Consider the following 144,179-nt stretch of genomic DNA (forward strand, 5'->3'; position numbering starts at 1 on the left):
CCCAAGAAAAGCCATAAAACACTTGTCTTAATTAGTAGCATCTAAATTTGCTTAGGCATTTTTTTAATCACAAAATAGTTATTTACTTGTACAGGGAAATTATTCTTTCTAAAAGAAAGGGAAATATTTCTTTAAAATACTCACCGAAACACTGTGATGTAGACGCTAAGATGTTATCACCATTTTAGAAAGAAAAATTATTTAGGCATAGAGACAGCATTTATTGGGAAAAAAAAAAAAGTCTGGGCATGAATTGTGTGTCAGGTCCTGAGCTAGGTGATGGAGTGAAAAGAAAGTAGGAAAGTAGGATTTCTAGCATTGAAGAAGTCAGTCTGGACTGCATAACTTGCCCCAAGTCATGCCCTTAATAAATAGCAGCATCAAGTTTTGAGCTCAGTTTAAATGGTCCTGAAGCTCTTTTCATTCAATTCATGCTTTTCAAACTTAGGTATGTAAGGCCTGCCCCTACCACTTAGATCATGAGCCACAGATAGACAAAACTACAGAATAACATGGCTTCAATTTTACTAGATGGTATATGACTTTAAACAAAATTTTATATTAAAATAAGCCTGGCTGTTTTAAGATGATGAATGCAAATTTCAAATATATATTTAAGATAATAGAAATACTTCAAATAAATGAAGGCTTTCAGTGCCCCAGCCCCTAGGGGTGAAATATTCTCTCTGGCATACCCTTATAGTAAGAAGAAAAGAGAAAAAGAATAAAATCTTTGAGGAAAAAATGTACAAAGGGAAACCTTATTATAGGCAGGATTTAAACACAAAGAAGAAAAAGAGAGCCCTCATTTTCAAGATGCAAACTTGAAAATGACTTTCACAGAGTGTGGTTGGTCAATCTGCCACCGAGAAGCCTAATTAAGACATCTGCTAAAAGGCACCAATTAATGGTGGTCTCACTGTCACACCCTTTTAATTGACACGCTGTGATTTCGTTCCAGATTAACTTCATAAGTGGTTCTCTTAATAGAGAGATCACTTAAATTAAAAGTAGACTGTAAATGGGGATTGGTGATGTTAATAGGCCAGTGTAACCTTTGCATCATTTACATACATTTCCATTTTTTCCAATGCATATTTGCATATATTGGAGGATGTCACGGAAGGCTTTGCATGGGCAACATTAGTATAATAATGAGCATCCGACTGGCACAGTGTCCAAAGAGTCTTTATTTGACCTCTCCTTAGCATTAATTTTGGAGATATTTTTGCTTCTGCAACAATAATAACATAAAACCCATGTTCCAGAAAACCCATGTTCAGCTTACTTATCCAGGTGCAATAAATGTGTGGAAAACAGAATTGTCTTGAAGCATGGAGACCTTATAACATTTGAACAGTTGCTTAGTTCTTGAAAAGGTCAGTACATTAGTGATGCTCAAAAACTCTTAAAAGCCTTGGCACAATGTGGTAGCCCATTGATATTCATCACTGTGGTAGCCTAATACAACAAGCCTGCGATCTGGGGAGTTTAGGGAAGAGATCGCATTCAAGTGGGGTTTGGAATGAAAATTTCAGACAAGGGGCACTGACATTGAAGTGAAATTAGAGCCTACCAGACCAGATTCCAGCTGTGGGTCTGCCCCCATCTGATCTTCATCCCTCTGAGTCTCAGTTCTGCATCTGTAAATTCTGTGTGATAGCATTTACCTTATATTTGTGGTGAAGATTGGGATAGCAAATGTAAAAACAATTGTATGTAAAGTTTAAGAATTGAGGACAAAATTTGGCCTCCTGGTAGCCAAAGCACAAAAGGGGACAGTATACGATTCAATGTTCTGTAACTGGTTCTGAGACTCTCTTCAGTTGCTGGGACTGTACATGGAGCAGTGGCACTGGCAGTGGCACATCCAATATGTGTTTTGAAAAAAAAGTTGAGCAAATCAAGTGTCACTATGTAATTAAACCTCTTCTTCACGTCACCTTTCATGTTGCGTGGGTATCATATTCCATAATGGCAGATTTAAAGTACCTGGAAAGCTTGAGTTTAAATACTGCTCTTTCTGGGTTCATAGAAATGAGCTGTATGGTTCTTTTGTACGATTTTGACAATCATCATTTCTTTCTTGAAAGAGGGTGACCAACTCTCCTTAGTGATCTCCATAATCATTGAACTTTCTTCTTCTTCACCTCATTTCAATTCCCGTGTCCCGCTCATCATGATGCGTATTAAAATGACTCTCACTAGTATATCTCCACCAGAACCAACTCTAAAGGAATGAGGTATACACAGCAATGTTTTTCCAATTTTTGCAGTATATCATTCAGAATCAACTCAAATTATTTTGAGCAAAGGATTGAGTCTTTATTATGTCTCACTGTCAATAAAGCCTTCCATAGTATCTTCATGAGTAAGCAGCAGAATCTCATAAAATTCGTATCCTATAGACAGACATTGGGACACAGGATGGGGCAGACACAATAAGGGATTAAATACCTGGTGGCATCTTGCTTATGGACTGTGGGAAATAGGATGGGACTGTGTGTTCCCAGGTTTTCAAATACTGGGAGGATTGGTAGAGGTAGGAAAAGTAGCAAAGGAGCAGAGTGGCTCCAGAAAGCCATCAGGACAACTTTGAACTGCATAGAAAGCATTTCTATGTCTCACCAGTGGCAATAACTCTGAGAGTTTTAGGAGGCTTGGGTAAGGTGTAAAGATCTTGAAATTGTCCTACTTTATTATTATAGAAGACAGTGTTAGTCACATTGTGTGTGTGTGTGTGTGTGTGTGTGTGTGTGTGTGTGTGTATCCAGCATGCTTTCCAACACTTTTTCTTCTGATTCCTTTGGGGAATCCCTCCCTCCATTCATGCAGTCTTGATAGAGGATAGAAATTAATTGCCCTTACACCTAGCTCAACAAAGGGTATGTGACCTTAACTGGGCAGGACACGCCATCCATCTAGGTAGAGTGATTGGCTTACAGGTGTTCATATACAACCCATGCAGGCTTAGTCAGTATCTTTCCTGGAATTAATACATGAACTTTGGCAGTAAGATTCTTTTTCCATTGACATTGAAGAACAAGGAAGAAGTGAGTTTAGATATGCAGCAGGCTTCTGAGGGAAATCTTTTAGTAGATGAAACCAAGCAGGGTTGAAACATGAAGAGAAAGACATACCCTAGGACCTACCCATTCCTGAGCTTCCTAGTCACATGAGCCAAAAAATTCCCTTTTCACTTCAACCAGTCTGAGTCAGGTATCCGATACCACTTGTAACTTAAAGCCAATCAAGTTTTGAAAAGGGAGGAAAAGAGAGATGTACAACAACAGGAATGAAATATTGGGCAAGAAATTAGAAATCACCTGCTTTTGAATTAACCTACTCTAATTTTTGTTTTGTGAACTTTGTGCCTGCAATGTCTTATAAAAGCCCTAATTATTTTGGGGCAAGTGTCACTTATTAGCATCAAGCTCTCTATCTAACATGCAGCAAAGTCCATCCTGTGGTACCATGCAGGGCTTTCCACTTTTAACCCTGTTCATGCAATGTGAAAGAGATTTGAGAGAAAGAAGACTGAGAAGCAATGCGATACCATGTAAAAAATAGTGGATTTTAAATTAGGGCCTGAGATTGGAATAAACATTTTGACACCCCCCTTGGGAGTATTTGCTTTGTTGCCCTGAGCTTTAGTTGCTTTAATATGGAAAAGGAATGAGAATAATGATAATCTTTACTGCACATGGTTTTCATGTGAATTATCCAATATACTGTAAATAATGTAGAGTGGTCAGCACTGAAACCACCTTTGCAAAATTATAACTGAGGAAATAATGACAGTGAAAGAAGCCAGACCTCACTGACTCTATTTTGCCTCTACCCTTAAGTTGTCCTTTTTTATTCCCACGTGTAGGCCGAACTAACTTTGGGAAGGAATTCAGTTCATGGTTTGACTCTGAAACAAAATTGATAACAGCCCTTTCCCAAAAAGATCCCCCTTCTTGCCTGTGGTCCAATCTGCCTTTTCAGGACTAACAAATTAGCTACAAGATTAGAAATGACAATTTAGGGGTCATGCAGCCTCTGGCTCCAAGAGTCTGAACCTTCCCAAATTGCTCTCAGGGATAACATCACTGTTGTAAAACCGAAGATCAGTTCTTGAGATATTTTGCAGACGCTGCACTTGACGGATCAGCTGACACCACCCAGACTAGTAATCTGGCTCAACCAGTTCTGCCGTCCCACCCAGGAACAAAAGACAGCAAGAAAACCTAACTTTGACGCCCTGCGATTCCATCTCCAACCTGACCAATCAGCACTCCCCACTTCGTGAGCCCCTACCTGCCAAGTTATCATTAAAAACTATGATTCTCGGATGCTCGGCGAGACTGATTTGAGTAATAATAAAACTGATCTCCCGCACAGCCGGCTCTGCGTGAATTACTCTTTCGCTTTTGCAATTCCCCTGTCTTGATCAATCAACTCTGTGTAGGCAGCGGGCAAGGTGAACCCACTGGGCAGTTACAGCACTGACAGTAGTAGGTTGTCAATTAATGATTTATGTCTTGCTTTTAGACAAAACAATGTTGATGGTATTTGGTGATGGTATTCAAAGAGAATAGAACAACTACCTCCACCCCCATCCCAAAGTAGAGGCAGAAATCCTTTCCAGGAGCCAGAAAGGAGTAGAGATATTTATTGATTGATGTGACTGTGTGTGTGTACTGTATATTCACACATATGAATATATATTGGTATATATGTATATATTGGTCTATCTAGATAGATAGATAGATAGATAGATAGATAGATCCCCTTGACTGAGCAGAGCTTATTTCTTGGAGGTCAAGAGGCCAGCCTCCTGAGGACAATGCTGAGACGGACAATCATATGAGGCAGCGGATGCTGGGAACGGAGGGCTGAACCATCAGAGTGAAATTAGACTTGGTCAGGAAGTAGAGGAAGCACCCATCAGGGACGTGGGAACCCTGGGCAGTTGTTCTTACCCTGGGTGATTTTACCCCTCCTAAGAGACTTTTGGAAACTATTGGAGACATTGTTGATGGTTAAGACACAGGGAGGAGTATGGGTGTGCAACTTGCAACTCTACAATAGGTAAAAGCCAGGGATGCTGCTCACCCTTCACAGTGCACAGGACAGCCACAACAAAGAATAATCCAGTCCTAAATGTCAGTGGTGCTGATGTTAAGAAATCCTGCACTAAGACCGAAAAGTCAGATGAGTTTGGAGTCACTAAGGAGAGGTACAGGAGAGGCAGCAACGGTCCTCCACAGATGGAATGCACAGAGGACAGCGCATCCTGAAGCAGAGTGACACTGTGCTCTCGGGCTGGGATTGCTGCTGCTGGCTGGCTGTACTGGGCTCCCTCTCACTTCTAGGCTCCTGGTTACATACTGTGCCTGCTTGTTTGTGTGTCTAACAGACTTCAATGTTACTTACAGAAGCTGACCTGAGAGCAACACAGAATGGAGACGTGTGGAGGGGTAACACTTCCTTAGTTTGAGCCTCTATCCTAGAGACTCATGTTTAGATCTCAGCTCTAGAACTTACTGGGTGTGACTTGAAGCAAGTTAAGGAATCTCTCTTTTTCTAACCTGTATCCTGAGGATCATGATACCTATATTTTGAGGTTGTTTTGAGGATTCAATAAGTTAGTACATGAGTAGAATCTAGAAACCTGGTAATTGTCTTAAAACTAATATGAGTTTGCCAGCCCAGTAGCCCTAGGGTATTAGAGCTGAAGGGCAGCCCAGAAGTTCTGAGTCCTGGCTTCATAGCAGGGCAGGTTTTACAGAATTCCTTCAAGGATTCTGGTGTAATTTTCTGTGACTCTGTAGGTTGTGAGAGCTCCCCAGAGGATTCTAGTGGGTAGCCTTGTTTGAGAACATGGATCTAGTACCGCCATTCATCTCGCAGGTCAGGGAATTGAGACTGAAAAGTGAGTTCCACAAACATACATAGCTATTGTTTGAGGAGCTAGAATTAAAATCAGGTCTCCTGACCATGCCCTGGAGTCTTTCCTTCTACGTCTCAGTCTCTTCTTTGTTTGAGTGAGTAAGGATGAAGTAGTAGGTAAGCAGGTCGAGACACCAGATCTAGGTTTTACCTGAATTTGTCCAGTGACAAGCATGTCTTCCTTCTAATTAATCTGCACCTAATAATGCCTTGTCTTCCCTTGGCTTTATAACCAGGGTAGCATGGGGTCCTGGAAATAAATGGTAGAAGGAAAGAAAACCTAGTAGATATCCAGCAGCTTCTATAAGTCAAATTTATTGTAGATGCTTTATTATGGTTGCTTAGTTTATTTGCACAGTAACCCTAGGAAGTTGGTATTTTTAGGTCTGTTTCAAAATGTTTAAAGAGGCTCAGATGGATTTGGTCAGGTGCTCAGGGTCTCACAGTTGATAAGTGAATTGTGCTTAGCTCATAACTTTCCAAAGCCAGTATTCTGTCAGAGTCCACCAGAATGTACGTGCCACAAAGGCAGGGGTTTTAAACATCTGTTTGTTTTTTCTCCTGCTATTGCTTACAATACTGATAGCACATAGTAGGTACTCAATAAAATTTTGTTGAATTGATGAGTGAGTGACACCAAACTATCCAGGCTGTCCTAGTCTGTTCTTGCATTGCTGTAAAGAAATACCTGAGACTAGGTAATTTATAAGAAAGGAAGTTGAGTTGGCTCATGGTTCTGCAGGCTGTACAGAAGGTATAGTGGCATCTGTGACTGGGAGGCCTCATGAAGTTTCCAATTGTAAAGGAAGGCAAGGAGGGAGCAGACACATGACAGTGAAAGCAGGAGCAAGAGAGAGAGTGGGGAGATGTTACACACTTTTAAATGACTGGATCTCATGAGAACTCACTATCATGAGGACAGTACCAAGGGCGATGGCACTAAAGCATTCATGAGAAACTGCCTCCCCTTAAGACCCAATCACTTACCACTGGGCCCCACTTCCAACATTCGGGATTCCATTTCAATATGAGATTTGGGCAGGGACACACATCCAAACTACATCACAGGCCTTAAGACCTGGAGACTAGAGATTTTTGAGTCCAATAAAATATACAACATAGAAGAAAAATTTTCCAATTTAATATTTTGTAATCCACTAGCTTTCAAAACATCTGCAAGGGAGCCCAGTATATTTAAAACACCTCCTCCAAGCTGTATGATGCCAGGTGTTGTATATAAAGTGAAAGCAATATTCTAAGAATATGAGAAGTGCGTATATATGTATGTGTGTGTGCTGTTACATTGTTAAGGATATTTTTTTGAAGTTGTAGTCAAGGGGAGAAAAAGCAATTATAGCTAGCAATTGTATTTTTTGTTTTGTTTTGTTTTGAGACTGAGTGTCTGTCACCCAGGCTGGAGTGCAATGGCGTGATCTTGGCTCACTGCAACCTCCACCTTCCAGGTTCAAGCGATTCTCCTGCCTCAGCCTCCCTAGTAGCTGGGACTACAGGCATGTGCCACCATGCCCAGCTAAGTTTTTTGCATATATATATATATATATACACACACATATATATATAGCTTTAATAGAGATGGGGTTTCACTGTATTAGCCAGGATGGTCTCAATCTCCTGACCTCACGATCCACCCTCCTCGGCTTCCCAAAGTGTTGGGATTACAGGTGTGAGCCACGGCACCCAGCCAGCAATTGTGTCTTACAGAGCAGTTATCCCCAACCTCCAGTCCACAGACTGACAGACTGGTACTGGTCCATGAACCAGGGCCACACAGCAGAAGGTGAGCGGCAGCAGGGCTGGGGTCGGGGGTGAGTGAGCATTTCTGCCTGTGCTCTGCCTCCTGTCCGATCAGCGGTAGCATTAGATTCTCATAGGAGCATGAATACCACTGTGAACTGAGCATGTGAGGGATCTTGGTTGTGAGCTTCTTATGAGAATCTAATGCCTAATGTTCTGAGTGGAACAGTTTTGTCCTGAACTGCCCCCCTCCATAGTCCATGGAAAAATCATCTTCCACGAAACTGGTTCCTGGTGCCAAAAAGTTGGGGATCGCTGTTATAGAGTGCTCCAGCACACAGAGCCCGACATGAGATGTGCCTAGTGAGAGAAGCTGACTCTGGGCATTTGGGAAGTTGGGATAGGCAGATTGCTTCTCATCTCACTGGGACAGAGCTCATCTGCAGGCTCACTAATACCCTTACATCCACCACTTTCCAAATCACTGCAACTTGCTCAGAAATGTACCTTTCTCATTCCTGCCTTTTCAGGATATGGCTCACGTAGGCACCCCAGAAATGCCTGCTGAGTGAAATGATGGTGTGTCCCTATAGAAATGATATTTTTCTCTGCAAATGCACATGCCTCAGGAATTGCAAATCTATGATCTTCCCCAAAGAATAACCTCTGGTTCATTTTGGATTGAGTCAGGATGTAACTAATTTCGCTACTTTTACAGTTTATCACATCCTTGCTTCATCCTTGCTCTGAACAGTCTGCTAAGATATTATCTCCATGTTGCAAGTAAAGCAAAGTAGGCCCAGAGAGCTTGAACAATCTTCCCAAGGCCACTCAGCCAGGAAGTGGGAGCAGAAGGATGTCAATTCTGGTCTACTAAACTTCAAGATGCAACCAGTTCTGAGCAGTAAAGGACTAACCTTGGGCAATAAAAGGTTTGGGCCTTGACTGTCTCCTGGGAGATCACCTCTAAGCACCTGGAATATGTTTTTTTTTTTGAGATGGAGTCTCGCTCTCCCGTCACCCAGGCTGGAGTGCAGTGGCGCGATCTCAGCTCACTACAACCTCCGCCTCCTGGGTTCAAGTGATTCTTCTGCTGCAGCCTCCCAGGTAGCTGGGACTACAGGCATAAGCCACCATGCCCAGCTGATTTTGGTACTTTCAGTAGAGACAGGATTTTACCCTGTTGGTCAGGCTGGTGTCTCTATAACTCCTGACCTCAGGCAATCCCCCCACCTGGGCCTCCCAAAGTGCTGAGATTACAGGCATGAGCCACCATGCCCAGCCCATTTCTATGCTAATAATGTTATTTATCATGGAGACCTTGGGCCACAGAGTATGGGCTGGACTTCTGGAGGGACTGAAGGCTAAGGTCAACCATGTGGGCAAGCAGTCAGGTCTATGGGATCAACCCAGACACCAAGGTTCAAGCAAGCTCCTTTTGTTTTCAATCCTCTGTGCATGTTGCCATGTATCATTGCTGGAAGGAGTGTGTGTTGTCCATGAGACTTTCCCAGGAGACAACAACCAGATTCTTGCACCTGGAACTCTCCCAGACCTTCCTGTATGTACCTTTTCCTGTTGCTAAATTTAATCTGTAATATTTTCTCTATAATAAACCATAACTAAGTCTCACAGCTTTGCTGAGTTCTGTGAGTCCTTCCAGTACATTACAGTGATGACCTCCTGCACTCCCAACTTTCCATAGTTTTTCTCTGCAACCCTGATGTGAGGGACAACAAGAAGGACTAATGGGGGACAGCTTACTGTCCAAAGGCCAAAGGGTATGGTTTGGAGATCTGACCCCTCCAAATCTCAGGTTGAAATTGAATCCCCAGAGCTAAAGGTGGAGCCTAATAGGAAGTGTTTGGGTCACGAAGGACAGATTCCTCATGAACATCTTGGTGCCATCCTCATGGTAATGAGTGGGTTCTTATTCTGTTAGTTCTGGTGAGAACTAGTTACTTGGACGAGCCTGGCACCTCCCTCCCCTTTCTCTCTCTCTGGCTTTCTCTCTGGCCATGTGCTCTCTGTACCCACCAGCTCCCCTTCACCTGCCACCACAAGTGGAAGCAGCCTGAGGCCCTAGCTGGAAGCAGATACTGGCACCATATTTTTTGTACATCTTGCAAAACTGTGAGCCAATAAGCCTCCTTTCCTTATAAATTACCCAACCTCAGGTTTTCCCTTATATAAATAACAACACAAATGGCTTGAGATGAGGCCAGACCGAGTGGCTGCAGGTTGTGACCAAGGCGTGGGTGTGGGGTGAAAATGACTTTCCAAATAAAAAGAAGCTTGAGCCCAGTGGACAGCATGTCTAGCTTCCCTTCTTTGCTCTATCAGTAGCAGGGTATAGGCCAAGAGACCTGTCCACCATCGTTGCCTGAGAATCAATCCCAGCATGTAAATACTGAGATCCTTTCTGCTGTGTCACATGCTGTAAAAGTGAAGTGGGTTTCCTGTCAAGTTACCAGTCATCACAGTCTGTCCCTCTCTTCTGCTCCCTCCCCACTCCTCCTTTTTCTTTCTTTTATATTTGAGGCCAGTCTAAAGTGTATGAACTTTACTGTTTTAGAATTAGGACAGTTTCACGGGACTGGGATGAGGGGAACTTGGTTCTGTCAATAACTCTGATACCTGGATTTTCTCCAAGTAATGAATTTCCTGGTCACGCATCTGCTGCCCCCAGACAGCACGACATTACATAACCTTACACAGATATTTATCACCTAAAACCTGCAGATGAGGGGGCCAGGACTGCCTAGGATTCCCGTGTCCCAGAAGACTGCATCATTCTTTCGGGCAACATTTGGAGCCTTTCTTGATCTTGGTTTTTATTTTTTATTATTTCCTCAGCTCTACGAAGATAAAATTGACAAATATAAAAGTATAGATATTTAAGATGTGCAGTGTGATGTACAAAGATATGTATACATTGTGAACTGTATACCACAGTCAAGCTAATTAACATATCTATCACCTCACATTGTTTCCACCTGGGACAATAGGCACGAAGCTACGTGACATTATGTTAAGTGAAATAAACCGGAAACAGAAAGACAAATATAAACTCTCTTCTATGGGGAATCTAAAAACATTAAACTCCTAAAAGCAAAGAGTAGAATGGTATTTGCCAGGGTGTGTGAGAAGGAGGAATAGAGAGATGATCAAAGGGTGCAAAGTTTCAGTTATCGGATGAGAAAGTTCTGGAGATCTAACGGGCAGCATGGTAGTTAGAGTTAATAATACTGTATCCTGTAGTTGACATTTGTTAAGAGAGCAGACCTAACTCTTCACTGCACACACACACACACACACACACACACAGAGAGATAGATAGATAGAGAAAGAGAGAGAGAGAGAGAGAGAGAAAGAGAGAGAGAGAGAGAGAGAGACTGATCTTGGTTTTAACTTTGGCCGCATGTTAGTGTTCCTGTGGGAGTTTTTACAAAGTCCTGATGCTCCTCTCCATCTCCAGAGATTTTGATTTAATATTGATGGGTGCTGGCACAGTAGTTCCTATAAGCCCCTCAGGGGTTCTTTATGTGCTGGTGTTTGAGAACCACATTTTGCAGCTTCATCCCTGGTTGCTGCCCTCCCGCAGACACCGTGCCTTTTCCTGTCTACATAGCCTTCATCCCTGTCTACCTGGTGCACTCTTCCTTCTTTGTCTACCTGGTGAGTACTGGTTCACTTTTTGTGACCTGACTCAAGTGTTGCCTTTTTAAATCTTTCTAGGCTGTCTGATGCCAGGCAGAGGTGATTGCTGCCTCATCTGTGTTCCTATAACACTTTCCACACATTTGAAAATTCTACAGCATTACAGAGTCTTTTGTTTATCAATCTGTTCGCTTGAGAGTTGGGACTTCACCATAGTAATCTTTGTCTCCCTTTCACCTGGTATTGTCAGTGTCTGGTGTGGGATAAGCACTTGGTGAATGTTTAGTTTGATTAAATAGAGGTGCTCAAAATAGCTATCATGTCATTGAGGCTGAAATAGCTATTTCTTACAAGGCTGGTCTCTCTGCTTAGCTGTTACAGTTACTGCTTGGCAAACCAACGTGCCTCATTTGTGCAAATGCTGTATCCCCACTTGAGTGTTGAAGTATTTTGTTAATTGCATGATGGCCTGTGGCCACAGTGTGTTGTTTTGTAGTATACCAAGCCAGAATTTAAAACCAGGATTGTAAGGCCTATACTCTGTGGTCTGCAACAAGTCTGAGTATACACAAATGCTAAAATGAGTCCAGGAACTCCGTAAGTGTATACAAAAACCCAGAAGAGAGATTCTGTCTTGCAGTCTTCCCTAAGGTGCTATGATTTTAAATTAAGGACAAAATCCATTATCTAATTGTAATGTCTGTTTTTTTTCCTGTTGATAGAAAGTTTCTACTACAGTGTTTTTCTGTGAAAAGGAACGGGTGCTGGAGAGCTAAGCTGAGCAGAAGGCAGGAGGGACTGTCTGCAGCAATCAGCAGGTGTGTACTGATGGCTAGGCTCCTAATGAGGGCAGTGGAAGAGGTGGTTGCTTTTGGTAGGGCCCATTCCGATTGCTCATTGCCTGGAAATTTTCAACTGTAAATATTTTCAGTGTTGTTACTGTCAATAGGTTCTTGGAAGTACTGTTTGAGACATGAGGACACAAGAAGCAACATGTTAATCAACAAAGCTAGTGTTTAGTCTCCTTCCGTCTGATGAATCTGAGCCATTTGGTGACAGACATGGGTCACATGGAATGCAAGGCACACAGGAAACAGTCCCTGAGTAGCCCGTGACTTCCTGGAGGGCAGAAGGAATGGAGGTTGGGCCAATGCTGGGCATCTCTGAGAGATGATCATGGACCAGAATCTGAGTGGGTTCACTGGTTAACATTCCCTTTGCCTACTACAACACAGTCACCCCAGATAAAAGTTTTTTCTCTCTTAGGTAACCGAGTATGTAAGCAGCCAAGTATATCATGTCAGGCTAATATGGAAGTTCTTATTGCTCTGCCAACGTCAACATGCATTTTTCACCTCGTGGTCTGATATGGTGGTTTAATATAGATAATGATCTAACATAGATAGTGGGAGCTGTGGCTCCCACTATCAAGTCCACATTCCAGCCAATAGGAAGTCAAGAAGAGAAAGGGACGCTAGGCTTATTGTATGCCAAGGGCCTGACTTAGAAGATACAACTCAGCATTTCTACTGCGTACAATTGACCAGAATATAGGCACGTGTCTACACCTAGCTTCAAGAGAAATTAGGAAACCAACTCTTTGGCTGAACGGCCGTATGCTCAGCAAAAATATTTACCATCTGGGAAAAGAGATATTGGGGAAATAACCAGCCATCTTTGTCTCATAGATGTTTTCCTAGCTACTGCCCAAACTCAGAAAAATAGTGAAATTCCAGATGTACTTGAGAGTAAATTCAGAAAAAGACACATCTCCATATCTTAGATGCCATCTCAGAACAAGGATGCAATAGTTGATGTTAAACATATTAGCATTCTGAGGTCGCCTAGAAAATCTCAGCGTCCATAAACAACATTCCCTGTGTGATGCATATATCATACAATGTTTAATGTTAATTTAGCTTCTTAATATAATTTTGTGGTGGGAATGTTTGCCCAATATTCCCCAGAGTACCAGGAAGGTAGTGTGTGTGTGGGAGAGGTGCAGGCAGGAGGAAGATTGTATATTTCCATAAAATTAATTACCTGGAAGAAGACATCAAAATTGCACGAATGGAGATGCTTTATGTATAATTAACAGTTCCTGTTTTTAAAAAAGCTTCATGATTTTATGTTTGTGTATAAATTTTTTTGTGTATATATGTGTGTGTGTATATATATATATACACACACACATACACTCACCTATACTTAACATGATCCTTGATGTAGTCATGTGATGTAGTTAGGGAAAGCGTCATTTCCATTTTATAAAAATTTGGTGATTAGATCTTGAACTTATAGCTGGAGCCTGCAGTAATAATAAATGAAACTGCTTGGTGGTGGGAGGTGTCTTAGAAGCATAGAAAGGTAATTTTTATGTGGAAGGAATGTAAATGTGTGCAGCGAGAGGATGGACTGTAGTGGTTTTAAAACAGTTCCGCAAATTCTTTGGCATTTCTCTAATCAAAGGATGGAGTCCAATTCTCCTTCCCTTGACTATGGGCTGACCTTAGTGACTCCATAATAAATAGAATGTTGTGGCAGGGACCCATCAAGATTTTCAACATTAGGTCATAAAAGGCTATGTAGTCTCTGCCTGACTCTCTTGTGATGCTTACTCTTAGAAACCAACTGCCATGCTGTGAGGAAGCCCAAGATGCATGGAAAGGATCTGGTATGTGTTTTGGCTATAGTTCCTGGCATGGTCTTAGTCAATAGCCTGCATGAACCAAGAGATATGTGAACCAGTCTTCCTAATGACTCCAGGCACAGACACTGTTGGGCTTCAGCTGCCCGAGAAACACTAAGTGAGAACCACGTGGCTGAGCCCAGTAAACCCTCTGACAAGGACATGATAATTAATGATTATCATTCTATGCCCAGGAGATTGGGGTGGTTTGTTTCACAGCCATAAAAGAAAGAAACATATTTGGAAGCTCAGAAATAGTGGAAGATGTGGCATGCTAGGGATAACATCCGTTGGCGGTCAATGTTACACAACTGGCCAAGTGACAGAAGGAGGGTTTGAACCTCCATTTTATGATATTTGTTTCAGATTTTTTTCCCACTTCTCAAAAGTTTCCTTCTTTGAATAGCCATTTGAAACTAGAACTCATTTGAGTTTCATTTACAGTACTTTTGGAATAAACCAAAGGTATGGTGGATACTGCAAGCAGCAATGGCAAGCATTCTAGAGATTTTGTTTTTCTCACACATATACACTAGGCACCAGAGTGTGCACGCATACACCTTTGTCCTTGCCATACCTAAGTTACTCTCCTGCCCTTGTTTCAGATCTGTGCTTTCACTAGTCACAAGACATTGGCCTGAAACTTTCTCTCCTTTCAATCAGAATTGTATATAATTAGACATGCATAGTAAGTACTGTGACTTAAGGCCAAATGCTCTCATCTTTTCAACCATTTCACATGTGTCATAGTTTTCAGATTGTTTTTACTTTAGGATTATGTTTGCTGAGTCCTCTTAAAATCTGTGTACACGGCTCTAAGGATGTGGCATATAATATGTGCTTAATTATATGTTCAATTAAATTGAAGTCTGACCAGCACCAGGAAAAGCAGCACCAGGAAAAACACTTTCCTCACTTCAAATACTTTTATTAATGCTGTTCAAATTTCATAAATAATTTAAAGCTAACATCTTAATGCTGACATGTTGACTATATATTTGTAGGTAAAGCAATAGTCAATAGCTTAATTAATTACTTCACATGCTCTGATGTCTCATCACATAGTAGATGAATTTTTAATCATATTATTATTTGTTCATCAAGTGCTTGCTTTGTGCTAGGGACCATGCCAACATCTTCACATATCTGATCTTACGCTATCTTCTCAGATAGAAGAGTAGACAAGAATTGTTTTTATCTTCTCAGCATCCCTTCCCCCCCCCCACCCCTTGTTTTTGGTAAAAGCATCACAATTTTTCTCTGGTTAAGTACCTTTTCCTCATTGTTTTTGGATGTATTCATGGTGTGAGTGTTCATCCAGGTCCTCTGCAAGAACTCCACCTGACCCTGCCAACACTAGCCAAGGAAGTAGGCACTGATCCAGGTTAATTTGTTCAGATTCTTTCATGAGAATGGAAACTTGAGCAGAGCCTTACAATGATGGCAGGCACTGGAATTTGAGCATATGGCAGTTATGTCCTGAAAATGTGCTCATTAGTTTTTGCAGCCACATCCATCTCCACTGGATGTGGTACATTTTTAGTACCTAGAGCAATTCCAGGTAATGGAGGCACTCAAAAATTCTTGTGGAATGGACAAGCAAATGAATGAACCAATGCTCAGAGTATCCCTGGTTCATGTATTGTCCAAAGCCTGGTTATCCAAATCTTTCTTTAATTTGCTGAACTCTGGGAATGTTTCCATTAAGTTAGGCAGAGTCTATTTCACCTGTTTTATAGCCAGGATACTCTAAACTGATACAAGTGGATGCCATTTGATATTGATAGGGCTTTATTTATTTATTTATTTTTTGTCATAGAAAAGGAGGTATAGGTATTGTCTATACAATCGACCCTTGAGCAACACAGACTTGAGCTGTGTGGGTTCAGGTATAGGCAGATTTTCTTCTGCCTCTGCCACTCTGAGACAGCAAAAACCAACCCCTCCTCTTCCTCCTCTTCAGCCTACTGAACATGGAGGCGATGAGGATGAAGACCTTTATGATGATCCACTTCCACTTAGTAAAGAGTAAACATTTTTTCTTTATAATTTTCTTAATAACATTTTACTTTCTCTAGTTTACTTTATTATAAGGATACAGTATATTGATACATATAACATATAAAATATGTGTTAATGAACTGTTTATGTTATTGACAAGGCTTCTGGTTAATAGAAGGCTATTAGTGTTTAAATCTTTGGGGAGACAAAAATTGCATGTGGATGTTGAACTGTGCAGGATTTTGGAGTCAGTGCTCCTAACCTCCGTGTTGTTCACGGACCAACTGTGTTTACTATTTGTTGGAGCCTCTGTCCCAGTTGTCCCTGTCACGCATTATCTCATTTGTCCTTCTCTGTTGAATGTTCCATAATTGCACCCTATCAAACATGGATGTTACATACTAAGTTATCTTTTGGGAATCAATGTCAATATAAAAAAATAAAGAAATGTCAATGTCAAAAAAAAAAAAAAAGGAAAAATCAGCTTGTACCTAGTATGTTAGCCTGGAAGCACAATACTCTGACATTTTCAGTGGGGTGTCATAGTGGGGGGTCTACCAATATTGGCATTTGAGCTTCCTATTTCTACTCTAGAAGTGGAGATGGAAATCAAATAAAACCAAACCAGCAGACTAGTATAGCACAGGACAGTGTCATTCACCATTTAGTAAACAATCAAGTACTTATTGTAAATATGGAACTTGCATTGGGGATTGGTCTGGAGCAGAAGGGGACAAGTGGAAGTAACAGAGTGATTGCAATGATTACAGGGAGGGTTACAGAGGCAGGAGCCTGGGCACTTTTTGAGGAAGGAATCGTTGGAAGTCACCTGTTCACTTGGTCTTTAGGAGATCTGAACTCAAAAGGTGGTTAGAATTTCTGGTAATGGATAGCTCATTACCAAACACCTCTTTAGGCAGACTGATATTTAGAAATATATTTTTTCATAAGTTATTCATGCTGTGACCTCCTCCTGAAATGGCTTACTTCATAATCTTTCTCTCTCTGGGTCTTTGAGGCCCAACAAAAAAATTAAAAAAACTTGTATCAGGGGTTTCCTCTTCTCTGATTTCTAAGAAGACAAATTGCATAGTGCAGGGCAGGAGACAAAGGCGCTGGCTTCAGACAGAAAACATTGTGAGTTCAGGCTCAGATGTTTTATATGCTGACATGATACTTAACGTTCCTTAGTCTTAGTTATCCTGTCTGTAATATGGGGATGATGGTGATAATAACAATGATACCTTTCAGGGTGATGGCCAGGGTTAGAGAGGTGTGTCTAGCAGCTGCCATATCATGGGACCTTGATAATTGATAGCTATTTATGGGATATTGATAATTGATAGCTCTTTTGTATCAGTGCCACCATCCAGCATAACCTCATTCCTCAGGATTCTTTTAATGGCATCATATAAGTTGTAGTCATTGCAACTTTTACTAGACTGACCTTACTTCCTGATTCCTAGTCTCTATCTTAAGTCATAGCTGTAGTTATATCTATATGTATCTTAATTTCCCCAGTTCCTAGATGGCAGAGATTAGTTTTAACAGGTATTGTGCAAATGTACCCAAAAAATGAACGCCAAACAAAATAAAAAATAAAAAGAGATATCTTAAAATGATTTTTAGCTCTACCGGTTTTGTAGTTTTATAAGGTTTTAGCAGGTAAATTAAAGCTTATTTTTATGCTTTTTAATTTTGCTTCTATAGAGCACTCCTAATAGATTCTTTTCCATGACATCATTTTTTAATATGCACAAACATCACTTCATTTGATCTTCTTGGTTCCTCTACAAGGCAGATATTATTGGCATTTCCTGATTATAGTTCATGAACTGAGGCATCAGGAGGCAACGGACCTTCCCAGTCGTAGCGTGGTGTACTGGGAAGCAGGCATGAGCACTGATGTCTGCGCTCTGCCCTCTCTCCTGAGCTGGGCTGACTCCCTCAAGAAAGTCCTAAGAGATAATGATGTGAAAATCCTCTACAGACTCCAGAGTGGAATATGAATGTAGGGGATTATTGCTATTATTTCTAGGGCAGGAAAGCTATAACCTCTTGTGGAACCATTTATCAACCAGGAAATCCTGTTGCTGTTCACTGCATTGTACCCCTGTGACCCAAAAGATAATGTATTTCCCAATGTAGTTAACTTAATACTATGGGCTGACCTGTACCTTGAACTGAGCTGAGCGAGTAATATTTAAATGCAGAGCCTGACAGCTCATAACCCACGGTGGCTTACTCCCCCTGTGGCAAGCCGCTGAGCCAGGGAGGGAAGAACTGTGGAATGCGGGGATGAACAAGGAGGGTGGGATGGTGTTCCTCCTAAAACAACCCATGGCTTAGATTTGTTTTTGACAGTTTGATGAAAGGAACATCTTTGTTCCTTTTGATTATCAAGAGTGCTCCTTGGGCTACCTCCCACAGACACCCTTGGATTGTCAATTTCAGCTGCTCTCATACTGGGTCAGAACCATTCCATGTTGATTTAAAAACCCAGTGGGGGATCATCTGACTGGCATTTGATATCATGGTTCAACAGCCTGCTGGATCCTCCATACACCTGCAAAAAGGAAAATGCTTGCTGGACACTTCTGCAGGCTAGAGGCAGTGGGAGGGGAAGGGAGGGGTTTTTCTGCTTTAATCTCTTAAATACAGAGCTGAAAGTACAATTGAGTCATACAATTAAGAGTATGTTTAAAATAGAAGGGAGTTTAGACACCAGTGCAAAGACCCTAATTTTATAGACAAGGAAATAGAGACTCAGAAGGGCGAGCAATTTGCTACACAACTTGATGCCTAAGTTTACCAAATTTAGATGAATGATTCAACTAAATCAGTTAGATGAGACATTTCTTATTCCAGTTTCCAATTCTTTTTGCTCTATCATGCTGCCAACTACTAAGCGTGACATCTGCCCATGCCCATGTCAAAGTGACCAAAAAGGGCAGTCCTTAGAGAATTATTTTCTCTTCTGTGTTCTAATTACCATCAATCAATCAATGAACAGATATGAGCTTTACTCTGCACCTGACACAGAGCTTGGAGCTGTAAAGGGGAATCTAAGATGTTCTCAGTGAGGTGACAACTTCAAGTCATGCTAAGATAAACCGGGCATGGTGGCTCACGCCTGTAATCCCAGCACTTTGGGAGGCCAAGGCAGGTGTATCACTTGAGGCCAGGAGTTCGAGACCAGCCTGGCCAACAAGGTCAAATCCTGTCTCTACTAAAAATATAAAAATTAGCCAGGCAGGGTGGCAGGCACCTGTAATTACAGCTGTTCAGGAGGCTGAGGCAGGAAAATTGCTTGATCCTGGGAGATGGAGGATGCAGTGAGCCAAGATCGCACCACTGCATTCTAGCCTGAGTGACAGAGTGAGATGCTTTCTCAAAACAAAAAAAAAAAGGTAAAAGATAAAAAACATATTAAAATAGTGACCAGCTACCGGTATAATCGTTGAATAATGAGTGGAACACACTATATTATTTGGGTATTAATTTAGGCCATTGCTTCTCATGTTTTTCAAGGTTGATACAAAACCAAAAAAAGTGCTTTGTTTCTGGACCTTTGGGTAGAGAGGGCAATAAGCTAATCATGACTGCTTCTGTATGAGTTCTGAACCAAGTAAAAATATAGCCCCAGGAACCAGATAATAATTCTAAGGAAGTCAGTTTCATTGTCGGCAAAGCTGGAGTTGGACAGTTGAGCTTGGCACCATGGCTGAAATGGACCACATTACCCAATGCAGGACCTGGAAAAAGCATATCCCAGGGAGGCAGGATGCAGAAGATAGCTCACATGTGACCCTGATGAAGACAAAGGTGGGAGTTAGAGAAGACACAGAGTTTGGGCTCCAGAAAGGGAGAGGGAAAGAAGAAAGGGGGAGATGTGTTGTCCTGTCCTAGTGAGACAAGCCTCACCTCCTTGTGAGAAGTGGAAAGAAGGACAAGGAGAGGATGAACCTTCCTATTGTAATGGCCAAGGAAGGATCATGCAGAGAGGAAGACAGGTTCTCCTATACCTTTAAGAAACAAGAGTGAGTTCAAGCAAAATGCAGACACAAACCTATTGAGTAGGTTGTGGAATCTATGCTGCAGAGATGGAGAGAAGATATAGGATCCTCCAGTTTTGTTTTTTATTTTAATTTTATTCTTGCCTATGGTAATATACATATAATAGAAAATGTACCATCTTGACTCGTTTTTAGTGTACAGTTCATTTGGATTAAGTATATTTCCATTGTTGGGCAACCAATCTCCAGAAATTTTTCATCTTGTGAAAGTGAAACTCTGTATTTATTAAACAGTAACTCCCCATTCCTCATTTTCCTTAGCCCTGGTAACCATCAGGTCTCTATGAATTTGACCACTCTATGTACCTCTTATAGGTGTAATCACACAGTTTTTTGGGGGGGGTACTGTCTTATTTCACTTAGCATAATGTCCTCAAGGTTCATACATTTTATAGCACGTATTTTCTTCTTATTTGAGGCGGAATAAAACCACATTGCATGAACATGCCACATTTTGTTAATCCATTTGTCCATCAGTGGACATGTGGGCTGCTTCCACCTTTTGGCCATTGTGAATAACACTGTTAGAAACATGGGAACATAAGTCTACAAACATCTCTTCAGATCTTGCTTCCAGTTATCTTGGATATGTACCCAGAAATTGAATTGTTGGATCAACGGCCCTCAATTTTGACAAAAAAGGCTTGATGTTCTCAAAAGATTAAGTAGAAGTTGGAGATGAGAAATCTACAGGTTTGCAGAGTAAGGATGGATGTGCTGCTTTTCCAGGGGATGAGTGACCAGGTGTTTTTTTTGGTTGTTGTTTTTGAGACAAGGTCTCACTCTGTCACCCAGGCTAGAGTGACATGATCTCAGCTCACTGCAACCTCTGCCTCTTGGGTTCAAGTGATTCGCATGCCTCAGCCTCCCAAGTAGCTGGGAATACAGGTGTATGCCACCATGCTCAGCTAATATTTGTGTTTTTAGTAGAGATGGGGTTTTGCCATTTTGGCCAGACTGGTCTCAAACTCCTGAGCTCAAAGGATCCACCCACCTCAGCCTCCCAAAGTGCTGGAATTACAGGCATGAGCCACCATGCCAGCTGTGACAAGGTTTTAAATAGTAGTAAGGAAGGGTTAGGGAGGCAGTATGGTCCTTACTATGGAGTAGCCTCCAGAGGCTATGGAAAGAGCCTGTGGCCTTGACTAGCGTGAGAGAAAGAGGGAGAAGGAGTCCTGCCTCTCTTCAGATGGCAAGGGATGAAAATGTGGTGAGGACTAAAATTTGTACCCAGGAGTGTGTTTTGTTTTTAATTCTTATTCTAAATAGGGTATACATTTGCTTGTAAGTGAAGAGTAGGGATAGAGGGATGTAAAATATCTTTTGTTTAACACAAAGAAAGGAGGGGTCCAGTATGGTTCTAAATATTTCACAGTGCACAGGATACCCCCACAGCAAGACTGAAAAGTGGGATTTGTTATGTTTTCTGCTGAAGGTAGAGTCTAATTTACTTTTTACAAATACCTGCTAAGATGCCTATTCCTGTCTTATTTTATTGATTAGGCATGTGAGGGGTGGCTGGCCTGAATGATTTAACTGACTGCCCAGAGATTTAGTGCTAAGATCAGGTGTCCTCACTCCTAAGATTATTTCCTGTTGTTTGCACCTTGAAGGGTTAGATAAAAAGAGGTCACTGAGGATCAAAGTTACCAATATAGAAGGAGAAAGAATGAGTAGCATCCTGTGCTTGCTGTTCTGGGTGAGCACTGTTCTGGGACCAGCTCTTTACTGCAGTTCATTAAATTGAAATTCAGAAAACCAAATAGCCTGCGAAAGGTCCCATTTGAACTCAGGCGTATTTTCAACTGGGCTCTCATCTTTAAAACTCACTGCTCCTTTTTAGAAAATGAGTGATTAAAAAATTGGTTCGAAAGCTTCAATAACAAGACAGTAATATCTAGACACTCCGGCCTTCTGTTTACTCACTGAAAATAGTATTTTGAGTGCCTACTCTGTATCACTTGCTGTGCTATGGGCTGAAGATACACTGGTCCTCTAGACACACTCTCTGATTAGTTAAGCAGGGTGGGGCAGGTAACTAAAATGCCATTGTCTTACACTCCAAATATCCCATAGACACTGTGTGTTTATGTGTCAGTGTGTGTGTCTGTGTGTGTGTGTGTGTAAGACAGCTCCCTAGTGTTTTGATGACTGAACAATTTTTGCTTCTTTTCTTCAGCTGTTTACCTGCAACTTCTTGATCTCAGGCATTTTGACGTGTCTGTGAGGCTTTTCTTTACTCACTACACTTTACTTCTGGTCACCAAAATGTGTAAGTTTTTTCTCACCCACATTAAGGAATTCTCTTCTCAATGGGCGCTGACTGTGTCCTAATTTCACTCAATTCTGATGCTGTCTCTAGATAGCATCAGATTCCAGCAAAAGGGGTAAGCTTCACAAGACTGCATCCCACTTCAGACGCCAATCTCAAGTAGCAGAGCCCCAGGTTATCCACAGCTCCTGTTTAACTTGGCTATGAATGAAACGAAAATATTGCACCCCAAAATATACTGCTTTGACATATTTTCAGATGGCTTTTCAGAGAGTACTTAAACAGAAGGATGTCTGAAAAAGGTGTCTTTCATAGGTGAGATTAGCATCTGGAGAAAATATCTGCATTGATGCTGCCAGGCTTTCTTTGAGGTCCTCCCCTTTCCAGGTCCAGAAAATATTAACCAAGAACCTGACACCTTTAAAGGTCTTGAAGAAACATTTACCATCTATTCTCTTTGAGGGCTGCTACCTGTGAGGTTTCACCTACATAACAAAACCACCTTTGCTAGCCAGGCCTGTCTTTTCTCTCTCCCATAACCGATATTGTTATTATTACTGAATTTACCACCATAATCTGTTTTTGGCCATGCTCCAAACCTCCATTCTTTCTGTAACCTCAAGATAGTAGATAAGCCGCTGTAACCAATTGCGGGGTTGGGGTAATTAATCATTCTGTGATTCTTCCCCCTGCATGTTAATAAATGTGTATGCCATTTCTCCTATTCATCTGCCTTTGTCATGTTAATGGAAAACACAAACTCTGTAAAAATATTTTTTAAATGTTAATTTCTAGACAATAAGAATGACCAAAGGCCTGGGAAGCAGGGTGCTCAGGCTCAGGGAGTACTGAGAAAGTGTGTCCAAGGCTGTTGGATTACAGTTTGGTTTTATACCTTTTAGGGAGGTGAGAGTTATAGGAAAATATATAAATCAATATGTGGAGGATATACATTGGTTCACCCAAGAAGATGGGATATCTTGAAGTGGGGGCTTACGCCTTATGGGTTCAGAGATTCTTTGATTTGCAATGGTTACAGAAGTAAGACTCTGTCTAAAACTTGGATTCAGCAGAAAGAAATGTCTTAAGAGAAGGATTTATGTAGCAAGGTTGACAGGCTGTGGGTGTGACTTAACCCTTACCTTGTGTAGCCTTAGGTCTTGTTTGTAATTTGATATCTTATTGCCACAAATAGTCTTTTTGTCAGCCTTATGATCTCTATTTTAACATCAGTGCTGGTCCGTTGTTATGTCTAAACTCCAAAAAGGAAGAGGTACAATGAGACATGCCCAACCTCCTTTCCCTTTATGGCCAGGAACTCAATTTTTTAACATTTCTTTGGAGTCCCCTTGGCCAAAAGGGTGTCTGTTCAGTTGGTGGAGGGCTTAGAATTCTATTTTTAATTTACAATCAGTTGACTTTTAGTGAATCTTCAAAGAGCAAAGGGGAAGGTTTCTCTTGACCCCTAGAGCTCTCAATCAGAGGTTCCCATGACACCCTCATCGCGTTCAATCATTTGCTAGAACAGCTCACAGAACTCATGAAAACGCAACATATTGTATTACCAGTATATTACCAAAAAATACAACTCAGGAACAGCCAAATGGAGGAGATGTGTAGGGCAAGGGATAGGGAAGGTGTGTGGAGTTTCTGTGCCCCTTCAGAGCAAGGCCACCCTCCTGGACCTCCACGTGCTCACTAAACAGAAGTTCTGTGAACCTCTTTCTTTTGTCTCTTTCTTGTGGGTTTTTTGGAGGCTGCATTACACAGGCATGATTGATTAAATCATTGGCTATTAGTGATCAATTCAACCTTCAACCCGTCTACCCATCTTCCCTCTCCAGAGGTCAGAAGGTGGGGCTGGAAGTTCCAACCCTGTAATTATGTGGTTGGTTCCCCTGGCAACCAGACCCCATCCTGTAGTTGTCTCTGGGTTTTCCAATAATCACCTCATTCACATAAGCTCAGGTGTGTGTGAAAGGAGTTTGTAATGAGTAGCAGTAGACTCTACTCTCATCCTTACTGCTCAGCTCACTTAGGAAATTCCAAGTGTTTTAGGAACTCTGCGCCAGGAACTGGATGAAGATCAAATACATACTCCTTTTTATAAATCACAATATCCTATGGAGTATTGAGGTTAAGCACATGGACTCACTGATCAGACGGGCCTGGGTTTAAATCCCCCATTTACTACCTATTTGGATTTGAACAAATGGCTTAACTTCATTGAGTCTCTGTGAAACTGTCTTTGCAAAGATCATGACAGTGGGGGAAATCTAGCACGGGTGACTCCATTTTGCCTCTAGCCTCACAGCCTGGCTGTCTTCGTTCATTGCTGGACATAGGCCAAGCTAACCACAGGAGAAATTTAGTGTATAATTTAACTTTGAAGCAAGGATAACAGCAGCCCCTCCCTAAAACTGATCCCCTCTTTCTCTGGGGTGCTAAAACCACCTCTGTAAGACTAATAAGAGGCTACTAGATTAGGATTATGGGAGGAGCCTGAATCCTGCTAAAATGTAGTGATAGTTTCCATAATCCCTTACTGACCAGGAGTCATGTGGCCAGACATCACAAGATTTGTGACTTCTCCAATCGTTACAATAAATAGCATCACTATTGGGGAACCTATGATTGATCTTTGAGCTATTTTTTAGACTTTTGCATTATGTCAACTGTTGACCCCACCTAGATGTGTGACTCATGATTCAACTTATCTTGTGGCTCCCCAATCCAGAAGCAGACTCAGTTCAGGAGGACTGTTTTCCACACCTCTATGATTGCACCCCAAGCCAATCAGCAGCAACCATCCCCCACACCCCTGCCCACCAAACTATCCTTGAAAAACCCTAACCTCTGAGCCTTCAGGGAGACTGATTTGAGTTGTAACTCTAGTTGTTTCATGTGGCTGGACTCACATTAATTAAACTCTTTACTGCAAGACAATGGTCGCAGTGAACTGATTTGGTCTGTGCAGTGGTCAAGAAGAACCTGTTGGGTGATTACATCTGCTTCTTCATACGTAACGCAGAGATGTTCAGAGTTAAGACCATGTCAGGACGCTTATGGAAGGCCTAAATGAAGGGATGTAAGGAGCGCTTCACTCCAGGGTAACTTGCATTGACACCATGGGGTCTGAGGTGGGCATGGAATAAAACGCTTAACAGAAATAGTACAAATACCAATTCCAGGGCCTTTAGCAGCAGTTTCATTCTCTGAGCCAACAGAGGAAGAGGCAGATGGAGCCAGTTGTGGGCATGGGAGGCGAGAATCAAGTGTCCAAGGGATCTTCAAGGACAGCAGAGGCATTGCATAGGGGCAGCCTGAGCAAGTCCACATTATAAACCTTCTTGAGACTGTCCAGAGGGTAGGGGACATGCATTCAGTCAAGTCTTGTCTTTCAGCATGATGAGTAAGCCAGAAAAACAGTGATGTCTTTTTTCACCCCTAGGCCAGGGAAACCACAGTAAACGTAGGCAGCATGTTATGACTGACTGAGAGTCAATGCTAGCAATTTCAGACAGATCCAACGTTATAAATTGACCCAAGGCTATTTCAGAGGCCCTGGGATAACAGTGGTAGAAAGTGAACCCAGAGACAGATGGGCAATGGCTTCAAATATTAGTTTCAACACTAAGTAGCATATTTGGAAAGTCACGTAACCTCTGAGCCTCAGTTTCCTCATCTATAAATTAGAAAAAATACTGTTTCATATGGTGGCTGTGGGTCTTAAATATAATTGAGTCTACAAAAGCAGTTTTCAAACTGTCAAGCCCTGTGCAGATTTGAGAGGTTGTTATGTTATTTCTAAGTAAGCAGTGCTACTGTGGATTTTAGTTTAGTGGAAAGAAACTCTACTAGTTCATGCTCTACGTGGTAGAATCTTTGAACCTTATATTCTCACTCATCAAACACCTTAAAGTGTGGAGGTGCCTAGAGTGGCAGAAACAGAAAAAATCTATCATCTAATTCAAAGCATCTTTTTCTTTGTGGCTGACTGGAAAGGGAGTGGAGAGCACTTCTTTGGTTGGGTTTTCGTAATTCAAGAGGGAAAAAGAAAGTTTGCAAATGAGAATGCAAATCTAGGAAGACATCCAGCCTCATGCCTGGCTTTAATAACTGCTCAAATAAGAAACTGTAGTATCCATCCATACCTCTCCACACATTCACTCACATATTTAGGGTCTAAGTTTCTGTTCAGTGTTACTGATGGAAAGATCCACCTTGGACTTATTCTATCACTGCTCTCTGTTTACTTTTCATTATTTTATCACTATTTGTTTTACTTCATTTGGGCTGCTATTACAAACTACCATAGAATGGGTGGCTTATAAAAAACATAAATTTATTGCTTATAGTTTGGACAGCTAAGAAGTCCAAGATCAAGGTGCATGCAGATTTGCTGTCTGGGAGGGTCCATTTCCATCAGGAAATCCTTCTGATTCACAGAGGGCTATCTCCTCACTGTGACCTCCCATGGCGAAAGGGGAAGGGAGTCCTTTGGGGCTTATTTTATAAGGGCACTAATCCCATTCATGAGCGTGATGCTAATCTATGTCTAAAATCCACCTTCAAATACTATCACATCTGTGTTATGTCCCCCCCGCCCCGCATTTGGGATTATATTTTAACATATGAATTTTGGAGGTGCATCAACAGTCAGTCTATGGAATTATTTGAAATTATCTTACTGTTTTATTTATTTGTTTGGTTGATGACTATATTTTTGCGTAGTGAGGAGAACATGGAATGATCCCTGAGGTGGAACAGGAAGCTGTCAAGAGAGGGGAAAAGGTGAAGGATTGCTGGAGGGTGCTCAGCAATCCATCTAGGAGAAAATGCAGAAGAACCTGTTAAAGGTCTTGCCTTACACTGGTGGCCTGGGGAACAACTTGCATTTGGAGAATTGAAGAAATCTTAAAATGCAAGCACATGAAGCCCTTTTCCCAAAAGCACTTAAAGTATCTAATACTTATTAAATATTTATGTGTGCATGTATTAGGCATTGGGCTCAGCAGTCTACCCACATTATTCCATTGAGTTTTCACAGCAGATGTGTCCTATTGTATTCCCATTTTACACATGGAAAAACTGAGGCTCAGGGAATTGAATGAACTTGCCCAGATTGGTAAGTGGTGGATCTGGGAAGAGAGGCTAGTGAGCCTGACTCAGAATTTGGTGCTTTAAACTATCATTGGAAATTGAACATGAATTGTCTACCTTTTCTGACAACTTCATTGAGACATGTAAAAATATTGGTGCTCCTCATGGATCTACACTGAGCCCACTTTTATTATTCTCACCTTACACACTTACTGTGGGGTTGATCTGTTATTTCCTCTCATCAACTTCCATGTTGATGTTTTTCAGCTTCATACTTCTATATCCAGCTACCTGCTGCTTTATCTGCTACCCTATTTAAACTTCAACTCAACTTATTCACAACTGAATTTACTCCTTTTTCTCCAAACCTTCTTTCCCTCAAATATTCCCTGCCATAGTAGAATGATGCCCTCAACCAGCCAGTTGCCCCAGGGAGAACCTGAAAATTATTCCTAATTGCATTAGACTGTTCCCGCATTGCTATGAAGAAATATCTGAGACTGGGTAATTTATAAAGAAAAGAGATTTAATTGGCTCACAATTCTGTAGGGCGTACAGGAAGCATGATGCTGGCATTTGATTGGCTTCTGGGGAGGCCTCAGGAGGCTTACAATTATGGCAGAAGGCAAAGAGGAGCAGGTATGTCTCATGGCAAAAGTAAAAAGCAAGCAAAGGTTGTGGGAGGGGTTGCTACACACTTTTAAATGACCAGATCTTGAAAGAACTCACTATCACAAAGATAGCACCAAGCCATGAGAGATCTACCCCATGATCCAAACACCTCCCACCAGCCCCATCTCCAGCATTGGGGATTACAATTCAACATGAGATTTGGGTGGGGATAAATATGCAGACCATATCACCTCCCTCCCTCCCCATATCTTGGAATGTGTTCTTCCTTAGTCTTGCTCCAATACATTTTGTCCATTCTGGTTGACATTGACTGTTTATTATTTTTTATCATTGCAGCTGTTTTTAAACTGTTTTTCTTATCTCTATTATCAGCCTCACAAGTCTGTCTCACTTACAGCTACTAGAAGTTGTTTTATCAAAAATTAATATTAAAATGCAAACCTCAAGGCACAGTGGCACTATGGCTGGACCACAGGGCTGATGCCACCATGCTGGTCACCAGGAAGACTTTCTATTGGCACTGGGATGACTCAGAGTCAGAGGAAGAAGAGGAGGACTCAGAGGAGGTTCAATTAAAACTGGAATAGACCAGAGAAGTACATAATATAAGGAAGAGATTCAATGGGTACTGTGGCCCTGCTGTTGGGAAAGAAGGTACAAGAAGAGACCACTCAGATCCCTTTCAGATGAAGACAGGTGATGTGGTGTATATGAAGAAATGGAAGGAAAAGGGCAAAGATAAAATCAATAAAGAGGAAGACTTTCACTTGGGGACATCATTTTCTGCAGAAACCAACTGAAGGGATGAGGATGCAGACATGATGAAGTACACTGAGACAGAGCTAAAGAAGAAGAAAGGGATCGTGGAACATGAGGAACAGAAAATCAAGCCAAGGAATGCAGAGGATTGTCTTTATGAACTTCCAGAAAACCTCCACATTTCCTCAGCAAAGAAGACCAAGAAGATATTTTCCAACCAGATGCTGAATGGCATTCCTGAGTTGGACGTTGGCATCAATGCTAGAATAAAAACTGTCATTTCTGCAGAGGATGCCAAGGTCCATCTGCTGGCAGAATAGCAGAATTAGAAAAAAGACAGTAAGCTATCTTTTATGCCTACCAACGTGGCTGTGAATTACGTGCAGCACAACAGATTTTATCATGAGGAGACCAACATTCCCATACAGAGAAACACAGAAGAACCCAAAACCAGACTCTTGAGGGTAGGCAACACAGAGAAGGCCGGGGCTGAGAGGTCCTCTCCTAACCGCAAGCATCCTGATAAGCAGAAGGCCACTGATGACTATCATCATAAAAAGGTCAAGAAGATGAACAGGCAGTACTGAGCTGTGCAGAATGGGATGTAAATATTGCCTTCCTCTCCCTCTCTCCATTCCTCCCATGAAAAATGGCTTCCTGGACTGAGAATGCTCAGTTGCTAGCAGACCATTCCAGAAAGAGACTCTATTGGCCTGCTGTTTACCTGCTGGATTTTTCAAGCACTAAATTGGTAACTTTTTGAAACAAAGCAATGCATAATTTCTCATTTGGAGGCAAACTTTATTTTTGTGAACATTATTAAATCTTGTTTGTAAACACATTGACTTTCTCTTAATATTTGCTCCAGGTAAGGAAGAAACAACTCTGTATTCCTAGTGTGATAATATCCTTTAGATTGTGCTTTTATTATTACATATGCAATCAGGTCTTCTAATTTTACATATTTGGAATGGGGTCAGAAATGCATTCTTTATTAATTAGAGTGGATCCAGTTGACAGAAAAATCTAGGATGAGAACACAAGGATACTGGTGTTTCCTGACTTTCACAAAATTACTTGTTGCTTTTCATTAAAAACAAAAAAGCAATATATATGTGTATGTATATGTGTGTGTGTGTGTATATATATATAAAATGCAAAACTAGTTGTATTACTTTTTTTTTTTTTTTTTTTTTGTGACGGAGTCTCGCTCTGTTGCCCAGGCTGGAGTGCAGTGACCGGATCTTGGCTCACTGCAAGCTCCGCCTCCCGGGTTCCCGCCATTCTCCTGCCTCAGCCTCCCCAGTAGCTGGGACTACAGGCACCCGCCACCTCACCCGGCTAGTTGTTTTGTATTTTTTAGTAGAGATGGGGTTTCACCGGGTTAGCCAGGATGATCTCGATCTCCTGACCTCGTGATCCACCCGTCTGGGCCTCCCAAAGTGCTGGGATTACAGGCTTGAGCCACTGCGCCTGGCCCAGTTGTATTACTTTATGTAATTTCTTCTTACTCTGAATTTCTATAGCCTCCTAGCCCTTGACAGATATTTTCCTACTTTATAGTTTAAAAAATGCCACCTGTGTGTCTTGTCTCTTTCTTTCTTCCTTTCCTCTCTCATATCTTTTCCTTATGCCTTCCATGAATTTTCTGTAGCCTCTTCTATTTTTTTCTTTTAACTTTTATTTGAGGTTTAGGGGTACATGTGCAGGCTTGTTATATGGGTAAACTCATATCATGGAAGTTTGTTGTGCAGATTATTTCATCATCCAGGTACTAAGCATAGTACCCTATAGGATTTTTTTCTGATTCTCTCCCTCCTGCCCCGTCCACCGTCAAGTAGGCCCAAGAGTCCATTGTTCTCATTTTTGTGTCCAAATAGTCTTATTATTTGTCTCTCACTTTAAAGTCAGAACATGCAGTATTTGGTTTTCTGATCTTGCATTAATTTGGTAAGGATAATGGTTTATAGTTGCATACATGTTGCTGCAAAGAACATGATCTCATTATTTTTTATGGCTGCATAGTATTCAATGGTGTACATATACCACATTTTCTTTATTTAGTCTACCATTGATGGGCATTGAGGATGATTCCATGACTTTCCTATTATGAATAGTATGTAGCCTCCTTTTTATGCTAGACTGTGAAACTAACATTATAAGAAGATTTATACCATCACACCAGTTAGAATGGTGATCATTAAAAAGTCAGGAAACAACAGGTGCTAGAGAGGATGTGGAGAAATAGGAACACTTCTACACTATTGGTGGACTGTAAACTAGTTCAACCATTGTGGAAGACAGTGTGGCAATTCCTCAAGGATCTAGAACTAGAAATACCATTTGACCCAGCCATCCCATTACTGGGTATATACCCAAAGGATTATAAATCTTGCTGCTATAAAGACACACGCACATGTATGTTTATTGTGGCACTATTCACAATAACAGAGAATTGGAACCAACCCAAATGTCCAACAATGATAGACTGGATTGAGAAAATGTGGCACATATACACCGTGGAATACTATGCAGCCATAAAAAATGATAAGTTCATGTCCTTTGTAGGGATATGGATGAAGCTGGAAACCATCATTCTGAGCAAACTATCACAAGGACAGAAAACCAAACACTGCATGTTCTCACTCATAGGTGGGAATTGAACAATGAGAACACATGGACACAGGATGGGGAACATCACACACGGACCTGTTGTGGGGTGGGGGGAGGGGGGAAGGATAGCATTAGAAGATATACCTAATGTAAATGACGAGTTAATGGGTGCAGCACACCAACATGACACATGTATACATATGTAACAAACCTGCACGTTGTGCACATGTACCCTAGAACTTAAAGTATAATAATAATAATAAAAAAAGTGTTGGGATTACAGGCATGAGCCAACACCCATCCCCCAAAAAAGATATTGGCATCATCTCCTCTTCTCATTTCAAGATTAAAAAAATGAAACAGCCAGGAAAAAAGATTTAGAATCCAAAAAATATTTTCATGTACCTCATCTAATTTATTTCCCAAATTACTGTCAACAGGCAGATAGAATTATCTCTATCTTTACAAGTAGAGACATGCACTCAAATAAGTCAAGTGCATTGCCCAAATCCATAGAACCAAGAAGGACCATCCCTTGCACTGGGCCCTCCACTCTCAAGCCCTGTAATTGTTCTGCTCTGCAGCACTGTTCTTTGAAGGCAGGCACCCCTCATACTTTATACCTGCGTTCACCATTCCAACATGTCATAATGCATTGTCAGTACATAGAGATCTCTGATTCAATCAATCAGGACAAGCGGTGTTCAACCAAAGTCTTGCGGGGGCAGAAACACATGGTACAATAGAGAGGCATCTACCAGCTGCAAACGTTGAACATTTCTGAGGACTCAGTATGCTTTACCCAATGAAAAATGCCCTTTCATTGTCCTGGCTACCCGGCTAAGTGAAAGTCAATGATCAGGGCTTCTCTTGTGGTTGTTTGTGGGTCTATGTGACTCACTCGTCATAAATACTACAAAAGCAAATGCTGCTCCTCATTCTTTCTTGTGTCTTTACTACCCAACAGAGACTTGATTGTTCAATATTTATCTATTGTAGGGATTGATGCTGAGGGATTTAGAAGTAGATGGGAACTTAGTATCTTTGCAGACCAGGGTTCCCAAACTCCAGTCATCTGTGTAATAAATGCATACAGTAGATCTTTGTAATATATTATACATGTTTGCAACATGTGAGTCCTATTTTTATTCTCATTTATTATTTATTGACTCTTTATTATTCATTGACTATTATTACCATCCCTGGTTTTACAGGTAAAGAAACTGAAGCTTAAAGTAATTAGGGGACTTGCCCAAGTCTCCTAGGACTGGAATTAGTTAAGAATTAGTGTCAGAACTGAATTCTAAGCAGTCAGATTGTAGATTCAGGGTTGTGTAGCCAGCCCTTCCTGCCTTCCTATCTAAGGCTTTTTCTGCTTCTTGGGCAAAGGAGCCTTTCTGTAAGGATACTGCGGATGGGGAGATAACAAGGTGCCTGCAGCCCTCCGTGAGGGGAATGCCAGAAGCCTTGTGGGGGATGCTTCTGCAGTGCCTCCTGAACAGAAGGAGGGAGCTCAGGAGAGAAAAATCAGAAGAGTCTTCCCGGACTGAAGCTGGGAGGATGGTGGTGCCCAGGAGAGAAAGGGAAGCCAGACACATTTCTCTCTGAACTGAGCTAACACTGGCCATACAGTTCAAGTCTCTGTTTCCAAAGGAAAAGATATAATGCCCTCTTAAAACTGTTCTGCCTTCCCCTCCAAAATGAAGGTCAGCAAGAAAGAAGTAGCATCCAAGATGCTAATGAAAGAAAACCCCAGTGACTGCAGAAGCAATTTAAAGATTTGCCTGGATTTGTTTAGGCCCCCCTGGCTGTGCCTTCTACTTGCAATTTCTCCTCAGCGGCCTGGATAGGGAGATAAATACATTTTTTAAAAGTCCAACATTCAGGCACTTTTGAAACTAGGGAAAGTGGAACCTGGGAGGCTTAAAATATTAATCATGTATCCAGGCTTGCCAGAGAAAAGAGGATGGCGTTCTGCAGGTGTAATACAGAGAGAAAATCCCCTCCAGGAACGAGTAATACGGAGGTGGATTTCACTCATGTGTGCACCAGACACAGACGGAAAGCTTGATTCATACTTAATGCAGACCTAGATTCAAAGGCCCCCTCCTTAAAGGGAAAGCTGCTGGCCAGAAGCGTTCCTTCAGGACACTCTGAGACCTCATTAGACTATCATTAAACAACCAGCGAGGATCTGCTGCAGCAATAGGCTGAGTCCAGAAATGCAGATGAAAGGCTTTAGGAATGTTGGATTAAAAAACAAAGCAGGAGCATTCAGAGGTAAGAGTTTTAATAGCAGGATTCCCAAGTCCCTCGTCCAGAGCCTAGGAAAGATCATCATCAGAACCCACCGGGTAGCGATTCCACTCGTGCGTCTCCTTTGAACCGTAGGAGGTGGACTTGGCAGGAGTCATTTTTATTAACCAGGAGCCCCTGGGCCTATCACCTGTTCCTCCTCAGGGCTCCCTCTCAAGCCAAATCTGCTTCCTGTGCTCATTGCGGTTTCTTATCACCAGCCACAGAGATTCTGTTTCGTCCTGATCTTCAAAATGGCTGCCACGCACCAGTTTGCTTGCTTTGCGCACCAGTTAGAAGTCTATTCAGATCCCTGTGTTTGTGCTGCTGAGGACCAGCCTGCAAGGTCTTTTTTGACTTCACAATTTTGAAGCACGAAAATAGTGAAAGTAGCAACAGTGAGGAAACAACCAGAGTTCTAGAATTTTAGAGTTCTTAGAGTTTAGTTATTGGTCATCAGATTCTGTCTTCTTTCTGGATGTTCCTGGAAGTCTCAAGAACTCAACATTCTGTTTTTATTTCTAAAGTTGTACATAATTTTCTTTTACCTGTTCCTCCCACAACTTGTACTTTATTCTTGAAGTAGAATAAGCAGGTTGCTTTTCTTTGACCTTGCCCACAGCCTGTTCAAACGTCTACATTTTTTTTTCTCTCTCTCTCCCTGCTTTCAATGCCTGTGCCTGAAATACAGAAACATTCTTCTCTTGATGAAGCCTTCCGCCACCTCCTGCTTTTCCCATTCTCCTAGAAGAACCTATAAGCACCTTCCGTGAGAAAGTCCTGAGCAGGTGCTCACCCCCACCTAGGAACAACTATACTCTTTAGAAGTGGAACTTTAATCACCAGGACCTAACAAGATTTCTTGCACACAGTAGGGATCTACTTGGGAAGTGGTCAGTGAAGTATGCCTTTGTATAATTTTCAAGTTCTTTTGTGATTGCAAAGTGACTGGGTCTTGTTGAAACAGCTTTAGACTTAGGGACTCAGGTTTTTGTTTCAGATCTGTCATCCACTAGCTGAGTGGTGGTGGATGCTTTCCTCAAATTTTAAGAGCCTTAGTTTGTCACTTATAAAGTGAGATCGATAACACCTGCCGCACAGTTGTTTTGTTTTGTGCTTTTTTGCATTAGATTTTTTTTTTTTTCCGTAGCAAAAACATTTTCAGAGGAAATAGGGAGCACATTTTGGAAGATACTCCTAGAAACTGTATTTATTTGTGTAAGTTCTAGGACTGGCTCTGGTCTTCAGTTCGTTTGAAGTTTCAAAGAAAAGACTTCAGAGTGGTTGAGTGTTATTCCCAGAGGCTGGGCAGCAGTTAGCAAAATGACCTCTCGGTGTTGGTCTTGCGCCAGGCAGAATCAGATCCTGGTTTGTCCACATGCTGACTGAGGTCAGAGAAGGGTACCTGAGATTTCACTTCTTTTGTAGCAGGTGTAAAGGTCTCTACATTCTCATGAGGCTTATGTCACCACCCACTTTTGATCTTTAAATTATTAGAATTGACTCATGCTTCTCCCTCTGAATAATTTTACTTATCCAGTTCCCTGTTCAGACTCTCATGGTCCTTTAAAGGAGGATAGCTTTGTTCCCATGTGCCAAGTTTGACCACATGTGTCCTGGACTTTGGCTCCTAAGCCTCTGGCTCTCAGAGGGCCATTCTTCTCCAAAACCTCACTCCTTTAAAGACACCATGCTGGCACATGGGTTGCCCTTTTCTTTCACCAGGTCTCAAGGGATCCTCTAGAAACCCTGCCACATTTATTCCCTCACTTCTGGCTTAACAAAGAAAATTCTGGAACAGCAACACACACACGCATGCGTGAACAAACACACACACTACCACACTACATGCTTCACGTTTCCCCCACGTTAGTATCACATGTTTATTAGGAAGGGCCTAGAAGTTGGTAACCAAAAACTCTTATCCTATTTTCTCCTTCCATTCTTCTCTGATGTAAAGACCTAGAGACTTTTGCCCATTTTTTTTTATGGGGTTGTTTTTGTTTCTTGCAGAGATATAGACCAATGGAACAGAACAGAGTCCTCAGAAATAATACCACACATCTACAGCCATCTGATCTTTGACAAACCTGAGAGAAACAAGCAATGGGGAAAGGATTCCCTATTTAATAAATGGTACTGGGAAAATTGGCTAGCCATAAGTAGAAAGCTGAAACTGGATCCTTTCCTTACTCCTTATACGAAGATTAATTCAAGATGGATTAGAGACTTAAATGTTAGACCTAATACCATAAAAAGCCTAGAAGAAAACCTAGGTAATACCATTCAGGACATAGGCATGGGCAAGGACTTCATGTCTAAAACACCAAAAGCAACGGCAGCAAAAGCCAAAATTGACAAATGGGATCTAATTAAACTAAAGAGCTTCTGCACAGCAAAAGAAACTACCATCAGAGTGAACAGGCAACCTACAGAATGGGAGAAAAGTTTTGCAATCTACTCATCTGACAAAGGGCTGATATCCAGAACCTACAAAGAACTCAAGTAAATTTAAGTTCTTTACAGGTACAAAACTGTCCACAATAACAGAGACATGGATGGAATCAACCTAAATGCCTGTCAATTATAGACTGAATAAAGAAAAGGTGGTACATATACACCATGGAATACTATGCAGCCATAAAAAAACCGAGATCATGTCTTTTGCAGGGACATGGATGGTGCTAGAGACCATGATCCTTAGCAAACTAACACAGGAACAGAGCACCAAATACCGCATGTTCTCACTTATCAGTGGGAGCTAAATGATGAGAACACATGGACACATAGAGGGAAAAACACACACTGGGGTCTATTGAATGATGCAGGGTGGGATAGGAGGAAAGAGAGGATCAGGAAAAATGCCTAATGGGTGCTAGGCTTAATATCTGGGTGATGAAATAATCTGTACAACAAAGCCCCATGATGCAAATTTACTTACGTAACAAACCTGCACTTGCACTCCTGAATGTAAAACACAAGTTTAAAAAAAAGACCTAGAGACTCTTCCCTCCCAGTCCCATCAAGTCCCTCAAGGAAGCCTCTTGCTGCATTCTAAAGACACACACAGACATGAAAGCACAAGTTAATAGTCATTTGTGCTATGTATTGATGAACAGCCAGACATACAATTGACACAGGGAGACAGAAAGCTTATGTTCACATTTCTCGTTCTTTCGTTTCCTAGCAGACCTACATAAAAAGCCAAATTATAATCAGAACTTTGCCTGGTGGGAATAAAATCAGAGCAAAGGCTGTTTAATGGATTTGGGAGTATAGTGACGTCATGGGACAGTCTGATATCTCCATCTTCCATTTGGGGTGCTTTTACCAAATGAGAATGAAACAGTTATTGCTTTCTTTCCTTAAAGATCTATGATTTCATAAATCTCAGTTGCTAAGATCAAGGTCTCAGAATAGAAGGGGTTAGGGGAAAAACAATTTAAATGCTTTACTAAATACACTTAAAAGAATGGATTGGTATTCTAAAAGTATTCACTTGCTTTATAAGCCAGATTCATGGCTGTGAAACCTTGCTCCAATAAATAAGTTTCTCCTGGATTGCTTTCTTCCTTGTTCAGGAAATATTACTGCAGCATTGCAATCTGCTGAGACCAAATATTTCACCAGCTTTATGTTGTGCAGAGTGTACCTCTCTTTCAGCTTTTAAACCAGCTTTTTCTGGCACGGTATTTGTTGGCTTTTGCCTGTGTGTGTGTGTGTGTGTGTGTATGTGTGTGTGTGTGTGTAACTTTTTCATAGATCTCAAAAAAATGTCCAGCTGTTTCACAAGTTACAAACACATTGCCTGGCTCTGACTCTCTGTTGGATGGATTTTAGATAAGGTGGCTAGGGAAGACTGAATTAAATTTAAGCAATGAAATGAGGGAAAATCTGGGAAAAGAGAATCCCAGGCCAAGAGACTAGTCATTGTAAAAACAGAAAGAAGGCCAGGACCAGAGTGAAACTGCGCGAGTTGGAGAGAGGTGGGGGATGAAATGTGTTGGGGCTCAATCACATAGGGTTTCATGGGTCATGTGAGGAGTGTAGGAGTTTGTCCTCAAGGTAATAGGCAGCTGCTACAGATTCCAGAGTATTTGGTCATTGGCACGACCTTGGAGAGGGCTTAGATCACATTGTACCCAGTGGTTGTGTGGTTCCCTTTTTTATGTTTCCATGCTGGTCAGCTTCCTTGTGGCCAAAGTCTTTTCTCTAGATACGTTAATGTCTTCATTGAGGTTAGCCTTCATCCTGCTGGCCTGGGGCCCACTCTGTTTCTGGGAGGTGACTTTGCATATCTCATTCTAACTGTACTAATTTTCTAGTTTCACTCTTTGTGGTACAATTTCTTAGTTCTTGGGGTGAATATCACTATTACCTTGCTACCCATGTACCAAAAACATTATCATACACACAGTTGCTTTAGGAATCCAGGCCAACAACAGGTTTTTAAAAAATCCTTTTTGGAGTCCAGGTGTGTTGGGAGCTCTGAAAGCAAAAGCCAGACTGAAAACACTCAGCATTCTCAGAGAGAGAGAGGGAGAGAGAGTTAGAAATAAACACTTACGTCATCCCTTTATTCCCTGCATTGATGCAGTCCAGACGGATGATGGCCTAGCATTTTGGATTTGTCTGCTTTCCTCGTTAATTCTCCTCTCAATTCTGCTTTTATTATCTACAATGACAATGACACACTATCCCTAGGCTGCTTCTAAAGTCATCTAACTGTCACTAGAGCAATAAAAGCTGGCATATTTTTGCACAGTAAACAAATTAAAGTGCTCCTGGTCTCTGAACATCTTGATTAAAGCATCATTGTCATTCTCACGGTTACTACTATTTTTTGCAAACCTACTGTGTGCAAGGCGTAGTTACTTTACATAAAATATTTCTCTTAATTGTGGCAACAGTGCTTTAAAGCTGAGGGTCATTCATCGAATATACAGAAAATGAAAGGAGTCTGAGAGTGCTAAAGCACATGTCTGTAATCAAAGTCTATTTCTAAGCCAGACCTGCACATTCGTGCATCCCAAGCTTCACCCACTTTATTCTGTGCATCCCTTTAGTTCCAGACTGTTCTTGACTACCTCCCTTCCAAAGGCTTTTTCTTCTCCCTGAAATTTCCATTCACCTTTGCTTTCTCTACTCAGAGCATGTGTTCGAAATCTTTCAAGGATATAATTACTCCTTTTTTTTGTCTTTCTAATCTCTGATGTCACAGACTGTCATTGCTGCAGGAGACCTTGGAGATTATTTTCTCTGGATGTTTCCAATCTTGAGTCCCCAAATAGTCGACTTAGAGCTGTTTTCAATATTCAGAAATATCTAGCTAAATCACGGCACTATTTGGTTTGTACACTCAAATATAAAGTTAAACAATTATTATTTGATGAGTATAATTTGTCTAGCAGAGAGAAAGCTTCACAAGATTTGACCCATGGTGGGGTAAGTGGAGAAGAAAAAAAATTTCTTAGTGAAAACACTCAGAAATAACACCAATTTGGTCTTGTTTGCTCTTTTATAGATGACTTAACTGATGTCCACTGGGAGGAAAAGTGAACGTAGATTAAGGTTTACCATGAATACAAATTAAGGTTAGGTTGCCTAATTATTCTATCTTTTTAGAGAGTGGCAGAACAATCATTCATGGAGAATTTATTGTTGCTTCCAATTGAATAGCACTGGCTATTAAAAGTTTCTGCTTTTCTGTACTTTTTAACCTTTGGTTCAAGTTCTCTGGAGCTTCACACAATGACTCTCGTTACTATTACAAGTGATGCCTTTCAGGCATGGGAATATGAGAGCCATGGGCTCACTGTTAGATATGCCAGCACCAGGAAAGAGGTTATGGCTGTCTTCACGCAGACCGTGACTGATAAGTCAATTGTTTTCCTTAACAAGGTCTATGAGCCATGTGCAGTGGCTCATGCCTCCCAGCTCTTTGGGAGGCTGAGATGGGAGGATTCATTGAGCCCAGAAGTTTTAGACCAGCCTGGGCAGCATAGTGAGACTCCATCTCTAAAAAAAGAAAAAATTTAGTCAGGTGTGGTGGCGTTCACCTGTGGTCCCAGCTACTTTGGAGGATGAGGTCAGGGGGAATCTCTTGAGCCCGGGAGGCTGAGGCTGCAGTGAGCGATGTTTGTACCACTGCACTCCAGCCTGAGTGACAGAGTGAGACCTTGTCACAAAAAACTGAAAACAAACACACACACACACAACAACCCCCATGAGTCTCTCTGCCATTTGACACTGTTTGCTGCTTCTGCCGCATGTCTTAGAGCTTTGAACTGCAGATGTACTTAACTACCTGAACTTCTGCCTGTGTCCTGGGTTCCTTCTTTCTAGAATATTCTCTGTCCTACTCTCTTCCCCAGATTTACTTCCTCTGAGAAGCTTTCTACCACATAAAATGACTGGATAAGTTCCTCTAATACCTGCTTCCATTGTACCTTGAGTGTTTTCTTGTATATAACATCCAATTATTATTAATCACATTTCTCTCTCTTCTTACTAGGACTGTGTGTTCCTAGTGAACAGGAATGATATTTTACTCTTACTGTCTTAGCCTCAAGGTCTAGTGCTTGACTGAGATACATAATGGGTTTCTAGTGAAATGAATAACTGGATAAATGAATGAATACATTTTGCAATAACAAAATTTTAACCTCCTTGTCTTTTCCTTCATATACTCACCTAGAGCTCTGTGTAGCATTGCAAAGAGCCTTCCAGTGTCTTGTCCAAGCCCATGCATCAACTCGACTTATACTTTTTCATTATCATGGCAATAGAAAGTGGGAAGTTTAGAAGGAAGAAAAATGGGATGAGGGAGGGAGGAACAGAGAAGGAGTAGTCAGGAAGAGGTAATCACATCAGAATAAAAAGTTTATTTCATTGATGAGGAAACTGAGACTGAGAAAGGAATATGACTTACATAAGTCACACAGGAGAGACCAGAACCTCAGTTTCTGGCTGCCGACCCCATGCCTTTCTACTGTATCATGAATATTTCAGCAAGTGTATCTGCCACACACAGACAAAAACATACTGGTTCATTTCCAAAGACAGCAACCTCATTGTCAGGGTCATGGGTTGAAATTTAAAGAATTATTCCTGATTTAAACACAGCCTTTCACTTGGAGCAGTGACTCAGGCTAATTTTGCAGGCGGCATGTTTTCCTTTGAGATTTCTCACCCGATCTGTTCCCCATCTCCTAGATTGCATAAGGGTAATGATGAATTCCTTGACTGGATCCCAACTTCCCGAGGCTCAAAATAATCACTGTTCTGTTTTCTTTAGGAGATGAAGATATATATTAGGATTTTAACATTCTTTGAATATTCACTTTCAAAACAGGAGACATCCGTGGCAGGTGGGGCTTGCAAATGATATTTCTAATCAGATGTTCATCCAGAAAGTAATTAACTTTAGGAAAGTAAAGGCCCTAGAGGCTTCTGAAAAGATTTCCTTACTCTCTGCTCTCCCTGAGCATTGCTTGATCTTTGCCTCCCCCTGAGCTGCAGAGCCCAAAGGGAAGATGAGAAGAAAGTCCTGCTGATATGGATGCAGATCCCATTTGGGTGACTCAGAGCTGTGGGGTAAGAAGCCTTTCTTCCGCCTGTCCTCTCCCCACCCCACCCCAGCGCCCTCAAGGTTGTGTTTTCTCATGTCTGGGAATTGCTCAGAGCTCTGCCAGGCTTTTCAGCTTTATCTGGCCTTCTGCCTTGGCTGCCTTGCCTCTCCTTTTAGGAAATTCAAGGGGTGAGAAACGAATAATCTGTTTCTGAAGTCAGAGAGACATGAGTCTAAGCCCTGGGTTGCCACTTCCTAGCTGGGTAGCAGTGGGCGAGCTGCAGCCTCTTTCCGAGTCTCCATTTCTTACTGATGACCTGCGTTATTAGAGGACGATTGAGACAACTCACCCATAAACTCCTAAGAAAGCACTCGGCTTGATGCCTACTTCCTAGAGGTTTCTCAGCACAATGTTCCTGTTATGCCCTAGCTCCATCCTGTCTCTTTGTGATAAAACCAAGTTCAGATAGAGTTTGGCTAGTGCACTAGTTTCCTAGGGCAGTTGTAACAAAGTACCATAAAGTGAGCATCTTAAGACAACAAAAATGAAATGTCTCATAGTGCTCAAGGCCAGAGGTCCTAAATCAAGGCATTGGCAGGGCTACAGTCCCTCTGAAACTTGTAGGAGAGTTTTTCCTTGCCTCTTTCTAGCTTCTGGTGGTTTGCCGGCAATTGTTGGCATTCCTGGGTTTGCAGCTGCTTAACTCCCATCTCTGCTCTCGTTGTCACACGGAGATCTCCCCGTGTGTCTCTGTCTTCACATGGCCATCTTCTTATAAGGGCACTAGGCATCTCATCTTAACTAATTACATCTACAACAGCCCAGTTTCCAAAAATGGTCACATCTGAGGTACTGGAGACTAGGACCTCAACATATTTTTGATGTTGACACAATTCAACTTATACGAGGTAGATACTACACTATATGCTAAAATATTTTAGTCTATTTAGTCAGTGTAAAACATAAACTTCTGTCTTGATTAGATTTCACTTGAGAAATGTATAATTTATTTTACTTCATTCTTCTTTAGTCTACTTTTTCAGTTTTTCTTCTTCATTCCAAGCCTCCTAACCACTCTTCTCACTAATCCACTATTCACCCAGCAGTCAGTGTTCTCTTCCTAATATCTTCTCCTTTCTAGAACAATCATCTGTGCAGATCAGTCATCTTTTTCTTCCTAGGATGAAGGTCAAACTTCTCACCTTCACACAAATTCTCTTTCAGGACCTGCCCCTCATTTACCTGTGGGGTGCTAACTGTCCCAGTTTGTCCTGGCATGCCCTGGTATTAGCATTAACATTTTTGCACCCTGAGAAACGCTTCTGTCCTGACAAGCCAGTTTTCACCCTGTTACTTTTCTACATGTTTTGGCTACAGATGCTTCTCCGGCTATTACAGATTTTGTCTTGCCACATGTGTGTTCCATTGGCATTAGCTGTTTGCTCATTGTGCTCTGCTGCTCAATAACATGTTTCTTAAGGGATTTAAGTCCAGACAAATCTGGGTTTGAATTTCAACTCTTGTGGCCTTAATCAATGCATAGCTTATCAGTGTCCATCAATGTCAAAAAAAAGCAAAATGGGCATAAAACTATATATCCTTTGGTTGTAGTGAGGGTAAATTAGATATGATGAATAAACCACCTGGCAGAGTGCCTGACAGATAGTGGGTACTGCAGAAATGGTAGATGGTTTTTCACTGGTGGATATGTGTGTATACTCTAGCACACCTGTGTTTAGTAAGTGCTTTTTGAATGAAATCTCAAAGCTCTAGAGCTTGAATCTCTTGAGCAATGATCTTCCTATCCTGTCATTTTCTTTCTCTGACTTAAAAATAAATCTATTCTTTCAGAGGTTAGCCTTACTAAAAATTTGGTTCAAAGCCTTGCCAAGTAATGTGGAATATGACAGATATATTTCCTATGGATCTTTTACTACTGGAATTTTCCATGTGTCAATAATTTCCTACCCTCCAGTAGATTTTGATCTAGCCAGATTCCTTGCCTGGTCCATGAAGGGAAAACAGAAAACTCCAAGACCTTGAACTCCTTCTTGTACTCCAGTTCTCATGAACTGAAAACACAAACTCATTTAAAGTTAGTATGGCATCATCAACTGAAAGCTGAGAGTAATTTAAAGGCTTTTCTTCTCTATCAGCTCCCTGAGCCCTTCCAAACAGAGGCATTTTAAATTGATGCCTCTTGAGAGTTCTGTGTATGGGGTGCTGAGAATGAATGAGATTGTCTCCCACCTCAGAGCGGAGCAGGAAAAATTCTGATTGTGGTCAACTACCTTCAGCTTCTGGTTTTCTCTAAGATCCTCATTGTGGGGGGCCACTTGTTCTTTTTATCTAGTGGGTATTTGATGTCATGATGAGATTAATAATTCACAGAGTCTGGGCAGTATTTTTCCACTGAGGGCTGTGTGCAGAAAAAAAGCAGAGTGCTGGCAAAAGCCCGAGGGCTCCTGACAAGGTCGGATGCCTTGTGCTTCAGCAAATGCTCCGAATCCCCAGTAACCCCTTCCTTGCTGAAAATGACACACAGAAAGGCAGGGGTTTTTAAAGGACTTCTAGCTTTCTTGGCTGGGGTTAAAACGAGTTCAATTAAATAGACCTCTAGAGATGGCAAATGAACAACAGCAGTGATAAAATGTAAATAAAATTTTAATTATCAGTTCCAAATAATAATTTAAGAGGGATTATCAAATCATACATGATTAATTGTTATGGATGATGAGAAGGATAGTTGGGGAAGAGGAGGTGTGATCCACAACTCTTATTATTACTAGTGCTTATTGTGATTATTCCTAGCTACCATTTCTTTGAGTTCCAGGAATTCTGCATTGCATGTGATATCTCCTCTGATTTTTACACCAATTTTTGGGATAGACAACATTATTCCCATCTGAAAACTGTGGCCAAGACAGTCAACAAGGCTTTTCAAAGTCCGCAAAGGTGATATGAGGTGGAGCCAGTGTTTGACTCTAGAGTGATATATCTTTGGACGTATATCACTGCTTTCTACATGTGCTATGTCACCTTCCAGTAATAATTAAAAATTAATGGTCATGAAAAGTCTTCTTAGCATTTCACAGGGATATAAGCGTTTTGAGACCACTTACATCCTTTTCTGCTTGTTTCTCACAGCAGCCCTGGGAGCTGGTTGGGGATGACTACCTCCCACTGGCAAATGCAGAACTTGGAAGGAGGTTAAGTGATTCCCAAGCCAACGACTTAGTGATCAAGACACTCCTAGAACTCAGAACTTCTGTCTCCACCACTGGAGCATTGTACCCTGTGTTTTAGAGAACAGAAGGCCTTACATGGGTGGTCGCTGTCATTTTTGGCTCCAACCTGAGCCAAAGGAGATGAAGCTGGAAACAGGTCTGAACTCAATATATTCTACCTTCGCTGATCTCTAAATCTACCTTGCTAAGCTCATGTGGATTCTTGGGCAGCAGGGCTCTTACCAGACTTCTGAAGGCAATGATGAGGTCTGCCATCTTTTGTTCCTGTCCATTTTCAATCTCTGGTTGTCCAGCCTCCTGGCCATACTATGATCTCAAAAACCTTTTCATAAATTCGTTTTCTACCTAAATCCCCCAGAATCAGATTTTATTCTTTGTAGCTGAGCACTCTGACTGACACAGCATTTCACCAACACTGTGTGCAAAGCAGCCACAGTGCTGCTATGTAGTCTGTCTTCAAGTGACCCTGGTTCTTGCCCATTTCTCTTTCTTAAAATCATAGATTGTCAAAGTATGAACCATATGTTTCATACTTTTGCTAACCCATCATCTCCAACATGTTTTATTGAACATGAGTCTTAGAACTCCTAAGGGGCTGGTTTTAGGTTCACTCCAGGAAGGAGAGAAAAGGCTAATGAATATGGAGAAGGAGAATGACAGTGTTAAAGAACTTCAGTTGGTCAGGATTTCCTTAGCCAGTGCGCTGATTTTTCTCCTTCCTTTTCTCTTGCTATTTTCCCCACCATCTATTCGCTTTCTCCTCCTTATCTTTTTATTCCCATTCTTTTTTTTTTTTTTTTTTTTTTGAAACAGAGTCTGTTTCTGTTCCCCAGGCTGGAGTGCAGTGGGGTGAACTCGGCTCACTGCAAGCTCCGCCTCCTGGGTTCACGCCAATCTCCTGCCTCAGCCTCCGCAGTAGCTGGGACTACACGTGCCCGCCACCAGGCCCGGCTAATTTTTTTGTGTTTTTAGTAGAGACGGGGTTTCACCGTGTTAGCCAAGATGGTCTCGATCTCCTAACCATGTGATCCGCCCATCTCGGCCTCCCAAAGTGCTGGGATTACAGGTGTGAGCCACCGCGCCTGGCAATGCCCATTCTTTTTAACCTTCTCCAAGTGGAAGAAAAATGAGAGATATTTAGATCTCCTGGAGTCTGAGCATCAATTTGAGGCTCTTTTGCTATGAACGTGTTCTATGTTATTTACCACACTAATGCACAATAACTTTATTTAATCTTTGCAAGCCTTTGGATGGAGAGATTATTATGTTCTTGTTATGGAGCAAGGAGAGGGAGTATAAACTGAAGTTTGAGGCATAATGGGACTTGTTTATGGCAGGGTGGCTCCTAAGCAACCCAGTCTTCTTTCCCATGAGGTTGTCAGCCTCAGCTAAGGGACAGCACGACACAGTCATTAGAACAACAGACCAGGGAATAGAAAGCTTTTGGGGTACTTCCTCTGCTACTTACCCAACCGTGTATCCTGAACAAGTTACTCAAACTCTTCACATCCTAGACAACACCATAGGAGTGCAGGAATGGAGTGCAGGAGTGTGCAGGCTGGACACTCAGTGAAAGATAAGTAGAATTAAGGCATTTTGCCTGAAATGTTTCCTTTGCCCTACATTCAGTTTGCTTCCCTACAGCGTGCCTCCTGAGATATCCCTGGGAGGCCTGCGATCTAGCTTTCTTTCCCAGCAAGTGGAGACGTCGGAGTCCCAGAGGGCTTATGCCACCAGATATGTTCTCCTGGTCTCTTCACATAGGAAAGATGTGCCACCAGAACACAGAGTTTTGTCTTTTTTTTTTTTTTTTTTAAGCTCAAGTTACCCATGGCTATTTCTAACTGATCACATTTACTACTTAGAACAAAATCGGATGGGGACTAGGGTACGGCACATTTATAATAGTAATTCCTAATTTTGCCTATAATTGATGAGGTCTGGGAAGTCAAGGGTCACATTTCTGCCCCAGGAAAATCACTGACTATATTGTTGGGCTTTCCAATAGATTGCATGAGGCTCTATGGCATTGGGCACAGTTGGGATAAATAATTGGTTCTGCTACTTATTCATCAGGGTTCTCGGCCAGATTATTTAACCATTCTATGCCTCGGTTTCTTCTTCCAATTTGAGGATAATTCTAGAACCTTCTTCTTGGAAATGGAATGGTTGTAAAGATTAAACAAGAAGATCTCTGTTAAGCAGTTAGCTCTGTGTCTGACTCAGAGAGAACCTTCAGTTAATGTTCACCATTATTATGTTCAGTACCTAAGACACAGTAGTTGATAATAAATAGCAATCATATTTCCCACTGTTTGGTTGTAAGGTGGCATAAGTCATGGGTACAGTGCCTTAGTACTTTTTCTTCGGAGTAAAATTGACAAATCTGCTCATCAGAACCAGGCTTCTATCTTAAGAGACTCAATTGGCAGGAATAAGAGTTTTATGTGCTACCTTCACTAAAAAATATACAATCTAACTTTGTGTTTTCAGCCTAAAAAGTATTGGGAAGTAGGGAAAGGTTTTTTATTTCTTTTTCAAAATGACTTGCCTAGTGCTGTAGAAGTGGAAGAGAATGGGTAAATGTACAGGAGGAGGTGAGATGTTTGAAAGACATTTTATAGTGTATCGAGATGAGTTCTGCTATTCATTTTTTTTTTTTTTAAACGGAATCTCACTCTGTCGCCCAGGCTGGAGTGCAGTGGTGCAATCTTGGCTCACTGCGACCTCTGCCCCCCAAGTTCAAGTGATTCTCATGCCTCAGCCTCCTGACTGGCTGCAATTACAGGCGCCCACCATCACACCCAGCTAATTTTTGTATTTTTGCTAGGGACATGTTGGCCAGTCTGGTCTCGAACTCCTGACCTCAAGTGATTTGCCCACTTTGGCCGCTCAAAGTGCTGGGATTACAGGCATGAGCCACCGCACCCAGCCTGCTATTTATTTTAAAACTCACCAGCTTTGTATGCGTAAGCCTCCTTGGCTGGATTGCATATTGTATAGAGGTACAAATTGTGATTAGAATTTTCTTTGCTGTTCACATACATATTGTCCCTATGTACTATTTAAAATGTCTTTTTACCTATCTATACTGTGTGTGTTTTTGTTTTTTTTTTCGAGACTTGCCATTTTGTCCATGCTGGTCTTGAACTCTTGGAGTCCAGTGGCTTTCCCAGCTCAGCCTCCTGTGTAGCTGGGACTATAGGGCCATCCATGGCTAATTTTTTATGTGCCACCATCCCTGGCTAATTTTTTAGTTTTGTAGAGATGGAGCTTCACTATGTTGCATGACATTTATTAATTATAGTTTGAGTCAACAATTTGAATGACTCTTGACATTCTTTACTGTTTATTTTTGTTATGAATTCTCAAAAAAATCAGCATTGAGTTTGCTTGTTGTTTTATTAGTACCATGACCAGGTGCATCATACTTATGGAAAACACATACAAGGTACAAGAGTGGAAGGGAAATCATAGTGGCGTGCTGTCTTTCTTCTTCTTCTCTTCTTCTTCTTTTTTTTTTTTTTTTTTAACAAATGTTCTATTTTAAACTAATTTTAGACTTAGAGAAAACTTATAGAAAGAGTACAAACCATTATTTTATATACCTTATCCCATTTGCCCTAAAGTTAACAATATTAACATCTTACAGACTGTAGTGCAATGATCAAACCAGGAAATTTATATTTGTATGACATTATTAACTAAATTACAGTTTTTTCAAAATTCACCATTTCTCCTTCTTCTCCTTCGTCTCCTCCTCCTCCTCTCCTCCTCCCCCCTCCTCCTCCCCCTCCTCCTCTTCCTCGTCCTCGTCCTCCTCCTCCTGCTGCTGCTGCTGCTGCTGCTGCTGCTGCTTCTGCTTCTTCTTCTTCTTCTTCTTCTTCTTCTCCTTCTTCCTCCTCTTTCTTCTTCTTCTTCATCTTCAAGACAAGGTCTTGTCCTGTTGAACAGGTTGGAGTGTAGTGGCATGATTATAACTCATGTTAGTTTCAAACTACTGGGCTAAATCAATCTTTTTGCTTCAGCCTCTGGAGTAGCTGGGATTACAGGTGCGAGCCATTGCTGCTGGTAATGTTTCTTTTTTATTTTTATTTTTTTAAAATAGTCCAATTCAAGCTCCTACGTTGCCATCTAGTTGTTATATCTCCTTAGTTGCTTTCAGTCTGTAACAGTTCCTTAGTCTTTCCTTGTCTTTCATGACCTTCACGCTTCTAAAGAGTAATGATCAGTTATTTTGTAGAATGCCCCAAGATTTGGGTTTGTGCAATATTTTCTTATTTTTGAAATGAGGTTATGTATTTTTTTCCAAGAATGCCACAAAAATAACATGGTGGCATCCTTCTCAGCAGAAAATATCCAGGGCTTCATGGTGTTGACATTTTTTATTACTGGTGATGCTTACCTCAGTCACTTGGTTACGCTTATGTCTGCCAAGTTTTTCCATTGTAAAGTTAGTATCTTTCCCTTTGGTGTTGACAAATATCTTAGGTGAGATACTTTGAGATTATGCAAATCTCTTTTCTTTTCTAACTCTCACACTTTAATTTGTGGATCATGTCTACATCATTTATTCTTGTGGCATTTGCCTACGCGATTCTAGATTCCTTCTTTCCTTCTATATTTATTGAAATTCTACTGCCTCTACTTCCTGATTTTCACATTTATTTTATTATATCAGTAGAGTGTATTTATGGAGTTCTATGGGTTAAAATCCAACACACTACCATTATTTGTTATGTACAAGTAGCATTCACTTCACAGTGGCCTTGACTGTTTGAAATGGCATTGGGAAAGATGAGTGGAGATGCGGACTAAGCTCAAGGCCTCAGCCTACCCCTCCATTGTGAATTGAAATAGTTATATTTATATCAGCATGTTGGGTTCTGTATGTTAATATGGAGATAGAGCTAAAAATATGAGATAGAGAAAGAGAGGGAGAGAGAAAAACAACAAAAAGAAACTAAAGGGTCACATGAAACCTAGGAGAGAGAACAGAGTAGCTCTTTCTAGAATGCTTCCTGAATAGAGGTAGGCACCAGCAACCCGTTATGCTATTCTCAAATAAGTAGAACAAGAAGTTACCTATTTTTCTTGAGGAAGAGTGCCTATACCTTTAGGAAACTTGGTTACATTTTAAAAATGCAATAATCGAGAGTTCTGTAATAAAATTTATCTCTGACCAAATAGAACTCTTGTAGATTTTGTCTTATTTCAAAATATCTAGTTACCTTTTAACATAGTGCTAGTCAGAAACATTGACTGAATCTTTTGTGAGACTTCACGGGAGGGATTGAAATAAGTAGGAGGGATTGATATAAGTAGGAGACATGAAATGTTCTGGAACGACATATATGTTATCTGGAATAATGAGGGGGGAAATCTCTCCAAATAACTCAAATGCTGAATTAGAGACCAGAAATTCAAGTTCTAATCTTGAGTTAGTATGCTAGGGGCTTAATATCCTCATCTGAAAAATGAGGCTGTTGTATTTGATGGTCTCTGAAATCCCTCTCTTTCAGCACTCACATTCTGTGCTTTTCTCTGTAATATGTTTGTTTAACGTTGGTTTAGTGGGTGTGTTGTATTTATTTATAAGGAATGCCTGGAGAGTTTGAAGCATTTTAGCCCCAGGATCTATGAACTAGAAGTGCCCCAAAGAGGACCAATGCAAGCTGGCAGGATTTGCAAAGCTTTGAAAGGCTTTGGGAATTCCTGAAGACAAACACACCAAGCCCTTCTGCACTTGACGTTTCAGTGTAATTGTTCGAATTCAGTTGCTGTTGGGCACATATGCTAGAGAGTTTGGTTTTAAGCCTAGCATATGGTGGCTTTGGAATAAATTTTGGATTCTTTTTAAATCCTTGGCTTGTGTATCTTCCTAGTTCTCGCAAATGACAAAAAAGAGAGTAGAATGAGAGGACTAGTCTAGTTAGGGGTATTATATAAGTGAAGGCTGCTTTTCTTCACTGAGGGGGCTGATATTTAGCATTTGGAAGCTTGAATCATATATTTTTCTCTTTCTTTGTGTTTGTCTTTGTGTCTATCTGTCTTGGTTTGGTCTGTTCTCCCACTTTCTCTCTCTCCCTCCTTCCCTTCCTCTCTCTCCCCCTTCTTCCCTTTCTCCTTTCCTTTTTTGCTAATGAGTTCCTTGGGGGGTAATTTGTGACCCAGAAGATGAACAGAGATTTTCTGTGAGACAAGTTTCTATTTATTGGAAAGCCATGAAAAGAAGAGAGGCCACAGGCAACATGGTTCTCTTTGTAACCAGGCCAGAGCCTGCTCTTCACTAAGGGATAGCCCCTCCTGGGGCATGCCGTCCAGGTAAAGAGGAGAACTAATTCATTTTCCTCAGCAGAGCCCAAGTCGTCTGAGTTTTGCATTTGTGAATTTTTTCATATGGAAATTAGAGTCAGAAGGAAACTTGCAGTCCTTTTAGGTCAGTGTGCTCCAAGGTGAGTTGGATTTTTGGATACCTCAATGTTGTCAAGGTTAAATGAGTGAGTCTATGAGTTCCCCGGTCCTACTTTAGGTGATATTGCAGGCAGTTCATAGCATTGAGAGTAGAGTTAGGCTCACTGTTATGACCTGGTTATTAGCTGTCAGAGCCAGGGCATGTTACTGAAACTCTCTGGGTCCAAGGTCCTCATTTATAAAGTGGCAATATAACCACACTACTTACCTCACAGGGATGTGAGAATTAAATGAGTACATTTAAAGTGCTTAGAACAATGAATGGTATATAGCAAGTGCTATATACATTTTTTCTGCTATGACTATTAGCATGTATATCATCATCACTAAAATTTTATACATCAGTTCACTTGATGAGAGGGTTTTGCTGTTAAGAACCCACTTAAACAGTCTCTCTCTCACACATTGGTGTTTTTCTAATTTTATCCAGACCAAAACAACCTTATTATATAGTCAGTTAAGCTCTGCTTGAACATGCCTGGTGATAAAGGGCTATTTCGCCAACTCATGTGGCTGCCTGCTTTGTTGACAATAAGCTCTTTCTAATGAGCTCAAATCGATTTATTTGTAGGTTTCATCCATCTAACCTTATTTCTTCTCTCTGGAATCATATAATGTTAGCCACTTTTACTTTCATCGGTAGTTACTCTTCCACCCAGCCAAAGGATTAGCTCAACATCATTGATGAGATTGAGTCTCTTTGCTTACATACTTCCAAAGAGTGTGAGCTCACTACTGCCTGAGGCTGTGTTTTTGCTAACACATGATGAGAGTTACCTTTGCTCCAGTTCCCAACATGTTCTTCATCTCCATCTGAGACCACCTCGATCTGGACTTTATTTTCCATATCACTATCAGCATTTTCACCAAAATCATTCAACAAGTCTCTAGGAAATTCCAAACTTTCCTATATTTTCCTGTCTTACGAGCCCTCCAAGTCTCTAGGAAACTCTAGACATTTCCACATTTTCCTGTCTTCTTCTGAGTCCTCCAAACTGTTCCAAATTCTGCCTGTTACCAAGTTCCATAGTCACTTCCACATTTTTGGGTATCTTTACAGCAGAATCCCACTCTACTGTACCAATTACTGTATTAGCCTCTTCTCATGCTGCTAATAAAGACGTACCCAAGACTAGGTAATTTATAAAGGAAAGAGGTTTAATTGACTCACAGTTACATATGGCTGGGGATGCCTCCACAATCATGGTGAAAGGCAAATGAGGAGCAAAGTCACGTCTTACATGGCAGCAGGCAAGAGAGCTTGTGCAGGGAAACTCCCATTTATAAAACCATCAGATTTCATGAGACTTTCTCACTATCATGAAAACAGTATGGGGGAAGCCACCCCCTATGATTCCATTATCTCCACCTGGCCCCACCCTTGACATATGAGAAGAGGCCCACAATTCCCCAGACTCCAGAGTGGTAGATCCACCAACAGCTTGCACCATGCACCTGGAAAAGTGGCAGACACTCAATGCCAGCCCATGAAAGCAGTCAGGAGGGAGGCTGTATCCTCTAAAGCCACAGAATGGAGCTGCCCAAGACTATGAGAATCCACCTCTTGCATCAGTGTGACCTGGATGTGAGACATGGAGTCAAAGAAGATCATTTTGGAGCTTTAATATTTGACTGCCCCTCTGGATTTTGAACTTGCTTGGGGCCTGTAGCTCCTTCATTTTGGCCGGTTTCTTCCATTTGGAACAGGTGTATTTACCCAATGACTGTACCCTCATTGTATCTAGGAAGTAACTAACTTGCTTTTGATTTTACAGGCTCATAGGTGGAAGGGACTTTCCTTGTCTAAGATGAGACTTTGAACTGGGACTTTTGGGTTAATGCTGGAATGAGTTGAGACTTTGGGGGACTGTTGGGAAGGCATGATTGTGTTTTGAAATGTGAAAGTTACGTGAAATTTGGGAGGGGTTGGGGGCAGAATGATGTGGTTTGGGTGTTTCTGACCCAAATCTCATCTTGAGTTGTAATAATCCACACATGTCAAGAACAGGGCCAGGTGAAGATAATTGAATCATGGGGGTGGTTTCCCTCAAATTGTTCTCATGGTAGTGAATACATCTCAAGAGATCTGATGATTTTATAAATGGGATTTCCCCTGCACAGGCTTTCTTTCCTGTCACCATGTAAGACGTGACTTTGCTCATCATTCATCTTCTGCCATGATTGTGAGGCCTCCCCAACCTTATGTAGAACTGTGAGTCAATTAAACCTCTTTCCTTTATAAATTACCCTGTCTTGGGTATGTGTTTATCAGCAGCATGAGAACAGACTAATACACTCAACCATCTGCTGAAACATATCTGACCCAGTCTGAACTCAAGGTGGGACCCCCAATACACATGGAAAGCTTTGTAGGCCTTGTCACCTTCACATTACCCCACCTTGACTCTGAATCAGGAATTAATTACCATGAAATAAATGATGATGGAAATGTAGATGTTGGGTCAATCTGTGGTAGTGACAGGAAGTGCTCTGCAAGAACACTTAAGTGGGGATGAAAGGGGTGCATCCATAAGAAGATGGTTTTTGACAGGCACAGTGGCTCACACCTGTAATCCCAGCACTTTGGGATACCAAAGCAAGTGGATCCTTTGAACTCAGGAGTTCAAGATCAGCCTGGCCAACATGGCAAAACTCCTTCTCTTACAAAGTTATAAAAAATTAGCTGGGGGTGGTGTTGCGCACCTGTGGTCCCAGCTGCTTGGGAGACTAAGGTGGGAGGATCGCTTGAGCCTGGGAGGAGGAGAGTTCAGAGAGCTGTGATCACACCACTGCACTCCAGCCTGGGTGACAGAGTGAGGGCCCATCTCAAAAAATTTATATATATATACACACACACATATATTTATGTGTATACATATACTCATACATAAAAAGATAGGTTTTTACCTGAGTAGGGTTCATACAAATAAAGAGTGATGAGCTGCAAACTTTAACTGGGATTCTAGTGCAATATGTGTATATGTAAGTTCAGTACAATTTCCTGGGATATATGAATAGAATAAAATGTGATTGCTCTGGGGAATAATTAAAATATTAGGTTTTGAATTAGAACCATTGACTTTGAAGGCTATTTTCTAATGGTGATTTACTCCAATGCAAACAAAAAAATCAATACTATTTACGTAGTGCAATCTCATTCAAATTGCTATATTTAGTTAGCATTTACACCTTACCAAGGCTGACAGTAATTGTTTCTTTGTCTATAATGGCCAAGTTGCAACAAGGCAATCTAAAAAGAAAATTAAAGTCCTTGTTTCATCATTTATTATTTTTCAATTGCATTCATTTTTCTTTAGGTAGATTAGGTGCAGGTTCTAGACCTTAGCTTTTTTAAAACAACTTTGAAATTGCTTAATTTATGACTTCAAGTTATCATCCCCAAACAAAACTATTAAAAAATATGTGGAATCTTTTTTCAACCTCACTCATTCATTTATTAATTTATGGAAGAAATATTTATTAAACATATAAAATGTGTAAGGCAATATGCTAATCAAAATGAGGAATTAAAAAATTAATAAGATACTATCTTTGCTCCCAAAGAATTGATAGACAAATAGAAGAGAAGTATCTTTTGCATTTGGACAGGACGGGGAGAAGCTTCCCTTGCCTTTTAATCCCAGATAAAGTAAAATTACTGTTTGCATGGTGGCACAAGCCAAGTGCAATGGGATTAAGTAGGAGGGAGCCACAACAATTTAACTGTGGTGTTGGGAGGAATTCAAATAGGAGATTTTCTCAGGAAAAAAATTTCAGGTAAGAGTCTTCAAGGAAAAAAGAAAAGTTTGAATCAAGATCTGGAAGCCTGGAAGTCCAGTGCATATTCAGAGAATAGCAGGTATTTTGGTGCTGATGATGAATGTAGTCTCTTGAAAGAACTAGGGCTAACGATGCAGCTTTTCTAGATTGTGCAAGACTCTAGCAGACAGACTTTAAGGAGTTTGTCCCCTGCCTTTACCCAGTGGGAAGACTGAGGAGATTGGAGCAGATGACCAGAACTTGGACTTGGCTTCTGCATTTCCCACTTTTCCCTACCCTTTTTTCGGGGGTGGGGGGGATGTTTTTCCAATCAAATCCATCCAAAAGACCTATGTTACAGGTCTTAATAGAACTCCTACTTTGCAAATGAACAAACAGTGGCACAGAGGGACAGGGTAGTGAAACTAAGGCTTTTCTCTAATAACAAATGCTTCAGAGAGAATATGCCACTATCTCTTTAGCACATGCATCTAAGCCTCTGCATTGGTTGTCTCCAAACCTCTTAGGGCAGGGAAAAGAAAGGAAAAGAAAAGAAAAGAAAAGAAACAAATATTGGCTGGTCTTTTTCATATAAAGAACATTTCACATGTGTATCTATATTCTTATTTGATATTCACGTAACATTAATATGAATGGACTTTTCTTGGTTGTGAGGCCAAGAGGCTCCCAGTCTTGCATTGATGAGGGGAAGGAGTGAGGAGGGGAAAACAGGGAGGCAAAAATGACTAAAGTCTCTTTTGAGATGAACCTTGTGCTAAGACCTTTGGCACATACTTTCTTTGCAATTTTCACAGCCCTAGGATGTTGATGTAATGATTGCCATTTTATAGATGAAGAAATAAAGGCTGAAGATTGTTTTATAACTTAACATACACACAATTCACAATTATCAAACGCTTACCAAATGTCAGGCATTATTCTAAGCATTTTCTTTGGGTCTAAACCACTCAATTCTCACAGGCAAAAAAGTGGTACAGAAAAGGCTAAGAAACTTCTCCAATGTGAAATAAGCAGTAAATGTATGAGCTAGGAACTAAACCTAAGTAATCTGACTCTATAGTACACTTGTTTAATCACTGTACTATATTTGGCATTAGTTTAACAGTTGGCATAGAATTGATGCATCATAGAATATCCTAAATCCAAAGATCATGAACTGTCCACTATTCCATGAGGTTCAAAATGTTTTCAAGCAATTCAATTCAAAAAGTTTATTGACTGCCTGCTGTATGCTGGACTTTCTGATAGGTGTTGGAGATTCACACCAACAGACACACCTCCGCCCCCCATCTCACCCCCACACATACTCACATACACTGCTCAATGTGAGCCATCACTGAGCTGGAAAAAAAGATCCCTTAAGGTTTATAGTGTCCATTAATATATCTAGTAATTTATCTCAATAGAGCAGTTGGAAGAGGAGGCAGGAAATGCAGGTACACTTGAAATGCAAGTATACTTCTTCCACTCATCAATGCAAACCTGGGAGCATCTTGGCCTTACAACCAAGGAAAGTCCATTCATATTAGTATTATGTGAATATCAGATACGAATATATATACACGTGAAATGTTCTTTACATGAAAAAGGTCTGCCAAAATGTATTTCTCTTCTTTTCTTTTCTCTGCCCCAAGAGATTTGAAACAACCAAAGCAGAGAAACAACCAAAGCAGAGAGTTAGATGCATGTGCTGAAGAGATAGTGGGATATTCTTTCCAAAGCATTTGTTGTTAGGGAAAAGACTTAGTTTCACTACCCTGTCCCTCTGTGCCACAGTTTGTTCATCTGCAAAGTGAGAGTTCTAATAAGACCTGTAACATAGGTCTTTTGGGTAAATTTGATTGAAAAAACATCAGAAAAAAAAGAAAGATGTAAAAGGGGAATGGGGAATGCAGAAACCAAGTTCTGGTCATGTCATTCCTCTGCTCCAATCTCCTCAGTCTCCCCACTGGGAAAGGGCAGAGGACAAACTCCTTAAAGCCCGTCTGCTAGAGTCTTGAACAATCTAGAAAAGCTGCATTGTTAGCCCTACTTCTTTCAAAATACTTGGTGTAATTTTTATTGAAAAACATCTGCATGTAAGTGAATTCGCATAGTTCAAACCTGTGTTGTCCAAGGTTCAACTGTATTAAAATATTAATTTTATCTATTTGAAATACCTGTTTACTAGCATCTGCCACTATTAATACCAAGCATATTGTTTATCTACTGCTTCATAAAATGCCATTCCAAAACTTAGTGGTTTGTATATTAAAACAAAGACTATTTTCATTTGCTCTCAATCTCATGGGTCTGCACTCTTACAGGTAATCGTTTTGTTGGTCTCACCCAAGAGAGAAATAGATATCACTGGAAGATTTAAGATGGCCTCAACTATGTGGCAATTGATGCTGACTGTCAGTTGGGTCAAAAATCAGGAAGAGTGAGATATGGAGAAGAGAGTGAGCATGATATAAAACTGTCTACCATCTCTACATCTGTCACATATCTGACCACAAAGAGTTTCACTTAATGTTATTCCAAACCTCATGCAGTTCCCTCTTTTGGCCAATTCTAATCTAGCACCGCATAGGGAAAGTGATTTAAAGAGACATAGCTTCCAGCTTGGTTGATGGACCAAAATGTAGCACAGTCTATCCTTGTCAACGTTACATTCATACAACTCTATTGTATGTTTTTAATATTTAACTTGGAAATTAAGTAATAGTAAAATCATGTTTCAACTCTACATAATTCAGTTATTTCAATAGAATGCACAAGATCGCGTGTGTCACTTTATCCTGTTGATGGTACCCATCTTTTTAGCTCAATCAGAGTCTCCCTTTGGTATCTGATAACTTTAATATTGATAAATAAAGTTAACAACTCTCAAACTATTTTGCATCAAATAGGGTAGTGTGGTAGGGGAAATACTTACTATACATGCAAATAAATACATTTTATATAAAAGCAAAGATGAAACTGCACAGTCCTCAGACCTGCAAATGATCAAATAGTTGTACCTGGTATTTAAAGTTTCTTCCACTACCCTATTTTATATTACTTTTGCCCTCAGTAAGTACCTCAAGTGATTATGGTTTTTGTCTATATGTTCAAACCTTTGTTCCTGAGGGTCTTATGCTATTTGCTATTCTGTCTATATTGGATTATTGTAGTTTTCTATTAACTTTTATCACAGGACATGGGAGTACTAGAGAGAAGTTTCTGTATTCTAGGCCCACAACTTCTGACCCTTGGGTTGCTGTTAGCTAAAGTTCTTTGATAGAATCTGTCACCCTCCTCTGTTCAGCAGCCCCATTTTTTGCCTATAGTTTCAGTGGTGTGAGGAATTCAAAGTGTTCAGGTGCTGGGCTCAGCTTCCTGTTTAGTGGTGTTATAGTTGTGATCTCTTGTGGAGACATTATCCCTTGAGAACTCAGATGTCTAAACCAGCTGAGCTCAAAGTGGTGGTACAGGAAGACACAATTTTTACTGGTTCATTATGAGTTAAAGTGGGATAAGTCACTTTCATTTTCACCCATTGAAAACCTTAGAGCCAAGAGTTGAAAAGAACAGTAGACTAGGGAATCACTCTTGGATTGCAAAATTCACCCCAAATCAAGGAAAATTTCCTGATTTGAAAACAGAGAACCTGACATGTGCTCAGCTGGATTTCAGAATTGCCATGGGCCAGTGAATGCTATGCACCTCATGTTCCTCTCCTTTTAACTATGTCTGTTTTAATTATTTTGTCCCTATCTCACCATTGCATGCTGGGTATTTGGGGAACAGATAACTTGTCTTATTAGTTTGTAGTTCTTTGGTTCAAGAAGACCCTCATGCAAAGAACTGTACTAAAATAACCTCATTTACATCCAGACTTGATACAGATTATGAACCACGGATTTCAAGCCAGATGGCATGACTGATAAGATTTGGTGGGTCTGGAAAAAAGATAAGTGTAGTTTGTACATCAATGAGTGTGAATTACTGGAGCAAAAGGGTAGATTCTGCCTTTCTCTGTACATCTTTCTGCTTCAAGAGGCTGAGCTCTACAGATTGCAGCAGCAGGGCTCCTTAGTACTCTGGCTTTCTTTAAGTTTAACTAAAGGGCAGTGCCAGTAGGAGATTAGAGGGTAGGAAGAGAGCAACTCTGAGGCTTTTCTTTTCCTCCCTTACTGCTTCAGAGTGGTTTTGGCAGAGGTTGTCTGGCTACCTTTGGTGGCCCTTCTGTTTTACAACTCCCACCCTTCAACCCTTTCTTTTTCAGGACTGGGGACTACTATTAGGTTGGTGCAAAAGTTATTGTGGCTTTTGCCAGTAAAAGTAATAGCAAAAACCGTAATTACTTTTGCAGCAATCTCTGGACTGCTATTAGTCTCTGGATGCCTCAACATTTCTTTCAGGTTCCTTTAACTTGACTGACACTTCTGTAAATAGTTACAGTTTTACAAAATCTCTTCTAAAATCCCAACTGAAGTTTCAGTTTTCTGCTAGGATCTTGACTGATATGTTTACAATGCTGCTTTTAGTCATTTACCAGGTATGCAACCAAGGACAAATCATATAACTATTCTGAATTTAATATCTTCACCTATAAAATATAATTGTAGGAAATTGTCATTTAGTGAGCATCTATCATGATAGGCGCTTCTTCTACATTAACCCATTTAGTCTTTATATTAATTTGTGTGAATATATCTTTTCCATCATTGTCTCCCCAACCTATACAGGACATGGAACATGACAGATGCTCAGTAAATGTCTCTTGAGGGAATGATGCGGGCATAAATTGATAGTATTACTACCTTAGTTATAAAGAAATTGATGTGGCAGCTGAGAACAGTGGCTCATGCCTATAATACCAGCACTTTGGGAGACCGAGGCAAGAGGATTGCCTGAACCCAGGAGTTTGAGACCAGCCTGGGCAACATGGAAAGACTCCATTTCTATTATTAAAAAAAAAGAAATTGATACTGGTATGTGTCATGACACTAGATAAAGATTACAGAGTAAATAAATGGCGCTGTTGGAGTTGGAAGCTAGGCTGTCTAATTTTAAAACCTTTGCTCTTTTTAGTAAATGATCTTGCTTCTCCATCCAGCCAACTCTTATAGAACTGTTTTGAAAGTCAAAGGAAATGAAAATATGAAAGCATGCTATGAATTCTGAAACCTACGTAAATATACTGCATCATCATTATTTTTATGAATGTAATTTATAACCTCTTTCCCACTCTTCTGCCCTGGAGTACCATACAGTCATTAAACACAAACTCATGCTCATGTGTTAGCCAAACATAAATATGTAAGTTGCTTGCTAGGAAAAAAAAAGTTATTTGAGTGTTTTCTGTCATTTTATTTTTTATTTTTTTGTCTATATTCTTCTGATAACATAACTAATTAGAAAATAACTTTTCAAGTTTCAAAACTTGACATTAAAAAGAAAAAATTATTTTAAGGAAAGCATTTGGGCTTTGGATCTGGATTTGTCAGAGAAACATTCTGAAAGTATAAGTTTGGAAAGAGCTTGAACTTGGTTCTCTGATTCCCAAGTAACAAGTAAATAGAAGTCATGGGAGTCACAAGAAATTGTTCCTGGGAACTTGGGTATAGATTGAGGTTCTGAACCTGGGACACATTATTGATTGTTTCCATGATGAAACTTAGGTCTCCTGAGGAGTCTGCAAGATTGGCTAGACCCAAAAAGAAATGGACTCTTTGATGAAGAAATGGTTGAAAGGGCTTTATGGAAGTTATATACAGCATGATATTCAAACCACTTTTCTCCTCTATGTTGCTTATACATCACTTTAGAAAGTTCAAAGTATTTAACAACACAAAAATAGTAATAAGATAGATTTATCCTTTAGGGCACTGTCCTTGGCCATGGAATTCCTTTCTTTTGCTTGTTGGGATCCACCTTTTCTGACCTTTGGTTCTATAATTGTAAAGACCTAGGATTCTATTTGCTAGTTTTATAGTAGTTGAAACAAAACAAACTCGCAGAGAAGAAGGTGTGACTCTAAATAATAAAACCAGTTTTAGCAAACACAAGCCTCTAAATCAATGTGGTTCTTCCAATTGATTGTTTTGAGAAACTGAGACCTTATGTCAGTGATGGCAACATTGAGAAACTGCATTCACTCTGTACATACATGACATAATAACCAAACTAATCCTGAAGGTGTTTGGACTCTTTCCCTACAGTGGTAAAATGAAAGATTTTAGAAACTCAGCCTCAGTGACATTTCATGTATTCTTTCATTTAGAGACCCAACAGATACTAGGTTGGTGCAAAAGTAGTTGTGGTTTTTGCCATTAATATGTAATCAGCACTTAGTGAGGCATCAGACATTATTTTTGACACTGTGCTTTTAAGTGGTCTTACAGTCTTGAGCAACTTGAGCAACTCACAGCTGCTCAAGTAAACAGATGGGACAGAGAGTCTGATGGGACAGACAAGTAAACATCCATAATCGAGGATGGAAAATATGAGCAGAGGGCTAAGTCCACGGTGCTCTGGAAGGGACACATCAGTGTTCTAGAGGTCCAGAGAAGTGTAGCTAGAAAAGAAAACTCTCAGGCTGAGTTTTGAAGGGCACTCAGGAGTAATCCAGGCAGAAAGATTGAAAAATCAAGGGCAGCTTCAGCAAACAAAATGCAATGAAAGAAGATAGTTTACTCATCAAACAATAGTTCATTATGTCTGGAGCAAAACTCAGGTACTCAAATGCCTGGAGAAGAGGTGATAAATGTAGGTTAAGGTCATCACCAAATATGAGGGACCAAATCAACCTTCCTTAGATTTGGATTCCTCAGACAAGAATTAGAGTCTACAAAGGGATCATTGCCAGTACTGCTTTTCTACTTGCCTGTAACCACATTTAGAAAAGGTCTGTCACTGTCCCAGGTTTTAATGGGACATTAAATGGGACTATCATGGGAATTCAAGGAAATGTTGGTTTCCTAAGTCTTATGCTTCTTGAAATCTATTTTTTTCACCTGCATTACCCCTTAGAAAAATGAGTTCGAATAATGAGTATTCATTGTTGAGTGATGAGTAACGTCTTACTGACTGATCCTTCACTCTCCATGTTGAGAACCACAATTGCTAAAACTATTCTCCCTTCACCCCAGACTTCACTTTCAGAAAATTCCCCTAAGGTACCAACACTGGTTTAGATGGGACTGGAGATTGTTTTGCCTCTCCAGGGCTTGATGCTTTTAGCAACCGGCTTTGCTATCACCCAGGCACTTTCATGCTGGACTTCAGCTCATTCACCAGACATAGTGGTATTTATACTTGTTCATTTGTTTATGCAAAGTTTTAGAAATTGCTGTTAAGTTTTGTGGCACAAAAAGCAAAAAGAATCCCTGAGTACTCAATTTGTTATTCCAGGAAATTAATCTAGAGTTCCTTCCACCTGGATCCTAGTTCCTAAGGCATACCTGTTCATCATTCCTCTTAGTATTAACCCTGGGTCTTTATGACATTTCAGTTCCTCTTCTTTCTGCATTTAGCCATTACCTGCTTTCCCTGTGTTTTGCCAAGTTGTGAGCCCTGGTCTCACATTGTTTTATTCTTGCCCTCATGGTCTGTCTTATATTCTGCCCCCGTCTGCCAAGTCTGATGCTCTAGCCTGCCACATGTGGTCTGGTTTCACCACACCATGTATTAAGGAAGCACCTATCCCAGGCCTTCTATATGGAGTGTGTGTACAAGTCTGGATTTGTGTTGCTCACCTGGATTCCTACATGTCTTGCTTCTTACTGACTTGACTCATCTCTCCCTGGACTTCTTAGCCTGGATCTGAGATCTCTGCATCTTAGAATCTGAATATGCAAGGCTCCTTTGCTCTGGTATCATCTGGAATTTCAAATAATGACACTGTCTTCTATAGCCCCAGTACTGAGGGAGTGACACTAGCCAGTCAGATTTTCTTAGCAACCTTAACCCTGGTTGCCATCCTCATGTCCAGTATTGCTTTTACAGAACAGGAATTGGACTTGTCTGATGACAGAGTGGCAGCCTTGGCTATTAGTACTAGAAAAGACTACCTTTTCCATATTTACTTATCTGTTATTCCACTTTTCTCATTTCTATGGGATGTTAAAATTCATTAATTTGATAATGAAACCTAAAATCTACTACTGTACAAGAAGAATCATTGGTGAGGATTCTTTAGACATAGTTTAGGTGGACAAAAAGTTGGAATAACTACAATGTTCTATTTTAAATTAGTGGTTTGGGAAAAGGCTGATACAGCCTCAATCTGCTCATTGTTCCTCCCAAATGCGTAATTCCAGTGCTCTGGCTGCTTAAATGAACTGTTTGAGCACTGTTGCTCTGAAGTTTATCTGTGTCATACTGACAACAAGATTAAAAGATACTACAATGTAGGGAATATTCTGAGTTTGTTCCTTCAAGGACATTTTCTTACAAAAATAATAAAAATGATTGCTATGAATGTTTAATTTACACCATGCCTAACTTTAACCCTATTTTAATATCTCTTTTTTAGGGTTGCAGGAAGAGTAGCTACCCAAAGCACATGGGTTAAGGGACAGTCCCCTGAAGACCCCTAAGGCCTAAAATACATAATGAAGATAACAATGATAGATATTAGAGATCCATGTTTTCACATAAACATGAAGCATTGAAATGTTTTTATGCTCTCTGATTTCAAAAATGTGGGTTTTTAAAAAAAATTACTAACAGTATTTTTGTCAAGCCAATAGTAAATATAAGATAGTCATGAAAACATAGTTGAACAAATTTTCATTTTCTAGGTTTTAAAGTGGTAGAAGAAGGGAAGAAAAGAAGGTCTGTAAGATACCTTGCAAATGTTTTCCTTAAAAAAATGTTCATGGGAATATTCTTTCTTGATGTCCACATTTGTTGACAATCTTTCAGTCATCGAATAAGTACCAAGGATCCAGAAATGAAAGATACAATCTTTACCCTGTGTGATAGTCCGTGGTAATAGTTGTCAAATATTTCTGGTTATCTACCTCCAAGGCACTTCCTGGCCACTTGTGGTTGGATGGACCATGTGTGTAGCTTTGGTCAATGAATTGTGAGCTAAAGTGCATGGTGTCACTTCTAGGCCAGAGAATTTAATTGTCAGTATGAAACTCTACTTCCTCTGCCAGGGTGGCTGGTTGTGCTGTGGATAGAGGCTATTCCCAGGTATGTGATTAGAATCTGTGCATATGATGGGCTATCACTCCTATGTTTGGGTTACTAATCAGTCAGCTTTGAGTTAATCAAAAGAGAGGTCATCCTGGATGAGCCTGACCCAATCAGGTGAGCCCTTTAAAAGAAGATGAAGTGTCGAAAAGACACTCTTCTGCTTTCCTAGAAGAAAGCAAACAGCCAACAACATAACGGGACAACAATTATATCATTACAATAAATTAATTTCAGCCCCAAACCATAAATGGGCTTGGAAGAGAACCCTAAGCCTTATATGAGGTTGTAGCCCTGGCTAGCACCTTGATTTCAGCCTGGCGAATCCCTGAGCAGAGGATGCAGCTAGCCCATGCCCGTATGAAACTTTGAGATAGTCCCTCTGTCTTGTTTTAAGTTTGTTGCACAGCAACAAACTCTAATACTATCATGAGGGGCTTCTCAGGACTGAAATATTTTGACTATTAGGATGGGTTTTAAAAGAATGAGAATAATTCAGATAAACAGTGATGGCACACTCAAGGTGGAAGAACAACAGGTGCTAACATTTGAAAACCCGAGTGAATAGGGGGTGTCTTGGGAACTAAAAGCAATTCAGTTTATATAAGCAGGACTGACAGTAAAGACATTTAGCAACTCATAAAACCTGCACTGTTGCAGGCCAGGTCCTCTGGAAGCAGATGCTGGGGCAGAATTAACTCTCCCAAAGGTTTATTAGGTGTTGACTTGTGGCAGGAAGAGGTAGGAAGATTGGGCAGGGGATGATGTTACACCAAGATCCAGACCCAACAAAGCTTTGGCCAATCAAAGGCAGTTCCAAGAAATTCCTGCCTCTTGGGGTATTCCCCACTGAGCTGAAATGGCCAGGCCCTTAAACTCCATCCTGCTCATTTGTTTGATATGATTATTCCAAGACGAGCATGGTCCAGGTCTCTACAGCCAAACTCAATATTGGATAGCGTCTGATGACTGGATTCCTGGCAATGAAATGATAAATTTTTCATTGAAGGAGGATCTGGGCCGACTATCTCTGTCTGCCACAAACTCCACCCAACAAAAACAGGACATGCTTGGTAGGGCAAGGCATCACTAGTTAATGAGTCTTGGGAAATGCTGAAAAGTTTTAGGGAAATTAACAGTTAAGTGGTGGGGATTACTCTAGGAACACAGGCTGTGACTGTGTAGCAACCAGTGAAAAGCATTTCAGCTGGATGGCTGAGTCAGTAGACAAGGTCTGAGGAGTAAAAAAGGATCCGATAAAAAAAGGTTCATTTCGTGATCTGAAGCTTCACAGTTCATATCCTATCGACAAGGATTCAGAACCACTATTGAAAGTACTTTCCTCCATAAATAAAATTGTTGCTGAGCAAAGATTCTACCCTGACCCCAGCATGATGTACATCTTCTGAATGAACAAACTCAAACCCAAGACACTGAGGAGAGGGAACATGGTCAGCCAGAACTATTCAATCTGAAAGCAGTAAAAAAGGCTTCCATATGTTGTGCTTTTGAGCTTCTGGTTGATTTAATTGTTTGCACAACTACTTTTTCATCTTTCACTGCATTCTCCTTTAAACTTATGCCTGTCAATCTCATGATGTCACCAGGCTATGGCTGGAAGTGTCCCTCAGGTCCACAACATCAAAGCCACTATGTTCCTTTCATGCCCTCATTTACGAAGCTCATCCCAAGATGGATCCATCATTAATAGATTCATATTGCTCATTGCTCTAGGGTCCAGTGTCTGAGAGCTACTGAAGTGCCCTTAGGCTGCCCTCGTTGCTGAATCAGAACTTGCTAATCAGCCACTGTTGGCACCATTTAGCTGGCTACTTGCTTGCTAGGAAGTATCTGACGCCTTCATCTCCTCTCCTCCCAGGTGGAATGGGGACCCTCTGCACTTTTGGGAAATCTCACATCTTTCATGGAGTCAAATGGAAGACAAAAGAGAAGGTGACATTGAGGAAGGTGGGCAGGAGCACAGAGGCGCCATCAATGGTTCTTCTGGCTCCTAGTGAGAGAAGAATATGACGAACGTGTTATGTAGGATCTAAGAGATCACTTGAGGATGAGAGATGCAAAAAGGTTCATGCTTATCCTAGACCCTCATTATGGACCGAATTATGTCCTCCCCCAAATTCATATGTTGAAGCCTTAACCCTCAGTGTGACTGACTGCATTTTGACAGAGGGCTTATAAAGAGATAATAAAGGTTAAGTGAGATAATACTAAGGGTGAGATCTTTATCTGATCAGATTGGTGTCCTTATAAAAGAGGAAGAGACATCAGAGTGCTTTCTCTCTCTCTCTCTCTCTCTCTCTCTCTCTATTTATATCTCACAGCACACAAAGAAAAGGCCATGTGAAGACACAGAGAGAAGGCAGCTGTTTGGAAGCCAGCAAGAGAGGCCTCACCAGAAACCAAATCTGATGGCACCTTGATCTTGAATTTTCAACCTGGAGAATTGTGAGAAAATAATTTATATTGTTTAAGTCAATCAGCCTGTGGTATTTTGCTCTAGTAGGCCAAGCTGATTAGTATAATCACCCAGCACACTTGTGACCTTTGCCCAAGTAGTTCTGCTCACTTGGCAATCTGAGGGATAGTGAGCTGTGGAAGATGCTGGCTGTTTGCAGAATGCAAAGGAGAAAGAATGAAAAACCAAGGGGCAAGCATAGAGAGAAAAAATTTTTCTTACAAAAATCAGAAAAGATAGAGAAAGAGGAGGATGTCGAACAACAGACAGACAGAAAAGCAGAAAGAAAGTAGGAGAAATTAACCTCTAATTTTTAGGTCTGCAAGAAGTTTTTAATCAATCAATACATTTTCTTTATCTCCTGTCTATGAAGTCTATAAAGATGAGTAGAGATAAATGTTTTTATTGCATCAGGATTTCAGAGTGGGAAGGACACTAAGGGAAAAGAAACTTAAGGCTCAAATTGAATAAAGAAATTGGCCAGGTTCATACAGTAAGTTCAGTGTGTCAGCCTTACTGTGCATGGTGGCGGGTTTGTCACAGGTTGAGCTCTCAGGAGATACTCTACTCTACCTGTTCTCTGCCCCACCTAATGCCGTGTGTGGCCAGGCAGTGAAGAGCACAGACTTGGAAACGAGAGGCGCCTGGAGCAGATCTCAGTCTTACATTTTTCCATCTGCATGTTTTCTGATAAATGCCTCCAGTCCTCTGATTTTGGACTGGTTTTGTCTCTAGATTCAGCATTCTCAGTTCTAGAGATAGGCTGGTATTTAAATGTGCAAGTTCAAATTTAATAAAAATGTAAGGAGAGGTACTGAGACTTTATTAAAAACACAAGATGAAAAGTACTTATGTTTCCATAGCAATTAGATTTGAACCTCCCCCATCTTCCTTGCAATCATATCCAAACAATGGCTGTAAAATCCTACATGGTAATGCAATTTTTCTGTGATTGGGATTTTATACACAACTTTTTCTTTTTTTAAATAAAAACCTGGAGATGGCATGCAACCAAAACCAGTGCCATTAATCAGTGACAATTAGAATTAGCTGGTCTCAACTCTTGCCCATGGTGTGCCTAGTCTTGTGATCTATACCCAGGGATGTGGGCTTTATTTTAGAGCAATGTTCCTGTGGAAGATCCAACAAGGGGCATGAAATGCTCAGATCTAAGCTTTCCTGCAAAGACCCTGGTGCAGGGTGGAGCACAGGTTTCAGAAGAATAGGGGTTGGGATGGGGGTTGATTGGAGGTTTCTCTGTAGATGGAGGTTTCTCTGATTTCATAATCAGGCATTGTCTGGAGGCTCTACTCCTCCTACTTCTCCAGAACAGAATGGGGCTTTCTCAGAGTGTGCAGCCCTGAACACATATCCAGGACTTCTCTGCAATTCTCCTCTCATTTATACTTTGATAAATGCTGCTTCCTGCAGTTTTGCTGCTATACAGCCATGGGTACCCTGGTCAGTATCTCTCAGAGGTGGAGAGGCCACTCTTGTGAAGGTCACTTTAATTTGAAGAAGTGAAGAAATATGACAACAGGCTTATAGAAATCATTTTATTTTAAATATGTATGTTGAAACATTTAAGCCTTTATTTTTCAATTAAACTCTTTGCAGGTGCAAAAATACAAAGGAAGACAATAACTTACTAAATTATTAAAATAGGATATGACAGGGAGTATAATACACAAGGTAAAACGAAATGATGAATGTCTTCCTTCAACCCCAGACCCTCACTGTAACTTTGTGAGTCACCTGGATAACTTCCTCTTGAGTAGACAAAGGCCTTGGCAAAGTTGAAGGCTAGGCTTAGACTGAGGGATGCTTCTTGCCTCCCACACCCCCCTCTTCCACTCCTCTCACCCCCATCGTGAGTGATGGGCATTGATCCTGGTGTCTGGAAGGGACTGGCTCCAACCAGCTAACTTGCTTCCAATTGAGGCTTGGCCTACAAGGCAGCAGGTAGAGTGGGAAATTAGCTTACAAGATGAGTTAATACTTTAAAAGTGTCCTATCTGCTAAATGTCAACCTAATGATGAATGAGAGTAGCCCAGTATTTACCACCTGGCTGACTCTGGTCGGGACATTTTCTCCCTTTGCTGCCCATAACAATTCTCTAATGAGTCATCTATAAAATAGGCATAATTAATATCTTATCTATCTGAGAGCAGGGACACAGATCAAATGACCTCTTGGAATCTTTTCCAGCTCCAAGGCCTAAAAGTCCGAGGAAAAGGTAGTGTGTCGTTGAGCAATGATTTTCAAAGTGTGGCCCCCTGATAAGCCATATCAGCACTACCTGGGAACTTGTTGAAAAGACACATTCAGGCCTCACTCAGAGACTTACTGAATCGTAAGCTCTGAGTGGGGCCTAGCAATTTCTGTTTCAACAAGCCCTCTGGGGGATTCCGATACGTGCCCAAGTTTCAGAAGCTCTGGTGTAGCTGAGCATTGAGCCAAATCGTTCAGACTCTCTGAGCCTCAGTTTCTTCATCCACTGAAATTATGTAACTCCACCTCTTTCAAATGATTGTCATGAGTTTCAAATGATATAAGAGCACCTGAGACACAGTGGGTACTCAATAAATGTTAGATAAAGTTGAAGGACAAGAAAGGTTGAAGAGGAGAATGAATAAAAAAAGAATGAGAACTCAGTCTTCATTTTTTCCTTAAATAACATCTTTAACATTATATAATTTGCAATTTGCATGCAAAACAGCCCACCCCAGGGCATCATAGAAGCCTTGAAAAATCCAATATTATGCAGACAGCCAGAGATTCTGGCTGCTAAACCAGGCTTAAAAACTAATTTTCCCTCTTTAAGGAAGTGACATTTGTGCATTCAACACAGCAGCCATAAATTTAGGCTTTCTTACCACCCCCTGCTGTACATGAGGTTATTATTTTTGTCAATAACAAAGCTATTTCATTTTGAGTATGTGGAGCTGTTTTTGAATCTTCTCTTTTGGCCACACGGTAGTTATCAGCAGAGTAAATAGCTCATTAAAAGACAAAAAACAACAAAAACCTAAAACCATTTTTAATGGTAGGAATGTGATTAGGGCATTTAATTAGACTCCAAAAAGTACACTTTCTGTTAATAATTGAGGATACATTCCACATCAATTAAAAAAGGATTAACAGCAAAGATTTGGAAATTTGAACTTAAACGGAGCCTGAATTTCAAAGCTGTTTTTATTTGCAGAGTATTTCAGGGACAGTGTTCAGAGAAAACAAAAGTAGTGCTGCTTCTCCTTAGGAATTTTGCAGATATGAAGAAACCTTCTTCATCCTCACAGACGGGGCATTGCTGATCTCCTTTGATATTGTAAGGGACTGACCCTTGAACCTCAGGCATGGGGTTGAAAGTACCATAAGGGACTATTTAGGTGGGACGGAGATTGGTCAAATGGCTTCAACTGTATCCCTTCCTTTCGGTGCTAGGTCTGTAACACCTGCTTCTGCTACCTCTCCAAGACTTTAGGGCAGAGTATTGCCTTTTAAATCTCTGGTGCCAACCCTGATACTAATTTCTTCCTTTCTCATGACCTGTTGCACAGAGATCTTTGTTTTTTGGTCATTGATTTGATATAAAAATGTGAGTGTGAATTAAGGAAGATATTGTGGTCAAAATCCCTCAAAGAACTTGAATTCTAGAGACGGTGATATTCATGCAATCAGAGGTGAAGTACCTCCCATATCCAGTCGAGCAATGAAGGTCATGAGAAAGATGGCGACTCTTCAGTCTTCTACATCAAGGACGTGAGTGTGGCTTGAAAAAGAAGACAAAGCTGAATAGCAAGAAGCTAGGTACTAGAATGTAGAAAATAGATGAGAGAAAGTTATTAAAGTGGACCAAGATCATTTCTCCATTCAATGAAGGTTAAGTTTCTACTATGCGGCCAGGCACTAGTCCCCATGGAGCTTAAAATGAACTCATTTTTATTGACCTCTAAGTTAATGACAGTATAAATAACCTAACATAAGGGTGGAGGGTTAAGTTCTTGCCATTTACCAAAACCTCTCCAAGTTTTAGCACATTTGACCACCATGAGAAATTAGCAAGGTAGATTTTGCTGTCCATATTTTAGAAATAATGCAAATGAGATCTCTTGATTAACAAATGTGTAGATCTGAGAATACCAACTCAGATCTCCAGATTCCTATTTCAATGGTGATTCCACTTTACCCTTGGAGTTCCCAGGATGATTCAAGCCTTCTTTGAATAAGCTCAGAAAGTAAAAAAGGAAGTTTATGCTTTCCCACTTGTAGAAAGCACTGAAGCCCTGTGTGTAAGCCATATGCGGTGGTCATATACTGTTGTAAGGAAGAGTGATAAATAGATGTGGAAATTCATTATTTTATTCAAAATACTTGTGGAGCACCTACTAAGTGGCAAGCACCATGCAAGATGCTTTTAAAACAGAAATGCAGTGAGTACAAGGTAGCATGAAAGGTAAACAGCAATGTCAGTTACGGAAGAATGAGATGGTACGTGCAAAGCAGTACAGCCCATGTTCCTGGAGGCACATGTCTGAAATTCAACATATGGAGGGTAGTTTGGAAAAGACATGCACGAAACACAAATGAGAATGGATGCCTGAGTAACTGAAGGGAAAAGAAATGTTGGGGAAAAATGTGGGGTTAAAAAAGTCAGCAAAGAAAAGCATGGCAATGCATGGACTCCATGCTGAGCCACAACTTGAGGCAATTGACTGAAGGTACCATTCAAATTGTGAGAGCCTAAAGTTCAGAAAAGCTGAGATGAATAAATAAATCCCTCTATTCTCAAGGAGCTCACAGGCTCCCTGAAGGAAATCCAAGAATCAACAAACATCTGCAGTATGTGGAGTCTTCACCAGGCTTCGGGTATCACATTTTAAGCAAGTGCTTTCTTAGGAGCTCAGCCGGGGGTGGGGTTGCTTCTGGGCCAGGGGTGGATTTGTTTGGTGCTGGCCCTGCTGGGCCTATTAAACTGAAGTTGCAAACGCATGAAGTTGAAGTGTGAACGTGCTCCCACTCTGGGCTGCGCTATGGTTTCAAGAGGACGACTGGCAGCCCCTGCTATTCTTGGCTGCGGGGACTCTCTCCTACACGAAATCTCCTGAGGAACATTATGTTCTAGCACATTGTAAATGAAGGCAAGAGAGCATTTAACGACACCCAGGATTCAAATAACTTTGTCTTTTGTGCATAAGCAGAGTGTTAGAGGAGGAGAGAGACAGGAGGGGCCCAAGGCTCCCTCCCCACCCACGCTACCTGAGAGGGGAAAAATCTAGTAGTGGTGATTGTTTTGAAAAGTGATAAAAATACCTCTTTTTGTCCTTTTCCACCCTGGAAATCTTTGCGCCTGTGTCTTGTCATCAGCCCCGAAGACCTTCTCTCCTGTTTGTCTCTATCTCTGAATTCTTTGCCTCTATTTCTGATTCTTTCTGTGGCTTTGTTTTGCTTCTATTTTATTTTAGATCTGTTTTTCTGTCTCTCCTTTTCCTTGCCTCTGTTTTTGTGTGTGTTTCTCCTTTGTTTATGTCTCTCAGATTCTCTGTGATTCTATGTCGGTGTTTCACTCTCTGACTCTCTCCTCTGTTTCATTCTATGCCTCTCTCTGACTCCCTATGACTCTCTGTTCCTGTCTCTCTCCGACCATCTCTGTGTTTATTGCCTCATTTGCTCCCCTCCCTCTCTTGTTCATCCTTTCCCTCCTACCTTGTTTTCTTCTCTTAGTTGCTACAGGATTATTGAAAAAGGTTGAACAGCTGTCACCCAGATCCTGAGAAACTGAGAAGAAGCAATATTACTCCAGTGAGAAATTATGGTTTACGTCCAAGAATATGTCATGAGATTTCTTTCATTGCCTGCTACCCTATCCCTTTAAACGTTTCAGTGGCATTACATCTATGCATCTGTGTTCCAGCATCCTAGAATGGCAGAGCTGAAAGGATCTTCAGAACACGCAGACAAAGTTGCTTTTCATCCTTCACATGGGGAAACCAAGGACCTAGGAAGAGGAAATGATCTACTAAAGAGCACACAGCTAATTTATCCCAGAGTCAAGACTGGAATAAAAAGGTTCGAATGGCAGGTTAAATAAATATTTGATTCATTAAGCTTTCTGTCAAGTATCCAACAAATATTCAACAAAATTTACTATCTGCAATATATTATACTAGGTTCTAGGACAAGTAGTGTGTTCTCTCAGAGGCCTACAACCTATGTAAAAACACTATGTGCTGGAGGGTTAGGGTTCCTAGAAATAACAACCTATTTTTCCACTCCTGGATTTAAAACCACATGAGAAAATAAAAAAATGGGAAAGATAGGGATCAAATTTTCACTTTTCCTATTGGTAAATGATTGGCTAATGGCTTTAGAACTGCAGCCAAATAAGTGTGTTAATATCCTCTTCCTTGAGTATACATTTAAGGCCTTTCCAGTTGAAGTGAAGTTTAGGTCCATTTGGCAGACACAGGTGAGTGGAATTATCACCTCATGACAGATCTGGGAAGAAAGGAAATGGGCGATTGAATCCCCAAGGCTTGCAAATTCTTGGTGGATTAGCTATACCAAGAAAGGAATGTGGACCAGTGGCTAAGCATCCCCTTTGACCTGTGGGGAGATAAAGCAGCAAAACTCCCACATGGAACTGGGAGACTGGGGGACGGTGGAAGAAAGTGAAGGCCGGTACTCTTCCTGACACTTTCCTGATGTTTCAGTTCTCTTAAGCTATTAACTTAACCCTGGGACCATGGTCAACCAAGAGTGAATCTATCTCCTTTGTGGGAGGAGATCCACAGCCCATAGGGAGAGTCTGGCTACCATCTTCTTGGTCCAGCTCCAAAATATGTGCATTCTGGATGGTGGCAAAATCACCCCTAAAAGTGATTCTTGGATAGTAAAAATTTAGCAAAATTAATCCTAAGCATTATCATAGTTTTTAGTGCTCCAAAACTCAACTCTACCTGACAACATAAGCAGATATATAGTATGTTTGTAGTATTAAAATTTCATGGGTCAGGTGGGACAAAAACAAAGTCCATAAAGCTCCTATGGGATATTGACTTCACTGAGAATACATGTGTTATGGATCTGGCCCAGAAGATGACTGTGAGAATGAAAACAAGATTGAGAGAAACTGCCCTCATGCTAACTTTGTCTCTGATTGATATACATCCTCCTGGGACCACAAGTGGGTATTTCACGTTTTGCCCCAGAAAGCTCTGAAGTCATAAACCAAAAGACAGAAAGACACTTCTGTCCCAGTAAATAGTACCAACCCTGATAGCTTAAGAGAAGAAAAGGAACTTTGCTTAAGTTGTGGGTTAAACTGCTGGAAGCTTATCTGAACATTTTGGTGAGGAGGAGAGATGCTGTATAAGGAAAATGGTATATCAGCAGCTTCCCCCCAAAGCAGTAAGTGATGCTACAGTAAGAGATATAATTCTAGGAATGGAACATTAGAAACCTGGGGAAAGATCAGGCTGGGACTAGGGTAAGATGAATGAGGCACCCAGAGTATAAAATGTAAGGAAGGGTACAAATGTAAGGAAGGAAGTAGCTACATAACCCAAGGGTAGGCAACTACCTCCTTAATGTTCCACTCAAGGCACCTCACTAGACTTACCCTAACCCCCACCCTGAGAAATACAGAGACTTGAGTGGGCCGTCGTAGAGTTCTTGGTCTTCATCAGCCCCTTGGTGCTCAGGATTTGGTAGGTTTGCCAGCTGATTTGACTCAGGAATGTACTAAGGCTGCATGTCCAGCTGAACACATGTACATACCAGAAGGAAGCCTTCCCTGGGGGCAGGTGTTCTAGCCTAGGCAGTTTCACAGTGAGAAAATATGATCTCTTTCCTTACAACAGCTTTAAGGTGCCTCATTGAGGAAGTCTCCATTCTCAAGGTAAGAGTAGCTGCAATGCTGAAATTGCTGCCCCTTTCCATGCTGTCATATCAACTGTACGGTGAGGAAATTTAGGGTCAGGGTAAGCAAATCTCTTTTTGATGTACTCAGGACTGGCATCCACATCTATCTAAATTACCTGTCATAAAGTAACAACAAATATGTTCCTAGTAAAGCAGCTAACTAATATGATAAAACGGTTGTGGGTGTGAAATGAAAGAAAGTGTAGTTCTTTCATGTACATCTATTTTTTTGTGTGTCGACGCCCTTCTAGTCTGAGTGGCTGTGAACTCAGGAGGCGGTGTGTATGTGTGTGTGCGCACACGCATATGTGTGTGTGCACATGCACACGTTCTTGGCATATGTGTGAGTGGGTGAGGGTGATTTGATTTAATTATATGCCTCATTCACTCAGACGGTGGAAAATAGAAATTAACTTCCATTATTTCACTAACTCTACCCCTTCATCTGACTTTTCATGATGACGTCTTTGAATATGCATCATTTATCTACAGTAGCCTTAATTGCAGGGGCTACAACCCTGACAGTCCTGCTCTAAGCAGCAGCATTCATGAAATGCTCCTTTTCCAATTACCATGTTTCAGAAAACAACAACAATTCCCCGGACTACTGCCACCAAATTTCCTTTCCACAAATGTGGGTCCAGCCTCTTAAAAGTTGAATGAATAAGCATGTAGCTTCCTTGGAAGTTAACTTCAAGTTGACCTGTCTTTTTCCCTTATCTGTTTTATTAATAGTTTTCTCTTTTCAGGTATTGTAAAAATGAGATGAGTAGAAAATCATTTTTGGCATATGGAACATGGACCTCCTAAAGAGCTTAACTTAGAGTTTGGATCTTGTCACTAATGATCCAGTCATTTAATATCCAGCACTGACGGTGTGTTTTGTGGCTTCCAATTGTCATAACCATGATCGCTGCCTTTCCCCAGCCAGCCCTGCCCTCCTCGTTTTATGCTGGATCTCTCAAACTCAGTGTTCCTTGCATGTTTAGAATTCTTTCCCTGGGGGGATTATTTGATTGATCTCCTATGAGTTGCTTAGCCTCTTTGTGTCTCAATATTCTGATCTCTAAAACTGGGATAATAATGGTGCCTGCCTCTTTGGGGTTGCTTGAGGAATAAAAGAGTTAATATGTTGTCTCTTCACTCTGTTGATTATTTCTTTCGCTGTGCAGATTTTTACTTTGATGTTATCACATTTGTCTATTTTAACTTTTGTTGCCTATGCTCTTGGGATCATATCCAAAAAGTTATTACCCAGCCAGTCATCAGGGAACTTTCCCCTTACGTTTTCTTCTAGTGACTTTAGAGTTTTAGGTCTTATGTTTAAGTCTTTAATCCATTTTCAGTTGATTTTTGTATGTGGTATGTGATAAGGTTCTAATCTTCTTCTGCATGTGGATATTCAGCTGTCCCAACACTGTTTATTAAGGATATTGCCCTTTCCCTATTGTGTTCTTGGCATCTTTGTTAAAAATCAATTAACTACAAATGCATAAATTTATTTCTGGGCTCTCAATTTTGTCCCATTGGTCTATGCTTTTATGCCAGTATCATTCATTTTGATTACTACAGCTTTGTAATATATTTTCAAGCCAGGAAACGATGGATAGAATGAAGAAGCAACCTACAAAATGGGATAAACTATTTGAAAGTCATATATCTTATAAGGGGTTAATAGTGAATATATGTAAGCAACTTAATAAATTAATAAAAGGAAAACCAACCATCTGATTTAAAAATGAGAAAAGGGCTTATGCATATAATCCTAGCACTTTGGGAAGACAAAGTGGGCAAATAGCTTGAGCTCAGGAGTTTGAGACCAACCTGGGCAGCATAGTGAAACCTGTCTATACTAAAAATACAAAAATTTAGCTAGGCATGGTGGTGTATGCCTGTGGTCCCAACTACTCAGGAGGCTGAGGTGGGAGGATCACTTGACTCTGGGAGGTGGAGATTGCAGTGAGCTGAGATGCTGCCATTGCACTCCAGCCTAGGTGACAGGGTGAAAGCCCATCTCAAAATAAATAAATAAATACATTAATAAATTAATTAAAATAAAATAAATAAAAATGAGCAAAATAGCTAAATCAATATTTCTCAAAAGAAGAAATACAAATGGCCAATAAGTATATAAAAATTCTCAACATGAAAAATTCAAATGCTCATAATCAGAAAAATTCAAGTTAAAATCACAATTAGATAGCACTTCACACCTCTCAGAATGGCTGTTATCAACAAGATTAAAGGTAATAAGGACTGATGAGAATGTGGAGAAAAGGGAACACTCATACCCTGTTGGTGGGAATATAAATTATTACAGCAATTATGGAAAACAGTATAGTGGTTCCTTACAAAATTAAAAATGGACATACCATATTGTCTGGCAATCTTATACTTGGTATTTATCTAAAGCAAATAAAATCAGTGTGTTGGAAGAGACATCTGTACTCCCCTACAGAGTATTCACAGAGTATTATTGCAGAGCTATTCACAATAGCCAAGATATGGAACTAACCTAAGTGTCCATCAATGAATGAATGGATTAAAAAAATGTGTTAGGCCTACAGAGTGGAATACTATTCAGCCATAAAAGAAGGAAATATTATTTCCTTATGGATGAATCTGGAGAATATTGTGTTAAGTGAAGCAAGCCATACACAGAAAGAAAAATGTTACAAGATTATCACTTACATGTGGAATCTTAAAAAGATGAACTCATAGAAGCTAGAATAGAATGGTGGAGGTGAGGTGGGAGAGGGAGTCTTGGAGAGATGCTGGTCAAAGAGTGCAAAATTTCAGTTAGAAGGAATAAATTCAAAAGATCTGTGGTAAACATAATGGATACAGTTAATAACAATGTATTATGTTCTTGAAAATTGCTAAAAGAATTGAGTTTGTGTTCTCACCCAGAATAAGATGTGAAATCATACATATGTTAATTAGTTCAATTTTACAATGTATACATATTCCTAAACCATTTTTGTCAATGAAAAATAATAAATTTGAGAAAAAAGTAGTTAATGAAGAAAAAAGTTAATATGAGTCAAACTCTTAGTATCTGGCACACAGTACTTTATAACTGTAAGTAATTGTTGTTGAAACAATTACAAACAACAAAGAAGAGAGGAAATTTTCAAGACAGTTACAGTCAGCAGGGTAGGGACCAGGTTTCATGGCACCGCAGTGTTTTCCCAGGAGCTGCTTGTCGTTGAGAAGGGGAGGGGAGTTGTTTCTGCTCTTCACTCCACCTTCACTGCCCCTCATTTTAGGATATGCCTGTAGAACATAAGAAAACACATCCAGTCCTTGAGTATACAACCCCTCTCTCCCCATGCCATTCAGAAGCTGCATCTGACGAGTGTGCGATGGAGGGCCTTTCAAAGCCCACAGTCTTGCCTTTGTCCTATTGCTTGTGGTTTCCTGGCTGTTAAGCATAACAGCCCCTTGGAGCTTCTGGCCCTTCTCATCCCTGGGCAGATTGGGTGAGTAGACTACCCTAGACACTCTTGATTATTCTAGAAGGAAAAGGGAGCTTTGTCAGCATCTCATTCAGAGGCCTTAGGATTTAAGATCATTTTTCTGAAAATCCTGGATGAGATGAAAATAAAGTCAGCATTGGGTGTCTGTGCAGCTATGAAGGAAGCAGCACATAACTCAATTTGCAATTGGCCCTTATATGTGTGCAACAACCTTGGTCAAGATCTCCAAATTCCTACCTCTTAAATCAGATGACTTGCTCCTCTTCTATCTGTTTATGCGGAGTTCTAGATGAACCCAGTAGACTCTAGTGATTAAAACAAACCACTTGCAGGCCCCTGAAGGAGACACACTCTTTCTGATTTCCTGTGACTGGAGCAATTTGTCTTACCTCTCCTCCAGCTGACGCTTGCCCATCCTTCACTTTAAATGTTGCTTCCGCTGGATATTTTTTTCCCTAATCCTGCAAGTCTTGGTTCTGTAATTCCAACTCCTCAACCCCAGATCTTCCCTTTTTCCCAGCACCAAAGCACACATCATAGGGAACTGTTTTTGCCTGTTTTCTTCCTGAGCACTCCACGAAATCTTGAGCTCTTTGAATACTAGGACTCACAACTAGCACTGAATACAAGCCTGGTACATTCTAAGAGTTGGACAGTTCAATAAAGATTTGTAGGCAAGAACTTCTAATTCACTCACCTTCTCTTTCTGGACACTGAAAGATGAGAAGGACCCGGGTCTGAGAAAATATGAGGGAGAGTCATGTTTAAGGCCATGAAAGAGCAAGTGCAAAGCCCTGAGGTGGAATCGTAAAGCACGTTTGAGACAGAAGAATAAGGACAAAACAAACACAAGAGATGATGAGAAGAGAGGCGTCCAGTGAGAGGGATGAGAACTACATCAGAGAGGGCACCATGAGCCACCATAAGGAGCCTGGATTATTTTATACGTGCAATGAGAAGCCTTTGGATTTTTTTTTGTCAGGAGAGTGGCACAATCTGATTTATGTTTTTAAAAGATCACTCTGGCTGTTGAGTAGAATCAATTACAGAAGGGCAAGTTTGGAAGCTGGTAGGCTGTTGCAATTTTTAGTTTCTATTTGGAGTCTTGAAACTGGTGCATTTCTATTAATTTTTAAAATGTAACAACAGAAAAAATATTTAGTATAAAATAGTTTATTTTCAACAATCTGTTTATGAGGTATTTTTGGAAACTGGGAAACACTTTGGTTGTACTCTTTTAAACTGGAAATTATGATGTCTTACTACAAATTTATCTTCAGAGTCGGGTATGATTTCCTTTTACTGCAAAACCAGTATCAAAGAAAAAACAACAACAACAACAACAAAAAAAACTGAAGAAAGAAAAAAAACAATTCACCTCTCCATCTCAGAAAATCAAGGCCGTTCTTTTCTCCCCAATTCTCTTATAGTCCTTGACTCTGAACATAAAGAGTTGGGTAAAGTTATACTAATGATGGATACATAGTGCATTGAATTCTGTTTCTTTCAAATAATAGATACTATATTACTTTCTATGTTTTATGTGAATGCTCAGCTCAGTGTTTGACATATAATTAGCAGTATGTGTTAAAACATTGGCTTTCTTTTAACTTTCCTCCTCCGTGTATCTCCATTATTGTGTTAGAATAAAGCCTTCATAGTGATTATTTTTAAAATTTGCAAGACATTTTATCAAGTGAACAATCCGGTTTTAAAAATCATTACACTCTGTTGGATATTTAGGCTACTTACATTTTTTCAATCTTATATAAGTTATTGCTTAATTAAACTTTGTTGTATTTATAATCTTTTTTCTTTTGGATTCTTGACTTTGAACATGGGTTTCTAAAAGAATAACTTTTTGGTTGGAAGAAAAGTTCCCTTCCCCCCAATAAAATACTGCATAGATTTACAGTGTATGTATAATGGGCAAAAATTAAGCTTATTAGTCATTCACCTCTGAGTGGTAACCCCATAGTTCCTCAGAAAAGCTGGAAATTCCTGCTTTAGGATAAATAAATATGGGGAGTGGGGTACAATTTTGAGTGAAAGCCTAAAATTATTTCTTGAATTCTCTGTATGACTCTCAATGTGTGTATTTTTTTTTTTTTTTAAGAATTGAATCCTTTTGCCCTGCTTTTAGAAAACTATAAGCAGACCAGATTACCAGCTATACTGGGTATTGCCACCCTAATGAATTTTGTTAATGAAGTAGGCATGAATGGCATCTCACTATTGTATTAGCCAGGGTTCTCCAGAGAAAGAGAACCAACAGAATATGTAGATATATAAGAGAAGATTATGAAAATTGGCTCATGAGATTAAGAAGTCTGAAAAGTCTCATAAGATATCTGCAAATGGAAGAACCAAAAAGATGGTGGTATAATTCCATCCTAGTCTGAAGGTCCAATAACCGGGAGCTCCAATGTCCAAGGGCAGAAGAAGGAAGATGAATGTCCAGCTCTAAAAGACAGAGAGTTAATTCACCTTTCCTCCACCTTTTTGTTCTGTTTGGGCCCCTCAGGGATTGGATTTGGCCACATTGGCAAAAATCGAATCTTCTTCCCTCAGTGTACTGATTCAAACGCTAGCTCTTCTGGAAACACTCTTGTAGACATACCCAGAAATAATGTTTTAAGAGCTAGCTGAACATTTTGTAACCCCTCCAGATGAAATCTAAAATTAACAACTATAGTCTCTTTGAATACAAGGGAAGTTTATCATTTCAATGAAAACAAAAGGCTAAAATTTATTGGGCATTTACTATGACCAACTGTCTAGATTGTAGGAAATGCTCCATAAATTGTAGCTGCTTTTTAAATTTTTTATGGATATGAAACAGCTGGTCGTGGGTTTAGTATGAATTCTCCTTTAATTCTTACCTTAGCTCTATTATAAATATATTATTACTTAATCTATTTTATGAGTGGGAAAACTGATGCAGAGAGAAATTGAATAATTTTCTAAAAGTCAGAGAGTGAGGGGAGATGGAGCCCAGTCTGGAACATGGGTCTGTTGAACCTCACTGATGATCATCTGTCCTCTTGCATAAATTGAATCTGCACTGCCTATATTTTTTATTATGAACTTGATGTTTTTCTCAGTAATTTGAATTTACTCTTGTTATGCAGAAGGTATGTATTTATTTTCTTGCCATATTTAATGCAAATATTTTCCCAAGGACTTTTACAAGATCCATTTAGCAGGAAATATTAAAGCTGAGGGAGTCATAAGTTGAAAAAAGTGCAGGTCTAATTTTATTAGTGTACTAGGTGTGTGACTGCAAGAAGCAGAAGGAGACATTTTTACAATGTTTACTTATAAGAGTTCCTTGGGTTTTCAAAAAGGGAATGAAATTGAGAAAAACCTAATAATAACTCCAAGAGTTGAGAGATCCCCTGTTGACTGCTTTAGGCTCTAATAAAACTCCCCGCAACTCAAACAGTCCTTATGTCCTTTTACTTTTACCTTCACAGTGGATATAATAAATACAGTTTTTACAGATGAGGAAAATGAGTCAAAGATGCAAAATAACTTTACTGACATCAGAGAGATTTTAAGTAGCAGGTAGAGATTAAACAGATGTCTGGAGAAGTCCCAAACACATGCTATATCAGCAATAAATATCAGAAGGTGTCTACAGAGGAGCTTGTTTAGAGCAAATTATAGGCTTGAGGAAGCTTCAGTGGAGTGGCACCAATAGGCTCGATGTAGATCACTTCAGTGGGAAGAGACAGGCTGCAAAATTAGATCTGTCCACCATGGTGGTACATGGTGGCAGGGAGGGGAGATTTGAAAGACAGGTCCATCCTTCATTTTTCTTTCCTTTTTTCTTTCTTAGTTTCTCTCTTCTGCTTTCTTTACCTCGTTTCCTTCCTTCCTCCCTTCCTTCCTTCCTTCCTTCCTTCCTTCCTTCCTTCCTTCCTTCCTTCTTCCTTCATTCCTACTTCTTTCCATCATCTATTCAGCCAAAAATACATTGAATGCCTTGTACTAGTGTTGACAAAAAGTCAAACTCTGTAAAATATTTAAAAAGATTTATTCTGAGCCAAATATGAATGACCAAGGGCTCATGACACAGCCCCAGGAGATCCTGAGAACGTGTGCCCAAGATGGCCGGGCTTCAGCTTGGTTTTATACATTATAGGGAGACATAAGACATCAATCAATATATGTAAGATGTACACTGGTTCAGTCCGGAAAGGCAGGACAACTGGAAGTGGGGGGGTAGGGGGGGGTGGGAAGGATGGCTTTCAGGTCATAGGTAGATTCAAAGATTATCTGATCAGAAATTGGTTGAAAAGTTTTATTCTGCAGATGAAGCCTCCAAGTAGCCAGTTCAGAGCTCTTATCAGACCTACAAAGGTCCCAGACCCTTAGTTAATTCCCTCTCAGATCAAAGGAAAGACCCAGAAAAGAAAGAGGACTCCCTACAGAATGTAGATTTTCCCCACGAAAGACAGCTTTGCAGGTCCATTTCAAAATATGTCAAAGAAATATATTGTGGGGTAAAATATTTCAATTTCTCTCAGGGCCTGCTATCTGTCATGTGATAATAAGCTAGAGTGAGGCAGAAATTTGATGTCTTATTCCCACAAAAAAATCTGTTTTGTCATTCTTAAGGTCTCTAGATCTCTGTTTTAATGTTAATGCTGGTCAGTTGTTTCTGAATTCCAAAGAGAGGAGAGTATAATGAGGCATATCTGACCCTTACTCCCATCATGGCCTGAACTAGATTTTCGAATTTACTTCGGACTGTCCTTGGCTGAGAGAGGGTCCATCAGTCAGTTGGGGGGAATTTTATTTTTGGCTGACGCTATGCACTGAGGAAGCAGAGATGAATGGAATGTGATCCTTACCATTAAGGAGCATACATTCAAGTGAGAAAGGCAGATAAACAAATGATTATGAAATAGTGTGAAATTATTTGATAGTTAGCATCCACAGAGAGCCATGAGAATGCAGGGCTTATTAGCCAATGGGTGGCTGCTCAATATTTGTTGAGTGAATATGAAGCTCAGAGGTGGGGCATCAAATCTAAATGGGATGGGAGTGGTCAAGGAAACTTCCTGGAGAAGGGTGAAGTTTGAGCTGAGTATTTTTTGGAAAAGTTTGTAGAAGTTAATTAGCTGAAAGTTTGAGCAGAGGGAGGTGTTCCATCCCAAGGACATGTCCAGTACAAACATTTAGAGGTAGAGACTAGAAGTCAATGTACAAGGACCTGAAAGTGATTTCAAGAGGATGATGTGAAAGGAGGAGGTAGGCGACAGACCTGGGAGATTGCAAGTTTCAGACAAAACCAGGCTAAGGAAGATTGCAAGGTCCGGACTGGACTAGGCTAAGGTTGCTGGAATTTCCTTTCTGGAGGTGAAAGTTGGGACTCTGGAGGTCTTATTTTATTTTAAGCTCTCTTTCTGTATCATGCGTGAGATTTCTCCCATGGATGCATATTCTCCTCCACACCAGTGCCCTTGCTGTATGAAAGGACATCAGAGATTGGCCCCACATCATGGAATCAGTAACTTATTACCATGTGCAGCGGGTAAACTGGGTTGGGTATGAAAAACATAGCCTCCAGGCTCCTAAAGAAAAAGATGATCAGGGTTGTAATGGAAGGAGTAGATTTATGGCTCCAAGCATGTTGGGGGTGTGAAAGTTCCACATCACACCTTTCTCATCTTCCTCAGCCCTCATTGGCTTCTTACCTGGGAAGTCAAAGATCAGTTTCTTTGAAAGGCCATTTCAGTATCCTTTGTGCCACCTGTGGTCCTGATGTTTGTGGACATGTTGTGAGGCTCAGCCAGATGGCTTGTCTGGTGTATATTGTATGAGAAATATATAATCATCATAATAGCTATAATTTAGTGGCCCTTTTCCATGTACACATTTAATCTCCATAATAACCTTATTAAATAGGAATTATTATTCTTGTTTTACTAATGGGGACCATAACTTTTTGAAAGATTAAATGATTCATCCTAGAAAACATAGTCGCCACTCAAAGTAAGAATACTTGGGTCTGTGCCACACCAGCCTTCTATCTACTTGGTATGCACCTAAAATTGTCCTTCATTGTTTCAGTTCTTAGCATTGGTGTTCTCTCTCCCCTTGGAGCAAGAATCCATCCCTCTTGGTAAAATCTTAGGTCCATTTTAGATGTTCTGCATATGTCACACTCTTCCATAAGCACTTTCTTGACTCTCCTCATGTCCAAATCAGAATCATTTCTCCTTTCCTATTTGTACATTGTATAAGCTTCTATTACTGTCTACATTCCATAGTGATTTTGGGCTTTATCCTTGGGGCTGTGAGCCCCTCAAAGGTATGTCTCTTTCAATCTCCTGTGCTGATCCACAGCCTCACAAATATTTTACGAACAACTGAATTAAAAACTGTTTTGGGGGTTTCAACTGGGAACATTATTTCACCTATTCATGACAGTTCTTATTTCTGAAAATGTTAGCCTTTGATTTATTTATCTTTCTGGTAAGTCTGTGAAATTTGATTGACTATAGGAGTGTAATATGACTGCTAGAGAAGGAAGGATGACTTTTGTTTAGCTCCTCTTCTTCTGAAATGTCACAAACAGATCTGAAGGGGGTCTTTCCTCATATTTTTTTATATTTTCTTCATCACTCCTTTCTCCTTTCTTTTTCCAACTCCAAAGCTATAAGTGTCCATTCCAAAGATGAAACAGGCTTAAGATATTTGGGAAGAAAGATGAAGACAGTTTTAAATTCACAGTGTGTGTGCCAATATTTTAAACTTTCTGGTTTTGTACATTTCTTATCAAGAAGCTATTTAGTATGGAGGTTATGGTGAGTACTGACCTGAGATAGCAGTTGCCAATTATTAGCTGTGTATTTGTGGGCAAGCTACTCAACCTCTCTGATCTTCAGTTTCATCACTCATAAAAGTGAGAGTATATAATAATAGTATGGAAATCATAGGATTGTCATAAAGAAGCCTTACATTCAACTGTGCAAACTATCATTTAATACTTGTTTCCTCTAAATAGTTTTCAGTTAAAATGATAGTTTATAATCTTGGCTGGTCATTATATTCATACACAGAGCTTTTTACAAACCCTACTCCTGATATTCCAATAAATACAGCTTAGAGTTACATTTTTATAGACTTACTATTGGTTTATTCAGAAAGATTAGAGAACACACCATATCATAATTAAGCATGAAAGCTGTTTTTATAATGGACAAAACATATGATTTTGAAATACTAAATATACATTTGTATCATTTTTTATTGCTACAGGGTATTTCATGCCCTACTCATTTGATTTTGGCTGAGATTCTCAGTATATCTATGGAGCGCTATATGCATCAGAAAGGAGACATAGGCATGTTTAGAAGATCTCACGGGAGCCTGGTTTGGGGCAGGGAACAATGTGACCTTTTGACATGCCCTTGGGCAGATGGATACTAATTATATTGATCATCATTATAATAATGGCAGTATGCATTAATCAATAGTTTTCATAAGACTTTAGCGGAATGCTTTAATATACAGTATTTTAGTTTGCTCTTACAGCAGTTCTACTAGATACATTTATTATTATACTAGACACTAGATAGATACTAGATACGTTTAGTATTGCCACCAAAGGAAAGTGGGATGACTTCCCCACTTTGACATGCCTAGTATGTGTCAGAATTGAAATTCCAATGAGATCTTTCAAACTCCAGAGCCTGATAGACCCTTTTAGTCTGGTGCCTTAGTATTCTCAAATCTTATGAATAATTATGTGTGATGGAAATCTATGCTTACTTAGCAATCTTTTGGTGTAATTTAGCTTCCCATGGCAAGTCTACAGGGAGAAAGTGCTGATCAGCCTACCTGAGTTTGCTCTGCTTGAAGGTTACATTTCTCATTCATTGAAAGATAACAAATAGGCATCAGGTTGATACATTGGCTTCACTAGACTGGTTAATATGATCCCAGTTCTGGGAGCTGACAAATCAAGAATTTGAGATTGTGGATATGAAGCTCAGACTGTGGTGAATTCAGTAGGGTATTGCCCTTTGTGTGGACTTGCCTGGGAAGCTGTCTAGCCTTTTGCACTTGATACTTCTGTAGCTTTTTGCAAACTTTCTTGGAACTCAGTCCCATACTGAGCAAAATAACATTTGCTGTACATTATTTGTCTCATCAGGGGGGCCAGATATGTTTACCAACTTAGCATTTCCGCACTGAGACTATGCTCCTTCTACACCCAAGTATCCCCTGATGATGCTTTTTACTAGTTAGGTTAGCATTACTTGAAGCAACAAACCAACTCCAAATATTATAAAGAAGTTTATTTCTCACTCACATAAAGTCATTTTTCATTTTGTGTTTCCACAATCTTCAACATAGTGCCTTCAAGGTCACCAAGAACGTGTATGGAGGATTGCATGAGGGAGATTTTTTATGCGTCAGTTCTGGAGTGGTATCTGTCACTTTGAATCATATTCCCTTGGCTAGAATTTAGTCACACAGCCACATTTGAATGCAAAGGAGGCTTGGAAATGTAGTCTAGAGTGTGTTTAACAAGAAAGAATAAGGTTTTTGAGTAGCAGTCCATTTCTTGCATGATCACAAATGATTATTTTTAGCTGTCATCCTTCCAGACCTCTAGCTTTGTATGCAAATCTTGTTTTTCTACATCTCCACTTGGACGTCTTACAGAATATTCAATTTTCAAAACTAAATTTATTTTCTTTCCCTGCCTCTTGCAACATCTTTGCCATCACTATAGCCTCTCACCTAATGACACTATAATTCTCCAAGACATCTAACATAGAAACCTGGAATTTAACCAAGATTCTCCTTCCTTCCCTCACTATCTTAGCCAGTCTCTAAGTTCTGTCTCATTTTCATCATCACTACTAGAACATAACATGGGCTAATGGTTCAGAATATGGTTTCTGGAGTTAGGCTGCTTGGGTTGGAATTACAGATCTACCATTTTTAGTCCCGTTACTTGAGCAAGCTACTTAAATTTTTGGTGCTTTGTTTTCTCATCTGTAAAATGGAAAGGCTATAAGAACAGAATCTACCTCATGGGGTTATTTCAAGTTAAGTGAATCAATATACGAGAAAGCTTTACAGTGAGTGCCATATAACATGTGCTCTCTTTTCTTTTGGTCCTAACTAAAGCTAAAAACTCCTGCTTAGTCTCTGCCTCTAGTCTCACTCATTTCTCTCTCTTCCTTTTCATTATTTTCATAAAGCTTAATCCTGCAATGATACCTTCCTGTCATCTAAATAAATTTCAAATTTCTTTACATGGCAGTAAATGGTTGCTAAATCTTGGTACTCATGTTTCACTCTATTTTATTTTATACTCCCTCAAATTCAAACAACGATATGAGGTCATATTAGTTCTAAAATTATGCTTCCTTGAGATCTCTTAAAATATCAACTCCCTGATTTTTAGAAAGCCAAGGAGGAAGAAAAATGATTTTCTTCTAAAATGAAATGATTAGTAGCAAATTAAAAAAAATTTCATTTGCTACTAATTTGTATCAATTCTTCATCACCATCACCACCATCATCATCATATATCTATATATTATCTATATCATTTTTATGTATATCATCTATAACTATCTTTCATGTATCTTCTTGATTGTGTGTGTGTGTATGTGTGTGTGAGGGGATGTCATGATTTTGGAGTGCTTCTGTTGTTCTTTATCAATACACAGCATTTCTGAATTCCAGGACAATTTCAGAAGACAGAAACTAGAAAAAATATCTGGAATTTCTAGTTAAACCTCCATGCTTTATTTCTGTGATCAAACTCTCTAAGGTATAAGCCACTGAACCTAAATGCATTTCCGATTAGAGAGGCCAAATATTTAAATGCTTTTTTTAAAAAAAATCTCCCAGCCTCTTTACCAACACTACTCAACAAGCACGGAAAGCATGAGAGCAAGAATATGAGAGGGAAAAGAAAACATGGAAGTTACTATGAATCTGCAGTTGAGTGGTCCTTTAGGCAATATTCTGACATGGTGATGTGCTAATGACTTGCTTTCATGTAATGCTCAATGGACTCTGGTAGGCAGCCTTCTAGGATGGCCTTGAATGGTTCCCACCTCTTAGTACTTACGTCTTTGCATAGTCCCTTCCCTTTAAGTGTGGGCTGAAGGACCTAATGACTTGTTTGTAACAAACAGTATATGGCAAAGACTGTGACTTCCAAGTTACTAGAACTCTCTTGCCTTCTTGCTCTGAGAAAGCCTGTTGCCACGATGTGAGTTGCATGGCAAGGAACTAAGGTAGCCTCTAGCCAACAGCCAGTTGGGACTTGAGGCTCCTGTTCTCAGAGTCCATGAGAAGTGGACTCCTGTGATTAGCCATGTGAGTGAGCACGGAAGCAGACCCTCCCCGAGTTAAGCCTTGGGGTGAGTGCTGCTCTGCCCATCACCTTGATTGGAACCTGTGAGAGACTGTGAGCCAGAGGATGCAGCTAAGCCACAGCTGGGTTCCTGACCCCAGACCTGTGAGATAATAAATATTTTAAGTCACTACAATTTTCATGTAATTTGTCAAGTATATGTACCAATAAATTGACTATCAGAAATTCTCATCACTGTAGATAACATACATACACAACTCTCCCTTTGTGCTTTAAAGTGTATAGACTCTGACTACAAAACATTTGCTCAGACATAAAGAATGCTCTTTCTACTACCAGGTAGAGTTTGATTTACCATGTATCAGGTAAAGAAGAAACTTCTTCCTGTTTATCATACACCACCCTTGAGTATTCACTCACTCATTATCTCGCTAGCTTTTTAGAAATTCATTCTCCGAAACTTAGATCCATCTAAACCCTACCATGATCTTATATAATACTTGGGGTTTGGTTGGTGCTGAACGAATATTTATTCAAGAAAAGAAGAAGAAATGAAATGGAAGATCAGACGGTGTCATGCTAGAGAAAGAGATTTAATAAACAGAAAATAATATAAATATTCAGTCCATAGTTTTTACATCAATTGGTGAAGTTAGTTTCTATAGAGGACAGGAAGATCAATGTAGCTAAAGCCAGACAGACACTCTACATTCCTTGTTGCTGGAATGTGTCTATATTTTCATTTTCTCTCTCACTTATGTTCTCTTAACAAGTATTTGTGATTTCTTTATGCTAGGTACTGTTCCGTGTGTGTTATATTTGACATCTCATTGTATTCTTACAACATGCCTGTTAAGTAGGCTCTAGTAACCCTTGGAAACCATTGATAATTAACTTACAGTCCTGTTACAATGGAGACTCTGGAAGGAATAGAGCTTCTTTTCTAAGCTGTTGTCATTATTCTCTAACTCAGCAACCCTTCTGTCAGTCCTCTCTAGTTTAGAAAATAATTTCTGAGCTAGGGCTATTCAGTCCAGTGCTGCTTCTAGTGATGATTCAGTGAGTTTCCTTCCACAATATCCTGTGTAATTATGATCTCTGCATTTTTCTTCCTTGAAATGGGTAGAAAGCAAGCATAGAGACGGATCTGGAAGACGGCATATTTGAGGACTGTAATGCTTGATATACTGAGTGAAAATAAGAATTGATGGTGATAAATCCAAAGGAAGCCAGGCAAGAAGACAAAGTCTTGAAGAACAATATTTATCCATTAAATAAGTAGGCATTTACCACGTAGTTTTGTAGAATTTGGCTCTGGAGTACAGATGCAAGTAAAAGTTACAGAGAAGGAGGTTTGCATTCAAAGGAAAGGTTTATAATAACTAGCGCTACTTAATTCAGGCCTGAGAGGTCTCCCGGTGAGGTGATCTTACATTCATTACAAGCACTTAGCAGGGGCCAAAGAACTCCTTATGAGACAAGTAGATAGGATTTCTGTGTTGGGCAAAAGATTTGACTAGATAAGCCCTAAGTCTCATTTATAATTGCAATTCTCTGGAGGCTTTTGCCTCAATGGAGAGAGCATCTTCCTTTTGATGTAAATAATGCCTTGAGAGAAGTGTTAACATACAGTTGGATAGTGTTGCTTGATATGTGCTTTTTGAGCCCTAGCAGGTTGTTCTTGAGAAGGATAGAGATAAAATTTGTTTTTTTCCATGCTAAACATGCATGCACACATGCACATACATGTCTATATCTTAATATATTTGCTTTTCATATGCCCTTTTATCTTACCTGACTCCAAAATGTAGACTTTTCCACTTAGCTAGTTTATATTGTGGGTCACCGTGATTATTAATTTTAAGTGTTAATTTGGCTGGGCTGCAGGGTGCCCAGATAGTAGATCATATGTTACTCTGGGATTTTTATTTCTTTAGATGAGATTAACATGTAAATGGATAAATTTGAGTAAAGTAGATACATTGCACAGTGTGGACGTTCAATCAGTTTATGGCCTGAATAGAATAAAATACCCAACTTCCATGAACAAGAAATAATTCTTCAGCAGACGGCCTTCAGACTTCATCTACATCCTTAGCTCTCCTGGGTCTCCATCTGCTAGCTCTCTAAGATAAACTGCACAATTTTTCTTCTAAGCCTTGAGGCTGCACTGCAGATTTGGATTTGCTAGTCTCCTTAATTCTGTGATCCAATTCCTTATAAGAGTCTATCTAGGCCGGGCGCGGTGGCTCAAGCCTGTAATCCCAGCACTTTGGGAGGCCGAGACGGGCGGATCACAAGATCAGGAGTTTGAAACCATCCTGGCGAACACAGTGAAACCCCGTCTCTAATAAAAAAAATACCAAAAAGCTAGCCGGGCGAGGTGGCGGGCGCCTGTAGTCCCAGCTACTCGGGAGGCTGAGGCAGGAGAATGGCGTAAACCCGGGAGGCGGAGCTTGCAGTGAGCTGAGATCCGGCCACTGCACTCCAGCCTGGGCAGAGCGAGACTCCGTCTCAAAAAAAAAAAAAAAAAAGAGTCTATCTATCTATCTATCTATCTATCTATCTACACAAATCCTATTGTTTCTGGTTCTCTGAAAAACTCTGACTAATATACTCCCATAGGTGTTAGGTAAGAGTTTAGTTCTCACATTTGTGGTGGGCAGACTTATCTCCTCTTTTGAAAATAATAGCATTTAATACTCCCCAAAGCCTTTAAGACCAGAATCCATAGCTTATTCATTTCTCTTCTTGAGAAAGTAGTAGGAGCAAGATCCTGAGATATCAAATTAGATCTGAATACTGCCTTCCCCAGTATTAAGTGTGTGACTTTTATAGCCTTTCTGATCTCCTCTGGTTCTCTCCAGCATTTGCTTCAGAAAAGGCTACTGTCAAGTTTAAGGGTATTAACATATATGAAAGGACTTTGTGAAACATGTTATTAATAGCTTTCTGTTGTTTGGTTAGCTTATTGTAATACTGTCTTTCTTTTCTTCCTTTTTTCTTTTCGAAGGGCTGCCAATTCTTAGAAGAACATAAAGGCCTAGCAATTTTTTGTAAGAAAGTAATGTCTTTTACACACACACACACACACGCACACTTGAAGTTCTAGGGTACATGCGCACAAAGTGCAGGTTTGTTACGTATGTATACATGTGCCATGTTGGTGTGCTGCACCCATTAACTCATCATTTACATTAGGTATATCTCCTAATGCTGTTCTTCCCCTCCTCTTACTCTACAACAGGCCCCGGTGTGTGATATTTCCCTTCCTGTGTCCAAGTGTTTTCATTGTTCAATTCCCACTTATGAGTGAGAACATGCAATGTTTGGTTTTTTTGTCCTTGTGATGGTTTGCTGAGAATGATGGTTTCCAGCTTCATCCATGTCCCTACAAAGGACACGAACTCATCCTTTTTTATGGCTGCATAGTATTCCATGGTGTATATGTGCCACGTTTTCTTAATCCAGTCTATCATTGATGGACATATGGGTTGGTTCCAAGTCTTTGCTATTGTGAATAGTGCCATAATAAACATACGTGTGCATGTGTCTTTATAGCAGCATGATTTATAATGCTTTGGGTATATACCCAGTAATGGGCTGGCTGGGTCAAATGGTGTTTCTAGTTCCCACAGCCAATATCATAGTGAATGGGCAAAAACTGGAAGCATTCCCTTTGAAAACTGGCATAAGACAGGGACGACCTCTTTCACCACTTCTATTCAACACAGTGTTGGAAGTTCTGGCCAGGGCAATCAGGCAGGAGAAAGAAATAAAGGGTATTCAATTAGGAAAAGAGGAAGTCAAATTGTCCCTGTTTGCAGATGACATGATTGTCTATTTAGAAAACCCTGTCATCTCAACCCCAAATTTCCTTAAGCTGATAAGCAAATTCAGCAAAGTCTCAGGGTACAAAATCAATGTGCCAAAATCACAATCATTCTTACATACCAATAACAGACAAACAGAGAGCCAAATCATGAGTGAACTCCCATTCACAATTGCTTCAAAGAGAATAAAATACCTAGGAATCCAACTTACAAGGGATGTGAAGGACCTCTTCAAGGAGAACTACAAACTACTGCTCAATGAAATAAAAGAGGACACAAACAAATGGAAGAACATTCCATACTCATGGATAGGAAGAATCAATATAGTGAAAATGGCCATACTGCCCAAGGTAATTTATAGATTCAATGCCATCCCCATCAAGCTACCAATGACTTTCTTCACAGAATTGGAAAAAACTACTTTAAAGTTCATACAGAACCAAAAAAGAGCCCACATTGCCAAGACAATCCTAAGCCAAAAGAATACAGCTGGAGGCATCACGCTATCTGACTTCAAACTATACTACAAGGCTACAGTAACCAAAACAGCATGGTGCTGGTATCAAAACAGAGATATAGACCAGTGGAACAGAACAGAGCTTTCAGAAATAATACCACACATCTACAGCCATCTGATCTTTGACAAACCTGAGAGAAACAAGAAATGGGGAAAGGATTCCCTATTTAATAAATGGTGCTGGGAAAACTGGCTAGCCATATGTAGAAAGCTTAAACTGGATCCCTTCCTTATACCTTATACAAAAATTAATTCAAGATGGATTAAGACTTAAATGTAGACCTAAAACCATAAAAACCCTAGAAGAAAACATAGGCAATACCATTCAGGACATAGGCATGGGCAAGGACTTCATGTCTCAAACGTCAAAAGCAATGGCAACACAAGCCAAAATTGACAAATGGGATCTAATTAAACTAAAGAGCTTCTGCACAGCAAAAGAAACTACCATCAGAGTGAACAGGCAACCTACAGAATGGGAGAAAATTTTTGCAATCTACTCATCTGACAAAGGGCTAATATCCAGGATCTCCAAAGAACACAAACAAATTTACAAGAAAAAAACAACCCCATCGAAAAGTGGGTAAAGGATATGAACAGACACTTCTCAAAAGAAGACATTTATGCAGCCAACAAACACATGAAAAAATGCTCATGATCACTGGCCATCAGAGAAATGCAAGTCAAAACCACAATGAGATACCATCTCACAGCAGTTAGAATGGTGATCATTAAAAAGTCAGGAAACAACAGGTGCTGGAGAGGATGTGGAGAAATAGGAACACTTTTATACTGTTGGTGGGACTGTAAACTAGTTCCACCATTGTGAATACAGTGTGGCGATTCCTCAAGAATATAATATCTTAAGACCAATATCAGTGAAATCTTCATGGTTAGATCATAGCATTGTTTGCTTGATTTTACTTCTGACCTTCAATTTGAGTGGCCCACGTCCTTGGGACAGTGTTGGATTAAAAAAAAGTAAAGGTTAGATCTCATCTTCTCACCTAACTTATGCTCAAAGATAGGTGCATTCAGTTTTCTGGACCAAGACCTTTGCAGTGATTATCAAGGAAGAGAAAATCTCATTCACCAAAGATCAACTTTAGAGATATAAAGGAACAAAACTGAAGTGAGTAAAGGGAAGTGATAGAATTGATATTTGAAAACAGAAAGTTGTAATTATCTTCTAATTATAATATATTTTCTTGGCCATCAAAAAGCCCCTTTCTGGTACTGGATATGTCACTTCTCTTTGTTCTTATATGAAAAGAAAGTTTCTGTTTTTGCCTTTTCTTTCCTATCACTAAGTATGGCCTTTGAAACATCATATTGCAAATTCGCACATCCACTTTAGTTTGAGAGAAGTTAGTTGTAATTAGAGATACTACTACTACAAGTTCCTTAGAAGAATTTTTTTAAAAATTAGAAGAATGAATGGAGACACTCTGCTGAATCCAGGGAAGGGAGAAAACAAGCTGCAAAATCACCATCTGGAATGTTCCAGAAGGACAGTCTCAATGTGAAAATTACAGAAGAGAAAGATAAGTATTTATCTTTGAAATAGTCCATCATCAGAATCTAACAAGAAAGCAGCGCTTTTAGCTCAGAGTAGTAAGTAGGCAGGTATATATGCAATGGATTTATGACACATTTTCTTTCACAGCTCCGTTTGTTTCAGCAAATGACATCATTTTCCAGTTAGTAGACTAAGCTAAAAACCTGGGAGAAATACTCAATTCTTTTTTTTTAAATAACCCACAGATATCCTCCCCCAGTCCAACACCAGTCAGGCTGAGACAGTCTGATTTGTCTAATGAGAAGCATCTGACTAGCCTTGGTGGCCCTCCAGCAGTGGAAGGATACATCTTGGATAGGATTAACTCAGCATAACACAGCTAGGTCAGCCTCCATAGTGAAAAGACAAAGACATTTCTTATTTTCCATGGCTTACACTTCAGCAACCTTCAGGTTTTTAAGGAAACCCTGTTTAATATTCATAATAATCAATATTGTTGATCATATCTGGATTTCAGGGTGGAATCATTACTGGAGAACTCTCAATACCTTTTACTTCCTCTATCTTGATATTTGGGTTTGAAAAATAGCTGTGATTATGAGAATTAGCCTCTTTACATTGAAACATAGTAATCTTCTTAATTTTGTCACGTGTACTCTGCAGTGATGAATCATGTGTTTGGACCTTGACACAAACCTCCTAAAGCTCATTTAAAGATAGCAGTAAATCTCATGTATAAAAAATATGTTTGATTTCTTCCAACTATGTCATTGCCATGTACTTTGCAGAGAGGGGGCCATTTGCCCCCTCTCTGCAAAAACATAAAAATTCATTTCAGGAAATGAAATTCAATTTGTCTTGATGGCAATTCTATAAAAAATAATAATCTGTGCAGCATTCTAATCTCTTTCTACAATGTTATGTTGAGCCTGAGCAACTTTATCTGGCATTTTTCTAGTATTATAAGAGGATAAATGAGAAATAATGCTTCTAGTAAGGCACCTATTAATGATAATAGAAAGTAATTAAAAGCCCAAAGTAAAACCTGGAGGAAGTTTGCTCCAATCCAGAGCACATCAAAATGATTTTCTTTTTTTGTTGTTTAACTTACTGTGACAGATGGTATTATTAGTTCACTATTAGCCATTTCTTCTCTGACCTTGCTTTCAGTCTTTAGCCCTGGTGCCTCTATTTGCCCAATTACAGTAAAATTGGGCATGGAGATACCAATAGATCTCCTAATATTTTTGTCCCTTATTCCCCTCTGTAGCAGCAATCCCACCTCCTTGGGATGTTTAGAGTCCATTACCTCTGCCAATATGGAAATTCTTTTCTTTGCCCGCCGTGTAAAGGCATGAAAAGCCCAAGGTGACAAGAAGCTTAAATTGGTGGCAGACTTCCTTTCTACCCTGTGAAAATGTTCCCCTTCCTGAGAACCAGAAAGTCTACACTTTTGAGCTAAGATTTGTGAGGAGAGGAAGGGTAAATTCTCCAACTGGGTCAATGAGAATGATGGTGAGGCCACTTATGTACTTAGGTTCCTGGACTTGTGTAGTCTACCTACTGGAGAAAACAACCCCATATGCTGTTGATTTAAGCCACATGCTGAATTTTTTCAGGGTGTCATTGGAAGGTTGGCACATTAGGTTGGTCTTTAAAGAAGCCCTGCCATCATTTCATTAGGCTAGCAGCTTCTGTGAATGGACCAGTTGCCATGTGCCCACTCCTGCATCTTATGTGAGTGAGTTCTGTGGTCCAAAGAGAGGCCACACTCCAGTTTACTAGATACTCTGTGAACGTCCAGATAATCATGTTGGATTTATGTAAAAACTGCTTTGCTGCCATCATATCTAATAGTATACAGTTAAGAGAGATAGCTCCTTAACAGATTTTTGAATGACAACCAGTGATAGCCTGCCTCTCTTTTCCTGCTCCTTCCAGTAACAAAATAAGACCTTCTTTTTAAAGACAACATGCATGGCACTTACTAGTAAAATGAAATATTTGGATGCGAAGGTTGGTAGGGACAGCTAATTTGTTGCGCTCTCCAGTAGAGGTAGGAGAAGTGCTTGCGGTTGCTTTTCCTGTCAGTCACTTGGGTTCACCAGTCAGTAGGGTCAGTGAGGAACAAGAGGAGTTACAGACCAGGTATTCCTGAACTACCTGCAGCTGTAGTAACTGATCTTCAGAGTGTCTAGAGTGCCAAAGAGTGTCTAGAGAGTAATTTGACTCCTTTTTCTTGCTGCAGTAGCCTTGCCATTATATTATAGCATAACTCATTAACACTATTTTATTTTTGACAATCTCTTTTTTTGGAATAAGCTTTTATTTTGAAAATGATGAGTCAAAACCAAAAGTGCATGTTTAATAAAACATTTGGAATTAGATTTTCATTTCTCTAGAAAGCTGATGATAATTGTGGAACTTGCCTAAAATATTTGCTGACATTTAAATATCCACCATGAGGGCCACAGTAATATCACTGACTGCAGCCTCTGCCAACACATGACAAATTAACATTCCCAATTACAGAAAGTGTGAAACACGGCTTTTTATTTAGATCAATTGACTATTATTCTAAATTTGTTTTCCTCATTTTTTAATTCAATTTTTCTTGTGCGTGTCCCCAAAACGAGTAAATTAAAAAATAAAAGCATAGCTGTGACTGCGTTGACTCCATTAGGAAAAAAAGATCTTTACAAACATCGGACAATGTCTCATCTTTCAAATGAACAGAAAAGAAACAATAAAAAAAAGGATGATTCCAATAATTGTTCAATTGTTCTTATCATTTGTTAAATACAATCAGGGGAAAGCTTGGGGAGTTTTGTCCTGTCAAAGACACACATCTGACATAAGTACCAATACCACTGTAAATACAATTCAAATTTAAACAATGAAGCAAATTTATGTTTGTGGTTATAATCCAGAGGCAAATATTGATGGAACATCCATAGCATTGTGGCATATGCCATGTTTTGGGGAAGTAAGAGATCTATGGATCAGCTACAAATATAGCATTGTCTTTAGGCACACATCATCATAATTGCATCCAAATAAGCTTAAATGTTCTACCAGTAAAAACAGAAGCAATGGTTGGCACCAGTTACAAAAAACATTAAATATTACATTGAGAATAAATAGACTACAGCTTTGTTTTGGCGACAAATCTGATGTTGAATACAAAAAAGAGTTCAGCATCGCAGTGTGTGTTTTGCTCTTTGTTCCCCATCATCAACTGAATTTTAGAAATATTCTAGCTTGGGAACCATCATTCTCAGCAAACTGACACAAAAACAGAAAACCGAACGCTGCATGTTCTCACAAGTGGGAGGTGAACAATGAGAACACATGGACACAGAGAGGGGAGCATCACATACCGGGATTGTTGGTGGGTGGGGGGCTAGGGGAGAAATAGCATTAGGAGAAATACCTAATGTAGGTGACGGGTTGATGGGTGCAGCAAACCACCATGACACGTGTATACCTATGTAACAAAACTGCGTGTTCTGCAATGTACCCCGAAACTTAAAGTATAATAAAAAAGAAAGAAATTTTCTAGGTTTTGAAAAACTTTTGCAAATTATCCTAAGTGTCCTAACTGAATTTGCTCATCCTTCCATCAGTTCTATTTCCCTTGTTCTTTCTACAGGATGGGTAACTACTATAATCAGTATGATTCTAAGATTATCATTATTTTGGTTAAACAGGTCCCTTAAGTAAGCCAACAACTTTATCTTGTGCTTGTTCAAGTTTGCGTGGAGTCATATCTGATTTTTACCTCATTCAGTGATTTGGATACAAAACCCCTATAAAAATAAAGCCTTATGTGATAAGTCAAAAACTCCCTAAAGCTTTGTACAGAGTGCACAAGTTTGATATCATGAGTGAAATTTTATTAAATGTAAGCTCAATGTGAGTATTTCAGGCAAATTGAGTGTTTGTGTGTGTGTTTATCTGTTTCTGAATGATAATCCTGAGAAAATAAAGGAGTTGCGGAAGACGAACAAGAGCAGTCATGAGATGTTTACACTGAGATCAAAAGCCAGACCATTCACCCAACAGGACAGCCCAGGGTGTGGTGATATATCAAGAACTGAGGCAATAAAACTACAAATGAGGCCTTTTGCCAGAACAAGCTTGGCTTGAAAGAGGTTGAGATGGGTTTGGTTCTTCGGATATACATTTCTATAGCAATTTAAAAAAAGACACTCAAAGAAAACTGAATGATTGTAGAAAGTAATATGTAGAAGGAAAGCGTGTGTGTGGGCCTTGCTATCTGATGAAGGCCCACGTGCCACTTAATAGCTGTGTGTGTCCTTTGAAAATGAGGCCAAATGTGTCTACTCTTTCATGTGGTGCAGAGAGCACAGATTTTGGTGTTGAGAGGCTTAGATGGGATGTTTAAATGTGGTTTGCCATTTACCAATGTCCCTCCCTCTATTTACAGTTTGCTGTAATAGTTTTTCAGTACACACACACACACACACACATTAGTTATACCATTAACATTTGTGCACTTTACTCATTTGACATTTAATAAATCTATTTATATTATTTCTCCATCAGCCAATATATAATAGATTTATCCTCTCTGATGACAGTACAGAATTCCCCACCTTTAATCAGCCCTCTATGGACAGACATTAAAATAGCTTCTAGTTTCTTGCTGGAGCAGACATTCTGGTTAGTACAGTTTTTCACACATTTACATGTATATGTGTAGGGTAAATTTCTAGAAATGAAATTATTGGGTAAACAGAAAAGTTTCCTTCTGGGAAAATATAGCACAATTACCCTTTTAAGCGTACACATCCAAGGGTCAGGAGTAGCTAGAGACTTTTATACACTGATGGGCGAGTTACAAATTAGTGGGGGATTCTAGGGGTTCACTTTACATTGCTTATAATCTTATAAATTCATTTAATAAATTGCCTTAGGAGGTTGTACATCCCAAATCGTTTTACCTTGGAGGATCCTTTAGTAAGTAGAACAGCAATAGCCCAAATTTAGATACTTGGCAGGTGATTTACCAAAGTGTTTTTAAAAATTTGTTTGTTTTTGTCCTACATGGGTATCTATTTAACCTTGCCTTTTTTTCCACAATCATATGGAGAGGCATTTGAAAGCCTTAATTAGCGAGTCATGTGAACAGATTGGAAACGATTTTCTGAGTCAATCCCACTCCAGGAAAGTTCTTCCTAATCCCGTGTCTGGGTGGAAATGGACAGGCTAGCATCCGGGCATTTGTTACGATCTGGCTCTTCAGTTCCCGAAAAAGCTTATTTCCCCTGAGCTTGGCTTGCTGATTTCCCAGCACACAGGCCTGCATGAAACAGAAATCACAGATGTGCCAAACTCTGGATGTCTCACAGGGAGAGAGAATGTCAAGCTCACCACTATTACTCCACCTTTGCTCAAAGATCAGGTAAGGGGAATGATATTCAGGGAGGATTGCTTGAGATACATCAGTCTGTCTCTTCCTCAGATAGCCTTGAACATACACGTGGATCACATAAAATAACAAGATAATTTTATTCAAGACCTTGCCTTGAAGGATATTTTAAAACTGAATTTCATTTTGCTGTAATATCTATTCAGCCTATTTTGATGTTATGAGAAATACCCTTATAAAAACCTTAGTGAGGTTTATAGAAAGGATGTCGTGTAGGTCAGTTTATTCATCATATCACAGACTTTCTCTCCTCTCTCTCTCTCTCTCTTTTATAACAACCATTGGGATAAATTCCTATAGCATCTTAGTATCAAGGAAAGTTGTAATTCATTTGCGCCATTGTCCTATTTTTAGTTAATCGGTATTTCAAATCATTTAAGGTAAAAGCTGTCTGTTTTTATGTTGCTTGCTAGGAAGCTTAGAGCTAAATTTGTGATTAACTCACAGTACGATTTACTTATAGATTTAATTCATCCAATCCAGTAGAAGGAGTTACTGTGCAACTGAGCTAATTCATTGTAAAGAAGATATTATATACGCATCTATGAATAACTAATTCTTTAACTCCAAACAGTTCACACACTCATGTTAAGATATGCACATTTGTTTCAACCTAAAACCCCTCCTTTTAGATCTCTCTTTTGGCTTCATTTAGCTTTCTTTAGGATAATTTATGCATCTCATCAGGGTGCCACAAAACTGCCCATTTCAATTTTTTAAAATGTTCGTATCTTTGTACAATGAGAAGTGCCTTGGGTTCCTCAGCTGGTCCTCACTCAACATTAACTTTAATAGAATTCAATTTTTCTTCCAAGTGTGTGGAAGCCATGCTAACCTTGTTAAAAGTTGTACAATCAGAAATTAATATTCTCTTATGTCTAATAGATACTGGTTTTTACTTGTATTGCTTTTGCACAAATCTGTTTCCCCTCAGATCATAAGAATATTCTAACTTGCTCAATTAATTGCTAGTTTTATCCCAGTACTTCTGTAGGCCATTATAAGATGCTTCCTCATGGTTTAACTGGTTCCTTGTCCATGCCCTTGTTTGCCAACATTCTTTATTCCTACCTTTAATGTTTCCAATCCTATCAGCTCTTAAGATACCTTATAAGTTACCCCAAAACCCCTCTGGAAATTTGTGGAAATAAACACAATCACACAACTAATGTTTATTTGAGCACATGAGAAGTCACCTTGTGAGGAAATAATATTTTCCAGAAATATGTCATCTTAATTGTAACAAAAGTCTAAATTTCTTACACCAATTTTCTTTTTATCATTATACTTAAGTTCTGGGATACATGTGCAGAATGTTCAGGTTTGTTACATAGGTATACATGTGCCATGGTGGTTTACTGCACCCATCAACCCTTCTTCTACATTAGATATTTCTCCTAATGCTATCCCTCCCCTAGTCCCCAATCCCCTGACAGGTCCTGGTGTGTGATGTTCCCCTCCCTGTGCCCGTATGTTCTCATTGTTCAGCTCCCATTTATGAGTGAGAATGTGTGGTGTTTGGTTTTATTTTCCTGTGTTAGTTTGCTGAGAATGATGGTTTCCAGCTTCCTCCATGTCCCCACAAAGGACATGAACTCATTCTTTTATATGGCTGCATAGCATTCCATGGTATGTATGTGCCACATTTTGTTTATCCAGTCTGTCATTGATGGGCATTTGGGTTGGTTCCAAGTCTTTGCTATTGTAAATAGTGCTGCAATAAACATATGTGTGCATGGGTTTTTATAGTAGAATGATTTATAATCCTTTGGGTATTTACCCAGTAATGAGATTGCTGGGTCAAATGGTATTTCTAGTTCTAGATCCTTGAGGAATCACCACAGTCTTCCACAATGGTTAAACTAATTTATACTCCCACCAACAGTGTAAAAGTGTTCCTATTTCTCCACCTCCCCTCCAGCATCTGTTGTTTCCTGACTTTTTAATGATCGCCATTCTAACTGGCGTGAGATGGTATCTCATTGTGGATTCTGAAGGACTCCAATTCCTTGTGCTCTGATGAGTAATTGAATACAATTTTATGTCCTTCAGAGATGAGACAATTTTCAAGTCAAAATATATACAATTAAAATAAGGAGCATTTTGGGGAGAGTCATTTAATCTTGTGTGGTTTTATTTGGAACATAATCAATTAATTAGGAAAGAAAACAACCTCACTGTGATGTTCATGTTAAACACGTAAACAGGCATTTCATCTTCAGGCATGAGTTATATACTGATGGTAAGAAACTCTGGACAAGGTTGAAAGCAGTCCCATAACTTGTGAAAATCCCACCAACAGTGTAAAAGTGTTCCTATTTCTCCACATCCTCTCCAACACCTGTTGTTTCCTGACTTTTTAATGATTGCCATTCTAACTGGTGTGAGATGATATCTCATTGTGGTTTTGATTTGCATTTCTCTGATGGCGAGTGATGATGAGCATTTTTTCATGTGTCTGTTGGCTGTATGAATGTCTTCTTTTGAGAAATGTCTGTTCATATCCTTTGCCCACTTTTTGATGGGGTTGTTTGTTTTTTTCTTGTATATTTGTTTGAGTTCTTTATAGATTCTGGATATTAGCCCTTTGTCAGATGAGTAGATTGCAAAAATTTTCTCCCATTCTGTGGGTTACCTGTTCACTCTGATGGTAGTTTCTTTTGCTGTGCAGAAGCTCTTTAGTTTAATTAGATTCAATTTGTCAATTTTGGCTTTTCCTGCTGTTGCTTTTGGTGTTTTAGACATGAAGTCCTTGCCCATGCCTATATCCTGAATGGTACTACCTAGGTTTTCTTCTAGGGTTTTTATGGTATTAGGTCTAACATTTAAGTCTCTAATCTATCTTGAATTAATTTTCATATAAGGAGTAAGGAAAGGATCCAGTTTCAGCTTTCTACTTATGAGTAGCCAATTTTCCCAGCACCATTTATTAAATAGGGAATCCTTTCCTCATTTCTTGTTTCTCTCAGGTTTGTCAAAGATCAGATGGCTGTAGATGTAGATGTGTGGTATTATTTCTGAGGACTCTGTTCTGTTCCATTGGTCTATATCTCTGTTTTGGTACCAGTACCATGCTGTTTTGGTTACTGTAGCCTTGTAGTATAGTTTGAAGTCAGGTAGTGTGATGCCTCCAGCTTTGTTCTTTTGACTTAGGATTCTCTTGGCAATGCGGGCTCTTTTTTGGTTCCATATGAACTTTAAAGCAGTTTTTTCCAATTCTGTGAAGAAAGTCATTGGTAGCTTGATGGGGATGGCATTGAATCTATAAATTACCTTGGGCAGTATGGCCATTTTCACTATATTGATTCTTCCTATCCATGAGCATGGTATGTTCTTCCATTTGTTTGTGTCCTCTTTTATTTCACTGAGCAGTGGTTTGTAGTTCTCCTTGAAGAGGTCCTTTACATCCCTTGTAAGTTGGATTTCTAGGTATTTTATTCTCTCTGAAGCAATTGTGAATGGAAGTTCATTCATGATTTGGCTCTCTGTTTGTCTGTTACTGGTGTATAGGAATGCTTGTGATTTTTGCACATTAATTTTGTACCCTGAGACTTTGCTGAAGTTGCTTATCAGCTTAAGGAGATTTTGGGCTGAGACAATGGGGTTTTCTAAATATACAATCGTGTCATCTGCAAACAGGGACAATCTGACTTCTTCTTTTCCTAACTGAATACCCTTGATTTCTTTCTCTTGCCTGATTGCTCTAGCCAGAACTTCCGAAACTATGCTGAATAGGAGTGGTGAGAGAGGGCATCCCTGTCTTGTGCCAGTTTTCAAAGGGAATTTTTCCAGTTTTTGCCCATTCAGTATAATATTAACTGTGGGTTTGTCATAAATAGCTCTTATTTTTTTGAGGTACGTTCCATCACTACCGAATTTATTGAGTGTTTTTAGCATGAAGGGCTGTTGAATTTTGTCAAAAGCCTTTTCTGCATCTATTGAGATAATCATGTGGTTCTTGTCTTTGGTTCTGTTTATATGCTGGATTACGTTTATTGATTTGCGAATGTTGAACCAGCCTTGCATCCCAGGGATGAAGCCCACTTGATCATGGTGGATAAGCTTTTTGATGCGCTGCTGAATCCGGTTTGCCAGTATTTTATTGAGGATTTTTGCATCGATGTTCATCAGAGATATCGGTCTAAAATTCTCTTTTTTTTGTTGTGTCTCTGCCAGGCTTTGGTATCAGGATGATGTTGGCCTCATAAAATGAGTTAGGGAGGATTCCCTCTTTTTCTATTGATTGGAATAGTTTCAGAAGGAATGGTACCAGCTCCTCCTTGTACCTCTGGTAGAATTCAGCTGTGAATCCATCTGGTCCTGGACTTTTTTTGGTTGGTAGGCTATTAATTATTGCCTCAATTTCAGAGCCTGCTATTGTTCTATTCAGGGATTCAACTTCTTCCTGGTTTAGTCTTGGGAGAGTGTAAGTGTCCAGGAAATTATCCATTTCTTCTAGATTTTCTAGTTGATTTGCGTAGAGGTGTTTATAGTATTCTCTGATGATAGTTTGTATTTCTGTGGGGTCGGTGGTGACATCCCCTTTATCATTTTTTATTGCGTCTATTTGATTCCTCTCTCTTTTCTTCTTTATTAGTCTTGCTAGCGGTCTGTCAATTTTGTTGATCTTTTCAAAAAACCAACTCCTGGATTCATTGATTTTTTGGAGTGTTTTTTGTGTCTCTATCTCCTTCAGTTCTGCTCTGATCTTAGTTATTTCTTGCCTTCTGCTAGCTTTTGAATGTGTTTGCTCTTGCCTCTCTAGTTCTTTTAATTGTGATGTTAGAGTGTCAATTTTAGATCTTTCCAGCTTTCTCTTGTGAGCATTTAGTGCTATAAATTTCCCTCTACACACTGCTTTAAATGTGTCCCAGAGATTCTGGTATGTTGTATCTTTGTTCTCATTGGTTTCAAAGAACATCTTTATTTCTGCCTTCATTTCTTTATGTACCCAGTAATTGCAACCAAGGAGGCCATCTGTTGAGATGAGAACCTGTGAAGATGGAAGGAACCTAGATGTTTGAGTCATGGGGTGGAGAAGAGACCACATAAACCTACATTGAAATTTGTGTGATAAGTAAATAAACCTTTATTTTATTAAGTTACTAATGTTTGGGGGTTGCCACACCATAGCTGATCTAGCTTAAATAATTCACCCACTGATACATATGCTACAGTAAAATTTAAGAACATAACAGATAAAAAAAAGTTAGGGCTTCTGGAAAGAATAGTTCTCTTACAGAAAAAAAATTAATTTAATTGACAGATTTGTGAATCACATTATTTGATGCAAGAAAATTATGAAGTAATATGTTTGAAGTATTGGAGAAAAATTTCTCTGCATGTAGAGATTTGTATCCAATCATGCTGTCATTAAAATTTGTGGATCCAATAAATAGATACTCTGGCTTACAAAGTCTTTAAAATTTTGTAAATTGAATACATACATTGAAACTCTTTTGCAGGAAGTACTCAAATACTAGAAATAACTGTAGAGGGATGCCACAAGAGTTAAAGAAAATACAAATGATATAAACACTTTGTAAAGTTCATTGTATTTTAAAAGAGCAAGGATCAACAGAAATTAAAAAAGAATAGAAGGAGATTTATATCAATTCAGAATTATTAGCAATATCAAAAAAGTGAACATAGGGACAATCGAAGATCCACTGTAAGCTACTTGTATTGTTTTAGGAAAATAATAGATAATTGTAATCTTAAAAAACAATAGAAGTCATTAAATATTAGTAAATGCCATCAGTTTAAGGTTATCTGCCATCATTAAAAAAGTATAAATTTAGACCACTGATTATAAATTTGACATATCAATTGAAAATAGAAAATAAAAAACAAATAAAATGAAAATGTAGTAAATTGAAATACGAAATATGCATAATTTAAAAATTACAGTGAATGTAAATGAATTAAACTTACCAAAAGAAAAGCAAAAACAAAATCTAGGAACATGTTTTCCAACAAAAGACGTTCTTTTTTTTTTTTTTTTTTTGAGACAGAGTCTTGCTTTGTTGCCCAGGCTGTAGTGCAGTGGTGCGATCTCGGCTCACTGCAAGCTCCGCCTCCAGGGTTCACACCATTCTCCTGCCTCAGCCTCCTGAGTAGCTGGGACTACAGGTGCCCGCCACCACACCTGGTTAATTTTTTGTATTTTTAGTAGAGGCAGGGTTTCACTGTGTTAGCCAGGATGGTCTCGATCTCCTGACCTTGTGATCCGCCTGCCTCAGCCTCCCCAAAGTGCTGCGATTACAAGCATGAGTCACCGTGGCTGGCCAAGACATTCTTAAACAGAAAGACACAGAATGTTTGGGGAAAAGAAAGGTAGAAGACTATCAGGCAATTGTAAACAACAGCATCAAAAATGCTTAAGTGGCAATCATAATCTAAAAAATTGAGTATGAGAAAACATTTCTATGGCATCATAGGATATTTCATGAAAATTAAAAAATAAACCAAAAGCATTAGAAATATAACTATCGTAAACATATATGCACTATTAATATAGACAATTTTATAAACAGAAACAAAACAACAGAAGAAATAAAAAAACTCAGCATTTATAATCAAATAATTTAACACGGTTCACTTAGAGTTTGGAAGATAAAGAAAAATTACAGAAATCTAAATGAACTCTCACTGCTCAGAGAATGCACGTTTTTCTCAAACATATGTGAAACATTGACAAAAATTGGCCAAGTGCTAGACTACCAATTAAATCTCAGTATTATACAGAACATGTTCAGTGGCCACAATGCAGTCAAATTAGAAATAAGTAGTATAAATATAGTCTTAAAATCCTATAAGCATGTAGAATAAGTAGCATATTACTAAATAATTTTGAATTATAAAGAAAGTCTTAATAATTATGAAATATTTAGAACAATGGGGCTGGGTGTGGTGGCTCACGTCTGTAACCACAGCACTTTGGGAGGCTGAGGCAGGCGGATCACTTGGGGCCAGGAGTTTGAGACCAGTCTGGCTAATATAGTGAAACCCCATCTCCACTAAAAAAAAAAAAAAACAAAATTAGCCAGGGGTGGTGGTGCACGTGCAATCCTAGCTACTCAGGAGGTTGAGGCAGGCGAGCCCCTTGTACTCAGGAGGCAGAGGTTGCAGTGAGCTGGGATCATGCCGCTGCACTCCAGCCTGGCCAACAGAGTGAGACTCTGTCTCAAAGAAAAAATAAATAAACAAATAAGAAGAACAACGGGCAATGAAAACACACATATCAAAAGTTGTGGGACACGGCTAAAGCATATGTAAATGTTTTACAGTATTATACCTTTCAATACATTTATCAGAAAACTGGAAAGATTAACAACAAATAAGCTAGTTTTAAAACTAAAATGCTTAGAAGTTGGATGTATTGCCTCTAAAATTCAAAACAAGTTATCACAATGATTGTTCGTGTGCACCAGATGCCTTGCACTCAATTACAAGAAAATATGCCAGAAGAATTAGAATTTTAGGAGGAGATGTGAATGTTATTCTTTGTAGATAATGTGGTAACCAGCCTAGAAAGAAATAACAAAATGAATGGAAAAAACATAAATATAAAAATATGCAGACATGTACGCATATGTATGGCATATAACAAGGTTCTCAAACGTATTTTTAAGCAAATTTTTTAAAAATAGGATAACAAAGATTTATCAGTTTAAAATGATCAGATTCATACAAATTAGAAAACTGGAATTGGCAGGTGCATTGGGCAATTTGGCATTCAGAAATTCAAGGAACTGCAGGTTTCCATGTAGAATTTAGTCAAATTAGGGCATACAAATGCCCTCTGGCCCCAAAATTCCATTCTTGGATAGATATCCTAGAGAAATCCCCATTCACATTCATAATGGGACATAAAGGAGCAGATTTGTCACAGTGCTTTTCATAGCAGCAGGGAGTTACTCAGCACAAGAGAAGGGAAATGTAAGGTTTGGTGAAGGCATGCTACAGAGCAGCATGCGGCTGCTAGAAATGATATGCTACATATGAAATTATGACCAAGAATATATCTAAGAATATGTTACTGAATGAACAAAGAAACAGAATTTTATATATATAAATATATATGTTATATTTATATATATATAATCATTTAGGCAAATTTAAATATATAATAAAGCTACTGCCTTGCAAGGACATACAAATAAAAAGATGAATACTGACTACACTAGGTGAGAGGGTGCTTCATGGAAGTGGGAAATGGTAATAAAACAATCCCAGGAAGGAAGAAATCGTTTTTCATAACCTCCTCCCCAACCCTTTTTTTTTTTCTCAAATCAGCATGCAGACCAACACTGAAGGGAGTTTTGCCTTCCAATCTGTTTGTCTGGGTTTGTGCTACATTTATTCAAACGTTTGTCATGATTCCATTATGTGCCAGGTATTGGTGATACATTTTCTGCTCTAGAAGGTTGCATTCTAAGAGTGTTCTGTGTGGAACAAGACTTAGTAAGCAAACAAACAAGGAAATATCAAATAGCGTTAATCCCAATGCAAACAATTACTACTGCTAAAGAGTGATGAGGAGAGGTATTTTACATACAGTGGTTGGGGTAGGCCAATTTGAGGAGGAAACATCTGAAATGAGAAACAAATGAGAAGGAGCTGGCTGTGCAGAGCTTGGGGGTGGGGGGTGGGGAGAAGCCTCTCAGTTTGACGGAATAGCTAGAATCAAAGTATTGTGGTGGTAACAAGGCCAGTATTGGGGCAGCAGCATGGGAGGAAGGGTAAGGTCTGCAGAGAGGTCAGGGAAGGCCTCAAATCTCACAGGCTTTGTAGACCTTGGGAAGGTGTAAGGACTCTATCCCAGGAAGCAACAGGACAATAATCATCTTTGGGGTCCCCCAAATGCCAGAATGAACAGAAACTGGTAGACTGTTCTCCTAAGTCCCTGAGCAGATATGACTCAGTGGATTGGAGAATCAATGCATTATACTCACTCATTTTCCTAAACCATTGCTGTATACAGACTCTGTCATGTGCTCCCTTAAGACACTTTCAAGGTATCCCAAGGTCTGCAAGTTATGACTCAAGTCCAACAGTCTGAGTTTTGCTGTCTTTTTTGTTGCAAATGTTACTATTGGGCAAATCCTTAATATTATTCATGTTTCAGTTTCTTCGTTTTTAACTGGCATCTGACTTTATCTGTCTTGCCTCTCCTATTATATGGCTCTGTGTCCTCATTTGCAATCATAGTGTTGTCTCTCTGCCAAGTTTCCCCTGGTCTTACTCTGATATCTGGAGTTACAGCCAGAGAAGGGCTGCTGAGGTGTGGGTTTGCTCCGAAGCATCTTCCCACTCTGAGTGTACAGCTTTATAATTCATGTATGAACTTGGGAAGTCATCTGTCTGCACATTTCTTACTTTAAAAACTTTAATCGGTCTGTTTTGTCAGAGAGCTATGGAAAAAATTAGGTTTTTACCCCTTCCATTTTCTCATTTGATTAGGATATAAGAAAACTTTCTATGCTTTAAGAATTGTTTCCCAAATGAAATGTTCTCTTCTCTATTGCCTTTGACATTTGTTGCCATCAGATACCTCTTTTCTTACATGCATAAACTGCTTATTTGATTTGACCTGGTTCTGAATATAAGAAATTGATTCAGAAAGGCCTCTGTCTTTAAAAACGGTATTGAACGAAAGCATTATGCTAACATATGTTGAAACTTAAAACTGCAAATGTAGGGGGAGAAAATGATCTTGTAGCTATTTCCCTCATTTAGAGACACGAGACATGAGGCTTTATTTTAATAAAATGTAGTGTGTTTGCAGCTGGGGCTGGGGCAAAATCAAGATACATTAGGAGAAATTGACATTAAAAGTGCAATATAACAGATGGATGAAAAAATGAATTTTTATCAAGATGATCCATTAGCGTTCTGCAGCCAGGCAGAGAACAATGACCTGGAACAAATTAAGAAGAACGATGCTTGACTTGTGTTTGCTTTTTCTAAAGGGTGACCCATATTCATGATCTTGAATTAGAAATACATTTGCTTCTGGTTGATTAGATACATATTTCAACTATTGTTTGTTTTGTTTTTTCCCGCCTCTGGGTTTGGGGAGCTGAGTGATGGAGGTGGTCTGGTGCAAAGGATTAGGTTCATCAAATTAGATTAAATGAAAAGAGAGAAAACAAATCCAGTAGAGTGGAACCCTGACTAAATGGTAGAGTTCTTTGCAAAGAAGGAGAATTAATCTCCAAATTGAGGGGAACTGAACAGCTCAATCTCCAACTATTAACCTCAAATAACCTTACGTGACTCTGGCATCAATATGTAAAAGCAAGTCTACTACAGACACTGATTTTAACTTCAAATTCTCTGATAACTGTCAGACTTCCTGTCTACTCTTTAATCAGTCTCTGGAATTAGAAAATACTTACTTTTTAATGAAAAGAAAGAAGGAGAAAAAACATGAACAGAATTCCTGTATTTTTTAGAAAAATGAAAACTAGGTAGAAAACTAAGCCAGTGATGACACTATGCCAACTGATTTGGAAAAAGTTGGAGTTGTACTGCAGATAAGTTGCTGGTTTGCTTGCCTCACTGCCAAGGAATAAGTTGCTTAAGATAATTCATTTACTGTGTCTGTGGCTTGTACTTATCAATTCCTTGCCTCTGGCTGATGTTAATAATAATAGCCTGGTAGGTAGAGGGGAAGGGGGAAAGGAAACTTCCCTCTGATGTCACTTAAACTCATCTTGAATCAGCACAATTGTAGCCCACGGATGTATGCTTGGATGAAAAGACCATCCTATCAATCTTGTACGAATTCTGTGCATAATTTGGCTGTGAACCAAATAGCATAGTCACGTGGCTACAAGAAGGAACAGAATAAGAAATGGTTAGGTATGTTTAAATAAAATTTTAAGCCTGGAAAGGAACTTTAGAGATGATCTGAATCAACCTAGGCTGGTACGAAGTTAAGACAGATGAAAAGGGAGTTGAACTCAAGTGGCCAGTAGAAAGTGCTAGGAAAGATGTTTTAACTTTCATTCTAACTCATTCTGTTTTCGAGCATTTCAAGGGAGGCTTGTTTAACTCTACCCTTCTTTTCAGATGAGGAAAGTGAGACTGTGATATTATAAAGGATTGTCTTAATTTTCTGAGTTATTCAGGGGTAGGTTGAAATCCATGCATGATACTATGATATCTTTCCCATAGAGCTGTGGTGACAACAAAATGAGATAATATTCTTAAAAATATGCATTTCCCACAAAGCTCTATATTGCAGGATATAATTTCACCATCAATTCTTTATACTGATGAAAGACCATGAGCTTTGGATTTAGAATAACGAAACTTATTTCAAGTACTCATCGTGAATGTGAATACTATATATAAGTCACTTATAGTCTATAATTCTTAGTTTTCTCATCTCTAAAATGGAAATAATACGTTTATATGTATAATCTATTTTACAGTGTTAGCAAAGCACATCTGCTTGTCCAGATGGTAGAGATTAGGTAGGTAAGTGGAGGAGAAGAGAGTGCAAATGTTGAGCTATGGGAAGAAAAGAACCAGCTGCAGCAGAGGACGAATGTCTTTGTGTGACAGGGTGTCCTGTATGTCAGTAGTACCAGGGATGCTATAACAGGAGAGATACCTTGTTTTCCATAACTTGTGTCCGAGGTAGAACCAGTACAGCCTATGGTGCACATTAGGTGCCAGATCAATGTGTCTTGCCTAAAAATAAATGTCAACTCATACACACCTGAGATAGTTGTGTCATTTTAGGTTAGGGCTTGGCTAGCCTGAATCAGAGGTGGGGCTAGTGTAAAAACCTGAGAAACAATGTATACACTCTCAGACTTACCTGATATTGAAATGCTCTGCTTTACAATTAGGCAGGAAAGAGGAAGAAACTAAGGTCAGAAACTGGGAGGGAGGAAGGGAGGAACAGATATGGGGAAGATCTCTTGTGTGCACTTCACTCCTTTACAGGGAGCTGTACAAAAAGTGATTCTCAGAGTCTGTTAGTTTAGATGCATGTGTTTGAAGCTAGAAATATGTATCTCCAGAGTAGATATTAGAGCAAGCAACTCAGCCTTGCTCATTCTAATGAAAATATTGCTGTTGAAGGAATGATACTTGTTATTATGCAGAGAAGTTAGTAATTGAACTCTGAGACCTCTAAAGAATGCTTATAATCCTCTTATTCAAGAAAGCAGTATTCTTAATATTTGCAGCTAATCCCCATTCAGAACACAGAAGAGAATATTAGATTCAGACATGTGAACAGGTGGCTTGAAAATGTTTTAAGCAAAACCTTTAGGAGAACTTTAGGCATGAGACCAGCTGCACTCGGATGGGAAAAGGTTTCCAGTTTTATCTGGTATGTGTATGCAGTCTGGAGAACCACTTTGAAGCTACTGAGTTCTAAGCAACTTGAAGCAAGAGCCACGCTTCGTTCATCCTTCTGTGGTCCAAAGAACCTATGAGGCACTCAGTGAATGCTTGTTGTAGAATGATGTTGCCACAGACTTAGAAATATTTACCTTTTAAATGAAGAGAAATGCAGCCAGTTTCCAAATGGGGGATCGGGGTTGCAAGAAACAATTATTAAAAGGTTTGCAGTGGCATTGTCCTCTAAATCTTCTTCGTCTATGAATTAAACTCTCTCTAGATTCCTGTTATTGAAGAGTTTTAAAAGAATTTTCTTATCGTGTGGTATTTCAGACCTTTTGTTCCTCTTCACATTCCCAGCTCTGTTTGATACAAACGCTAAGCTTCTGAGGAGAGGGAAGATTTGCAGCCTCAGAGCAGATGAAGCATGCACTGCAATTAAAAGCAAACACATTTCCACTTCAGTCACAGCCTGTGGGTGTTTTAAGAAGGGAAAAAATCTATTAAAAACATAAATGTCAAAATCCTCAGGGTTTTGATCTATACATTTCATGGAGGGCGAGTTCCTGGCAGAGCTTTGATCTTGAGGAGTTGATAACGATGCTTTGCTCCTAAATCTCAAGACAGAGGATGTCGTGCTGGGCAGTGAGCAAGAGTGGCTGGGTTCTGGCAGGTGCTGAAGCTGGGAAGGGAGGGGCAGATGGAGGGAGAATGTGGAAGCTCTTGGGGCCTATGCATGATGGCTGGGACCAAGAGCAGAGCAGTACTAGCTGCTGGGAGAAGGTTAGAGGCTACCTTGATTTAGACTCTAACCAAAGAAGAGAGAACCTCTACTCCAGTTTTTCCTCCTTTCCCCAGCCCACGTTAAGCCTCCCACTCTTCCTTCATGGGGGCAGAGATGCTCATCACATTGCTCAGAAGTGGAAATTTATTGGATTTACCGTTACTACTGGGCAGGACATTGCTTCTCATTTTGACTTCCTGGGAATATTTGTAATGGGCAAGCCCTTAGCTTCTTAGATAAGACTTATCTGGAAACTTCCAACATTCTCTGTGCCGATTACTGGTCCAGGTGTCTAGGGCTGTCTCAGAGAACTCAGAGTTGGTCAAGCTGACCCAACCATTGGGATGTAGAGATGGTGCTTCCAGGAATCCCACTTGGTATGCAAGCTGGAGCCTTGTATTGCAAGACAAATTGTATTCCCCAAAATTCATTTGTTGAGGTCTTGACCCCCAGTACCTCAAAATATGACTGTATTTAGAGATAGGGCCTTTACAGAGATGATTAAGCTAAAATGAAGGTCAGAGTTTGCCCTAATTCAGTATGACTGGTGTCCCTATAAGATGAGGAGATTGGGACAAAGGCACAGAAAATATCACGCGACGACAAAAGAAAATGCCCTCCGCAGTTAAAGGAGAGAGGCCACAGGAGACACCAACCACGCTGGCACCTTAATTTTAAACTTCCTAGCCTCCAGAACTGTTAATAAATACATTTCTGTTGTTTAAGCCACCCCATCTGTGCTACTTTGTTATGGCAGCCCTGGCAAACTTTGATTTTAGGTTTCCACTTACCAGAGGAACCATGCAGCAAAGTGTAATGATTAAATGCTTGCCTTGCTCCGAGGAAAAGTGATATTGGCTTTGCTACTACAGGCTTAAGGGCATACCTCCTGGGGCAGAAAAACCTGGAAGTGGGACGATTGATGGGATTGTGGTCCCAAAGCTCTACTCCAAACTCTGCCTATCATCAGCTATTGTTAGCCACATGAGGCCATGAAGAAATATTATTCCAGGCCTGGAAACAGATAACAGCAAAGGAAGATGTCAAACCATGCAAGGAATAGCTTATCCCTGGGAAAAGGTGAGTTACCTAAGCAACCAGTGGGAAGTAGCCCTGAGGTAAAACAGCTGAGGACAAAGGTGCATGCCTTCCCTCCATCTGGGTGCCCATCTTTGGTGTCTAAGCTTTCCTGAACCCTAACCTCATCCCCTTCTTGGATGATATGCATTGACTCTTGTAATGAATGCCCTAGCCTATTTCTCACATGGTACTGAGCTGATTATCACAGTATCTTTAAATGTCTCTCAAATCTACTAGGATGTGGAATAACCATAGGTTATAATTCTGAATTAATTCATTTGGATGTACCCCAGCCCTTAAATCCTGCATTAGCATTTGTCATACTAGACTGATAAATTGAGGGAGGCAGGATGAACAGTGGACAGGCACACAGTAATGGAAGGTGAAACTCAACATCTGTTAGACTTATTTTTGTATCTAGAAGCTTTTTTGGAAGCAGTTAGGATATGGTACAGAGGTACTGGCTCTGAGGGTTGCCTGGGGGAACATTCCCCTAAGCACTGCCATCAGTAAGAAAGCTTGTGTTCTTGATCATCCAAGATTTAAAATGATAAGTCTGAATTAAATTTGTGACTCAGAAATTGAGAGCTGAGTTGTTAAAACAGGATTCTGTCAGCTTCTGAGGTTCTGTTTACTTTGTCATGAAATGGGAAGACAATTCCTAATTCACAGAGTGGAGGTGAGAATGAAATGAGCCAATCTGTGTGGAGAGGCTGAATATACAAGAGGACAATGAATGGCCAGACCACATGAAATAAAACCCTGACCCACCAACTGCAGCAACCAGTCCAGGAATTCAGTACATATCTACAGTAGCAAGCCCAGGAGTCCAACCCATATCTACAGTAACCAGCCCAGTAATCTAACCCATATCTATAGTAACCGGCCTAGGAATCCAGTCCACATCTACAGTAACTAGCCCAGGAGTCCAGCCTGTATCTACAATAACCAGCCCAGGAATCCAGCCCATATCTACAGTAACCAGCCCAGGAATCCAGCCCATATCTACAGTAACCAGCCCAGGAATCCAACCCATATCTACAGTAACCAGCCCAGTAATCCAACCCATATCTACAGTAACTGGCCTAGGAATCCAGTCCACATCTATAGTAACTAGCCCAGGAGTCCAGCCTGTATCTACAGTAACCATCCTAGGAATCCAGCCCATATCTACAATAACCAGCCCAGGAATCCAATCCATATCTACAGTAGCCAGCTCAGGAATCCAACCCATAACTACAGTAACCAGTTCAGGAATCCAACTCATAGCTACAGTAACCAGCTCAGGAAACCAACCCATAGCTATTGTAACCAGCTCAGGAATCCAACCCATAGCTACAGTAGGAGTCCATCCCTTATCTACAGTAGCCAGCCCAGGAGTCCAACACATATCTATAGTAACCAGCCTAGGAATCCCACCCATACCTACAGTAACAAGCCCAGCAATTCAGCCCATATCTACAGTAACCAGCCCAGGAGTGCAACCCATATCTGCAGTAAACAGCCCAGGAATACAATTGATATCTACAGTAACCAGCCCAGGAAGCTGGGCTGCTGTAAGTCACACTTCTAGGAAACCAGATTACGTGCAATCCAGAATGTCAAACAACAACTTCTCCAACAACGAATCCCAAATGACCTGCACTTAATTAATAAATGACAGTTTTCCTAATTTATATCCATATTTCCAAGTTTATACCAACCAGAGAAAGTCAAATATGCATCCCTCAACCAATTGTAAAGGTTACTGTGTTCCTAGTTAGTCCCTCTGTGGCTTCCCCAGGCCAACCACCTCTAATCGATGCACACCTGAAGCCTTCCCTTCTTTCCACTATGAAGCTTTCCAATGCCTCTGTCTGCCTTTGGATCTCTGCCAAAATGCAAGAGACAGTGGTTGACTCTATTGCTGCAGCAAATTCTGAATAAATAGCCTTTGTCAGTTCTTATTTAGATGGCCTTTCTTTATTTCCACAATGTAGAAACACCTATAATGGTGACTGTTACACGGTAGGTGCTCACATTATGAGAATGCCTTTGTCATTTCTTTTGGTCACTGATCTGGTTTGGCTCTGTGTCCCCACCCAAATCTCATGTCAAATTGTAATCCCCACATGTTGAAGGAGAGGTCTGGTGGGAGTTGACTGGATCATGGGGGCAGCTTCTAATGGCTTAGCACCATCCCCCTACTCTTGTCTTCTGATGGAATTCTCACGAGATTTGGTTGTTTAAAAGTATAGTGCTTCACCTTTGCACTCTCTCTCCTGCCACCATGGTAAGACGTGCTTCCTTTTCCTTTGCTTTCCGCCGTGATTGTAAGTTTCCTGAGGCTTCCCCAGCCATGTGAAACTGAGTCAATTAAATCTCTTTTCTTTATAAATTACCCAGTCTCAGGTAGTTGTTTATAGCAGTGTAAAAACGGACCAATACAGCCACTCTTTTACCTTCTTCATTTGAAAAGTTGCTCAGCTTTGTCTGTTTTCCATCTTTTCCACATCTTTAATTTTGAGAAGATCAGATAGATTTTACTTATCTCTTAGTCTTTACTGAGGGGTTACGAGATGCAGGAAGAGTGGGCACAATCTAGACTTGGAGCAATTCTTCTTGGAGTCTCTGAAACCTACCTGCAGATTGGTCTAGAGGGCTGTGCCTGCCCATGGACCACATGGCTATTGGAAAATAATATATTTTTCTCTCTTGTTGGAGAGATTAAAATGATATTCATAAATCCTGCAGTAAGAGCTCATCTGAAACTAAGCCTGTCTGTTATAATCAACTTTACATTTGGCTTATAAGAAAACAGAATAAATTATAATCTGATAATATCCCTTCTTTGCAATGTTAGTTGCCCCCAATGTTTTCTTCATGTCTAATTCAGCCCAAGCATTGGCAAGAAGAATTTTTTTTTGTGTTAAAATTGTGAATTATCCTTTAAAAGAAAATGGTGATATCACTTTCTTTTAATTTTTTTCTCTTCATAATGCCAAATTTCCTTGGAAGTTTAAGAAGTGTTTGTATTTGTGAAGCTTTCCTGGAAATTCCACTGGAATGGAATACTAATAGATTTTGTATTTATTCTCTGAGAGTTGAAGAATTGCAAAATTTATTGCATTATTCTGAATACTGTTTTTCAAAAGTTTTTTTGAAAATGTAGGGCAGTCCTAATGAGAATAATAAAACCCATATACCTAATAAATTAAAACCCCCTTCCATTCAGATATAAACGTAGTAACTGCTAGTAGCAGTTTGTTCTTTTCAAAGTCACAAAGAATTGTTTTTGGGACTGTTTTTTAAGAGCCTCCACAACAAGGTGGATATGTCCTTAGGTCATAGCTAGAATGACAGCATTATATTTTCCTCTCTTGTCCCCTCACCGCGGCTTCCTTTCCATTCTCTCCTTTCCTCTCCTTTCATTTTTTTTGAAAAAAAATTCAGTGAATGGGGAAGATAGGAGTAATGTTATATGCCTCCCCAGACAATGATGCTTCCTAATGATCCTGTATTTACAGAGTTGAGAGAGGAAAGAAACTAGAATAATGTTTATTTGACTCTATCAAACAAAGAATGGTTGTTGCTAAAGGGACTTTACCTTGAATTTCTTAGAACAAGTCTAATTATCAAACCCCATCAACTCCATGAGATCACAAGGATATGAACATTGAAAGCCACAGAGCTCAGATAACTCACCACTTGGAGGCAAGTGAAAAATCAAAGGGGGCCCAGACTCAAGCAGATCCCATGTGGAAGTCAGCTGGCCAAGGGCTCAGTGATAACCTAGCCATGCAGTCCTGGCAATGAGAGGATGTTGCTGCCTTGGAGAACCCTAGTGTTTACAATGCAAAATATTCTCCCTTGGAGCACTGCTTCAGATGGCACAAGATAACTCTTTATCCCTTCTGGTTCCAGCTCTTTTGTTTCAGCTCCCCCAACCCCACCTCATCCAAAATTAGAACCTGGAACCTAAGTCATCTCCACTCCACCTTCTTTTGATGCACTATTCGTTTTAATTATCTCAGATACTAGTTACTGTGTAATAAAACTGGGAGGGGGGTCCTCTTTTGGGGAGCTCACTAAAACAAGTGTTTATTAATAACTCACTATTTGACAATGAGGATGACAAAATATGGGTAACAATTATGGCTGAGATCAAAGTTTTATCTCACTTTTTTTTTTTTTTTTTTTTTGAAATGAAGTCTAACTCTGTCACCAAGCTGGAGTGCAGTGGCAGGATCTCAGCTCACCGCAACCTCCGATTTTCTGGTTCAAGCAATTCTTCTGCCTCAGACTCCTGAGTAGCTGGGATTACAGGCACATGCCACCATGTCCAGCTAATTTTTGTATTTTTGGTAGACACAGTGTTTCCCCATGTTATCCAGCACTGTCTTGATCTTCTGACCTTGTGATCCGCCTGCCTCGGCCTCCCAAAGTGCTGGGATAACAGGCATGAGCCACCGCTCCTGGCCTTATCTCACATTTAGCACTCAGATTTTGCTAACTCTTACATTTGTTCAGGCATAACTGAAGTATGAGTCCAGAAAAAGGTGTGGGTGAAAATAAATTGGAATCTCTACACACCCCAATAGTTCCAAACTAAAAATGAGTTGTTTAGCAAATGGAAATGACCTGTTAGTATGCCTCTCTATCCTGGCTTGAGAGCTATTTCGGTTATGGACTCTGTCTTCTTATCACAGTCTCCCCATTAACCAGCCTAGAACCTAACCCATACCAGGTTTTCATGAAATATTTGTGTATTTGAAATGAAGCCATCACTCACATTATTTAGATCATTTTATGACAGGAATGATTGATTAAATGTTCTATTTCTACAGTATTCTCAAATATATGAGAATATAAATACATACTTCCTATAGCTCAAATGTGTATATTTATAAATGTGACCGATATAAATGTGGAGATTTTGACTCTCTGCATAACCTCTGAGTGATATGGGTCATTTCTAACCTTCCCAAGAGCTTAAAGCACATTAGAGAATCTACGTTAAGCTCATGGATGAATGGATATTTAGACATGAGTGAAATCGGTTCATTGAGGGCAGAGGCAGAATTTACATTGGTGATAGATTTGTAAATACTATCAAAAGACAAGTCTCAGTCTCAGCTCTTTTTTGGTAAGTACTCAAGAGTCATAGGTTGGATTATCTGAGAAGTAGGCCGTGAAATGGAGTTAGAGTGCAAAAGGCTGTTGCTGTGCAAGAAGGGAAGGAAGGAGGGTTGAGCAGGAGAAGCTGTCAGGCTGACACAGGCCTGGCAAAATCTCTACCAGCCAAAAGGAGAACTCAGTAGATTGCTTGTTAGAGGAACTCTAAATTTGATGAACATGGCCAGGTCCTAGTACCATTGTCCTGCTCAGTTGTTAACTTATTAGCTGATCCCCAGCAAGAGTGTGACCTCGGCAGAGGAGACTGTTGAGGAGCTAATAGCTGGGGGTATCTGGGCATCATGTTCCTTCTTGAGAGGGGCCTTGGTGGGCCCATTTCTGTGTCTGCCAGAGTCCACCTCCTGCACCATTCAGACACATTTCTTGCTCCATGTGTGAAGGTCAACACTTCAAGGGCTCTGGTGGTCCTCTCCTTCTGAGGGTAAACCTCTCCTTCTGAGGAGGTTAGTGGGATGAACTGCAGACCCTTGTACGACAGATGTTTGTGAGCCCACCACTGGTATCCATCATCTATCTCACTCTTTCACTATCATTCTAAATTTCTCTCACTCTCAGTATTTACCTCTTTTGTTCTGTGGCTTATCTGTGTGTGACTCAAGCCCTGATTTTGAGTGGGGATCTCAGATCTGGAAAACCATTTCCTACTTGGGATCCCAAGTAGATCATCCAAGATAGACAATTGTTCTTCTCTGACCCTAATGTGTAGCAGCAGCCCTACCTCCTCCTGCTGATCAGTCACTTGTCTGTGACAAGATGGTGACATCTTTTTATCTGATGACTTACTGCACAAGGAACACAAAGCATGCAAGTGACAGCTGTAGCTTGGAGTTCACTGGGATTGTCACACCTCTTTGGGGAAGAGGACCCCTAATCTTGCAGATCCCAAAAGTAGGAGTCAAGAAAGCATAGCTTCTCCCAGTGGATTGTTGGAGATAATTGTAAATGGGACCACACCTGCTTCCACCCCTTGTTTATTCTGTAACAATATATTTTTCCTATAGGGGCACAGAGCCACATGAAAAGTCTCAGATTCAATGTGTGTACTAAAAACAGGGGAATTCCCTTCTATCCACACAGGGTATTGTCTCTTAGCTGACCCATCAGCTGTGCCTTTAGCACACTATTCCAGCACTCTATCAGACCATCAACTTCCAGATGGTACAACCAATACATCCCATGGTCCTGGATGCTCTCCCATGCCTCTTTCTCTGTAAAAACATAAAGTGAATTTTCTGGCTAGATGCCAGATGTGTGGGATTCTGTGTCTGTGGATCAGGCATTCTGTGAGCCCATGAATATTTATATGGACTGAGTCTCTGCAGGCAGAAAAAGGAAAATTCTACACTTTGAATAGGTAGGTGTCTCTTCCTGTAGGATGAACTACATTTCCAAATGGAAAGGCTACAGTGTCATTGAGTAACCACCACATATTTTCTTCAAAGAATAGTGCTGTTCCAGGGACTCACTCTTGGTCTCTGCTATTGTCAAGTCAGTCATAGGCAGCAGTAGCTACATCAGTTTTGGAATGTGGAAGGGAGTTCATGCTTCTGGATTCATGACTAACCTCTATCTCTGCTACTCTGGCTTCTTGGTTTGTGTGGTCGTGTCATCATGCCAGTACTGAGATGGCCACTGACAAAGGCTGCTAACGACAATATATCATTTTGCCTACTTGGTCACTCAGGGATTCTTCTATGATGGATATGTTCCCATTTGGCATTCACAGACCTCTATTTCATAACTTATGGTACCCAACCCTCTAATTGTTTTCATATTTGGTCCCTGACATGGTAACTAAGTCATTTTCTGACTCTGGAAAATTATTCTTGCATGCAAAGTAGATGACCAGTTTTGGTCTCCAAGCTCTGCTGAATGGGAATGGGAAGAACATTTTTTGCTGTTGTTTCTCAAAGATATTCCTGAGTGAAGATGTAATGCTGCCATGATCCATTTTAGGCCTCCCTCTGCATTCTGAGCCAGCCCATCTGTAAACCAAGCTCAGTCGTTTTCATACGTCTTCAGCTGGTCCCACAAGACTTTCTCTCTCTCCCCTATATGGCTTTGGATGTGTGAAAGGAGAGAGGCACTGATGCCAAGATGATGGGTTGCAGGGGGATCTGGGCTACTTGCACATACAGCTGGATTATGCTCTCATTATCACTTATGCTTTGTCCTGGATGTGCCATTTTTATCTTATGATGAACTGCTCCTGGGCCCTCCAAACTCCATGACTTTGTATTGCCAATAAATCATAACTCATGTTCACTTTGAGATTTATGGTCAATTTGGGCCTCATGGTCAAGAGTTCCATTTCTATCAGCACCCAGTAGTACACTGGGAATTGTTTATAAAAATTATGCAATTCTCCTCTATGGATGGTATGGCTTGCATGTGAACTCAGGGGGCTTTATTGTGATTTTCTCACTGGGGCTTGCTATAAACACCACATTGCACATCTCCCACCACTGGATCTCCACCATTATAGAATCTACCAGGATGTATGACCCAATTGGCAGGGCTGCTTGCATGGCAGCTGGAACCTGGTGAAGAGTCCTTTCTTGATCTAGACTCTGCTCTAAATGGCATTCTTTCATAGCATCCAGTGTATAGGTTACAGTGGTGTCCTAGGTGTGGAAGGTGTTGCCTCCGAACACAAAGAAGCCCACCAGGTATCGTGTTTCAAATTGTTTCTGATCTCCTTTCCTGTAAGAAATATAAAAAATGTACCAAGTCATTGGCAATACACCATAGACCTACCTGAAGCTATATTAAACTGCTCTACCACATCCTCCTGTCATAATTAGAGCTACTACCTGGTTAAGTTTGCCATAGTCTATAGTTACTCTTAATTATTCATCTTATTTCTGCAGGTGCCAGACTGCTGAATTGAATGGAGATAAAAAAAAAAAAAAGAGATCACTAGCCTGTATCCCTTAGATCTTTAAGAAATTGACTCATTTCTGCCACACCATTCTGAGATGTATGTAATTCATTCACCGTCTTAGCTAGGGTAGACAGTTTCTGAAGCTTCCACTCAGCTTTCCTCACAATGTCAGCTCTTACTCCACAGTGGAAGGGCCCAAGTATATCAGTCACAGTTATTCATCTGGGGGACTGGAAAAATGATCTCCAACTAGGTCCGCAAATGCAGCAAATCCAGTGCAAACTGAACTTTGTTAAATATTTCATTTATTTTCTGAATTCTATGTTTCTGCTCTAAAAGTTGGGCTTGGATGATACTTTGGGTCTCTGGTCCCAATGTCAGCTCAATCCTTGAGACATCTGGGGGTTTCTATTTCGCTGGTACGTTACCACTTGAATGAAGGACCATAGGTTTTCTGGGGGAAGAACCTGGTGAAATTTTTACAGTACATACTTGTAGGGTTGCAGGTTCATTTATCCTAGGGATCAGCACTTTTTTTTTAGCTGGTTGGTTCTGTGTCTGGAAACTGACTAAGGACTGAAAATTAAGCAAGGGATCATGACATTTTATTAAGGCACCTTCCTCAGCCTCCTGATCATCCCTTCTTGTTCTTCTGTGGTTACATATATTAAGCATTGGTCTTGCAGGCTGCCAACAGATTTTGCCCTTAGGAGCACTATATTTTATTTACTATCTCCATAGCTCTCTATGGCTTCTGGCACATTCCAACCTTATTGGTTGTTATAAGTATGATCCCTGGCTTCTGGCTACTAAGTGATACTACCTGACATCTATTTTGGGCCCCATCACCCCCTTGTTATCAGCAACACAATTTTAGGACAGACTCTCCCACTGTTAGGCCATAGAAAACACTCCTGAATGTTTTTGATGGCCACATTCATCGGTTAGTGAATGGTACATCTTTTAGGACCTCTCTCGGAATATAATCCTCTGGAAGATGTTCCGTTCTCTTACAATATATCTATTTTAACATATCTACTTCCCGAGAATTTTGAATTCTTTTCTCAGGAAATTTAGGCATTTCAAACTCACTCAGTTTGAGTTATTGCTTTTTGCAGGCTTCTAAGAGCTACCCCCAAAGTAATTTTGTGTCACCTCCTGGGGTTCTTGCCAGAATGTTGAGAATGTGTTCCAGTCACATAAACTCACCCCCATTCAGTCCTACTTTCCAGTGAACCTTAATCAAGCATCCTTGAAATACAGTTTCATATGTGTTTCCCCAGGCTTTGCTGGTTCATGACGGCTGGGCTTTGCAGCTACTTTTGGATATAGTTCTTTTTCTTCCTTATTTGGCTGTATTTACAGGCCCGGTGCCCAGAAGAGGATGTGGAGTGACTACTCAAAGGGAAATTTCTTATCTTCTTGGGGAGAGACCTCTGTATGTCTTACTTCCAGAGCAGAGTGCTAGCTTTAAAGAGGGACAATTGGTCACTTAGATAGATTTGGACAGTTCAGAGAGGCCTGGAGAGTTAAAGTCTTTGGGGACATCTACCCTAATGTCCTTATCACACGTGCCAGTGTTCCAGTTTCCCAACTAAGGCCCTGACATTGCATATCAGACCTTCCTGGGTAAACCATCCAGTACTCATTGACAATAAGCCACTCCGACTATTCAGACCTGGGCTTGCTCTTTAAGCTTTCCTTTTTACCAGTTTCATGTGATGAAAACTTCTTGACCAGCTATGAAAGAGATGCCTCTGACTTGCATACTTAGTTTTTCATTTTTGTTAATTGCCCTTAGCTTTTAATTATTTGTCTGTAGGGTATCAATACAACCTAGTAACATTCATCAATTTTATTTTTCTTATACCCATCATTTCCCAAGTATATGTTATATACCTGAATGTTTGCACAGACCAATACATCCACTTCTATTGGCAAGCTCCTCCAGCTCACTGTGAAAGATTTAGTAATGGGTCACTACCTTGTACCCTTACACTACCTGCCACCAGGGATGGAGACCATCTATCAGCTGGGCAGTAAGCAGTTTGGTACAAAAACTCATCTCATTACCTACTTTCTCAGACCTCTCCTGGTCTAACTAGTGCAAAATGGGTTCTTTGAGAAGCAAGCACTGAAATAAATGGGATTTGGTGTACAGAAGATTTATTTGGATATAACACCTATGAAAGCAAAAGGGGGGAAACGGGATTGGACAAGGGAAGACAGATGACAGGTGAAGGTTTTGTCAGCCCAATGGGGAGTTCCAAAGTAAAGATGGTCTCTTAAATGAGTCCCATATTTGACCGAAATGGTGAGGTCCTTATAATACCATGACTTTTCTCAGTCACCACCTGAGGACAATTCTGGGAAAAGCTAAGCGAGACCTTGGCTCAAAAGTGAAGGCAGACTTTATAGGAGACAAGGTAGTGAGCCTCCTCTGGATAGTGAGTCTGAGCAGTGCATTCTGAAGTTGGCCTCAACTATAATCTTTTTGAGAAAATGTGATGAACTTACAATAAATGAGATACTTTCAATAGTTCATAATATGTAGCACAGGTTTCATAATATAATTCTACCTTTTTTTTTTCAGGAAATTGGTTAAATATCAAGACTGATTTCCAAGGTACTAAAAAAAAAAAATCAATACAATGTTTCCACTTACTCAATTTAATAATAACTTTAATATTAGGTAGTATATTGAATGCATGCTATAAGCCATCATTCTTACTCTCACAATGGTAGTATTACCATGGAAGAGGCTAAGAGTGAGATTATTAGAGTTAGAAAGACTTAACACCAAGTTGCAAATCTTCTCTTATTTACAGTTTGATGTTGGGCAACTTACTTGCCTTCCCTGAGCTTCATTTACTGTTTATGGAGTGTCCCTCTACTGTATCCAGGAATAGGCCCACATCTCAGCCTGGGCTGGGAATTTAGAGACTTGGACCCTATTCTCAACTTTGACACTCATTTGCTTTGTGATCTTGGGAAAAAAAAAAAAAAAAAAAAAACTTAATCTTCCAGCACCTATGTTAAGCTCAATAATTTCTTAAGGTTTGTTTTAGCTTTAGGATTTTATGACTTTGATAGGCAATTCTTTCCCTTAGAACAAGAGATTTAATCATTAAAATTGTGTTTAGTTTGTCAGAATCAAATTGATCCTCAAATTATATCTGAAATGTGTCAGGAACATATGTCTGGTCCAAATGGATTTGGAAATACCAATTTCCTAGCTGATGACCAGGAAGTTTACTTTTTCATACCAGTGAATTCCTCCTACTTTCCGGGAAACAGATTGTTGGTGCTCTGATTTTAGTAAGACAAGGTCACATCATATAGTCAATTGCAAGGTTGAAGTCATCAGCCAGGAGATGAACTTTACCCTAAAATCAAGGAGACTCTAATTCAGAATAATGTTGTGTCTGACTTTTTTTATCTTGGTAGACTTGCTAGATTCCCTGCAGATGTTTCTCGTTTCAGTTTCCAGAAACATTGTGGGTGATTAATTTGCTGAAATGCATGACCACTCACTTGCTTTTCTTCTGATGAACGATTTATCCATGATTTATTACCATCCATTATGCACAGGAGACAGAGTTGTTTTACGCTTATGTTATTTTTGTTTTTGTTTGCTGTTAGTGGGTACACACTAGACAGTTAAAAAACAGATCTCAATGGTGATAAATGTGTGATTTGTGCCAAGTCAAAGGACCCAGTTTTTCATCCATGATGGTGAAAATTTTTGGTGTCTTCATGAGCCTTTTTATAAGTACGGTGACATAGAGGTTGAATCTGAGAATTCCAGGAGGCATAAGCAACACTCTAACTTTTTAGCTGTGGCTTTACAATAGCAATGTTCATTTAGGGTTCACTTTGCACCAGGCCTGCTTCTAACACTTAACTTATATTAGCTCATTTAATGCACATGCGAACTCTATGAGTTGGGTACTATGATTATTCTCATTTTATAGACAAGAAAGCTGAGACATAGAACTTAAGCAATTATTCTAAAGTGACACAGGGGAATAAGAATTCAACCAGATCCTCTGACTCCAAAAGCCAGGTCTTAAACATTGCATACAATATCAGTGTGGAAACATCTTAGAATTATGAATGCCAAGTGCTTCCCTTCATTGACCTTACTCTTTTTTCTTGACAGACATTCCCAATCTTCTCAGTTACTCTAAGTACTAGGTCATCATTTAGTCCGTGATTGTGTGCAAAGTTTGTCAACATACACACTTGTGCGTGCATGCACACACACACACACAAACACACACACTACACTTGTTAATTGCTATAGTGAGTATGCAGACAGCACATCCTTCCTTGTCTTTGCTGTAACTAGTAGAACTGTATTTGTTTTATAGCACTGCACAATAAATTACCCCAAACTTAGCAACTTGAAACAACACATATATATGATCTCAGTTTCTGTGGGTCAGAAGTCCAGGTACGGTTGAGCTGGGCCTGCCCAGTGGTCTCTCAGCCTGCAATCAAGATGTCATTGCAGTCTGCATTTCCATTTGGAAGCTTGACTGGGGAAGCATCTACTTCCAAGCTCACTGAGGTTGTTGGTGAGTTAATTTCCTTGAGGCTCTCTCACTAAAGACCCCAGATTCTTCCTGGATGTTAACTGGAGACCACCTTCAGCTCCTATGAGCTTCCCACAGTTCCCAGTTGTGCGGGTTATAGGCCCTTTGTCCCCTAAAGTTTCCCTGAAATATCACCGGCTTGAGACACGATTGATTATAAGGAGAAAAGGCATATAAATTTATTTAATGCATATACATGGGAGCCTTCAGAATGAAGACCCAACTTCTCAGTGAATTATGGAAACACAGATATCATCCTAAGGCCACAGTATAGAATTCAGAGTCAGAGCATGGCCAGAAACAGATTAACTAGGTAAACCAGGCTTAGTGGCAAGACAGGTTAAGAGGGAGAGAAAAGAAGAAGCTTGCCTTGCAAAGGTGGCTTTGTTATGTAGATGAAGCCTCCTTCGGAATAGATAGTAAACATTTCTTTTCAGACTTTTAAAAGTGTCAGATTCTCAATCTCTCTCAGATTGGGGGAAGGCCCAGAAAGGGGAGGGGGCATGGCTTTGCAAGGCCACTTCTGTTTGCTACCCAAGTAGCAGCTGTTTCAAAATATATCAAAGAAATATTTTAATTGCCTTAAGTGCCATGTGTCCCTCTCCAGAGGCAGTTCACTGAATGACTGTGTGCTTCTTCGAGGCATGTTTTTGTTTGTTTGTTCATTTATTTATTTAACTTTTAAGTTCAGTGTTACAAGTGCACATTTGTTATATAGGTAAACTTGTGTCACAAGGATTTGTTATACAGATTATTTTATCACCCAGGTATTAAGCCTAGTACCAATTAGTTATATTTTCTGATCCTCTTCCTCCTCTCACCCTCCACCCTCTGAAAAGTCCTATTGTGTGTTGTTCCTCTCTATGTGTTCATATGTTCTCATCATTCAGCTCTCACTTATAAATGAGAACATGCGGTATTTGGTAAGGATAATGGCCTCCATCTCCCTCCATATCTCTGCAAAGGACATGATCTCATTCTTTTTTATGGCTGCATAGTATTTCATGGTGTATATGTACCATGTCTTCTTTATCTGGTCTATTATTGACTGGCATTTAGGTTGATTCCATGTCTTTACTATTGTGGATAGTGCTGCAATAAACATTCATGTACGTGTGTCTTTATAATAGAATGATTCATATTCTTTTGGGTATATAGTCAGTAATGAGATTGCTGAGTTGAATGCTATTTATGTCTTTAGGTCTTTGAAGAATTGCCACACTGTCTTCCACAATGACTGAACTAATTTACGCTCCCACCAACAGTGTGTAAGTGTTCTCTTTTCTCCACAACCTTGCCAGTGTCTGTTATTTTTTTGACTTTTAATAGTAGCCATTCTGACTAGTGTAAAATGGTATCTCATTGTAGTTTTGATTTGCATTTCTTGAATCATCAGTAATATTGAGCATTTTTTCATATAATTTTTGGCCACATGTATGTGTTCTTATGACAAGTATCTGTTATGTCCTTTGCTGACTTTTTAATGGGAGTTTTTTCCTTGTAAATTTGTTTAAATTTGTTATAGATGCTGGATATTAGAACTTTGTCAGATGCATATTTGCAAAACTTTTCTCCCCTGTTCTGTAGGTTGTCTGTTTACTCTGTTGATAGTTTCTTTTGCTGTGCAGAAGCTCTTTAGTTCAATTAGATCCCATTTGTCAATTTTTGCTTTTGTTGTAGTTGCTTTTAGAATCTTTGTCATAAAGTCTTTTCCCGTGCCTATATCCTGAATGGTATTAGACTGTCTTTCAGGGTTTTTATAGTTTCGCATTTTACATTTAAGTCTTTAATCCATCTTGAGTTAATTTTTGTATGTGGTGTATGGAGGGGGTCCAGTTTCAATCTTCTGCAGCTGGCCAGCCAGTTATCTCAGCACCGTTTATTGAATAGGAGATGCGTTCTCCATTGCTTGTTTTTGTTAGGTTTGTCAAAGATCAGTTAGTTGTATGCGTGCAGTCTTATCTCGGGGTTCTCTATTCTGTTTTATTGGTCTATGTGTCTGTTTTGTGCCAGTATATGCTATTTTGGTTTCCGTAGTCCTGCAGTTTGAAGTCGGGTAGCGTGATGCCTCCAGCATTGTTCTTTTTCCTTAGGATTGCCTTGGCTATTTGGGCTCTTTTTTGGTTCCATATGAGTTTTAAAATAGGTTTTTTTCTAGTTCTGTGAAGAAAGTCAATGGTATTTTAATAGGAATAACATGAATCTATAAATTGCTTTGCACAGTATAGCCATTTTAACAATGTTGATTCTTCCTATCCATGAGCATAGAATGTTTTTAAAAAATTTTTTATTATACTTTAAGTTCTAGGGTACATGTACACAACATGCAGGTTAGTTACATATGTATACATGTGCCTTGTTGGTGTGCTGCAACCATTAACTCATCATTTACATTAGGTATATCTCCTATTGCTATCCCTCCCTCTTCCCCCCACCCCACAACAGGCCTCGGTGTGTGATGTTCCCCTTCCTGTGTCCAAGTGTTCTCATTGTTCAATTCCCACCTATGAGTGAGAACATGCGGTGTTTGGTTTTCTGTTCTTGTGATAGTTTGCTGAGAATGATGGTTTCCAGCTGCATCCTTGTCCCTACAAAGGACATGAACTCATCCTTTTTTATGGCTGCATAGTATTCCATGGTGTATATGTGCCACATTTTCTTAATCCAGTCTGTCATTGATGGACATTTGGGTTGGTTCCAAGTCTTTGCTATTGTGAATAGTGCTGCAATAAACATACGTGTGCCCTTGTCTTTATAGCAGCATGATTTATAATCCTTCGGGTATATACCCAGTAATGGGATGGCTGGGTCAAATTGTATTTCTAGTTCTGGATCCTTGAGGAATCGCCACACTGTCTTCCACAATGGTTCAACTAGTTTACAGTCCCATCAACTGTGTAAAAGTGTTCCTATTTCTCCACATCTTCTCTAGCACCTGTTGTCTCCTGACTTTTGAATGATTGCCATTCTACCTGCTGTGAGATGGTATCTCATTGTGGTTTTGATTTGCATTTCTCTGATGGCCAGTGATGATGAGCATTTTTTCATGTTTCTGTTGGCTGCATAAATATCATCTTTTGAGAAGTGTCTGTTCATATCCTTTGCCCACTTTTTGATGGGGTTGTTTTTTCTTGTAAATTTGTTTGAGTTCTTTGTAGGTTCAGGATATTAGCCCTTTGTCAGATGAGTAGATGGCAAAAATGTTCTCCAGTTCTGTAGGTTGCCTGTTCACTCTGATGGTAGTTTCTTTTGCTGTGCAGAAGCTCTTTAGTTTAATTAGATCCCATTTGTCAATTTTGGCTTTTGTTGCCATTGCTTTTGGTGTTTTAGACATGAAGTCCTTGCCCAGAGCATGGAATGTTTTTACATTTGTTTGTATCATCTCTGATTTCTTTGAGCAGTGGTTTGTAGTTCTTCTTGCAGGGATCTTTCACCTCCCTGGTTAGCTGTATTCCTAGGTATTTTATTCTTTTTATGGCAATTGTGAATTGGAGTTTGTGCATGATTTTGCTCTTGGCTTGGCTTTTGTTGGTGTATAGGAATGCTAGTGATTTTTGCACATTGATATTATATCTTGAGACTTTGCTAAGGTTGTTTATCAGCTTAAGAAGACTTTGGGCTGAGACTATGGGGTTTTCTAGATATAAAATCATGTCATCTACAAACAGGGATAGTTTGACTTTCTGTCTTCTTATTTGGATGCCCTTTATTTCTTTCTTTAGCCTGATTTAGGTTGAATAGAAGTGGTGAGAGAAGGAATACTTGTCTTGTGGCAGTTTTCAAGAGGAATGCTTCCAGCTTTTGCCCATTTACTCTAATGTTGGCTGTGGGTTTATCAGAGACAGTCCTTATTATTTTGAGGTTTGTTCCTTCGATACCTAGTTTATTGAGAGTTTTTAACCTGAAGCGATGTTGAATTTTATCGAAGGCCATTTCTGCATCTATTGAGATAATTATGAGGTTTTTGTGTTTAGTTTTGTTCATGTGATGAATCACATTTGATTTGTGCATGTTGAACCAACCTTGCATCCCAGGGATGAAGCCTACTTGATTGTGGTGGATAAGCTTTTTGATACGCTGCTGGATTCAGTTTGCCACTATTGTGTTCAGAATTTTTGCATTGATGTTTATCAAGTATATTGGTCAAGGCCATGTTAAAAAAAAAAGAAAAACCTTAACCAAATTAAATTTAACAGAGTTTAATTAAGCAAAGAATGATTTGTGAATCAGGCAGCCTCTTGAGTCAGAGTAGGCTCAGAGAGATGCCAGTGCAGCCACATGATGAAAAGGTATTTATAGACAGAAAAAAAGAAAGTGATGTAGAGAAAATGAAAGCGAGGTTCAGAAATAGTCAAATTGGTTACAACTCTGTGTTTAACATATGTGAACGTGTTTTGAACAGTTGACTTATTTTGATTGGCCAAAATTTGGTGATTGGCACAAGAGTAGGTTGCAGTCTGTTTACATCTCCTTTTAGGTTATAGTTTACTATATATGAAGAAACATATAGGCTGAACTTAAAATATTTAAGGGGGCAGCCTTAGGCTAAATTTTATTTAGCAGCTGTGAGAGGAAGCTTTGTAACTCCAGTCTGCTGAGGTAGTCTTATGTAACAAATTTAATCACAGGAATGACCGCCATTATTTTTGCTGTAGTCCACTGATGATAAGTAAGTTATAGGTTCCACTCACATCCAAGGGGAGGGGACATACAGGGCATGACTTGTTGGAGGTCATCTTCAAGTGTGTCTGCTATATGTGGCCTCAATGAGCAGCCAGTTCTTTCCTTACTGGCTAGTCTCCATGGGAATCCAAATGATATTCAGGTTGTTATTTGGTGAATGATAATAACATCTCAGAAATGAGAGACAGAGGATGCCAGTCATGAGTACCTAATTGTCGCATGCTTTATCCAGATGTCTTTTCTTCCAGACCAGACATTTCTGTCTAACTCTTACTTTGTGTCATTGGATTAAAATCCCAATTCCACTAATAAGGAGATTTGTAATCTTAGCCCTGTGTCTTAAGGTTTTTAAGCTTCTGCCTCCTATAAAATGGAAATCATATCATCCACCTCACTGAATTATTGAGTGATTGTGCTAAATGCCCAGCACCTGATAGGTACTTTATCAATGTCACTTCTCCTTCTCACCTATTTCTTGCTTTTGTGCTAAATATCATTTCTCTGTTGCCTCATTTGTAATTCAAAAACAGAACTTTTCACTTTGTGAAGCTCACATTTTAAAGGGATAATCACATTCCAGTCATGTTTCTCCAAGTCTCTATTTGAGACTTCCTAAATCTCCTGGGAAACTTAGCTGTTAATACCTAGTTACTTTTATAGATGGCCTCATCTATTGCACTTTTCCTAATTTAATCCTCAGAGGATGACCTGAACATTTGGAAGGGTAACATAACTGTGGCCCCTTTGTTCAGGGGAACTTAAGTTTGTTTTCTGTGTGTCTCTGTGCACAATGCATTTTGCAAATATTTGCTCTTGTCAATACTCTTCACACATTCATGAAAAGGTATACTTAAACAAAGGTACTCGTTCTCTGCTTCTTCGTCTTCCCAGGCCTTTAATGATTCTATGCATGTGTTCTTCTGTACTAAGCAGCTCACAACTTTGTGGGTCAGGTTATTGGTAAGGACTAGCGTGAGTGACTTGTCTCTGGTCTACATGGCACCAGCTGGGAGAGTTAAGGCTGGAGGATCCACTTCCACAGTGGCATCTTTACTTCCATGCCTGGTGCCTTAGTCGTCCTTGTTGCCTCCCTCTCTCCCTTCACATGTCATTTCTCCTCCAAGATTTCTCCATGTGACTTAGGTTTATCTACATGGCAGTATCTCTTCTTCTATTGCAGCTGACTTTCAAGAGTACCAAATAAGTTAAAGGCTGTGCTCAGACCTTGCACAGTGTCACTTCTGCTATATTTTGTTAAAGCAATTATAGAGACCTTTCAGATCTGAGGGGTTGGAGAATGGACTGCAATTTCTGATGGGAATGAGGCAAAGTTATGTTACAGAAGAATATCTGAAATGAGAAATACTGTTGCTTCCAATCTGAAAACTATAATCTCCCATAATCATGTAGGAACAGAGGAGTATATGAAAACAATTCACTTATTCAATACATTTTCTTTGCACATCTACTCTAATGCATACTTTCCACAAATGACCAAGTAACACCATCTGCTTGTAAGATGCTTTCTAGCAGAAAAGGCAAGAAAAGTGATTTATTGGTTAGTTTGTGCTGTGTAACAAAGTATTTCAAAACTTGATAGCTTAAAAACAAGTGTTCCTTTGGCTCATAATTCTGTGCATTAGCAGTTTATTCTGGGCTTTGCTGGGATGTTCTTCTGGTTTCAACTATACTCACCTATGAGTCAAGGGTCAGCTTTGGTGAGGTAGGTGGTTTTGCTGATCCTGGTTAGGCTCTTTTATTTGTTTTGGTATTGACTACCTGAAGATTAGTCCCTTGGTTGGGAAATCTGGTCTGTCTTCCATGTGATCTCTTATTCACCAGGAAGACAGCCTTAGCTTGTTTTAACAGCAGATACGGAAGTCTAAGAGAATAAGAGAAGTTGTGCATGCCGGCTGAGGCATAGGCTTGGAATTGGGGCAAAGTCACTTCTGCTGCATTCTATTGAGTAAAGCAAGGTATAAGACCAGCCTAGATTTAAGAGGTTGGGAAATAGACTCTATGCTTTGATAGGAGAACGTACAAAGTCTTGCTGCAAAGTAGAGATATAGAAGGACAATGATTTGTGGCCACTAATGCAATCCATCTATCAAAGGTACCAAGCAAGCAATGTCATTATAGTGTGGCAGATGTGGTGGGCTATGGGTACAGAGGAAGAATATGAACCTGGGACAGAGAGGAAGGAGAGTGGGGAGTAGCATGAAAAGAGGTCAAAGAAAGCTTCACTTAGGTGTGGATCCTGAAGATGACTGGATTTCTGAGCTTGCCTGGAGAACAGAAGGGAATGGTTGTCTTTTACTGAAGTAGTCCTGCTTTGACGTCTACTAAGTATTTAAAGATCTTTATGTTATTTTTGGCAGGGTGTCAGAGGATGCTCAGGCAAGCTTCATGGTCACTCTGATAGGCCAGCTAAGAAATCCAAGGCCAGAAGGGATCCTGGAGATCAATTCTATTCATCTTCCTATTGTGCAGATATGAAGACTTTCCCAGAGATAGGTCTGCCTAAGTTTATTAGTTTGCTAGTGCTACCATAACAAAAGTACCACAGACCAAGTGGCTTAGACAACAGAAGCATATTTCTTCATAGTTACATAGATAAGAAGTCCGAAATCAAGGTGTCAGCAGAGTTGGTTTCTTCTGAGGCCCCTCTTCTTGACTTGCAGATGGCTACCTTCTCCCTGTGTCTTCACATGGTCCCCCAGCTTGTGTGTGTCTGTGTCCTATAAGGTTTTCTTATAAGGTTAAGAGTCATATTTGACCAAGGCCCACACTAATGGCCTTATTTTAAGTTAATTACCTCTTTAAATACTCTGTCTCCAAATGCAGTCACATTCTGAGGTACTGGGCATTAGGGCTTCAACATATCAGTGGGGGAGCAGAGCACAATTTAACCCATAACACCACGGTCACATCATGTCATCACTGAGCCCAGAAGCTCATGCTTTTCCCTGTGAAATAGGTGCTATCTCAGGCTTGAGCTAAAAGTGCTTTCATTCAGCTTCCCAGATGACTGTTGTTCCCAATGCAGATGCTGGTTATCTAGTTGCAACCCTTGCCTTGTATTCTGAACATCTCCTTCCTTGGGGATGCTCCCAATAGTCAATAACAAGTTAGAGGAAATCCAACAGAGCCCCAGGGTAAAGGACAGCTGGTACACAAACAGACTGGTGAGTCGCTGGCACATGTGAGGGATATTATCTTTAAATTAGTTGGGGAAAATTAATATTGCTCACTTGCTGTGCTCACCCTTATTGTCTGCTCTGAGAATCAGCAGGGCTGGAGCCTCTGTTGATAATATTTTTTAATTAAAAGGAAAATAACTTCCTGTGATTAATCTGCTTCTTTGGGGACTTGATCCAGAATCTCATAAATCTAAAATAAAAGCATCTGCTTGTTCACCTGCAGACTCCCTCCCCACCAGCCAGCTTAGAAGTCGGTGGAAGAGGAAGCTGGATGGAACAACATGAGCCTTGGTCAGGGCAGACCTAAGCCAGCAGATGAAGTGCCAGATTCAGAGAAAACCTCAGTGGGATCCCAGATGGACCAGAATTGCTGGTAAGGACATCTTCTCTCATAGTGTTCAAAAGAGCAAGTGCTGAGACCAGAAAACCTTGGCTGTGAGTCTTGGGTCTGCCACTTGTCTGAGGCTCTTAGAGAATGTCTGAAACTCAGTTATTTTCCATCTGTGAAATAGGGCTAGATGAATATTTACCTCAAAAGGAGTATTTGTGTAAAAGGATTCTGAGTTCTGGAGCCACACTGCCTGGTTTTTAATGTGGAAGACTTTATTTTTTGATCTCGAGGTGGTTGTTTAATCATTCTGTGCTTCTGTTTCCTCTTCTGAGAAATAGGAATGATAAAAGGGCCTGTCTCATAGGGCTGTTGTGACTAAAAAAGCTTGAACATGTCAAGTGCTGGGGCATGGCATAGTAAACACCCAAGTAAATGTTTGCTCTCACAAGCCCATTCTTAGCACACATGCACACAATGGTTTCTGTAATTGTTATAAGTAAAAGGGATCTCAATGGGGAAATTAACCTGCTTTTGTGTTTAAAGGTTGAAAAGTGAAGCCTCAGAGGCAGGGTTGGGCTTACTCAAAAAACATTGAGCAAGTTATGGGCAAAACTGGACCTAGGATGCACTTTTGAACCCAGGGCCAGAATCATGCAGTGTTGAAGTTCTTTCCTGGTTCTAATCTTCCAATAATCTAAAAACAAGTCCACTTCTTGCAGTGCAGTTAGCCCCAAGCAGCATTGCAAGAGGACCAAGAGTCATGACACATCAGCATCTCTCCAGGCCAAGTATCAAGTAGCCCTCCACATGCATTGACTTGTTTTATTTTCCCAGCAGCCCCCAGTACAGCCCTGTTTAAGGAAGAGGATACTGAGACTCATGGGGGTACATAATGGATGAAATGCAGACTCTACAACACTGAAGTTGCCATCTCAGATGAGATTTAGTCTAACTCCAAAATGCTATGATTCTAGGGTGCCTCTTGGAGAAAGAAGGTCCTGTTCCCTATATTATCTACACTTTCCTTTTCTCCTCCCCTCCTTAGAGCTTTCTGTGGCTCATGTGGCCTCATCTTCACATATCCCTTTTCCAAGCCTGCTTAGGGAAGGGTTGGAAATGTATTCTTACTAAGGTGTTAATGACTGATGCACATTTCAAATGCCAATCCTTCCCCTTTCCCACCAGCTCTCCTCCACATTGATTTAACTAAGGTCTTTTTCCACTGAATGTAGGCCAAAAGGAACCAGTGAAAAGCTTCCTCCTAATGGGCCTATGTGCATTCAATTCATGTTAGTGGTTGTTTCATTTGTATCATAGGTTGTAAAATACAATATAAACTGGGCCAATTATTATCACTCTTCTGGCAGCTATGTGAGGCGGGCCAGGCAGGATCAGAGTCCCATTCGACAAACAAAACATTTGAAATCCTGGGAGGTGAATTTAGCACCTTATTTGTCAGACATTTAATTGAGTTAATAAAATCCTGGTTGTTCCTTCCCATTCTGGTGCTGTTTTCCTGAAATGTTAGGGCAATTGAGAACTCGTTTGCTTCTCAATTTTAGGTTACTGGAAGAAAGATGGGATTAGACTAGACCATGTTCAAAATGTTCATAAACAGTTTCTGGCTCATTTCTGACTTTCACGAAACAGAAATTCTATCAATTATATCAAAAGCCCAAAGCAACCCTCAAACAAGTGTTGGAATCCATTGCCCATGGACTGACAATGAACCTGCCTTTTAGCCTATGGAAGCCACTTGCATCTGATCATCCTGATTAATGCCAGAAACTAGACTGGAGACAGCAGTGTCATTCAAAGAAAACTTCTCTCCTTTTTTTCTCCTTACACAGAGCTGTGGAATTTATAGCTGATGGAAGGAACACTTACGGAATATCTAAGCAGATACTCTTTGTGTGGATGAGCGAACAAAGGCACAGAAAGGCTAAGCCATTTCCCAAATGTGATATGCGAATTATGTCTAAGCTATAGGAAAAATCAGTGTGTAGATGACAAAGGGAGATGACCACATTGAAAGCAGATGAACCGGCCTTCCTAACAGCTACTCCTCAGTGAAATGAATAATTTCATGAAGGGAAAGGTGTTTTAACACAATGAGTGAAAACTGTGTGTCAGGTTTGCTGTAGAGGAGGCTCACACATCTGGGCTGGGACACTGTGGTACATGTGTGCTTGTGCTGGGGAAGAGGGCAAAATTGAAATAGATGATCTTGTCCGCCTTTATCTTCTTATTTGAATAGTGCCTTATTATTAGCAAAGCACGTTAGTACAACTTCACTCTACGCTAAAGCAGATATTAAAGTTTCCATGTTATATATAAAGAAACAAAGGCATAGAGAACTTAAGTAACTTTTTCATGTCGTACCCTGGTCGTTGGTGACGTTTGGACGGGAACTTTTGTTGCCTCACTCTCAGTCCTGTTCTCTGTCCTCTATGGGCCTGCCTTCTCACCTATTAAATTTTGTTTGATTCTTGGAAATTATTTCGGTCTTACACAGACATCATAGTCTATATTCAGCTGCACTTTTTGTTCACAGTGTCTGTTGTATCTGTTGTGTGTGACCTTTGGGGTCAGACTCATTGGTTCACAATTCTAAATGTTTTGTGTCATTGTGCAAGTGACTTGATGTCTCTGGATCACTATTTTCTTATCTCTAAAATGTGGAAGACCAAAGGAGGTATATAAAGTATGAGGAATAGTGCCAGATCCCCAAGTGGGCTCTCATGAAATGTTAATTCACTTATATACTTCATTGTTTATCTTCATGGCCTCTTTCCAAGCTGTGTTCAGGAAGCCCCTATAAAACACGGCCCTAGTTTAAGGGCTACAATACAGGATGGGAGAAGGAAGAGTTAGAGAATGTAGTGAACAGATGTTTGGGACTTTACTGGACATTAGTGTGGCATTGAGAAATAGAGAGTGAACTAGGATTGTTGCTTCTAACTTGTTCATTCATTTATTTATCAATCCATATTGCTGACCACCTAGTACCATATCTATGTTAGGTACTAGACCAGATGTAAAGAAAAGTTAAGTCATGGCTTAGTTCCTCAAAACTTGCCTTGCTTTGTGGTGACTGGCCTTGGGTAAGTTACTTCTATTTTTGACGACTCAGTCTCTTCACCTATACATTATAAATAACAGCTTTCTTGGCTAACTGCTAGTTTACTTGCTTTTAACTTTTGATGACTGAAGCTTGTACCAGATATCGGGTCTGAATGTCACTCCTAGAGACAAAGGAAGACATTGTCTAGAGGAGGAGATGGCATTGTCACCCACACTCAGTTGTAATTTTCTCAGGCAGAGTCACTGGAGCTGGCTGTCCTCTGCCTGCAGATGTACCCAACTTTGATCTGAAAAGAATTTTACTACATGCTGCATTCTTTTAACTGAAATTCCTAAAAATCTTATACATTATTCAAGTTCCGACCTAAGCTGCTCATCTCTCCAAGGAGTAGCCAAAAACTTTCTTAAATCATGAAAAATCAGGTCATGTTAAGTCCTTGTTCAAAATTCTCCAAAAACAACAATTTTTGAACAAAGTCCAAAATGGTATCTTAGTTTGGGATATTCCCAAAGTCGACTCTGAAAGAAGGGCTTGACTTCAAATAGCATATTGGGATGAAAATGAGACAGGGAAGAAAGAAAGCCAGGAAAGAGTATCCTGATGAATAGGTTATCATTGTGTGGAACTGGGACTTCACCACTCTCTGAGGAACCTCATAGAACAGCTAAGAATTGTTCCATCAAGGGATAGTGAATCTGGGCACTTATCCACCATGTCCTTTCTTCATTGTGGAGGGTTGACCTGGGGCACATTAAACTTCTGCAACATGAAGCCTGCCCTGACTCTGGATTCAACACCTCTCCATGGTGTGGAAGAAAACCTCCAGGCAGCCAAGGGTAGAGAAGGCAGGCTTTTAGGGTGTGACTCTATCAGCATGGATGATGAGTCCCCCTATAGCTGCAGGTGAACATAGAGTTGGGACAAAGGTTTATGAGGCTGGATACCCACAGTGTCCTCACAGCCTCCAAGGACTTCCACTCAGACCTCCACTCCATCTATCCCCTACTCTGCTCTGGCAACCGGATCATTATTATAAATGCCAAACAACTTTCTATATTTAGATCTGTATTCATATTCTGTAGGCTACCATAACAAAATGCCACGAACTACATGGCTCAAACAACAGAAATTTATCCTCTCCCAGTTCTGGAGGCCAGAAGATACAGATCAAGATGTCAGAAGGTTGGTTTCCTCTGAGGCCCCTCTCATTGGTATGCAGCTATGTCTCCTCGCCATGTGTCTTCATATATTCTTCCCTCTGTGTGTGACTGAGTCCTAATTTCCTCTTCTTACAAGGACACCAGTCATATTGGATTAGGGCCTGCCTTATTGACCCCATTTAACTTAATCAGCTCTTTAAAGACCCTATTTCCTAATACAGTCACATTCTAAGGTACCGGGGTTTAGCACTTCAATATATAAAATTTTTGGAAAAAAAAAAACTCAGCCCAAAACAGGGTCTTTGTGATTTCTGATCCTTTCGCCTGGAACTTTTATTCTTCAGATATTTAAATACTTTGCCTTTCATTTTATTCTGACCTCTGCTCAAATATTTCTCTTGGGTGGGAATTGGCTGAATATCATTGTTAAATTAGCAACTCTGCTCTCTTTTTTCTCTTCCTTTCCTCTCTTTCTCTTGCTTCATTTTTCTTGATTTTTAAAACATCATTGACCTCATAGATATGCGCATGCATACACACACACGTAAATTGTTTTTTTTTTCTATCTCCCTCACTCTAAGTTAAGCTCCCAAGGGTGAGGACATTTTCCATCTTGTTCACTGAAATATCCTATGGGCTTCCAGCATGGCTTGGCCCATGCACCGGGAAGGCAACGTTTGCTTTGTAATAACTCACTGACTGAATGAGCATCTGACTGAATAAAATGTACTGTTCTCTGCAGGATTGTCCTCAACTTTCCTTCTCTGCGTTTTTCATTGCATTTAATGTTCTAGAATTGACTGGTTTATAGTCAGTATCTTGCACAAATCTCACAGAGGTCTAGAACGTCTGGTTTATGCTTCAGATCCTTAGGAACCAGTGGCTTGCTAGGCCCTTAACAGACATCCAGGAAATGTGTGTGCATATAATTGTTAATATTCTAACAATATTGCTTATTACATCATGCTGTTATTTTCATAAGAGCTCACATGAGAAATCTCTTTCAGAATTTAGCAGCAGAACTAAAAATGTAATTTTGTCCCATGAGGAATGTGTCTGTTTCTATTTTTCCTATAAGGAAAACCATGTTAGATGTTCTTTTGTGTCCTGACTGCAAGGAATTGCAGTTATGTTATTAACACTTATGATTCAATTGTCTCCCTTCTCCATCTTTCCATAGTCTGAAGTTTACTTTTCTATGTTTAGAATATATTTAGTACTTTCTCCATTTTATAAGTCACCCTCAATATATTTGAAAAAGAGATAATAATAAGTAAAATGAATAAATTAAAAATGGGACTCTATCTGGACAGTAGATGTGGAATAGCAATGGCAATAAAGATGAAGGGAGGTGAATGAAAAGGATCTGGAGGGTTTTGGGGAAGTCATGGGGCAGGCCTGCGGGGTCACCATGTACTATGGTATTCAGGGTAGGGAGGGGACCCTAGGGGGCTGGCAGGAATTACAGGTGAGCTATGGAGCGGGACAGGTGGACACGAGGGAGATGTCTGTTCATCAAATTACTTAGAATTTATACTGTAAAGCACAGGTGGAAATCAAATGCAAATTAAAGTCAACTATCCTGCTCAGAAATCAGAAGCTTTTGAAACACAGGATTATGTTGCAGGCTTCCCAGGGTTCTGCCGTTGATTTTATGGCTTAATTTTGCATCTTTTCTCCTTAGAGTCATAGAATTTTACTGCCAGAGGAAAGTCTATCCCAGAGATTCTGTACCTGAATTCCAGGGGTAGATACGGGATTGATGGATGGGCTTCAGGAAATCTGTTTCTCAGTGATGTTAGATGCATTTTTCCTGAGTCTATGGTTTTTTCTTCAGAATCTCAAAAGGGCATGTGATATAGAACCTTTCCCCACTTCCTCCAATAAAAAACTGAATAGAGTACATCTTATTTAGAAGTGAGGAAGATGAAGCTCCACCCCAAAAAGTGACTTTCCCAAAGGCACACTCCAAGTTGACGTCACAGCTGTGATCTACAGCCAGACTGATTTCCTGGTTCTAAGACTGCAGTTGTTGATATTAAAGTGTGAGGCTGTGTGTAGGTTAGAGAGTTAGTACCCTCTATGGTGAAGGGATTTTTCCATACTATGTGCACGCAGACACCTAAGGTGTTTACCCCTTTTTTTAGACTCTAGGCAGCCCAGAAGAACTCTGTTATTCAGAATCTTTTACGGAGATACCTTTGCTGCAGGTATTTCAGGACTTTGCTTTTTTTTTTTTTTTTTAAGACAAGCAACCCTCATTTGCACATGGTGTTTATGAAGCAAAATTCATTTTCTACTCTCACAGCCCTTATTTACTGTATAAGGAAGTCAGCTTCCCAAGGAGGCCATGGAAAGCCAGAATCTCAGTGCCCAGAACAACTGAGTTGCACTGGCTTAAAGGAATAGGCCCCATGCTTTTACAGTAATAATTTGGATGCATCAACTAGAGGCATATTTTAACAGTATATTTCTATCTAAAAGAGAGACTTTCCTTCTTTTTCACGAGAAGTTGGAGAGCCAGAACTCTGTCTGCACTTTGTTGGCCAATTTCTATCGTGTTTCTCAGGTGAGGCTATGCTTAGGATCAGGAAATAAGAGTGACATCTAGGCAAAAAGTATGCTGAGACATGGGGCTTCTCTAGGATTCATAGCAAGCGTCATTGGAGACAAAATGCAAGCAGAAAGAGCCATATGTCAAATGTGACAAAATAAGCAGCGGGGAAAGATTCCCTATTCAATAAACGGTGCTGGGGTAACTTTCTAGCTATTTGCAGAAAATTGAAACTGGACCCCTTGCTTACACCATATAAAAAATTAACTCAAGATCGATTAAAGACTTAAATGTAAAACACAAAAGTATAAAAACCCTGGAAGACAACCTAGGCAGTACCATTTAGGACATAGGCATGGCGAAAGATTTCATGGCAAAGATGCCAAAAGCAATTACAACAAAAGGAAAAATTGACAAATGGGATCTAATTAAAGAGCTTCTGCACAGCAAAGGAAACTGTCAACAGAGTAAAGAGACAACCCACAGGAAAGGAGAAGATTTTTGCTAATAGGCATCTGATAAAGGTCTAATAGCCAACATCTATAAGGAACTTAAACAAATTTACAAGAAGAAAACACACAACCCCATTAAAAAGTGGGCAAGGCTGAGACGATGGGGTTTTCTACCCATCGTCTCAGCCCAAAATCTCCTTAAGCTGATAAGCAACTTCAGCAAAGTCTCAGGATACAAAATTAATGTGCAAAAATCACAAGCATTCTTATACACCAGTAACAGACAAGCAGAGAGCCAAATCAGGAATCAACTTCCATTCACAGTTGCTTCAAAGAGAATCAAATACCTAGGAATCCAGCTTACAAGGGATGTAAAGGACCTCTTCAAGGAGAACTACAAACCACTGCTCAGTGAAGTCAAAGAGGACACAAACAAATGGAAGAACATACCATGCTCATGGATAGGAAGAATCAATATCGTGAAAATGGCCATACTGCCCAAGGTGATTTATAGATTCAATGCCATCCCCATCAAGCTACCAATGACTTTCTTCACAGAATTGGAAAAAACGGCTTTAAAGTTCATATGGAACCAAAAAAGAGCCCGCATTGCCAAGACAATCCTAGGTCAAAAGGACAAAGCTGGAGGCGTCACGCTACCTGACTTCAAACTATACTACAAGGCTACAGTAACCAAAACAGCATGGTACTGGTACCACAACAGAGAAATAGACCAGTGGAACAGAACAGAGTCCTCAGAAATAATACCACACATCTACAGCCATCTGATCTTTGACAAACCTGAGAAAAACAAGCAATGGGGAAAGGATTCCCTATTTAATAAATGGTGCTGGGAAAATTGGCTAGCCATAAGTAGAAAGCTGAAACTGGATCCTTTCCTTACCCCTTATACGAAAATTAATTCAAGATGGATTAGAGACTTAAATGTTAGACCTAATACCATAAAAACCCTAGAAGAAAATCTAGGTAGTACCATTCAGGACATAGGCATGGGCAAGGACTTCATGTCTAAAACACCAAAAGCAACGGCAGCAAAAGCCAAAATTGACACATGGGATCTAATTAAACTAAAGAGCTTCTGCACAGCAAAAGAAACTACCATCAGAGTGAACAGGCAACCTACAGAATGGGAGAAAATTTTTGCAACCTACTCATCTGACAAAGGGCTAATATCCAGAATCTACGAAGAACTCAAACAAATATACAAGAAAAAAACAAACAACCCCATCAAAAAGTGGGGAAAGGATATGAACAGACATTTCTCAAAAGAAGACATCCATACAGCCAACAGACACATGAAAAAATGCTCGTCATCACTCGCCATCAGAGAAATGCAAATCAAAACCACAATGAGATACCATCTCACACCAGTTAGAATGGCAATCATTAAGAAGTCAGGAAACAATAGATGTTGGAGAGGATGTGGAGAAATAGGAACACTTTTACACTGTTGGTGGGATTGTAAACTAGTTCAACCATTATGGAAAACAGTATGGCGATTCCTCAAGGATCTAGAACTAGATGTACCATATGACCCAGCCATCCCACTACTGGGTATATACCCAAAGGATTATAAATTACTCTACTACAAAGACACATGCACACGTATGTTTATTGCGGCACTATTCACAATAGCAAAGACTTGGAATCAACCCAAATGTCCATCTGTGACAGACTGGATTAAGAAAATGTGGCACATATACACCATGGAATACTATGCAGCCATCAAAAAGGATGAGTTTGCGTCCTTTGTAGGGACATGGATGCAGCTGGAAACCATCATTCTTAGCAAACTGTCACAAGAAGAGAAAACCAAACACCGCATGTTCTCACTCATAGGTGGGAACTGAACAATGAGATCACTTGGACTCGGGAAGGGGAACATCACACACTGGGGCCTATCAGGGGGAGGGGGGAGGAGGGAGGGATTGCATTGGGGAGTTATACATGATATAAACGTTATGCACATGTACCCTAGAACTTAAAGTATAATAAAAAAAAAATAAAAAAAAAAAAGTGGGCAAGGATGGAATCAACCTAAGTGTCTATCAATGATAGACTGGATAAAGAAAACGTGGTATGTATACAGCATGAAATACTATGCGGTCACATAATAGAACAAGAGAATGAGAGTATGTCTTTTGCAGGGACATGGATGGAGCTGGAGGCCATTTTTCTTAGCAAACCAACACAGAAACAGAAAACC

The 144,179-nt window shown here is 39.9% G+C and overlaps 1 protein-coding gene across 1 annotated transcript; it reads left to right on the top strand.

The window, feature by feature from the left end:
* The first annotated feature begins 28,834 nt into the window (after positions 1 to 28,834).
* Positions 28,835 to 29,209, top strand: LOC117086296 (telomere length and silencing protein 1 homolog). The gene has a single exon (XM_033215961.1). The coding sequence runs from the start codon at positions 28,945 to 28,947 to the stop codon at positions 29,203 to 29,205; it is 261 nt and encodes an 86-aa protein (XP_033071852.1). The 5' UTR covers positions 28,835 to 28,944; the 3' UTR covers positions 29,206 to 29,209.
* The last annotated feature ends 114,970 nt before the right edge of the window (positions 29,210 to 144,179 follow it).

This window comes from Trachypithecus francoisi, unplaced genomic scaffold, assembly GCF_009764315.1.
Source record: "Trachypithecus francoisi isolate TF-2019V2 unplaced genomic scaffold, Tfra_2.0 Lachesis_group1, whole genome shotgun sequence".
NCBI classification, from domain to species: Eukaryota; Metazoa; Chordata; class Mammalia; order Primates; family Cercopithecidae; genus Trachypithecus; species Trachypithecus francoisi.

Excerpts from the sequence above, each read along its gene's own strand:
- LOC117086296 (XM_033215961.1), top strand. The coding sequence starts at position 28,945 with ATGATGAAGTACACTGAGACAGAGCTAAAGAAGAAGAAAGGGATCGTG.